The following is a 144,179-nucleotide window of genomic DNA, read 5'->3' as shown; positions in this document are numbered from 1 at the left end:
GAAGATCCCAGTCAAGAGAACATCATCCCTGTTGTGATTCAAAAGTATGAAGAAACGCCACTAAGTCTTATGAAGCTGAAAATTGAATTTCACTATCATGGAGTAAGACAGCAATAATTTTAGTGTAAGAGCTTTTTTATAATTGATGGAAGATGATAAATTTTAAATTCGGTGATCTCTGTAGCTATGACATGTGACAGACCTAGCTTAAGTGTTTATTCGTTGTCATAAAGAGGATCCTTTTACCCATATATGAAAGAAGATGGGCCTTGACACACTTAAAAAATATTTGTTTTGTTTTGCTCTTGGATTTGTTTGGTGGGCAGGTATTTCCACAGTGCAGATGTCATGTTTCTAATCACAGATTTGCTTCTTAGTTTAGTATCTTTTGATGATATTCTCTGAACATTTTATTACCTTGGTGTTTGCCAAATGGTGATTCTGTTTCCATCATTCTCTTTACATTTATTAGTTGGAATTACACTATAGGGAAGAGCTTTCTCTTCTCCATTAATTAACATATAATTATGTATTTATATCAGTATATAATCATAAATATTTGTGTTCTTGAAATACAATTCACATACCATAAAATTTACACTTTCGAAGTGCACAGTTCGGTGGTTTTTAGTATATTCACAAGGTCACACAACCATCACCACTACCTAACTCCATAACGATTTCATCATGCCAAAAAATCTCCCTATCCATTAGCAAAAATTTCCTATTCTCTGCTGCCACCTGTTCCTGGCAACCATTAATTTATCTTCTGGGTCTATGGATTTATCTATTCTGAACTTCACCTCTGTACTCAACTCGTTCCGTGCCAACACACACACACACACACACACACACACACACACACACACACGTTTGCATATATCTAGATGACCTTCAAAATCAAATTTTCTCAAAAGCATCTTTCTCCTTGAAGCTTTTCCTCTGACCATCCGGGAGACAATTATAATATGTTTTCCAATAGTAAACAACCCCATCCTTCTGAATATCTACTGATGAGAAAGTCTTAGATAACAATATGTATCTACATACATCTCTATGATTTTTCTGTGTGTAATTGTCTCTACAGTACTTTGATTTGTCTGACAAGTAACACAAACAGTAGATTGCTATGGGATAGTTTTTATAAGAAAAACAATATAACAAATTCTGCATTTCAATTATAGGAGTGACATTTTATTATGAAGTTTTGGGTTCTTCTAAAATGTAGTTATTGTTTGCAAATGAGATCATCGCAGCCACTTGCATTTGAAATCCAGTTCCTTGCTTACTAAAATATGTGCTATAAGAGTGTAAATTATTTTTTTCAGAATTTGCGTGTTTAATCCCATGAATGAGTGAACATTTTTTTTTCCCAAAGACTAGAAATAGCTGAACTATCCATTAAAAAATGCTGCTGTATATTTTGAAAATTAGACTGATGTGGAAATTTATTTGTAAGTTCTTATAGTTTACAAACACTTCAGTTATGTTACTTTAAAAATAATGTATGCCTGACCAGTGTGGCTCAGCTGTTGAATACCAACCTATGATCCAAGAGATTGTGGTTAGATTCCTGGTCAGGGCACATGCTGGGAATATAAACTCGATCCCCAGTAGAGGGTGTGCAGGAGGCAGTTGATCAGTGACTCTCTCATCACTGATGTTCCTATCTCTCTCTCTCTCTCTCTCTCTCTCTCCTTCTCCCTTCCTCTCTCTGAAGTCAATTAAGATATATTTTTAAAAAAATAATTTATGATTTCTTACAAATGGCAAAGTTTCATCTTTCCCAATTGAAATATTTTCAGCTATAAAACAAATTCACAGCTAGTGTTTCGAAATATTGAGCCAGATGTTTAAAATATTTTATTTTTAAATATTTACCCAGCTAACAGTTATAGAAAGCATCCAGATAGAACGCAACAACACTGGAACCCTTGTTGATGAAAAGTGACTTATATTCTCACATATAAATGTGTGACTATGAACAAGCTTTCCAGATTTTATTATGTGTGATTCAATCAGAAAAGGCAAAATCAACTGCTAAGAGACATGGTTGGCATATAAACTTCTCCACTGGCCAACACACTGTTGCATGGAAATCCATGGATTTGAATAAACGAGTGTAATTTTGAGCAAGCAGCTATCCACACCTGTTGAGTGGCAGAGTTTAGCCCGAATTCAGAGCCCAGCACAGCCCTCCACCACTGAAAAGGAGAGGACAGGGCGAGTGGGCCTGCAGCAGGCCTGCTTTCTGTGGGCCTTGGAAGGGTGGACACGAAAGCTAAAACAAGCAGTGGAAATGGCTGGTTCAGTGTGCCACTTTGGCTGCTAAGCTTACAGTCTGTGTTACGTAGTTTTAATTTCTAACCTGGCCAAATGAAGAACCAGAACAAATGCCATAACTCCTTGGAAGTGAGCATTGCTGGTGACCACATGACTTTACATCTCATTATCAGCAGGAGTTTTGTTTTCCATTAATTAGGAAGCCGTAGCTGGCTTTTGTTCTTTGTTTTTACTCCTCGCTTCTCTACCTCTACAAGATGTTTTACCGTCTTTCTGGTTTGAAAGATTATTGAATCTTTAGAGTTGTTTCGCATCTTGAATTGCACATGACACCTTCCACCCATACACAGGTTCCCGTGGCAGCTTCAGGCAAATCACAGTCCTATGAAATACATTTCTAAGTGTAGTGCACACAAATACTTTATTTTGGAATTTATTTAAGGTAATTGAAGTGACATGTCTTTGCTCTTATGTTCATTTATAAGTTGAAAATAGGTCTTTGGAGGGATTTGAAATAAAAATTGTCCGTGTAATTTTGAATGAGTTATAATCAGCTGCCATTTCTGAATTTCTAGATAGAGTGATCAGGACCCCTTGCCACACATGCAAGTTTAAGAATACAATGCTGGACTTGTTGTGCACCTTTTCTTTGTCTTGTGCTTGCTGCTCCAGAAACAGGTTTGTAAGGTGCTTGAGAAAACAGTTTGGTTCTCTTTTTTTTAAAAAAAGAAATTACCTGGATTAAGTCTAGACCCTTAAAACAACCTTGAAGAAAAAGAAGAACCAAATCAAACAGCCTACAGGGTGTCAGAGGCACATAGACGCTCCCAGCGGCTGATCCAACACGATGCAACACCAGTACTAGATGTTGTTTTCAATTTGTAATATAAATATTTGTCACATTGATCTTATTTAATAATTGGACTTATTCCTGAACAAATATCTATAGGTCCGTGCTAATTATTTGGAAGATGGTCTTTGAGGTTACTCCTTTGAACCTTTGGACTGTAAAGAAAATGTATGGCACTTTTCCTTAGTTGAAGCAAACGTGTAGACTTTCAGTGTTTGTGATTTTATTGATCATAAATAGCAAGGAGAAAAATAGACTGCTAATAATTGTGGGCCAGCATTTGGTGTTTTAAAAAGGAACATGGTTTTAGGCTTCCTCATATAATCTCAGAGGATGCTTCTTATGTCTTCAGCATTTACCACAAAAACAAGGTACCAGAATCAATTTCCAGTGAGGCCAATATTTGAGTTGAGAGGCCTTAATAATGATAACGATAGCATAGTTACAAATTTTTTCAGATTTGGTGCCATTTCCATAACCCTGAGATAGCACATGTCACTGACAAGTTACAGTTCCTTTTATACTTTCTGTATTTTATCTCCCTGAAAGATGATTTTGTATGCATATGAAAACTTATTCTTATTTTAGGGAAGGCCTTTTGCCCATACAAGGATATGGAAGAAAAATGCAGCCACAAAATAAAAGAAATGAAGCACATTCTACATCTTAACATAAATGCTGATGTAAAAATGATATATTCACATTTCTAATGACAGATTCAACCATTAATAGGTTGGAGCAAGTATTAGCTGATCATGTAGTACTTCTCTTTGGTGTCTTGATGAAGGTTGACATTTTTGACATTAAGGGTTAATTAGTTGCCACTCAGAATGAGGTCACAAATGGCTAATTGCACTTCAGCTAGGTAATTACTGTCATGTATCAAATTCTCATTCCATGTAATTATACAGGATCAGGTGCTCTGACTGCTCACCTAGGGATACGTTTGCCTTCCAAGTCCTCTCTGTGGGAATTCCAAAGTTTTACACAGAAGGTGAATTCACTTGCAATTTGACCTGATGACTAATTTGATATGCACAAGATTCCACGCCATCCTTTAAAATTGTGGGCCTAAGGATGTCACCCAGTTACGCCTTAATGTTTCTGGCTTCTCTGATTCTCTAATTTTGCTGCTGTCAGCTCTGATATTACTGCACACAGGTTAGATATTCATTAAATTCATCTGGGCTATTCCAAACCTTCTTTCCCCAAAATAACTGCTGAAGCTTAGCTTATCATCAACATTTACACAAAATGAACGGATGCCGCTTAAATAAGAATCGGAGGCAGGGCACAGGTGTGTGAATGAAGATTTCTCCTGCAGTGATTCTCTATGCTGGGGGACTGGCCAGTGCCTCAGTCTTGCATCACTGCTCAGATAAAAATGAAGTAGCTCAGGCATTTTAGGAGGAGGAAGACATAATACTTCTAAATTTATGCCTCTTTTCCCATCACTAGCATACACTCCTGGGGTAGGCTGGAGAACAAATTTTCCTGGTTCTCAAAGGACACAGCATAGGTTATTAACTGAGCTTTTTCTATACTCTCTAATCTGATGTAGCAGTCAATATTAATAGCTACAAACATTAGATTCTGCACTAATAGGCGTCACTTTCTCATTAATCAGGCAGTTTAAATATCCCATGGGCAATTGAAACTTGAAGTTTATAGGTAGGCCAATCAGCACCCTTTCTCTGGTTTGAAGAGGAAAAATAGACATGATTCGGTTCAGTTAGAGATTGTGTATTGTATGTGTGTGTATGTGTATGTGGAATTTCAATGTATCACATAAAGGTTTCATAATTTAGATAATTGAATTTGTGGCATTGTAGGTGTGTAGTTACACCTTGTGCATGGGAAAGTCAAGCGCATTTATAGTTGCTGCATGCACATGATCTTTAAGGATAAAATATTTCCTTTGGGTCTAATAAAGCATTTCTACTACAGTCCTTATGCTAGCAGAACTCCCATGGAAGATAATGACAGTCTAATAAATGTGTTTCAAGTCTATGTCCACTGGGAACATAAAATAGAATTATTTCAGCTCTTCTTTGTAGTGAACACACGAACAGTGACTAACATCAGCACGGTGTTTTAGAATGTATAAAGAAATTTCAAACATGATATTTCATTTAATCCTCACTATAAACCTGTGAGAAAGAACTGTTAAAGATATGACATATTTTACAGATGGGATACAGTAGTAGGTGCAAGTTTCTTGTTTCTAAATCTATATATTTTTTACTATGAGAAACTAATCATGTTTAATTAAAATAGATATAGGATGTTTTGAAATTCTGATCTAATAAAACTATTGGTTTCCATATGCATTTGTTATATTAAAAATAATATAATAGTGTTCTCTGTTATTTTTAATATGGTATCAATGAAAATCATTCTGAATATTAAGTAGTCGATTATAAATGGAGATCACTTTTAGATTATGCTTTTTTTTTCCTATCAAAAATAAAATGTACTTTTATTCTTCAGGTAACAAACACTTGGACTTACACGGACATACACATAGGGTAAAATACCTCTGAACTTGTTACTATCATAACTAGCTAGCTAATATTAATAATAGGAAAGGAGCAAAGGGGAGGCCAGACATTATAGGCATGTTATTTGGGCAGCTTCACCAGGAAGCTGCAATTTCACACTCCCCAGGGAATGCTGGCCCATTCCTTGCAGATCACTGGGAGAAAGGGTCCAACAAAGGGGAAGATAGGCACATGCGCAGTGAAGTTGGGGTGGCATAGGAAAGGTACTTGCCCATCAGTCTAACCTGGGGAACAAAGATCGTTGGCCAGGAGTGTGGGCCCCAATGCAAACCTGTGAAAATTTGGGAATACGCAATCCCCAGACAAAGGAATTCTCCCCCTCTTGTTTCTTTTGCTGCTTGTGCTCCTGTTTCTCACTTGCTCCGTGACCATGTTTGCCCCTGCCATGTGGCCCCAGAAGCCAATGGGCCACGGCCATATAGACCCCACATACAGTGGATTGCAGCTGGGAACACAAGCTAAGCTAGCCAGAAGCTGGACTGGACTGCGCCTTAATATGGAGTGGCAGCTCTGAGCACTGGCTTTAATCCCAGCTCTGCTGAGGACAAAATGGGACTTTTTCCATGGTGGGATAGAGAGACATGGGACCTTGGAAGAAAACTCCCTTAATGCTACCTTATTAATAAAGCTTTCCACACTACCTCATCCTCTCATGGGGGCCTCAAGACATTTTTGTTCCCGGGCATCCCAAGGAGCCTACTTCCACCAGCAACAGGTGGGAACACAGAGAGCACCCCATTGATACAAACTGAGGGATGTTGGGGACTAACATTATGTAACTAACATCCAACTCAAAGTGAAACCCCTTAACTTCTCATCACAGCCAACAGCACCTCTGAATTCCTAGCACATGGGGATGGAAAGTTGGAGTTATTTTTAAGGCTTTCCGAAGCTCACATTTTAGTAGGAGAAACTGATGTTAAATGAGTTATTCAATTAATTATTTAAGTAGAATTGCAATGAGCACTTTAGAGGAGAGATAAGTGGTAATAAGAGAGCATACAGCACAGACAGAAGATTGGCCTGGAAAAATTCCACTGAGGCAAAGCCATCTCACCTGAAATCTGAAGGACAACTAGGAGAAGGTAGGTAGGTGAAGGTGGGGGGTGAATAATCCCTGGTGAGGAAATAGAAGATACAAAAAGCCCGTCTTAGGATAAACCATAGAAGAGACTTAGAAAGGTTAAAACGGTAGGAGTACAGAGAATATGGGGAAAAGTGGCCACAGAGGAAGCAGGTAAATTAGCAGGGACCAGATCCTATATAAGTTAGAAATCACTTACCGATTTCTATGAATAGTGCTGAACATACCTTTGATAGGGGTGATGTTGAATCTATACTTGTTTTGGTGAGTACTGTATTTTCATCTTAACGATACTGAGTTTTCCAATTGATGGGCATGTGATACTGCACCATTGTTTAGATACTCTATTTTCTCTCAATAATATTTTGTTTTGCTTAGTGTAGGCCTTTTCTTCCTTTTTAAATTGCATCTTCAGATTGTTATGTCAACTTAATTTTTTTTTTTTGCCTTTATTGAGGTATAATTGTGTGGGGAAGGAAAAAAAGTTTTCCTCCCACCTTTTTAAATGTTTTCTGGCTGGACTAATAATTAAATTAACATGAGAGAGATTGAGAGAGAAAAATGACCAAATTTATTACATATGTACACATGGGATTCCATAAGAATATGAGCCCTGAGGACACTTTGGGTAGGTGAGGCTTATATACCATTCTGGACTCGGGAAAAAGAAGCAGAGGTCTGAGATTTCAAAGGACAAGTAGGAAACTCACAGGTAGCTGAGAAAGGACAAACGTGGTAATTTCTTACCTGGCCACCCAGAAACAATGGGACACCAAGGGGAGTCTACCAGACAGACTTTGCAGGTTCCTCTCCGTTCCTGCCATACTTAGTATATTTTGTGCTAAGGGGATAGCTCCCCTCCCTTCAGGTTTTTCTATCTGAATTCCTTTAGTCAGGTAAGGAGGAGGGTCTGAGTACTTTGGTTCTTAAAAATCACCAGCTTAGCCCTGGTTGGTGTGACTCAGTGGTTAGAGTGTTGACCTGTGGACTGAAGGGTCCTGGGTTTGATTTCGGCCAAGGGCATGTACCACAGTTGCAAGTTCAAGGCAACCAATCGATGTGTCTCTCTCACATCAGTGTTTCTCTCTCTCTCTCTCTCTCCCTTCCACTCTCTCTAAAAGCAATGGAAAAAATATCTCAGGTGAGGATTAAAAAAAAAAATCAATAAAAAAAAATCAATAAAAAATCACCAGTTTAAATTACTAATATCCCCAAAGGCCTATTTTGAGGTGGCAAACTTGGCTTCCCCTCAGTTGATAGAATTGTAAGATATTCAAAGTGCGCAACATGATGATTTAATGTATGTATATGTTGTAAAAGGATTTCTCCAATTTGGATAGAGTCCTTTTGTACTGTTCTCAGTGACAACAGGGCTGGGCATAGAAGGATGGGAGCAACTTCTCGCAGAGAAGACACAGATATCCACATTCCTACCTGAAATCTGGCAGTTTTTTGTGCTCAAACACTATTCAATCTATTGTTTGCCTTTGTTCAATTTCCAGAGCCCTACCATGGTTGTTTTTGATAACTTGGTTGTTTTATATTTGTTTTACTGTTGTACTACAAATAAATAATACAACAATTAAAAAATAATAATACAAGAATAAACCCTTTCGTGTACTGACAACCATAAACCTAATTTTGTTCACCCCTGGATATTGGTTGCTTTTGGTCTTGAAAGAAAAAGTTTTCAAAGAAGAAGAATTTTGTGGCTGTCTACCTGATGTACTAGAAAGAGTGATGGATTAAGACTTAGAACACTCCCACCTGATAATATTATTAGTAAATTTGTAGCCTCTAGCGAATGGCTTAATCTACTTAGGGGCTCTGTTTTCTCTTGTGTAAATAGTGACATTATAGATACTTAGGATGTTTATTGGAGAATTAAATATGAATTAGGGAAGGGAATTATCCAAAGTTTCAAGTTTATTTTTCTATAACCTGTTGTACATCTCAAAATCTTTACTGTATAGGCTTTGGCATATTTTAAATAAGTAATTAAAGTCTACAAAATAATTTATGCATGAGTATTTTACCTTGTTTACCTTGAAGTTATCACCCAATTTTAATTCTAACTTCACTATTGTCTATATTCCTTACAATTTTAGAATTTTAAGAAAAGAAGTGAATTTATTATTACTTTTATTTCTTCTGTTATTCTAGAAATTATGGATTATTTGCTAATTTTCTTTCTCTTTAAGCCTAAATGTCCTTGTGAGACATTGACCTTAGTTCCCATCTGGGAAATAACTACAAATCTTCTTCACTATGTAAAATGCTCCATTCAACCCCTTGAAAAATAGGGCTTAAAGGAAGTTTTCATCCACATGTTATATCAACTAAAGAGTTATGGCTAAATATAAATTATATTAAAAATGTTCTTCAGTGTTTTCTACCTGCCACACTTATCTTGTAAAAGTAACTATTGTTCTTCATGACTTAATTTTCCCCTCGCTACAATGAACGTAAGTAATGACTGTTCATATTGCTACTGTTTAGAATTTAGAGGAAAATTAGTGATGTAAAGCCCACAGAGCTGTTAAGCCCCATTTAACCCTAGGGGAATAAGAATGCATTCTGATTTCTTTATTTTATTTTTTATTTTTTTAAGGAAAGGGGAAAGGGAAAGGAAAGGCAGGGGGATGCTCCTGGGAGGGAGATCCCATTCTGATTTCTATTAAAATAATATTGTATTCTATATTTATATCAAAAACCAATGATTGTAAACAATTAAATATGAAAGCTAAAAACCACAGTTGCACATTCATTTTATTGAGTCTAGATTGAAAGGAAGATAAGACAACTTTAGCAGATGTTTTATAATACTTTTTTAATGCATGGTTTTCCTAGTGAATTAAAGGTTTATTTTGTTTATTATATTCCACATATGAGTGAGATCATGTGGTACTTGTCTTTCTCTGACTGGCTTATTTCACTTGGCATAATACACTCCAGGTCCATCCATGCTGTTCCAAATGATAAGCAATCCTCCTTTTTTATAACTGCATAGTATTCCATGGTGTAAATGTCTCACAGCTTTTTTATCCACTCATCTACTGGTGGGCACTTGGGCTGCTTCCAAATCTTAGCTATTGTAAATTGCACTATGAACATAGGGGTGCATAAGTTCTTTGTGACTGGTGTTTTGGGTTTCCTAGGATATATTCCTAGAAGTGGGATCACTGAGTCAAACAGCAGTTCCATTTTTAATTTTTTGATACATTGGTATGGGGAAGACCTGGGGATGGGGTGGATGTGTGGTGGAGGGGATTAATGGGGGGGAAAAGGGGAACACCTGTAATACTTTCAACAATAAAGATAAATTTAAAAAATTAAAAAAATTAAAAATAAAGAAAAAAATAAAAATAAATAGGAAATAAAAAGGTAAATGGTATCAGTTGTGTGTATTTTTCCCAGAACTTCCAAAGACTGTGGCTTTGATCTAACACTTTTAAAAGATGAACAGCACGCCAAAACCTTAGAGGGTATATCAGAATAGTGTGAGTTTATAGTACATTATAAAAATACTATTTGCACTAGGAAGAAAAAAAAAAATCGACATTTATTGTTATCTCTCCACAATCTTTCTCCACTTATTTCTAAACTAGCTCAATCTTAACTTTGAAATAGCTTGGTTTCAGGGTACCTAAAATGTTCTCAAATCCTTGCCCTTGCTTCAGCAGTTATGTTTTTTCCTTTTGTTTAACAAAGCAAACAAACAAAACCATATAAATGAGAAGTTTAGTTTCTTCTAGTCAGTGATTTTGATAAAATTTTTCACACACATGAGAGTTATTTCTCAGTGAAGTTTTTAGAAATTGATTAAGATCAGAATAGCCACCAGTCCAATTTTCTTCTCAAACTTGATTTTTGTTAGCCTGCAGAGATTGCCATATGGTTCTGGCCTAGCTCCAAACATTACTTCAGTTGTGGTAGAAACTTATAAAACTTGATTTTCAGTGAATCCTCTGATAATATAGGGAAAACTAAAGCAAACAAAAAACAAACTCCCTCTAGGGGTATGTTACTTCCCTAAATGTAATGTTACTTTATAGACTTTGTTATGCTAAGATGTGGCCATATTTATCTAGAAGAAAAAGTTCTTAATGTCATGCATATACTTCCCCTCCAAAAACATTACTTACAGTAATAATAATGATTTCAAATTTATTACCATATTTTGGAGTTTGCTGTCTGTCTGCAGACCTGATACCATTGTCAATAAAGAAATGGCTTCAATAGTTTTAGAAAATAAAGTCTTAGCTTGTTTTTCTCTGAAATACAGATCTCTAAAGACATTTCTGTACTGCAAAGTCAAGAGGCGATTCAGCCTGAGAAATAAGGACCTGTGACTTTGAGACGCTCTAAGCTTTAACTCTAGTCTAATTTGTTATTCCCATATTTAGGAGGCCATTCAAGAGCTGTTTACTCTCCCCACATAATTAAAATTGAAATTCATACTTAAGTACTGGATCATAATATGATTTCTACACCTTAAAATATTCATTTTATAGGAGCACCTACATAAAGTTTCATGCAAATAAACATGAAAACAAAAGCTGCCATTATATGCCACTCCAAAAATTATTTAGGTAATTCAATTTTGCTCTTTTAGCATATTGAACTATTTTTTTCTTGAGTAGTAAACTGTGCTACAAAGCTCTTGGGACCATGAGATGGGTATTTTTGAATTCGAAAATCAGTGTTTCAACAAAAACTGCAACTGATCTAGCTTATTTGGGCTTTAATGTAATATCATCTTGGGAATTAAATGAGAAGACATAATATTACAATGAAAGGCAAAAATACCGTGCATATTTTGTAACTCTTGTTACATAATATTCAGCAAAGCCTGAGTAAAGTAACCCTTCACTTCCAGACACCATTAGAGGTGACCTCAACAACCTAACAACACTGTCATAGAGGAAAAAAGAAGGTTGTATGGACCAAAATAACCTTTGTAGTTAACACAATGCAAGAATTCCTCTGACCTAAAAGCATTTCTCCTACTTTAGACAACTCATAATAAAGATCTTTACCAAAAGTTCTAGCTCAGAGAAGAGTGCAAAGAGTAAATAAGAGATGGATTTAGCATTTTTCAGTGCCTAATAACATCAGCGTCTATAATTGCATTATGTTTTGTTTTACTGCTGCTTTCATGGACAATAGTTGGTTCTCACAACCATTTTGTGAAAAGATGGGACGCAATTTTTATTGGTGAGACAACATGCCTTAACCTCTTATTTCAACAAATTACACAAAGTTATATGTATATTGACTGAAATTTGAACTCAGTTTTTTCTTTTGGTTTTTAATGAAGTAGATATTTATTTAACCAGGCCAGTAACGCAAGAAGTCATGCTGTGTAACTCATGTTGTCCAAAATTAAGAGAGGAGACTGAAAAAGCTTAAAAGCCAACACATTTTAAAAACCAAACAACCATCACACGGACAGGCAGACACATACACACACACTAATCTAGACGTACAGTGAAGATAAACAGCCCCAATACCTCCATAACATCACATTGCAGGAATATAAAAAGTTATATATTTAATGATGATTGAGCCTTTCAGAAAAGGTCAAATTATTCTGATTTCTTAACTTAAGAAAATAATAAAGAATGTATTTTAGAAGTATTTTCATATGAATAATTACTAAAGATAAAATTTAGATACTTTAAATAAAGGCTTCCTCCCTCTGCCATGCACGGTTCTGCCCAGGTCCTCAGTGACCTCTCATTTTGTCAAATCCATTTGACAGAGTTCTAGCTTTGTCATTGAACTGTTACCCAAAAGACCCTACCGTCATCTCTCAATATGTAAACTACGTCACGAGCTGTGCTTGCTCACAAGAGCTGAAAAGGATTCCTGAGCACAAAGACCAAGATGGCAGTGGGGCCTCATGTGCTAAAAGGACTTTCCCCAAAACGCCCAAGTGCAACAGAAGAATGACCACACGTGCCTAAGAGAATTTAGTCACCCTACGCCACAGCCTATAAACACAGGAGGCTCCTTCCCAGCCGGGGAGCATGAGCTCACCCTTCTCTAGTCCTTGATCAGAGAATAAAGTTCCTGCCCTGCTCTACTGAACTCAGTCTTGTTACGCCGGTGTGAACACCGGGCAGGAGGACCTTGGTGTGGGCCCTTGGGCCCAGAAGGGTTGGTATCAGCTTCTCCCTAATTCCCTCTCAGTAGTGCCAGATTCAGCTCTCTCTCTTCTTGAAATACTTTTACCTTTTTAATAAAATTCTCCCTGTTATTATTCTGACTTACTGTATATTTTTTTAAAAAATCTTTGCCTGAGGATATGTTTTTATTAATTTTTAGAGAGAGAGAAAGGAAGAGAGAGAGAGAGAAACTTCAATGTGAGAGAGAAACATCAATCGGTTGCCTCCAGTACGCACCCTGGGGGTTGAACTTGAAACTTAGGTATATGCCCCGAACGGGAATGGAATCTGCGACCTTTTGGTGTACAGACGACACTCCAACTAACTGAGCCACCCGGCCAGGGCTTTACTGAACATTCTTTCCACTCTCTCTACCCCGGGGGAGATTTTCCACTGTGAGCACTACATATTAAAGGAAGTGGGGTGTGTGACCTAAGCTATTTCCTACCTATTCTCTCCCAAGCCAATTTCACTTATTACCAAGGTGATGATAACTCACGTTTTTACTTCCAGGGAAAGCGTGTTGTACGTAGAATTAAACCCAACCTCTGTATTTAAGGTTTTCATGTCTTAGACCCTGCCAAACTTTCCAACCTGTTCCATGCCACTCTTTCTCTCTCTACAGTTAATCTTGCTCTTCCTGGAACAGAATCAAGTGCCCTTTCTCATGTGAGAACGTTGTCCTGACTTTGAGTTCTTCCATCAACATGCTTCCTTGGATCTTTCTGTGGCTAGTCATACTAGTTTAAATCGTCTCCTATATAACAGAGTTCCCTGACAGCCCCTGTGGACATCCCTGGTGATCTCCATCCCAGCACACTGTGTATTTCTTCATAGTGTGCATGTACACGTACAGAGTCACAGACACACAAGATCTAGAATTCTGCAATGCCTTGTTCTACTACTTACAAATGTTAAGCTCCACGTACAGGAATATCAACTCTCATTTTCAATGGTATCTCCCATGCCTATCTAATGGTAGCTATTAAATATACACTTGACAAATAAATGAATGACTGAAAAATTTCATGCTGGCTAACTGAGGAATTGGTGTGGCCCTTAAAGGAAAGACAGAAAAGTCTGAGCAACCTAAAAGACTTCTTAGGGGAAGGATTAGTCTGGTTTGCAGCATAATGGATTTTATGTTAATTGGGAAAATATATTAAAATGTCTTCAAGAAAAGTTTGAGGTCACACCAGAAGCTCAATAATAAAATTAGGGCTAGAAATATATTTTTGACAATTATTTTTATATAAGTGACATTTGAAATGCTAATAGTAGTTGAAATTGGTAAGGAAGAGAAAACATAAAGAGAATACGCCCCATGCTTGGGAAAGTCCTATAAAAGGGATAGATAGGCATTGAAGAGAGGTCAGGAAAGTGGAGAATGAAGAAGCTGGCATTAGTACTAGAACGTTTATGAAGAGACGTTTGCTGCCTTTGTGAAATATAGTGTCCTGCTTTGCCCACAGGTAAATCCACTAATCAGTAAGCTTCAATGCATTTTTTTTTTTTCTGTACTAGTTAGCACATTTTAAAATTTTGTTGTATTTTCTGTCTTATTTTTCTTATGCTTCATCTGTTCTGCTCCCTCTACAGCATTCTTTATGACTTTCAATTCACTAGACTCTCTTATTTTTTTCTGATCTAGTCTGTATGTATAAGGTTAATATATGTAAAACACTTAAAACTTATGGACGGTCATAAGTACAGCATATACATTTTGTGTAACTATCATTGTTTTTGTATCATTTCTATATTGCTTATCATTTTTAAGTGCTTACATTTTATACTAATTGGCTTTTTACTTGATATTTTTTCCATATTGGATCTTGTTACTTAATTTTTTAAATATTGGATATTGTTTCTTAATTTCCTAGTTTTATGTTATGTTGTTTTACTTCTTTCAGCATATTAATTATACTTATTCTAAGGCACTTTAGGCTGCTTTAATTTTGTTAGATTATAAGTGGAGACAGCTCACAGTGGCCCAGTCTCAATTCTCCCCTTCTTTCTTTTATTGATAAAGCCACTAACTTAAACAGAAGCATGACTGTTCAGCTTGAGACAATATATCTCAGCCTTTTTTTTTTTTTTTCAGTTAGGAATAGCCATGTAACTGAGTTTCTGCTGATAGGATGTAATGAAAAGTGATATATATTTCTAGGTCATCACCTTAAAGCAGTACAGTCTGAATACTAAATGTAGTGATGATCCAGTTTTGACCAATTAGGTAAGTGCAAACACCTTAGTGAGTGGTGGAAAAACAAATTAAAAGAACCAGGATCTCTGAATGACCCTGTGGAACAAACACACCAGTAAACTGAGATACTAACTTGCTACATGAAAGAGATACACTTTCATACTATTTAAGTTACTTTAGTTTGAATATTTTTATTATAGTAACTTCACCTTTACCATACTAAAATGAGATTTTATTTTCTTAACCTGAATGAAATCCCTTAGAAATATCTAAAATATATGGCCTTGACATAGAGCGCAAGCTATAGATGATAAAGAAGAAACACAGCAGGTTGGAGAAGTTAGTAATTCTTGTTATTCTATGGAAATAATTAATTACAATGTTGCTTCCAATAACTTGGAAGTCAGAACACAGGAGGAGTGAAAACTTGTAAGTAGCTCTACAGGGAAATGATTAGAAAGCCAGACATTTTTGTTGTCTGCACTTTGCTGTTCTTACAAAATATTCTACAACCTAGATAAGCTCGGTCAAAATTTGGAGGGGAGATTGGAATAAACTGAGCCTAAATCTTTGGGCTGTCTTAGAGCTGGAAGACCCAATTGCTCCTGTTCCTCTATTAGGAGCTAAGTCTTGTTTAGTACCTTTCTCAAAGGCCTTCTATGAAGACTTCTCAGCCAAATAAAGGGACTGACTTTGGTTCGGATATCAGATTCAGGGTGTTTTTTTCCAAAAACACTTGTTATTTTAAGATAGCCAGAGTGGAAAGATAACCACCACCTCAGTGACAGAAAGACGGATAAGCCAAGAAAAGGCAACAGTAAATTATGATCATCTTAGGGAATTCTACTGTTAATGAAGTAACAGGCCTGTTAGGGCAAAGCCTGGGATTCTCCAACGCCAACTTCAGCCTCAAGTATGCTCCAGTAGGAAAGAGCCTCTCCAAACCTCAGAGCCCCAACCAACAGCGATCAGTGTCAGTCACTGAGTCACGCGATAGAAGGAACCTGGGAATCTCAGTGAGGATGTGGCAGAACTGTCTTGCTAGGCTAGGATTTAAGGTACTGCAGTTTCATATCTTTATGATAGAAATTTAGGCTTTATCTCTACAACTACAATAGGTTTCATATTCTGTAACTCATTCAATCCGTGCACTTCCTTAGCATTTTATTTTCTGAAATGATTTATCATTTGACTCTTCACTCCCTGTTTGTGGAAATTATTTGCAAGTAGTGTTGATTATGGATGGTTTCATGGTTATTCAATGATCATACACCAGTTTTTATATATTTTTTTTCAATACGCACATTTTGCAACTTGTAGGTAACATATAATTGGATTCCATGACTAAGCTGTGTAGTCTTAGGTTTGAGAAGTTTCTCTATTTTAACATGTATGTTAAATTTACACTATAGGGAATAAAGTTTTTAATTCCTATCTATGGTTAACACAGTGTTTCCCTTACTGATTTAAAAAAAAAAATTTTTTTTATCATTGTAACTATTACAGATGTCCCTCTTTTGTCCCCATTGACACCTTCTACCCTACACCCTCCCACCTGCCCCAGGCCTTCACCACACTATGGTCTGTGTCCATGGGTCATGTATACATGCATATAATAAGTTCTTTGGTTAATCTCTTCCCACCTACCTGCCCACTCCTGCCTTCTATCTGAGATCCCATGCTTCTGTGTCTCTAGATCTATTTTGTTCATCAGTTTATTTTGTTCTTTAGATTCCACATATAAGTGAGATCATGTGGTATTTGTCTTTCTCTGACTGGCTTATTTTGCTTAACATAATACTCTTCAGGTCCCTCTATGCTGTCTCAAAGGGTAAGAGATCCTTCTTTTTTATAGCTGCATACTATTCCATGGTGTGAATGTCCCACAGCTTTTTTATCCACTCATCTACTGATGGGCACTTGGGCTGTTTCCAGATCTTAGCTATTGTAAACTGTGCTGCTATCAACATAGGGGTGCATAAGTTCTTTCTGATTGGTGTTTTGGGTTTCTTAGGATATAATCCTAGATGTGGGATCACTGGGTCAAATGGCAGTTCCATTTTTAATTTTTTGAGGAACTTCCATACTGTTTTCTATAATGGATGCACCAGCCTGCATCCCCAGAAAAGGGAACCCTAGTATACTGCTGACTGCTTTTTCATATAGGGAGCCACTTTCAATTTTCTACTCCTCTTACATTTGCAACATGATACAGGCATTACAGTGCTAGAACTAGCATGGATGAGCTGCCTTGTTAGTCCTCTAAGATGTCAGTCCCGCTTACCAGTTTGTCTATATATTTATTCTTGATTTCTGGACTGTGAAAATGTTACCTTTCTCTTCTATATCTTAAAATATCCCATTTAGCAATTTTATATGTTTTGGATGGGAGGAGACTCAGTCCCCCTCCTGTCAAGGAGCTGAGAGAGAAATATGAAATAAAAGTGAAAGGAAAAAGGATAGTTCCAGATGTTCTGAGTCTTTTAAAGAAATCCAAAGGAGTAAAAGAGAAGGTAAGTATAAAATGCTATATTTGACAAAATAAGCATCAGTGATTTTAAGAATATAAGCAAGACATGGAATCAATGACAGAATGGATAAAAGGAAACCCGGACCCTAACCACAGCTTGATGAAACTTTAATGCATCAAAATAAACATGAAATGCTAAAAGGTATCACAGGGGTAGGTCAATTATCATAAAGAAATGAGAAGCTAAATGATATCAGAAACAATAGATACAATAATATATATGAAATAATATCTCCAAAGTGCTCAGGAAAAAATAACTTTTAACCTGAAGTTCATTAGTCATAACTACTATTCAAAGTCAGGTGAAATAAATATGCCTTTAAACATAAAAAATTCAAAGAATTTAGCAACCACGGGCTTTAGCCTAAAGAAATACTAAAGAATGCATTTCTTCAATAAAACTTAAAAAAATTAGAAGAAATTACTTGATAAAAGAAAGAATTTTAAATTATTTAAAATAAGCATATTATATATGTGCATACGCACATATACACATGTAATAGTTTTATAACTTTATTCAAAAGGTAGAAATAATGGATGGTGGGAAAGGATAGTTTTGAAATAAATAAAAACCTGTTAAGAATCCTGCATTGTTTAGAAAAATGGAGAGACTGATTAACTGTTAATTAATTATTAGTATAAAAAATTAAATCCCTATCTCATACCATGAAAAAGATTCCATATAAAAATGGAATAATAAAAATAATGGAAGACATGTAGTTATCTACCCTGAGAGCCACTGGATCCACCTCTGCCACAGATTTCACTCAGCTATCTGTTACATGAACACCTGGCTTCACCTTTCAAACAGAACTTCATTATTTTATATTGTGGATTTTAACAATATTCTACCATATATTAAGGTTGTAGGTATTTTAGCTTTAAAGATCTGAATTAAGAATCCTTATGACAATAGTCATAATGCCTTGAGCTAAAGCTGAGTTATCAGATCTGATGCTAGTTGTATTATTTTATAAGACCGTTAAGGATGCCTGTCTGAGCTTCAAGGACTCTAATATCCTATGACAATTGTCATTGAAATCCAGAATCCTCTGCTTTCATTTTAAAAACTATCACTGAACAAGAATAGAACTTTTGACTTGAAGACCTCCAGGTGTAATGCCAAAAGCCTACTATTTGTTTCTCTGAGAACATATTAGGCAAGGAAGTAGATGTTCTTTTATTGAAAATTCTGTGTTTTCATTTGAAGTAGGATTACTGTGATGATATCATTTAATGCACTTTGGTTTGCACTAATTCAATGTGATGACACCCCTTTGAGAATGTGACTGTGTCTATAAAAGTGTGGGAAAAAAATCAAGTTAGGCCATAAAGTTTGGTCGGTTCAATTTACATTAAAAGAGAAAAGCGGGCTAAGCAAGAAGATCTGTTGCATGTTTCTCTGTGTTGAGGCTTTGAAATTTTTGGAGGAGGTAATTGGTGAAGCTCTTCTCGAAGCTCCCTGATTATGGTTGAATAAATATGAAATAATTTAATTTTTGAGCCAATTCTGATTGAATACAATTAAAGTTAATAAAATGGAGGAAAAAAAGAAACAGATACTGTGGTCTTAAAGCCAATAAAGTAATGGAGAAAATGGATCACTTTTTAGTTTATGAAAAAGTAGTGTCTGAATCATTGGTTGACCTTGAGAAATCATGCAAACTTGTCTGCTGAGAGGTTGGAAATTCTTATTTATTTTCACCACATGGCAACATCAATATAGTTTTGATGTTTGTTTATATCATATATTTTATATCATGTTTTACCCTTAACAAACATCTTTCTTGAGAAATTTGACTTTTTTTTACATAGTACCAGTCTAATATATATTAAAAAATTTGGGAAGCCAAGACATACTGAGGGAATTAATTTCCCTGTGAGTGTTCAACAAAAGCCTAGTGAGGCTGCTGTTCCAGATGCATTGCTAATGCTGGATCTACCAGCCCATAACGGAGTTGAGTGTAAGATATAGGTCCCTTAAAAGGAAATTTTTAAACTGCTCAACCAAAGAGAATATTTAAATGCTCTGTGGTTAATCATTATCCTCTATTTGCCAGTATTTTCAAATATTATACTTCAGGATGAATATTCATGGAATAAGGATGCTTGTGTGAGAATTTCCAGCCAATTCTGTTATACATTTGTGCTTATTACTTCAAAAAGGTGTGTAACTTGCTAAAAAGTTAGTTATATGCTGTGAATAGAATGTAAAATCTATTTTTCATATACCTGATGAAATATTTCACCAATATTGAAACTATAAAGTCAGCAAAAAGTCACAAGAAGTGAAAGATGAATCTTTTTAAGTTCATCTGAGCCATTTCATCCAAAGTATTGATTTAAGGTACTTAATACTTCCATGCATACTCTATGAGTCAGACCACTGTGGCAATCAAATTCTCATATTCTATAGAAAAAAGAATTCTTACACCTTTTAATGCCTACTCTGCTTCCATATCTGTAAAATCCCCCTCAAAATTGTGGTTTAGAAATTATGGATAAACTAATCAAGACAAAAGCCTTAACATTTAAACACCTGGATACTTAATTTACTTTTATCCTAAATATTTCATCTGAGTTGTCAACATATTCATTTCCACAGCCTTATTTTAAGATGATATATTTATTTATTCTTCATATAACTTTTTGACTTATGTAGATACATACATTATAGTATGGTATAAAAATAAAATAGAAAAAAATTAAAATGAGAGTTAACTAAACCAGGGTAAAATAGGACAGAAAGACTCACAACACAATGTTTTATTCAGTTGCTAGAGGTCAACATCAAATTTGGTTCTCTGATCCCTGGAAGCCAAAAAAAGAAAAAAAACTTGAATAGTCACAAGAGTCAATGTCAGCAAAACAAAAATATAGCAGTGACTCATGAGAGGTGAAGCTATTTTTGGAATTGAGAATTAAAGGAATGAAATATGGGGCTTTTCATAAAGATGATACTGGACAAGCGCTTCAAAAATACACTCAGCAAAATCTCTATAAGACAAACACATGCCATGTGATTTCACTCATATATGGAATCTAGTGAACAAAATGAACTGCCAAGTAAGATAGAGGGAAAGCAGGCTCACAGCTATTGGGCGATGGGGGAGCGGAGTAGGGGGATGAATTAAGGCAAAAAGAAAAAAAAAACACAAGAAAAACTTATGGACACAGAAAACAATGTGGGATGGCTTGTGGGGAGGTGGGATGGGGGAAGGTGGAGGAGGTTTTAGGGGGATAAATAGTGATGGAAGGAGGCTTGACTTGGGGTGCTGAACACACAACAGTGTACAGATGGTGTGTTGTGGAATTGTGCATCTGAAGCCTGTATAATTTTGTTAACCAGTGTCAGCCCAATAAATTCAATAAAAAGAAAGAGAAAAAAACGAAAACCAGACAACTATAGATCTATAGCATGTCTCAATTTTTCTAAGTCTCATTGTAGTGGTAATGTAGGCTTCGCCCATGATAACCCAGTTAGGTAGTCATGCTACTTAATATTACAAAGATACAATTTATTAAAGGTATTATTTCAAATGTTATTTTGAAGAAAACAAGTTACCAATTGTACACATGCACACAGAGTTATCGCACACACATTTATCCTTGTAAGTTTCTCTTTTTAAAACCAGAGTGCTTAAAATCAACATGATTAACAAAGCACTTTTCTGCAAGACATGTTGTCTTTAAGGATGTGAGGTGATGTTTGATATAGATATTGGATACAAGTGTAGATATAAATATATAGTTATTGAATGTGGAATTCTAAACCAGATCCTAGAACTACACTAAATAATGTTTGAAAAAATGTTAATTTTTTAAATCTTAGTTCACCCATTGGAGAAGTTAGCATTAAAGATTCCATTCTCCTATACACATTTATTAAACTATAAAGTCAATAACTATATGAATATAAATGTTACATCTCTTTATTACTATTAGTTATTTTAAGAATACAGGTGATTTACATAAATCCTATAATATTTACTTAAAGCCAAATCTATATAAATTGGAAATACTTTGTAAATTTATAAAAATTAAATGATTAAATGAGCTTTTATATAGTTTGCATATACTTACAAAATTGACAACTTGAGAAATGAATAAAATGTATGTCTTTCAGACAGAATGGCAACTCCCCACCCCAAAGATGTCCATGTCCTAATCCCTGTAAACTATGAATTTCTTAAATTACTGTCAAAGAGGGATTAAGGTGGCACATGGAAATTAAGGTTATGAATCAGCTGACTGTAATAGGAAGACTATTTTGGATTATCCACAAGGGGCCAAATGCTGACCACAAGGATCCTTCAAAGTGGGAGAGGGAAACAGAAGTGGCCCAAGTAATGCTGTATAAGAAGAAGATGGAGAAAGGGAACAAGGAGCTGAGCACTTTGGGCAGCCTCTAGAAGCTGGGAAGGCGAGGAAATGTATTCTATAGACAAGAAAGAAACACAACACTGCTGATGCCTTAAATTAGTCCTGTGAGATTCTTGTTGGATTTCTAAACTATAGAAATTTAAGATAGTAATTTTTTCTTTGTTAAGGCACTAAATTTGTGGTAATTTGTTATACCAGCATTGGAAAACATACAATATGCTTCATAAAATATGCCTGGTCTGCAATTTTTATATTTGTCTATGTCATGAAGCTCTCCATAAATGATATTATACATTCTCTGCATGGATGGTGTAGCATTTAGATGAGCCTCATAGTCGTTTTTTTTTTGTGTTTTTTTTTTTTCATACTTAAATTAACATTTTATATCAGCTTCCTCATTTTTAATGGTTGAAAAACTAGCTCTATCAAATTGATCTCCAAATATTCTCCTGTTAAAATTAAATAATAATGTTCATTGATCATTTCATCATGAGAGTTAAATTATTCCCTTTGACCCTTTAGATACTTGAAAACTAGGTTTTTCAGAAAAGCCTAAAGATCTTATGTTAGTTCCAGAGAGCTACACTTTTAATATCTGAAATGTTTATAAGTGTTAGAGTTATTGGTTTAATGTTAATTGATATCTCAACAACAGAGGAACATTTTTTCAGACATAAAAAATGAAATTGAATAATGTTTTAGGATCTTAATTCACTAGAGAAATATATCTCATTGAAACATTTCAAATGTTTGGTCCTAACTTTACTGCTACCTGGCACTTGGGTAACAGTGTTTGCCCTTGCTGATTTTTTTTAACCACAATGATAATTGAACTTCTTTCTGATTATTTCAATATGTATTCATAAAAGAATTGAGTGATTGGGTCTAAATAATGTGTCATTATGTGATAAAACTACAAAAATTCTAAAGAGACATTTTCTTATCTGCTTGTGCCATTATAATCTTGAAATTTGCATGATAAAGAAAATTATAATTAAATGAAAAATGTATCACCATTTTGCATGATGATTGCAGTAAGAAAACAATCAGGGGGAAACAAATCTGACAAAAACAGAACATCAAGAATAAGGAGACAAAAAGGGTGGGGAGATAATCATATATTCACAAATAGATAAAATAAGAAAAGCAAATGAGCAGATGGAAAAAAAAAAAGTCCGGCAAACAAACCCCAGAGATGTGCTGTACCTCCATGGAGACAAAGAGACAAATTATCATAACTTTTCTCTTAGATCTAAATGAAGGCACGATTTAATCTGTGAAGTTGTTTTTCTCTCAGACAACTTTAGGAAAAACTTTTCCCCTCCTTTTTAAATCTATCCTGGGGAATAAAAAGATCTGAATTACTTAGTATTTTTCCAACATTAAACTTAGAAAAACTTATTCTTCACTTAAATGGTTATGAATATGGTTTTAGATTTAGTCTTTCGAGAGAGCAAAGCAAGAACAATCCATCATATTTCGAATTGATTAGAAATGATAAATACAACAATTCTAATCTTGCAAAAATAAATTTCAATGTAAAATTCCAAACTGCTTTTTCAAATGCCAATGATGCTACTTTGTAAATAACAATTCATCTGTGGGACCAAGGGTTTACATTCTGTGCAGAGAATTATTATGCCCTTTACTCTGTTCACAGTCATGGAAATAGCTGGGCACATAACCTCTTTCTGTCCTTGAAGATACAGGTTATCAAGCTCTGCCAACTCTACTTTTGTATCCATGTAGTCACCCTCTTCCTTAGTCATCCTCAACTCTTCTTGCTTGAATTATTTTAATAAATCCCCAGTGGTCTGTCGTCTCTATTTTACTCCTGTGCAATCAGATTTTCACACTTATATTAGAATAATCTTTCAAACAGACAAATTTGAATGCTTACCTTCCCTTTTGGAGTTTAACGATGGCTCCCATTCAGCTTCTAGGCCAAACCCAGTGGCTTAGCCATGTAGAATCCTACGTCAAGCAGCACCTTCCTATATCCCCCTTTACCCTACACTCCAGTGTTCCTCCAGCTCCATCTTTCACATGCTCTTCATTCTGCAGCTTGTGTTGCCCATTTTGTCTGACTTTCTCTTTCATTTCTTAAATCTGAGTTGAAGCATCATCGTCTTCGTGAATATTTCTCCATACCCATTCTTGCCTCCAGGCAGCGTGTTCGTGCTAATCTGTGAATGCACTTAGATTTCAAGGCAGAGCTGAACGTGTAGGGCCTTGGTCGCCAAGTGTCACGATTGTGTGATTTTACAAATTATACTACACACATTTGGTGGGACCCAGGGAGCCTGTACCCTCACCTTTTTTGTAAACTACCTGTCGAGCTGAGCCATTGCAGCAGGCACCTGTTTAACGCAGGGTCTTGCTCCAGATTCCCTACAGTTCATTGGATGGCTTATCCATGATGGACCAATGGGCTGATAAAAGTCCCCATCCCCTAAATTAGAATTGTGACTAATTGTGCCTTTAATTTCCTCACCTATAGAATGGGGGTACTAATAATGATGTATAAGTTGCATGGTGAGGATTAGTACATGGCCCCTGATTTACCCTATCTGTCCACATGTGGTTTCATCAGATAAAAAGAGCATTTCTAAGGCCTTTACAAATTGTTAAGTAATATGTTAGTAGCTATTATTTTCTGATGTTATATATTATTTCTGATGCAAAATCGTGTGAATTCCTGTCACTAAAGTGTACAGTGTTGTAGGTTACTGATCAAGAGAGCCATCAGACGATACTGGTGCACATCCTCATGATGTAGATTGTAAAACTTCCATGCATGCTCAAGTTAAATTACATATATATATATATATATATATATATATATATATATATATATATATATATATGTATGTGTGTGTGTACATCTATATCTATATCTATCTATCTACCTATCTAATCTATCTATCATCTATCTATCTATCTATCATCTATCTATATCTATCTATATCATCTGTCTATCTATCATCATCATCATCTATCTATCACTTGAAGTTGGATTTTTTTATTTTGTTTTGGATAAGAAGCAACTGTAATTTTCCCCACATTCCCAGATGCCTTAAGATAGGAATTTATTCTCTCTTGTTCCAGATGGATCCTTTGTGGGGAAAGTTTAAAATAATTATCTAAATACTATGAAATGAACAAATAACACACCAGTTGAAAAATTGCTTTAATTCCTCAATTCTTTGATTCATAGATTAGAAAAAAAAAAAGGAGACTTCTGAAAGCTTACATCATGAAAAAGAAAGTCAATTTTCTATACCACACTTATCTTGTTCACTTTCTTATAATTTATATTCCAAGAGCCTGCAAGATTTTATTTATTCTCATCTTCAAGGGCGTAGAGTTAGCAGTCTCCAAGATGCAGAAGTGGGTGAAACTAGGACAGAGGAAATAAATCACAGTTCAAGGTCTAGGAAGACCCTGGCTCTGTGTCTTCAGAAGGGGAGGAAGTTTCATAAAACATCAGGCTGAAAGGCATAGGCAAATATTAGGTATCTGATATGAAATGTTTATGCTGCTTTGATATTTGAATTATATATAGCTTTCAGAGCCTCAGTATGAAATGTGACATTTTTACTAGAAGGGGCTACTATGATGTAAGGTAACGATACAGAAATCCCATGAGACATATGCCATTTCATATTTGGAATAAAATAGAGAAAAGGCAATAGGCAGCAGCTACATCAGAAATAGATATTGTTTGAGAAATAGTATAAAAGTATTTTTCACTTTTACCTTATTTATTTTTAAATAAGCACATTGTTTAGAACTTGAAAGCTATTTGATGAAAAGCCTTCCTGCCATGTGTGTGCCCTAGTAGCTCATGCCTGTCTGAAGAAACAGCAGTGCATGGTTTATCTACTCTTTTGTATATATTTTATGCTTTTAAAAATATATGTATATCTTTATTGATTTCAGAGAGAGGAAGGGAGAGGGAGAGAGAGAGATAGGAACATCAATGATGAGAGAGTCATTGATCGGCTGCCTCCTGCACGCCCCCACCGGGGACAGAGCCTGAAACCCGGGCATGTGCCCTGACCGGGAATCGAACCAAGATCTCCTGGATCTTAGATCGATGCTCAACCACTGAGGCATGCTCAGCCAGGCTATTTTATGCTTTTATAAGCAAATTGGCTTCTGTTATTTTTATCTAGCCTATTTTACACAAAAGTATCATTTCATAATACTGTTCTGTTTCCTGTTTTCTTCACTCTGCAAAAATCAGTCCATAATATAACAGAGTGTTCCCTCCCTTTTTAAAGGCTGTAGCATATTCCAGATCAGAAATGGACAGTAATTTTATTTACCTAGTAAATCAAATGCCTGCATTTTTTCTCTCCAACCTTTATTTTTTTTTAATTTAAAGAAATTATTAATTTTTTTAAGGTTGACATTGGTAATACAATTACATAGGTTTCAGGTGTACAGTTCTATAATCTGTATATTAGTGTGTGCTTACTACCCAAAGCCAAGTTTTCTTTCATCACCATATGTTTGACTCCTTTTACCCTTTACAACCTTCTCCCCACCCCAACTTCCCTCTGGTAACCACCCTACTGTTGTCTGTGACTATGAGGTTTGTTTGTTTTTCTGATTCGTTCATTTGTTTTCAGTTTTATACCCCAGATATGAGTGAAATCATATGATTCTTGATTTTTTTCATCTGACTTATTTCACTTAGCATAATATCCTCAAAGTCTATCCATGTTGTGGCAAATGGCAGTATTTCATCTTTTCTTACGGCTGAGTGGGATTCCATTGCATACATGTGTCACATCTTCTTTATCCAGTCCTCTATCGCAGAACACTGGTTATTTTCATGTTTTGGCCACCATGAATAATGCTGCAATGAACATAGGGGTGCATATATCTTTACACATAAATGTTTTCACATTTTTTTCAGGTAGATACCTAGAATAGGGGTTGCTGGGTCATATGGTAACTATATTCTAAATTTTCTGAGGAATCTCTGTTTCACCCTGAATGTGTCCAATCTTGTCTGATCTTGGAAGCTAAGCCAGGTCAGGCCTAGTTTGTACTTGAATTGGAGGTCTCTAACATTTCAACTTACTTTTCCTCAAAAGAGAAAGAGTAATAATTTGCTAATTTGTTAATTACCTCAAGAAGGCTGGTTCTATATTGAATGCATATTGAGATCATTTGTTATCCAAGGACTAAGGTTTGAGGAGGAGAGAGGATGCCAGGCTTCCTCCTCTGAACTTGTTACATTAGGAATAGTGCTGCTTCCATATACCGATCCTCTTATTTAACCTTCCATCTATTTACAAAGTAATTAAGCTCATTGAGGTGGTTGATTGAAGCTCCCCCACACTCAAATAAATTCTCCCATGAATTACTACATCTTGGCTTTGCTTTCTACAGAAGATATAGTAATACAGTTTCAACAGGCTGTGCTGTTTTTCTGGAAAATGTGTAATTGATTTCATTTTGAGGTGCAGAAAGTTGCTGAAACATAATTATCTCAAAACAAATATCTATTTCTCTTATGTTCTGAATCAAATCCCAGTTCACAACTTTCAGAAAAAATCAAAGATTATATCAATCACCTATATAAATGGAAACCTCCAGTTAAACTTGTTCAAATAGGCTTTCAGAGAGATCATTTCTCCTTGATTATTATGAGAGTCTCCTTAAGCAAGTGTCCCTATTATCAGTACAGCGTTTTATTTTATAAGGAAAATAAAAGCTATATGTAAATTATGAGTATAGAGCTTCAATAATAATTATAGCTAACATTTATCGTTTGCTATATGCCACACTATGCGTTATTTTTTGTAACAGGATAACCATAGGAAGTGCTATTATCATTTCCATTTTATAGATAAATCTCCTCAGAATCACACAATTAGTAAGTATCAATAGCAGATTCCAGGCTTGGATAAAGAATTGTCAATTGCAGGATCTTTGCTTTTGACCCCAAGATATCACATTTTCTCTAATTTATATAAGTGGTTCCTTTACTAATATTCTAATTTGGCTAATCAAAATTATTCTTAATACAAGGTGCAACTAATTATACTATTGCTTTTATGTTATTTCAAACATTTCCTATTATGTGGTATAGGAATTAATTTAAACAAATATTAGCAGTGTAAGACAATTTGCTGGATTTTCAGAAGGGGGTATGAAGATCATTGTCATGGCTAATAACTGTAAGAGCTCATTATTGACCTGCTATCAGATCTTCTTCCCAGGTGTGCACTCCAATAATCTATCAGTACAATCTATCTCCTATTACTGACACCTTCTTTTCATACTAGGATTATAGAAATTAACAATCATGGAATTTGGGGGTGTTTCTTTTATATATTTGTGAAGAATATTATAAAAGCCAGAATAATAACTAACTGGGAGTAATTTTTAAAAATACGTCATAAAGAACTTAGATGCATATATGCATGACCTATGGACACAGACAATAGTGTAGAGAAGGCCTGGGGGGCAGGGGTGGATGTTGGGTGGAGGGGATTAATGGGGGTAAAAAGAGGGACATCTGTAATACTTTCAATAATAAATATAAATTAAAAAATAAAAAATAAAAATATGTCATAATAGGAAAAAAGATGCAGTGGGGAAACAAAGATAGAGTCCCGAAGAAGTGTCAGGTTAGGAAATAATAAGCCTGGATCCAAGCCCTTCACTAGCCTGCACAGTGCCATAAGTTGAATTAGACACACTCTCTCATTCCCATCCCTCTCTCCACCTCCTGCTACGACTGTCACTTGAAGCCCTACAAGTACATCGTCAGTGGATGGTGCTCTTGTGCCCCTTTCCTCAGATGATGCAGAACTGAGCCTTGGTGCACAGCTCGGTTAATATCCAAGCTCATTGTGTGTTGCACAATATATGCAACCGAACACGCTGGCCTGATCTGAATCAAGTTCCCGCTCACTACTTACAAGCTGCACCATCTAGGTCGAAGCAATGAGTATCTCTTGGCCTCATTTTACTCAGGTGTAAAATAAGTAGTTGGATTCTTTGGTTCCCAAGGCTCCTTCTAGCTTAACTTCCGTGAGTCACAGAGCATTTCGAAGCACAGATGAGTTACATGGGTGTTGACAATATGTCTGCAATCAGCCTGAACACCGTCAAGAAGCAAAGAGGAAGAAAAACATATATATGTTGGAAGGATATAAACTAAATGTAAACAGGGATTTTTCCTTGTGTGGTGAACTTACAGAACACTACAGATTATGTGTATATATACAGAGTAAGTCCATAATAGAATTATAAGCATTTTTATTGGGTTTTCTTAATATTCTGAATTGGTAATTTAATACATTTCACAATCAGAAATGAAATGATAAATATAATGAAAGAGGTAAGAAAAGATTGGAAATGAAGTTAATACCATAAGGGATACTGAGCTTTGTCTTTAAAGAAAAAAAATGGATTTGGGGGTAAATAAATAAAGGTACATTTCAGAAAATAAAAACCTGGGCTGAGATAAAATGTAAATAGGTGTTAAGGAGAGTCATGAAGTACAATGTACAACACACTGTAGAATGAGAGGTGTTCAGTATGGGAGGGAGCCAAGGCTGAGACTGGGTTAGGACTTGGAGTATATCTTTGAAAAATAGGTATGGAGAGTGTGACAGGAGGTTTCCCAAAGAGCTTTCTCAGAAAGAGTTAACTATGCAGTCCTTCCTTCTGGCTCATGCCCAGCTGCTAAGGTTTAGTTTTATCTCCCCCAGGGATTGTGACGTATTTGAGAAGACAGCAGGGAGAGCCAAAAGGCACTTCTTAAAGTAAGTCACACTGAGCGTGAGTAACTTTGACACCTTTCTGAGACATTTTGAAAGAGGAACATTGGAAGAGGCAACCTATTAATCAAGGGACAGTTCCACGTGGTGTGGGATTTCCCCTCCGCTGGTGTTGATGGTGAGACCAATAATACACTTATAGAAATATCTTAGGCAAAGTCTCTCATCGCACCATCCAGCTGACCACCCGTCATGCTCACGTTAAAAAGTGACCTGATAACCTTTATGGACCATTAGCAAATGATTCGTGTTTCTGCAAAGTGGGTATTAAAGAATTTAACCTTATTAATTAGTACAAGTTAACTTTGTTAGAAATCCAGTGATGATATTGTTATTTTAATGTTTCATCTCGGTATAGAAATTCTAGGCAGCTGTCAACAAGGAGGCTTACACGGCTTTAGGAGACACTGAGCTCTGTGCTTTGTGTTTTGAAAATGTTCACATTCATTAGGGTGGCCTCACAGTCTCTAGTAATTTAAATCCTGCACATTCTATTTATGTGTCAAACTCCTACTGTTTTAGAAGAGTCTCAAGCACAGTTGTGACAGGTGGCTGTGTAAATTCAAACAAGCTGTGGTGTTTTCAGGTCAAACAATGAAGACTTAACTTTCTTAGAGATTCCTTTGATGCAGATGTTGCTTTTTTTTTTATTGCCTAAGCTTTACCTATGGAAATTATTTTTGTTAATTTTCTGCAAATATACCTTGAGGCCATAGCAATAGGGAAGTTAAATCTTTACTTTTCACTTTCAAAACTGATAGCCTGTAAAGTAGCCAGGCCTTTTTTTTTTTTTTTTTTTCTCTCTTGAAGTGACATTCAGGCAAATCTTCTATAGCATGGGGTCAGGAGCCTGAGAGAGTAAACAGGGATGGCACAGGATGGCCAGTACTTCCCTAGTCAGCCTGATTTTGAAGGAGGGGTATGTGGAGCAGTTAGAATTTACACCAGAATCAACTGCAATGTCCCTTACATATTTAGTAATAATTGTATTTGAAAAATTATTTTTGAGAACATCTATATTAAAAAAAAGACAAATAGAGTTTAACAATGTTTGTTAATCAGCAGAAATGGTAGAAGGAAATATTTTATTTCATTGTAGGCAGCTTATTTGCTAAAGGGGCAAACGGCAATTTTTCCTATAAGTGGATTCTAAAAAGTAGGGGTAGAGTTCATTTGAGGCCCTTAAGAATTAGGGTGACCCACTGTAAGTGCACAATATAAAAATGCTAATTATAATAGATGGTGGATATATTTATTAGCTTGGTTGCAGTATCATTTCAAAATGTATACATATATCAAAATATCATGTTGTACACCTTAAATATATACAATTCTGTCAGTCATACCTCAATAAGACTTGAATAAAAAAATAAACAAATTTAAATAAAATTTTAAAATAACATAAAATAAAAGACTTAGGGTAACCAGCTCATCTGGCTTTCCCAAGACATCCCCAGTTTTAGCACTGGCAGCCCCACACCAGGAAGCCCTGACTCCGAGGCAAGCTGGGAAGGCTGATCACCCATCCTTTTTTTCCTTTCCCCTCTCTGCTTTTACCTCTCTTTCTAAAGTTCTTAACACTTTATCCAATGCAAATTCCACTTTAACCAATCACTAAGTAAGTACTTGATTGAACTGGGTTTGTTTTTAAACACCTACATTCAACATGTAAAGTATACACCTACATGTTGAGAGTGTTGAGTATACTGTGGTACCCATTTGCTAAGACCCTTTGAAACATCAGTTCAAAGAGATGTTCGCCTTTCTCAACTATAATATGGAAGCTATTTTTCATCCTGAGAAGCTCAAACTTAAATCTGCAAATGAATGACTTAGAGCATAAACTAATGAATCTGCGAGAAGATAGCTACCAAATTGCTAGATGTCAGGCTAGAAAGCTACTTAACAAGAAACTGCTGAGAGTCCTTGCTGAGTCAGAACTTTAAAAAATGAAAGAGCCTGAAAACAACCTTTCTGAACCTGTAACAGCAAAGTCTTATTTCCAGAATATATGTGTGCTGTTCGTTTCATTGTGAGTTTGAAGAAATCTCTCTCTGTCAGTAGACTAGGCTGTATAAGGGATATGCAACCTTCCTAAATCCTACCTCCAGGTTGAAGTTGACAAGAAAATCTGTGGGAAAGTTTCCTTTTTATCTGGGGAGCTGCAGCAATTCAAGAGAATATAATAGTTTTCAGTATGAATTTATAGCACAGCAGCCGTCAGAGATAGATAACTTAGTAGGGGTCCAGTAAGTTCAGTTATTCTGAATTTCTAGGGTGTTAGAAAACTATGAGCAAGACAAGCACAGATGTTGTTTCTTAGGTGACTTATGCTGACAGAATTTGCTTTCTTATTACCATTGTTGAATCAGAAAAAGGGCTCTTACGGCAGAGTGGGAAAAATATCAAAATAGCTCCAGAGTCAATAAACTTGAAAGCTTTCATTTTAGACTTGGCTGTTATGGTGCATAAAGAAGCATAATTTCTTTGAAGATTAATATTCCATATTTGCCATATTAATACCACAGGGAGATGCTTTTGCATATGTAAAGCAAATGTTTCCATGAAAACAAATCTAGGAGACTAAAGTAAACTTCTCTTCATATTGTTTGAAGTAAAAAAAAAAAAAAATACAAAAACCACAAATCAACAAAAGTAAATACTGCATTTATTCAGGGCTGCTTTCCTTTGCTACAGAAGACATTTGATTTGAACTGTTGAGCTCTAAACTGAGCAAACTATTTTAAGCAGATAATTGCCAAGACTATGAGAAACATACCCCCTTCCCCCACAAAGTGAACACATTTAGTGATTTTAATTGTGCAAAAAGACTAAAAGCAGACCTGTTTTGCTTACTTAGATCCTTACCTCCTCCTCCTTTAAAATTTTTTCTACAAACTCAGATCTCAAAAGAACTGTTCTAATAGTTGCTGGGATGGAATTGCTCCGCTGGGCAAGGTCACAGATTTCATTTGTAGAAAATGGTTAGGTTGAGTCTATATTTACCCTGGAATATATTCCAGAGGGTATTTCCCCTTGCTTCCTCCTCAATTATAGTTTGTTTTCTATAATATTGTACTGATTCTTAGAAGCAGGCTACAGAAAAATTAATATTAATTAAATGCCTCATGCTAGTTAACCAATCTTTTACTGGAAAAAACAATATACAATCTTTAAAGGGAATAACAAGACTGAATTTTTGTTGTTATTAGAATTGGTTGAAGGGAATTAAAAACCAGGGAGAAGCCTAGCTGGCCTGGCTCAGCAGTTGAGCATCGGACCTAGGATCCAGGAGATCAAGGTTCAATTCCCGGTCAGGGCACATGCCTGGGTTGTGGGTTCGATCCTCAGTTAGGGGGGTGGGGTGGTGATGGTGCAGGAGGCAGCCGATCAGTGACTCTCATCATGGATGTTTCTATCTCTCTCCCTCTCCCTTCCTCTCTCTAAAATCAATAAAAATAAATAATTTAAAAAACAAACACACAAACAAAAACCACAAAGATCAGGGAGAAGTTGTATGATTTTTTTAGGTAAATTCTTGTCCTTGTAATTACGGAACTAATATTTCTTGTATTTCTAGTATGCACTAATCTAGTTCTTGTAAGAAATATCATTTCTTATGCCCTGGCTGATACACTCAGCGGTTAGTGTCAGTCTGTGCACCAAAGGGTTTGATTTCTGATCAAGGACATGTACCTGGGTTGCAGGTTCCATCCTGGCCCCAGTCAGGGCACTTGTGGGAGGCAGCCAATCGATGTGTCTCTCTCACATGGGTCTCTCTCTCTCTTTCTCTCTCTCTCTCTTTTTCTCTCTCTCTCCTCCTTCCATCCCTTCCACTCTCTCTGAAAAATCAATGGAAAAAATATCCTCAGGTGAGATTAACACACAGAAAAAGAAATATAATCTCTTACAGTTTGAAATTGTGAGGGGGTGATTCTGAGGACTGAATCAAAAGTCCACTGCATAGCATTTTATCTTAGCAATGGTTAAAGATGTAGAAAAGTTATAAGGGCAAGAGAAATGACTTATAACCATAAGCATGGAAGATATCTAGAGGAATGTGGAGAATTCAGATTTGAGAGAAAAATGAAAAGGAGCTCTCAGGTTGTTCTAAACAAACATACATAAGAATGTTTTTTTAATGTTTTAAATTTTTAATTTTTGTTCAAATACATAAGAATGTTGCAGCCACTCTGTTCTCTCTCTTCTTGAGTAGTCTCATGGTCAATGATATATTTTTTAAATGACATGACTAAGTCATTGGCCTCCATCTGTCAAAGATGTTATAGACAGTGAGCTCAGTTATAATATGTTTTACGGCATCTTATGACAACAAATTGAGATGACAACGAAATTGATTCTATTGACAGCAAAAGGATAGTGTGAGTTGAGGATACACAGGTATTGAGAAATTCAGTGACTGCGGTATATAAAAAATAAGCACCAAATTTCCCTAGAAATATCAGTATTCTGTGCATAATTGTCAAAAAAGCATATGTAAATATATACAGTTAAATAATTATTTTACAGATTTGAATATACCTAGACATTGTAATTCCATTTTCTATAAGATTTTTTAGTTCTATTTTTTTTTTTTTCCTGAATAAAAGCATTTTAAAAATTGACCATTTTTACTCCTTTTCAAAAATTTCTGGGTGAAAAACAGTGAAGGGATTAGCCAAATACATTTATGTATAACCCATAGAGGGACAACAGTGTGGCGATGGCCAGAGGGAAGGGGTGGTGTGGGCAGTGGTGGGTGGGCAAAGGGTAGGGGGAATGGGGACATCTCTAACAGTATAAAAAATAAAAATAAAGTTAAAAAATTCTGTAAAGAAATTTCAAAGAAATTGGGGCTTTTTTAGAAAAACATGGCTTAAATGACTTGAGGATATAGAAAACCCAAAGTAAGAAAGCTGTGAAATTGTTCAGAATTGCATTTAGTGCCGAAAATTCCATAAACATATTCATTCAAATCTTCCAGAATCAGACATCTTTCTGTCATTTAGAATATTCTGGTAGTAAAAAAAAAAAAAAAAAAAAAATTGTCTTTGTCAAATTGCCCTTTGAACAAAATCTAACACATATGAGGTTAATAATGTAAGAAATTGCTAGGTACAAATATCACATGAGAGAAGATATAAAAATTCAGAGCAAAACAGTAGTCAAATGTAAGCATTTATGAAAATCCTGTTAAACACAGAAAGCAGTGTTGATCCTTGGGTTTGATTACCATCTGTAGTCTCTCTCCACAAGGTCTCCACTGTGATACAGAGAAAGAATAATGATTCTGTAATATTTTATCTTATCTGAGGCTTTGGTTTCAAACCTCACTTCAGGCCATGGGTCATGAAAAACATCTCTGAAACCCTCTTTTCCTAGGCTAATTTCTCTTAGTTATCTTCAAACCAAAGTCACTAAAGATATGCTGCGTTACACGTCATCTACTTTCTCCATCATCAAGGAAATGCCCACCCTGGGACATGAAATCAACATCACAATCAAAATAAAGGCTTATTCATAGCAGCTATAACATTTCATATTTCCACCAGCAGTGCAAAAGGTTCTAATTTCCTTGCATCTTTGACATTTACACTTCTTTACTGTTTGTTTGTTTTTTTATAATCCCATTCTAAAAAGTGAGAGGTGATATCTCATTGTGATTTTGATTTACATTTTCATGATAATTAGTGATGTGCATCTTTTCATGTGCCTGTCCGCCATTTGTATATCTTCTTTGGAGAAATGTCTATTCAAGTTTTTTGCCCACTTTTTAATAGGGTTAGTTGGTTTTCTGCTATTGAGTTGGTGGAGTGCCTTATTGAAAACTTAAATAAATAAACTACTATTTGGAAAGAGAAGATTTGGAAACAATCAGTTGTCTATCACAGATATCAAATCCTGCTTGACAGAAGCCTCCTTGCCCCAGAGGGAGTAATTTCCAAGGTTAATCCTGCCTTGCCAACCTTGATTCTTTTTAAAAGAAGGAACTCCCTTCTCCACAGTCCTTCATGGATCCTACTTAGATCTTCAAAGGTTCTCTCTTACTTATTATGCCCTGTAGCCACTCTTTCAGTAGGCATTGGAGAATATGGAAGCTTGATGACCTGAGAGTTGTTTTGGAGTTGGAACAATTATGGACTATGAATAACTGTGGTTAGGCTTGTAAGTTATTTAATAACACAATTTCCTCCAAAATTTAGTAGTCTCTGGTTTACTTTGCTTCCAATCAGTTCTATGTGAAATAACCATTCACAAAGATCTCTTCAGGTTATAGTTCCTAAGCTTGCTGATATTTTTCTTTTTATATTGGATGGTTTCTGCACTTTGTCACCCATTCCTCTCTGCCCTATCATGAGGACTCCCTTGAGGAATCTTTAACCATGAATTCATGTGGGAAGTCAAGATGTTTAATCTGATTTTTGCTTCTAGTCTGCTTTTGGGCAGTAATATTATTTCCTGCTGTGTCCATTCAGAAGAAGTTGGAATTCCAACCCAATAAGGCCTCAAATTTCTAGATATTCATTCAATTTATATTTCAGGCCTCTGGCAGGCAGAGCTTCCCTTAAGCAGAGCTTGTTTTCTTTCCATCTCCACTTGCAAACTGTCCAATTTTTAGCTGAATATCTCTTTCACTGTCTATAACTAAAAGTAACAAGGAGCAGCTATCACTAACTAAAATTTTATGTCTTCTCAATGAATTCCTGTATGACTACAATCTTGGTAAGTAATGAGTCTGTCTGACTTTCAGGTTATTATAGCTAGTGTTAGGTTTGGGCTAAAATGTAATGAAAATATTCCAACATACAGTGTCTTAAATAAAAGACAAGTTTGGTTTTTCCCCTCCTCATGTTATTAATTACAAATGAATGGTCTAGGGCAACAGATTTTAAGGAAACAAGTCAGAAATTGCACTCATCACTTCTACTCACTCTCTTTAGCATTAATTTAATCACATTGCCATAGTAAGTTGTAAAGCTAGGCAGCCTGTATCCAGCTAACGTTTTGGGTTTTCTATTGAAAAAGAAAAATCAGGAGAAGAGGAGAATGGATAATAGGAGGTGGTTGGGAGTTTCCATGATATTCTGGTAAAAAACACACAAATGTAAACATTTTTAAAACAATTTAACCAAATCACTTTAAATTAACCTGGAATAATAAACATGAGAGAGTAATTATTGAATTCCTACAAACAAAGAGTAATAGAGTTGGAAGGATATTGGAAAAATAAATTTTCCTAAAAGAGATTTCAATCTATGAAATAAAAGAAAATGTTTCTAAATTAGGAATAGATGAATAGCCTAAAGGATATAATGCAGAGATTTATTTATATAGCATGATTTATAAAAACACAACATACAATAAAGATATTTCAAGTAGTTGAGTCATTGTTAAAAAGTATTTATTAAAAATTATGCATATAAAATAAAACTATAAAAATTCTAGAGGAATATAGATGTGAATATTTGTAAAATAATGGAGAAAGAAGAAATTTTCTAAGGGTGATCACAAAGCATAAAGAGTAAAAGAAACTATAAAGACTAATATTGATGTAAATGATTGATATTTGTTGCAAGTAAAAAATGACCATAAACCTTACTAAAATGCAAACAGAAACCTGGAAAATTAATATAATTTATATAATATATAAAGGATTTATATATTTAAAGAGTGAGCAGTTATTGCAAATGAATGAGAAAAAGATCAATACTCTTATAGAATAATGGGCCAGGACAAAAGCCACAAAAGTATAGATGGACTGTACTAGAAACTTAAGAAAAAACATCAAACCTTGCTAGTTATCAAAGAAACAATTAATGACACACTTTTTAATTATCAGGAAGTAACTAATTAAAAGATCTAATGTTGACAAACTTATGGTGAAATGGAAACATTCATGCAATGCTAAAGGAAGTTTATTTTTATTAATTTAGAATAACAGTAATATATATCAAAATCCTCAAAATATTAATATATTTTTAATGATAATTTATAACCCTTGGGGAGTTAAACAAATAAGTAATATTGTGCAAATTTATAAAAATGTGTCTATAAAAATGTTCATCAAAATTCTTTTAGCAAGAGCAAACACTGCAACTTTTTTTTCTTTTTCTTTTTAAATATATCTTTATTGATTTCAGAGAGAGGAAAGGAGAGAGAGAGAGAGAGAGAGATAGAAACATCAATGATGAGAGAGTCATTGATCGTGCCCGCAACCCGGGCATGTGCCCTGACCTGCAATCAAACCCTGATCACCTGGATCCTAGGTCAATGCTCAACCGCTGAGCCACGCCAGGCCGGGCAGCAACTTCTTAATAGTCCCTCAAAGAGGCTACATATGTGATACATGAACACAATAAAATCCTGGGTAACATTAAAATTTGTGCTATACATATACACTTGTTTACATAGAATTATACTACTGATTTTTAAGTGAAAAAAAGTATAAGATTATATATAATTACATATATATGCATGTGCATATACATGTAGAAAGCATATATATTTATATTTTTTCTCCAGGATGATAAATATTTGAAGAAGTTTATGGATTAGGAAAAGTAATTAGATTAATTGAATTAACTAGCTGAAACCAGGAAAAAAGTACTATGAATAAATTATCTGCTGAATACAATTAGCTATTTAATTAGAAATTATTAAAAAGGGTATATTTTTGCTGCAGCTGAGTGTTTTATTGAGGTTGTACTTAATTGTATTATACTGGTTAAATTGATATCTGAATAAAATTTAATCATGAAACATGAAAAATAACATTACTAATTTGTACCTAGTTATAATATATTCATAAATGTTTTAAACTTTCATTCTGAAAGAAATATCTTAACATTTAGAAATCATGTATATGTATATACACATACATATACATATATATATATATAAACAAATATTGAATGACTATATTTTTAATTATAAGTCAAGACAACATCAGTTACCCCTCTGCAGTTTGGCTAAAATATTAACCCATGTCATTATATTCTGTAACACTCATCTTCAATTTGAAATGTGTAGGGTAAGTCACTAGTTAAATGAAAGCTTGATAACCTAATGTAACAAGCTTGAACATTTCTTTTATGTGGCAATTGGCTCATAAATGTCTGCCTGGGCAGATGGTATTGGTTTTAAAAGAAAAACATAGTTTGCCTGAAGAATTTCAGAAAAATCTGGGCATCATTTCTGACTCTGGTAAAGGAGAAAGGTGTCATTTCCTTGACAGCGCCAGCGGTTTCCCTGTTACTGTGTGCATGACAGATGCCATGAACAGATTGATGTGTAAAGAAAGGCTAGGTACAAGAAAATCATACATTAAAACTCATCAGCTAGAGGTAGACATGCTCTGCTGGGAGCCACTCAGAAGCATTTTTTTGATCTATAGAGAATGCATAGAATTCTTAATATATGTGCTTTTTAATGTAGTGGGTCTAGATTCACATATTTGGTGTTTGCCTGAGTGGGAAGAAAAACACCGTAGCTTGACAACAGGTAGCCTTCCAGGAATATGTAGCAGAAATGAATCAGTTTTAAATATGACTTGCAGTATAAAATACACTTTATTATTTCATTTAGTTATCCTCTTGGCTTGGGTCTTTGGAACTAAAGCTTAATAATGGAACTATCCATTACTGTCGAAAACAAATAAACAAACAAAAAACAAATATTGCCGAACACATAACATTATGAAGAAAAATTGGAAGGCCATAGTTTTGTATTTTGTATTTTCATCAACTTTTATTTTTATCAATTTTTTCAAGAATGTGAAATCAGGAAGATCTTATCCATTTATGAAAATAAAATACTTTTTTTTGTTAAGGTGGTTTTTTCATTGACCCAGGGTATTTTATAGAATATTTTCCTTTCTGGAGAAAAGACTAGAGAAATGAATGCAAACTAACTCAGAGAATAGTTTGACACATTTACAGATTTATAGATTTCTGGTATCTTCACTATTCTCGAATGAGCATTTTCACTCACAACATGAACCAAGTTCCTCAATACTAATAGTGTTACACTGATGCCAACCACGATGAGCACTATTTAAAAACCCAGCACCCCACTTACAGTCAATTTAGCACTGCACAGGAGAGGTAATCACAGGAGCTGGGCCAGCAAAGGACTGAGACTACAGCCCTGAAAGCCACAAAGAACTGATGGAAATTCCAGGCTGTGTTTACCACACACAACACCAAGGTTCATTCATTTAAATAGCAAGGAAATGTGCCCCATTATTCACAAAAAAAGAGAAAAAAAAGAAAAAAGATGCTCCTGAGAAGAGCTCCTACAAATTGTTCATAGAAATAGATCAACTATAATCTTCAATTGACTAAGGTAAATGTTAAATACAATAACAGCATAAAATGATCATCTTCAATTTCCTCTTTAACTTGCTTCCATTTGGAATATTATTTTTAGTGGAGAAAATGGAAGCTAAGTAGAGCATGCCAATTTCTGCTTCTTTTCTGTCACTTTTAACATCATAACACCCTTTCCAGACAATGGACAATGGATACATAACTTCTTAGTGAGCATTGCAAGATGCTGTCTCCAACTCTGTGCCTTCCCCTCAACCTGCCTCCCTCCCTCCCCTGTGAGCATTGCTTCTCTTAGTTTTCCTGGTTGAGGCTAAATTTCCTGCATTCCACAGACCAAGTGACAGTTTTCACACCTGCCCATGTTATGTTTTGATCCAAACTTCCAGCTTTTACAAAACTGCTTACATTTCTGCACTCTTTTCATCTTTTTTGACAAACTCAAAATATTGCTTTAATTTACCAACAACCTCGCCATTCCCTTGTTCATTACAGAATTTGGCATTTGGCTAAACTTCTGTGATTGTCCACATGTTTGATCCAGGAAAACAGAATTATTTAAACTTCTCAAACACCAACAACCCTTGCCATTTTTTCCTATTTCCTCAACATGGACACTGTGATCCCTTATAGCTGCTCTAACTTGAATTCAGACATAAAGGTGTTTAACCACAGCCTCCTGCCCTCTGTCTTTTTTATTGTCTTACTCTTCTGCACACATGCATCGATTTCATTATATCTTCTCTCTTGTTCTCACCTTTACTTCTCCATTGATTACCTTCTTTGTGACTTCATTTCCTTCTTTTTTAAAAATTTATTTATTGTTGAAAGTATAACAAATGTCCCCCTTTTCCCCCCATTGGTCCCCTCTACTCTGTACCCTTGTCCCCAGGCCTTCACCTCACTATTGTCTGTGTCCATGGGTTATGCATATATGCATATAAGTTCTTATGTTGCTAATCTCTCTCCATATGTCAAGTAAATCCATCTGATCTAGTGTGTCATTTAAAGTCACTGTTTCCTTCTTGATTTTTTTGTCTCTAAGATACATCCAGTAAAGTCAGTGGAGTATTAAAGTCCCCTACTATGACTGTATTGCTGTCGATCTCTCCTTTAAAGTCCTCCAGAAATTTTTGTTTGTTTGTTTTTTCAAGCCTGTGTGAGTCTTTTATTCTGAGGTGGTCTCTTGTAGACAGCATATATTTGAGTCATGCTTTTTTATCCATTCAGCCACCCAATGTCTTTTGATTGAAACATTTAATCCATTTACATTTAAGGTTATTATTGGTAGGTACTTATTTATTGCCATTTTATTTCTTTGTGCCTATGTTTCTCTTTCACTCTATTTCAACTTCTTACTACAGCAGTCCCTTTAACATTTCTTGCAATGCTGGTTTGGTAGTGATAAACTCCTTTAGCCTTGTTTTGTTTTGTCTGGAAAGCTCTTTATTTCACCATCTGTTTTGAATGGTAGCCTTGCTGGATAGAGTATTCTTGGTTTAAGATCCTTGTTTTGCATTACCTTGAATATTTAGATTCCCTTCTGGTCTGCAGAGTTTCTGATGAGAAGTCAGCTGACATCCTTATGGAAGCCCCTTTGTAGGAAGCAGATTGTTTTTCTCTTGCTGCCTTTAATATTCTGTTTGTCTTGAATTTTTGGCATTTTAATTATGACGGGTCTGGGCGTGGGTCTCTTTGGGTTCTTCTTTCTTGGGACTCTCTGTATCTCCTGAACTTGTGTGACTTTGTCTTTGACCAGGTTAGGGAAGTTTTCTGCCGTTATTTCTTCAAACAGGTTTTTTAACCCTTGCTTACTTTCTAGATCTTCCGGTATTCCTATGATGCAAATATTGTTACATTTCGCTTTGCCCCACAGCTCTCTTAAACTGTCCTCCTGTTTTATAATTGTTTTTTCTTTTTGGATCTCTGATTGAGTGATTTTTCTACCATTTTCTAATTCTCTGATTTAATCCTCAGCTTCCCCTAATCTGCTCTTCATTCCTTCCAATGTTTTTTATTTTTTTCTACTGTATCATTCTTAATTTCCTTCATAGTTTTCATTTCTTTTCTCATGCTGTTGAGCATCCTTATGATTAATATTCTGAACTCTATATCTAATAGGTTGTTTATCACCCTTTCATTTAGCTCATTTTCTGGAGAATTCTTTTGTTCTTTCATTTGGGCCTTGTTTTTTGTCTCCCCACTTTGGATTTGTTTCTATGTATTAGGTAGATCTTCCAGGACTCCCAGACTTTTGGATGGTCTCTGGCTCTCTTTTGGATGATCTCAGGCCATTGTCAGATGCTATTTGTGACTGACCCTGAGTACCCTATTTGAAATTTTTCACATTCTACAGCTTCTGTTTCCCTCTGCTGGGGTGTATTTGAACAGGACCAAGATGCACACCAAGGTCTGTTTTACAAAGCCCTGGGTCCAGAAGCAAATCAAGCAAAGGCTCAAAGCAGCCAGAGGCTGTTATTCAGTCTCTTGATGAGCCTCAGGCTGTAGAAACTCCATAGGGTGGGGAGAGAAGTTTTCCAGCAGGGTGGATCAATTGCTTCCCTCCAGGCAAAAGTTGCTTGGAAGGTAAATATCTGCCAGAGAAAGATATCTTCTGCAGTATGGAAGAATGACTCAGCACTGGGGTTCAGATTGGTGCCCTCTGATATCTATTCCCCCAGTCAGTCCCCTTGGATTCTCCTTACACAGCTCTAGTCCACTCTGCCCTCCCTCCATTGGAACCCAAGGTGAGTTGCTGCACAGGAAACTTTGTGCATTGGCTGTTTAACAGGGTGCCTGCAGTTCCAGCTGTCTCTCCCTGGCAAGCAGAAACCCAGCTGCTTTTCACAGCCAGATGTTATGTGGGCACCTTTCTCAGTTCTGGGGCTCTTGGCTGGGGAGCCCAGTTTGGGGTTTAGACCCCAGAGTTCTCAGTGGGAACCCCCCACAGCTGAGATATCCCTTTGGACCTTCAGATGCTGCCTGTGGGAGCCCAGCCAGCCTTCTCTCACCTCTGCACTTCCAACCAGTCTCTATGCAGTCTCCACTTTTTCTCCTTGGTTATGAGGGTGCTCTCCAGCTCATTTTCAGTTGCAAATGATTATTCAGGATTGTTTTTCTTATTTTAGTTGTAATTCCAGTTTGGTGCTGGGAGAGTGTCAGTGCAGCTTCCACTCAATCCGCTGCCATCTTGGAAATCCTTTATTTCCTTCTTGAACATTCAGCTATGGTCCCACTTCTTGATCCTGTTCTTCTGAGCTAGCTCCTGAAAACTCTCACTATTTACCACCTCTGTTCATATATCTGGACAGCTGAACATTGCCTTATAAAATCACATAATTACATTTTTGTTCCACTAAAAATAATTTTAATTTCCTTTAGGCCTACAATAATGATAAGTTATCACAACCCCAGCCTACTCTATTTACCCCATTAGTTGTTATAGTCAGGGCTTTCTGATAAATAAAGACAGAAGTAAGGTATCTAATCACTCTCATCCTTTATCATCTTGAGAATTCCCTGCAGGACTTGTTAAAATAAAATTGTTGGGTCCCATTCCAGAGTTTCTGATTCAGTAGGTCTAAAATGGGTAGTGATAATTTGATTTTCCAACATGTTCCCAGGGTTGAGAATCACACTTTGAGAACCACTGGGCTAGGAAAAGAATTTTCATTAAATATGTTGAGATGTAGGTGCTCATAGATATCATAAGAATGTATCTATTTTCTTTCTCTTTCTTCCTCTGTATTGGTTTCATTGTTCGGACAATGTTTTTTCCCATGACAGAAAATATGGTACCAACAGCTCCAGGATTAAGTATCCTTTTTTACTCATACACCTAGAAGACAAAAGACTGCCTTTCCCCATAACTCTTATAAAAATCTCAGAAAATAAACTGGAAGAAGTCAGCCTCATTTTAGGTAATTAAGTTTAGTTAAATTTGCAGTGACCAACAATGGAGAGAACCCACAAAGTGAGTATGTGGGGTAGATGGATGTCCTCTGCCATGTCTTTTACATCTCTTTACTCTGCTCTTAAAACACTCCCACATGCTTACTGCTCTCCTCTCTCTTAGTAAAGGATCTTATAAAGCAAGTCATTGCTCACCTCTTGGCCCAAACATGTAATCACAAAAATGTATGTGTTTCAAGCCTTCAGAGTATTATAGCAGAAATTAAACAAACAAATAATCAAACAAACAGAAAGGAAGAGTACTGGAGAGGAAAAGAGTAGAGATGTCTAGACTGGATAGAAAACAGAGAACACTAAAAAAAACTAAGGTTGTTTTCTCTGGAGTTAGGAAATCATTGGATCACATAATATATCCTCACCTCCTTTATTTCAATTTGTGAGAAAAATGTTTCCTTTTCATAACACAAATACCACGAAAAGTGTATTTGTTTCCAGAGGGAATTTTATTAATCAATTTTCCCTTCACATTTCTCTATTTGTAATGCTCATTCTCTCAGTTTAACAAATTTAATGTCTATAAATTTAGTCAGATCTATCCAATTTGCAATATGTGATTGTATGTTTATGAGTTCAATAAAAAATTAACTTACACTGTACCTGCTTTATAAAAGACTAAATGCCATGTAAATATTTACACAGCAATAAACATCCACTTATTTCATTATTTTAAAGTCCAAACACCATTTCAGTCTATACATTACAACATAAATTATTTAAAACATTTCCTAGTTGCTAAATATTTAGGTGTTTTTAATATTTTGTTTCCATGAACAATGGCACAAATGGCATCCTTATTTATGTATATTTTCATATTTATTTGTTTAGTTCTACAGTATGAAATTCCAGATGTGAAATTTCTGGGTCATAGGATATGCATTTTTCAAGATTTTGATTTATGTACCCTCCAGAACAAATACATGGTTTACCTGAAGCTTAATTGCTCATGGTCTCACCTACCTTCCCACACTAGGTATTACCATTCTTTTAATGTTGGCCAACTTGATAGGTATAAATTTGCTTTGCATATGTTTGAACATGTGTAGTTGAAACATTTTTTGAATGTCTACTTATTTGACACTTTTGTTCCTGCTTTTCCCTTTTGTTCATTTGGGGTATTCTAATAACAAAAATCATTAACACTTATTGAAGTTTATGTATAATGTGTCAGGTTTATCCCAGTATTCTACAAGGATATTTCACTTAATCATCACAATAATCTTATAAATAGGTACTATAATTATTCTCATTTTACAGAGACAGATCCAAGAGTAGACCAATTAAATCATTCCCAAATGTCATACTATAAGTGGTAAATACAGTCATTATCAATCATAGTCTGCTTAAAACCAAAAGTATGTGCCTTTTTTCTTTCTATAGACTTTTTAATTTCAGTCCTTCCAACCTACTATTACTGCCTTTTATTTGAAGGTCTTTAAATCTCACATGGACTCTTGTCACAGTCTTCTTTGATTTTAGTCTTAAAGTATTTAACTTTATCATGCACTATACATGTGCATAGATCTTTCTATAAGCTTGATCCTAATTCTCCTTGGGCTAAGATCCTTTTATTATTATTATTATTATTATTATTATTATTATTATTTATTTATTTTTTTTTTTAATATATCTTTATTGATTTCAGAGAGAGGAAAGAAGAGGGAGAGGAAGAGAGAGATAGAAACATCAATGATGAGAGAGTCATTGATTGGCTGCCTCCTGCACGCCCCTGACTGGGGATCGAGCCCACAACCTGAGCATGTGCCCTTACTGGGAATCAAACCCTGACCTCCTGGATCCTAGGTCGACCCTCAACCACTGAGCCAAGCCTGGCCAAGCAGGCTAAGATCCTTTAACTGGCCCCATTATTCTACACAAGAAAGCCCAAATTACTTGTCAAGGCCACAAATGCTTCCATGGTCTGCCCTCCATTAGCTAAAACTCTATACTTGCCAACTGCATGAAACACTTCCAATATTACTTATTCTATTCTCCAACATAACAAAACTTACATTCAATATTTTATGGCTCTTAAGGTAACTAGTCACACTTGCTTTGTATTAAATACTCACCACTCTGCTCTACCCCACCAACCAACCAACCAACCCCAATAAGTACACATATACCCCTCATTCTACCAATATGTCTTTCATCAAGCATTCTAATAGTTCCTTTTTTCCCCCCTAATATATCTTTATTGACTTCAGGGAGAGGAAAGAAGAGGGAGAGAGAGAGATAGAAACATCAATGATGAGAGAGTCATTGATCGGCTGCAGCCCGCAACCCGGGCATGTGCCCTGACCGGGAATCGAACCCTGATCGCCTGGATCTTAGTTCTATGCTCAACCACTGAGGCACGCCCGGCTGTGCTCATCAAGCATTCTAATAACCTTCCTCTTTAAAGCTCTTTTATGCTTTCCATTCTTTTTTGACCCTCAAGCCCATTGCTTCTTCCTATCAAACTCTTAACCATTTTCTACCTAGAACACTTTATTTACTAATTTATGTCAGTCCCACTGTATTTGATTTTAGTTTGAATAACAGAGATCTTGTCTGATTCATTTCACATACTGAATTTCTAGAAACAGGTTCATATACATAAGTACTTTTTATGAGTAAGTAAAATAATGAATACATATGAATTCACGTGTCTACTTTCTTCTAAAGGTCAAAAGATCAAATGAATTCATTATTTTAAAGCAGCTATTGAACGTATATTTTTATAGTTTATAGGTTTGCATATTAGTGACCATTCTATCATTTAAAAATATTTTGAAGAAGCAACAATGTATATCATTTCTAGATAACTTAGTACTCCAAAATAAACCACATTAAAATATTTACTCCCAAATTAAACATTAATAAAACAAAATAAAAAATAGAAAGGATTTTTCTATCAATTGAAGTTGCTTTTCTTTATGGTGATTTCAGTACTTACTTAGATATTTTTAAATGTTAGATTATTTACATCATTTAAACATAATTTCTCATCTAGTATATACTAGTAAATATGCATATTATTTATCATAAATTATCTGTAAAGTTTTTAATTGTGAAAGTCAATTTTAAATATATTGGTTTCAGAACCGTTTCACCTGCTTATTTTTGTTATTTATAATCCTTAAAGCTCTTTTAAAAAAATACACTGAAAAAATATTTTAGTAAAAATAGGTAGACATTAAATTATTGAGCTATCTAGGCATATTTTAGATAATTTTCTTTAGAAAATCTTCTATGTGATGAAAGTCTGTAAAAGGGAGATTAAATCCTCTGTATTCTTAAAAGATTTTCTTTTTCCAAATTTGTGGAATGTGTGATAATTTGTATAAAATTATTAGGCCAATTTACCAGTGCCACTATAAAGAATCTATGAGGTGCTTATAAAAATTGCCCATTTCTACTTCATATTTCCAGAGAAATTGAATTACAGCTAGTCCACTTGTATGTTAAGTTACTTTGTGCTACTTTACCTATAAATGGAAACCATGGAAAGCAATAAAAGTAAATACTTACTTCATGTCACATGGTATCAAAATAATAAGTCAAGTTGAAATGAGTGAGGGACAGACAGGAGGTGAGAGAGGCAAGGAAAAGGGATTCGGACTGGAGTGTAGAGATCAACAGTTAGTACACAAAACCGTTTTGAGCTTTGAGGTGATTGTAAATAGAAGTAATCAATTTAACAAAAAATTGATTTAGCATTTCCAGGTCTACAGTTACCCTCATAAAGTTGGGGCAAGATGCATATGACAATTTGGAATCTTTCAGATTTTATCAAGGTAACATGGAGAATATACTTTATGATATACAACATCTCGGTGGGAACTGGAGCAGCATCTCATAATTGAAAAGTTAAAGTGGGTAGTGCACTGGCAGGTTAGATAACAATCTCACACGTGAATAAAGAAAAATTGAATTTATTTTTTAAAAGTTTATGGGGGATGGGGATATCCAAAGGGAAGGGCTATACAGCACTGAGTCAAAGGGTCCATGATGGCAGCAAAAATATACTTGGGCCAGTGAAACAAAGAGGAGCATAGGAGAAACAACAAGAGAGCCCAGGCTGGGCTGATCTGGCTCACTGAGAAGTCAGAGAGGGAAGGGGGCCTTGGAGACAGGTTCAGGGGGTTATCCCAGGATAAGCTGCCACTGTCCATTGCTCCCCTGCTTTCAAGACTCCCAATGGGGTCCCATTGAAGGGAAGAAGGGGAAGGCAATGGGGAAAGGAGCTGGTGTGCTCCCCCTGGGGAGAGCTTGCTCTGGGTCCTTCATCCTGAGTGTATTTATCTCTCTCTTGAAGGTGGAAATCTTAGGGGAGGTTTCAGGGGAGGGTCTCAATAGAATATTCATCAGTTTTCCAGGTATGCTCTTTCAGGGTCATGTTTTCCACTGATGGTCGGTGCCAGGGCAGGTGGTCATTAGCCACTGTAGCTGGTCCTGAGGCAGCCATGGAGGCACTTGTCTAGTTTTGCTGCTCTTCTGGGCCTGGAGCTGAGATACAGCTGAGGCCTAGATGTTATCTTTAAGGAGGAAAAGGTCTGGGGGTGTAAACCACATGACTAATGATATGAAAAGTCGGGGCATCCAAATTTCATGGACAGCAATATGCTAGGGGAGGAAAGGTTACCCTGGGGATGAGATTCTTGTTTCCCAGTTTTGCCCCTTGGTAGGCATCCAGAGCTTTCTTCCCTGATGAGTTTCTATACCTGATCCATCTTCCTTTCTCTGCTAAAGTCTAACAATAAGTAAACACATTAAACACATTAATATTTATTCATATAACTTATGGCTTTTCAGATATCATAGAATAAAGACTCCCATTAGTCACATATCAGTTTTGGTTCAGCTTTGCTGACAAGTGTGTTCTGGTGAAGTTAGGTTGTGCTGCCAAATGAGTTTTTTAATAAAGTAATAATAAAAATGTCACAACTTTGTTTTCTCCCCAGAATTCAGATCTTAGAAATATAAATAAAGAATTGGGGTCCTATACTGTGTATTTGATTGCATGTTAGGCATGCACTCAAAGTCTTATTGAACAGGAAAGATTCATGTATCTGAAAAAAATTAGAGACAATTTGTGTCACTATAACACTATAAAAGCTTCATCTCTATAGTTCATGTAGTGTTAGAGCATTGGCAAACTTTTAAATCAATATACTTGGGAAAAGCACTTAAAAGAAAAATGTGTGTGTGGGCATGAATAGGGGGTCTTGGCAGGCAAAATTCAGAAAAACCAAGAAAAAGTTTCTTGCTGCAATTGCATAGGTGTTTGTTTTGAAAGATTAACAGGAGATTCTGATAGCTGCCTTCTCCTTCCACCACCATCTAAGTCCTGTGTATGAGACTTGTCAGTGGGAAGATAATGACAATAGAATAGTATGGGTGTCATAGTAGCCACATTCCCCAGCCTCTATGGAACCTGAGAAGAATCACCTTTCTTTGTCTGAGGACAGGAGAAGGCCTTACAGAGGAATCAATGGTTGAGTTGAGTTTTGGTGGATGAGCCACCTCTACTCAGAGTGCCTGTGGACTGCCAGTGTGCTTTCCTGCATGGGATAGGGGACCATGCTGCTATTATTCATATTGAACACTGGTGACTGACTAATCTGCAGTAGCTGGTCTATGTAATAATGAGACTGGACAGATCAGTGTGCAAACCACATCAGCCCTGGTCACTGCTGTGGTCACAGCCCTGGTTACTGAGTATAGACACTCTGGACTCTATTTCAGCACTTTCTTAATATAGCCACACTGTTCTTATATCTCCCATCTCTCCAATTTGTATTCACCTCCACGCTTAGTTCCTGTTGGATAGAGTTAGATGTGCAATATGACTTAGAATTCTTAAAAATGGTTTGAAAACAAAATTGTATTAGTGTTTTATTTAGTAAAGTAACAGCCATGTAAAAAATATAGAAAAGCATTGTGATCAAAATTGTTTTTTGTCCCTCCACACACAAAAATACAACCCAGCAAATAGATTTTGTGAACTGTGGATGACTATTTCAGCTGTGGCTGAGGCAAAAACTTCTTGTCAGTGAATAGAGGAACTCAATATAGACAACAGTTGTAGTTATAAGACTTGCCGACTCCAATACACATAAAATAATAATGGAGGCAGTCATCTCTAAAGGCTGGCAGACAGCAGACCAGCTGAGCCAAAACAGTGAAATAAAAAAGTTTTTTTCTTTTATTCCAAAAATAAAAAGATTGGAAACCAGCCAATCCGCTAATTAAGAATAAAGGGTTCAGTTGGGAACAAAATGGGGATCACAGTGACACTGGTGAAAAGATCTAATCAAACAAACAAACAAAAAAACAAAAGCTATGTTAAAGAGAGACAAAAGAGAAAGGGAAGGAGAATGAGAGAGACTCTAAGACCTTAAACATGACTGCAGATCCTAAGGGTAAGGATTTCTCCACTAGAGATGACCTCTAGAATGTTTCCATTTCAGTACAATTTAAAGGAAAACATTTGGACAAGCTTAAGTATTGAAGACTTGTGGCTAGCTTTAGTGAACCCTTCTTCAATATTTGTGAAAAGAATAATGAAAAATTTAGTATGTTCTTCAAGAAAAGAAATGCTTCAGATATTTAGTTAGATAATTGGTAACTCTATAAGTTGGAGCTGTGTTTGCTTTAACTTTTTTGTTAGATTGCTGTAGCTTAATAAATTATTAGATATAGTACTAGTGATTATTTTGTATTGTTGGTCAATCCAAGTAAAAATTATAGTTCTTGGATATTTGGCTTAGTGATAGTATAAAAATAGGAATTAGGTTTAGAGTTTCCATATTTCACATGACATGAATATAATATTTTAGACCTTTAATATTTAGATTAATATTAAATTGAGTTTTTTTAAAAAGTCACAAAGAAAAATAACACTGAAGAAGTGAATTTATGAGTAAATTTATATATTTTTCACAATGACACTGGTTATGTTTTTCTTTAATGCATTCATTAAAGAGTATTTGCTAAAATGTTCTACAATTTCCATAAAGTAAAAAGCACTCCCTTATTTGCTAAGTAAACCTGGGTGAATGAGGTAACATTTTTGGCCTCAATATTTTTTTTCTATTTAAAATGAGTGTTGACGGTCCTGGATAAAGCTGGCAGAATAAAACCAGATCGAAGAAAATTCCTCACCAAATTCTGACAGATCTGAACACATAACAGTAGAGTGTAGCAAAATATTTTATGAGAGGAATATGATTACTTTTCCTAAAATGCTGGGCAAGCAAAGAAAGGAAAAGAACTCTACTGGTCAGATTGGATCCCAACTCTTTATCTCAATCTCCAGGTGCCATATTGGGGCAAGGAGCTAAGCAGAAAAAAAACCTCACAAGTTTTACTAATACATTCCTCTCTCCAGGAACACATGATCAATTAGGAGAAAACTGGACTGGAGAAATAGATAGAAAATCACTTAAAAACAGAATATCCTACCAATCACTAAGGATGTCCGTACCTTTATATCTTAGTGTTTTAGAAGTAGATGCACAACAAAGTACTGGAGCTTCCCATTTCCAGGGATCCAAGCTGGAAATGGCCAAGGTTGAGGGGTATTCTTCTTTGAAAAATGGATACTTCTAGCTCCCTGAACATACATGAACAGATTTTTTCTTGTTGAACACACTTGCACAACAATTGTCTCACTGCAGTCACAAGCATGGGGAAGGTTAGAGACATCAGATTGGTGAACTAGGAGTGCAGGCTGCTAAGCTTCTCAGGTCTCTAATATTACCTGAGTTTTCCACCTGCTTCTGCTGAGAATCATGTTACCTATTAAATCCATCAAGCCCTTTAACTACAGTTTATCCTTAAACATAACTAAATATACAAACTCATCCTACCTTCTCCTTTCTCACCTTGCCCAGTCTTCTCCCAGCCCTCTGCTTCTTCCTTACACTGCCACTCCCACGCTCTCTCCCATTTTCTTCACCCTGATCTCTAGAATCTATCTCTTATTATAAATCTACAGGTTAAATCCTAAGCCTCTGCACACAATTTTCTCTGAACATAGTTGACATAATTTAACTTTGGCTCTCAGTGTCAGGGTACTAATCTCCCCTGCAGCTTTCCTAAAGGAAACATGGTTTTCTCCCATCCTCTGACACTGCTGAGAACATGGGTGTCTGAGATGACATTGGCGTCCTCCCAGTTACCTATTTCCAGCATCAGATGGTTGGTTATTCTACTTCTCTCACATATAAGCACTTCCCTCCTGAGGTTCATGGCATCAGGCTGCAGAATCTTCTATTGCTCCTTGTGCCTTCTACAAAGTTCCCATCCCTGTTTCACATGGATACTAGCATCTAAGTCACAGTATTCTCTATTGCTAGAACTTCAATCATCAGAATAAATGTGAACAATCCAATGCTCTATAGCGAAAATTTCTTTACCAGGAATCAATCAATTTAACTCCCCCCCCGCCATCCTCATATCTTTTGGGAATCCCTGGGCTTTGCCAGCAGCCCAAACTATTATATGTCTGTAAATTTAAATCCTAACATATAATCTTTGATCACAGTTTAATATATCCTCATGTCTTTCAATTCATATTCTAAGTAAATCTCTTTGGTTTCACTGAAGTCGTAAGTTTCTCTAACCCAACTCACTTTTGTCCCTATCAATTTTCTAACTAATATAGACATCATACTACAACTCAACTCTTCTGTTATCACATATTCAATTGCTTTTTACTCAGTTCTCTCCTCGACTTATTGTAATCTCTTTCTTTGGACCCAAATAGCCACTCAACACTTCTTATCTTATGCCTGGGCTACTGTGGGGGAAAATCACATGGTAAGGGGAACGGAGCCACTTCAAATTCAAGGTATTTACTGTTGGTTTTTTCAATACAACTCACCAGCAGATTTACCTATTTATGATCATGTTTCATTCCAATATTTTTCAGTAAGTTTTTCCAAATATTCACCACTCTTTTCAAATCTATTTTTCAGACTCTTTGCATAGTACTGAAAGGCTAATGGTTTTCCTTTATCTGGGACTGAAATAAATTAAGTCATTAACATAATATTATCAGTTTTAAGAATTTCTGAGGATCCAAATACAAAGCATTCATAGCATGGTTGACCCTGAGTAGTCGTATATATATTGAACATTTTGATTGTAATAAATTATCAGTTTTAAAATGAAAAACACTATAATTAAGAAGAACATGAGTAAAGACAAAATAAATTCAGAGGCAGATTTTCAAGAATTATAGAATCTAAAATTACAGTGGATCCTCATAATTTGTGGATTTATTATTTGCAAATTTGCCTACTTGCTAAAATGTATTTGTAACCTCAAAATCAATGCAGTGCTTTTGTATTCAAGGACATGTATAGTGGGGCAAGAAAACTGAGTTGTCAGACATACATGTTGCAGGCTAGGGAGGAACAAGGTGACACTACATTCTTATTACATCTTCTAATACTGTAAACAAGTGTCCTTCCTGTAAGTCTTTTTAGTGCCATATTTTTTGTGCCTTTTGTTGGTGATTTTACTATATAAAATGGCCCCCAATAGTAGTACTGAAGTGCTGTCCAGGATTCACAAGCACAAAAAGGCTGTGATGTGCTTTGCAGAGAAAATGCAAGTGTTAGATAAGCTTTCTTCAGGCATAGGTTATAGTGCTATTGACCTTGAGTTCAATGTTTATGAACCACTAATATATAGTAAAGTGTCTTTAAACAAAACACACATAAAACCAGAGTATGCATTTATTGGTGCATGAAAATGTGACCAGAGCATTATAAGAACCTAACCCCATATTTCCCCTAGAGCCATGGTTCAGTATTTACTAATTCTGTGCTTATCATGACTTTATAACACAAATGCTTGAACAATGAGGATCTACCATAAATAGATATTGATATTTCAGAGATTTGAGGGGTTGTGATAAATAACCTGCTTTTGTATCCTTGGTGGTGACACAATCTAAAATACTGCCTAGTCACAATACCTTCATGAGCTGTAAATAATTAATAAGTCTCAAAATATAAGGTGAATTAATTTGTTATGACCAATAATCTGTTTATTGGGCCATCAATCAAAATCTGCTGGTGGTTTTCTTGTCAGTTCTGTAGATGAGTCAACTGGCTTACCAGGGGAAACAGTCTTTCTTCTAGTAAATCAAGGATGCTTATGAATAGCCCAACTCAACAGTAACAGTCTCTAAATAAAAGTCACTGCATCGTAAAACTAGCTAATCCCTGAAATAAGAGCAGATAAGGATATTTTCAAATAATCCATGGGGAAAGTGAGAAAGGAGAAGTAGGAAGTTAAAATTTTAAATGATCACTCTGCACCGGGTAGTGTCCTAAAATTTTATACTCTCTTCCTTAATCTTATGACTTTCTTATGAAATCGGTACTATTATCATCATTTATAGATAAAGCAATAGAAAAGTTAGTCAAAATACCTAAGTTTATCCAGATAATAGATGGAAGAGCACAAATTAGCAACTATTATTGTCTGACTCAAAAGACACATACTTTTAAATTAAAATTTTAAGGATTTTATTGATTTGCTTCTTTGTCTTCCTTATTTCTCTGCAAGGCTTTCAACCTTCTTTGAGAAATGTGATTCAAATTCCTTTAAAATTTTTAAATAGAATTCCTTTAAAATTTTTAAATATATGAAGAGTTAGTAGAAAGCAACAGAATTATTTTTCTCTAGGACTACCATTAGAGGACATCTCCTCTTTTTTCCCCTCACCCATTTAAAGTATACAATTTAATGGTTTTTAGTGTATACACAGAGTTGTGCAGCCATCACCATAATCAGTGTTAGGATTTTCATCAACTTCCCCCCAAGAATCCCATTAAATATGTACTCATTAAATATGCTGTTTTAAAGAAGAATTTACAAAGGCAAAATCAACAGTGTGATTATAGCATATATATATATGTATATATATATGTATATATATATGTATATATATATGTGTATATATATGTATATATATATACACACACACACACATATATATATACATATGTGTATATATATAAACTGAAAAGTATATTTCTCTGGAGTTAGACAATAATAACTGCTAATTTGTTCTTTTCCATATATTATCTGGGTGAACTTAGATATTTTGACTATAAATATAATTTCTTTAAAACCCATATAACCAAACAAAAGTTGAAAACAGATGTAGCATATGATATAGACAAAGGGAAAATATAATAGAAAGCTAGATTATTAAAATTGATTCTTGGATCTCAGAAGACAAAGGACCAGCAGACCAATAGATACTCTCAAAAAGAAATACAAGCGTGGACTGGGTAACGCAGTTGATTAGAGCATCATCCTGATGCACCAAGGTTGCAGGTTGATCCCTGGTTGGAGCACTTACAGGAATCTCTTTTAAAAAAATTTTTTTTGCATGAAAAAGCCCATTTTAAGTTACTTGCTTATACTTTGGCTTATATTTTCACTTAGAAAAAAATTAATCTATGGTTAGGCATTCAAATACAGAAAATTACTATTTAATTAACATTACACTTCAATTTTATCAGTCCTATATCATGAAACATCACCCAGCATGGGTGATGCAGGACAATGCATTTTGAGTTCTAAGTTGTTACAGCAAAGACCTACAACCTGAACTCATTTAATTCTCAGGCACGCCTCTTTCCAATCTGCTTTATAGCAGAAAAGAGGAATCCTCAATAAATGCTGAGACCTACCAGGAATTTTTCTTTTCATTGTTATATCTCCTTTATAAATTTTTTTTCAATTTTTAAAATTATAGTTATTTAATATTATATTAGATTCAGGGGTACACCATAATGGTTAGAAGTTTATATAATTTACAGAGTGAGTCCCCTGATGTCCAGAACCCACCTGACACCAGATATAGTTATTACAATATTATTGACTATATTCCTTAGGTACTTTACATCCCTGTGAGCATTTTGCCAATTGGCACTTCTTAACCCCATCACCATTTTTTTCCCACCCTCAACCCACAAATAAAGTGAAATTATATGGTATTTGTCTTTCTCTGTCTGACATATTTAACTTAACATAATACCTTCTAGGTCCATTCATGTTGTTGCAAATGTATGATTTCCTTCTTATTTTATGGCTGAGTAACATGCCATTGTATATATATACCACATCTTCTTAAGCATCTATTGATGAACACTTATGTTGCTTCCATATTTAACTATTGTAAATAATGCTGCAATGGGTATACAGACCCATATATCTTTTCAAATTTAGCATTTTAGATTTCTTCGGATAAACACCCAGAGGTGGAATTGCTGGTTCATAAGGTAGTTTGATTTTTAACTTTTGAGGAACCTCCATACAGTTTTCCACAGTGGCTGCACCAGTCTGTATTCCGACCAACAGTGCAAGAAGGTTCCTCTTTTTCCACATCTTCTCCAACACATTGCTTGTTCATAGATTGATGACAGTAATTCTGACAAGTGTGAGGTGATATTTCACTGTGTGTTTTATTTGCATTTCTCTGATGGTTAGTGACTTTGATCAACTTTTCACATGTCTATTGGCCATCGGTATGACCTCTTTGGAGTAGTGTCCATGTATGGCCTTTGCTCAAATTTTAATTAGATTGTTTTCATTTTTGTGTTAAATTGTATGAGTTATTTATATATTTTGCAAGGGTAATACTTACAAAGTATTAAAAGGGGTTGAATAGCAACAGCTCTGAGAGCTCTCATTTCCTGCAGTAGATTAGGCTGGCATTTGCTGTAGTCCTGGGCCAGCAGTTCACTGCCCGATAAACCATGTGGTATGATAAGTAGAGGAGCCTTTAATCACTGGAAAAGTTTCTAGACAGCTGAGAAATGTACATTGCACTCCACTTATTTGCCTCTAGTATCAATACCACAGTGCTTAAAAAGTCTGGTTATACCATGGAAATGTGTTCAGAATGTTAACTCCTCCTTTATAGTGACTTTCATAGAAGGAAAGATTGAGAAGACTGACATTAAATAAGAAACTATTTTGTCAACATTATTCCTGTTCTAAAAATTAAAATGTATGCACATTTATTTATGTTCCTTACACATTGAATTTATTTCAAACTGATTTAGTATTTTCTTAGATCATATATATGAATGTAGTGCATTTATAGATTATGCATACAAATATTTGCTAGTTATGACAATAAAGGTAAAGAGTGAGTGTGTTTGCACCAAAAAGGAAAAGCTTATATATAAAAGTTGCTGCCATATGTAGGGCAGGTGTAGTGTTATTCCAGTCTGACACTAAACTTAAAAAGTTTCATAAAAGAATTCACTTCCTAGCATTTGAATGCATTAAAGGCAATAGAAATTGATTCCTCCACCCAATATTGAGCTTCAAGTATTGATTAGTGTAGCTGATGTATAATTTTTCCATTGAAAGAGATATAGAGTTCTTATGTAGAAGATAACAAAAGCCTTCTAAAAACTAGAAAGTTTTTTTCTCTCTTTTTTCTTTGACTTTCCTTTTTAAAAAGTTAATGTCATCCATTATTTAAAGGAGATAGTTGTCAGAGCTTAGTCTTACAAAGAGCAGTTCAAGAACATCTGTACTCACTGTGTGTAGGTTTTTAGATGAGAGTACATTTAAAAAAATCTCATACATCATTTATAATTTTCTAACATTCCATATAGGATTGCACATGTACATATTTTAAATCTGTGTGTGTGTGTAACTAAAGGAAATAATAAAAGAAGCACAACTAAAAATTTACTCTCCAGGCTTTAACCTTGGAGTGTACAGCTAACAGTTATACTCTATAAAACCCTCACCAATATGGAGAAATCAATGGAGAGAGAGGCAAAAACAAACTGAAGTATGTTAGTGGGAACACATCCTCTCCAAAAATACTTCAATGTGTATTACTTTTGCAATTCGTTTTTATCATGGATGGTGCTGATAAATACTAATAGTATTTAGTTTTAGATAGCTAAAACTTTGCATATTTGCTGTTTAGGTACTTATATAAAGAATTTGCAATATATAAAGAATCCAGATAAATAATATATTTTTCCACAAAAGTATACTGATACATAGATTTTTGTGGATAGATGCTATTCCCAAGGAGTTAATTTTCCAGTGAGAAAAAAAAAAAACTACATGAGATGGTGTTAAAATAGAGGTGAGATGGTGTTAAAATAGAGGTACATAATAAATGCAAAAATAGTATAGGATAGCAAAGTGAATTTTAAAAACTGTACCTTAGAGAGAGACAAAAGGTGACATTATTTTTAATAAATACAAATGGAATTCCTCATATTTTCTCTCTCATTAGTATTATCCACAAACTTATCAAGATGATAACTTTATTTGCTTTCATTATTGAGCTTTTGTGTAACATGAATTCAGTGGATAATTCTTCAACTATTTCTTAAAATCTCTTGATAAAACTCTTCAAAATTCAGCATTGAAATCTTACATATTATTTAGGTGAAAACAGGTAATAAGCTACAAAATAGGCCATTTTGAAACCTTAATTATATTTTCATACTCAGAAGTTCCCATCATTGATCATTCTGATAACACTCACATTTATACTATACTCAGTATCTCTCTGGTTATGTTGACTACAAGTTTTTTGCTTTTGTTTTGTAAGTACACATTACTCACTTAACATGTAGCTCCATGTCTAATTTACTTTGTTAAAAATCAGCATAATTTCTAATCTTTGCTTTTAGCAATGTTTTATTTTATGGTGAGTAGATATTCATTTAAAAATCTTATTTGAAAAGACTTTTAGCTATGTCATAATGAGGAAGTCGATCAATCCACTCACCAAAAAGCAGCTATAAAATGGGACAAAAATGATGAAATAGCCATTTCAGCACTCTTGAAATCAACCAAAGGCATACAAAAATAAAGTATTTTTTATTTAGAAGTATTTTGAGAAGTATTTATACTTAAAGAACTGTTGGACTTCAGATAAGAAGAGTGGGAGTCTGTGTCATTCTTGACTTATCTGCATTCCTCCACCACTAAGCAATGGTAGATGCAGAGATTCTGCCAGAGTGGAGCCGACTGTGATGTCTGGTGGCTGTACTGCCTTGGTAGAAAGGGGCTTACTGATTTGGAATGGTGGGAAACAGCCACACCTAGCAGCCTTGCCAGTGGAAGTGACATCTTAAAGATGTAGGTAAGTAGAGAGGAACAATGGTTCTACTAACTTAAAGTTGCAGTTTGATAGGAACAAATATAAAATATAATTACCTCTGAGGCTATGCCTGTGCACAACAGAAACTAGAGAGGTCTAAGTTTGTCATATACTCCTGGCTGATCCTGAGGCTGTCTGCATGCACTTAGGAGACATAAAGGGCTCCGTGAAAAGTAAAAACTATGATAGACTTGGAAATAACCCAAATATTGGGTGAATGTTCTTACCTACACAGTGATCCATCACCAAAGGATAAAAAAACTTATTACCTCAAGATATTTGAATGTAGCTTCTGTATAATCATTTGCTGGCCACTAAGCTATATAGAAAGTAGAGTAAACAGAAGGAAGCCGCACTTAAAAATATGTATCACAACAATAATAAAAACTGGGCAGAATCATCATGGCCACATGCTATGAGAGAATGGAACCATATATTTTCCCCAGACAAGTTACTAAACAAATAATGAATAAACAAACAAAAATTGGCATAATTAACACAATATTCAGTCATGGATCATATTTATTATAATCAATATGTTCAGCATTCAACAAAAATTATGAGACATATAAAGAAACAGAAACTTGTAATTCTTCATCTGGGGATGGGGTGGGGGGAACAGTAAATAGAAATTGTCTTTCTGTGTTCAAAAGTGATGGATTTAGTAGACAAAGACTTCAAAGGAGACCTTATAAGTGTGAGCAAAATATTTATGACATTAAAGGAAATTGTTGTAATGATCAATTAGTAAAAATTCTGAATAAAGAGAAAAATTATACAGAAGAACTAAATGGAAATGCTGGAGTTGAAGAGTACAACTAAAGGAATAACTTACTGGAGGGGCACAACAGCAGATACAAGATGACAGGTTAAAGAATTGATGATTTCTAAGGCACCAGAAATAATCTATTTTGAAGAACAGAGAGAGAGAAAAATTGAAGAAATATAAACATAGCATGGGAGAAGTGTAGGCGAACATCATGGGTGTCCCAAAAGGAGAGCAGGGATAAAATAAAAAAAAGCAGAAAAAATATTAGGAGTTAACCAAGATTTAATGGCAAACATTAATTTTACATATTTAAGAAACTCAACCAGTCCCCCCCCAAAATAAGTAGAGAGAGACCCAAACCTAGACAATTCACAGTTAAAATATTGATACCTAAAGATAAAATATAAAATATTGAAAACAACCAGAGAAAAACAGCTCCTCACATACAGGTGAGCATCAATATGATTAATGGCTGAATTCTCATCCAGAACAATAAAGACAAAAGGGAATACAAAGACAGATACAAAGTGATGAATGAATAGAAAAGGTAATCAAGGATTCTATATCTACCAAAATATCCTTCACATGTGAAGATGAAATAAAGATGACACCATTATAATTAACTAGTTATTAATAATAGGAAAGGAGCAAAGGGAAAGCCAGACATTACAGTCACGTTTCCAGCAAAATATTGGGGGACGTGAAATGGACAAAGGGAAGATAGATACATGCTTAGTAAAGTTGGGGTGACAGGGAATGTGCTGCCTGTCAGTCACACCTGGGAACAGAGGCCATTAGCCAGAATGGATGTGACCACTGCAAGCGCATAGAAATTTGGAGATATATAGTCCCTTAAAATAAGAAGTTTTTATACTCTCATGCTCTTGGTTCTCTTGGGGCTTGTGTGACTTTAGGCTTGTGGGGCTCTTTTACTCCTACTTCCCTGTATTTATCAACACACAATGGACTAATGGACTTTAACAAGCCTGATGCTGAACTGGACTCTGCTCCAACATGGAAAGGAAACTCTGGACACTGGCTCTGATTTTAGCCATACTGAAACCCTTGCTACACTTCTATGACTGGACTAAAAGAAATAAGACTTTGGAAATGCAGGGATTTATTTCCACACAAATAAAAATCACTTGTTCTCTGTATGAGTCCCAGAAAATGTTTACTCTTGGGATATTGTAAGAAGTCCACCCCAGCAGCACCCAGCAGGGGAGAGGACCCCCACTTCATCCAGTATCAAAGGCATCACAGCAAAACAAAGACTAAGATAATTTGTTGCCTAGTAAAAGGAAGTCCTTCAGGCTAAAGAAAGGTGTTAACAGTATGTAACACAAAACCAAGAAATAAATAAAAAGCACTGTAAATTATAAATATGCAGGTTAATATAAAGGCTCATATATACATATATATGATAAAATATCATTTCTTCTCTTATACTATTACTATTGTATGAAGCAATAATGTTAACACTATGCATTTGGGTTCACAATATATATACAAAATTATCAAAATGTGGCATGAAGTAACAAAGCTATACTAGAGTGAAGTTCCATATTTTACCAGGATTAAATTAATATTAATTTGATATACTTACAGTAAATTTAGTAATCTCTACAACCACAAAAGCAAAAAATAATAAAATTTTTGGAAACCCTAAATAAAGAAGCATAAGACACTATAAAACATTGCTGAAATAAATTAATACCTATCTAAATAAATCGATAGTCATTCATGTTAATGGATTTGAAGGCTCATTGTTATCAAGGTTGCGATTCTTCCCAAAATGTTTCATAGACTTACAATCTTTATGAAAATTCCAGGAAACTATTTTGTGATACTGGCAAGGTGATATTAAAATGTAAATGAAAATATCAAGTAACTAGAATATCCAAAAAAAAAGTTAAAGAAGAACAAAGTTACTATATCCATGCTCCCTGATTTCACAAGCAATTTTATAAGTCAAGATATTATGTATTGGAAACAGGATAGATACTAGATCAATGTAGCAGAACACAGAGCTCAGAAATAAACTCACGCAGATATATCCAATAGATTGTTAGCAAAGGTGCAAAGGTAATGAGGAAAGAGCAGACTTTTACACAATGGTGTTGAAATAATTGGATGTTCCTATGCAAAAGATGAAACTTAACAAGTAGATCACGCCTTATTAAAAATTAATCAAAATATATCATAGATCTGAGTGTAAAACATAAAATTATAAAAATTTTTAAAGAAAAGTCTTTGTGAGCTTGGGTTAGGCAAAGAATCTTAGATGCGACACCATGAACATGATAACAAAAAGAAAAAAAAGGAAAGGACCTATTGGACTTCATTGTAATAAAACCTTTCACACTTTAGGTGACACCATGAAGAAGAGGAGAAGACAAGTCACAGAATTGAAAAAAAATTCAGATCATATATTAGATGAAGAACATGAATCCAAAATATACAAAGAACACTTATTACTCACTAATAAGAAAAACAACCCAATTGTGATATGTCAATGTACGTTCACCAATTGTAACTAATATACCACTCTGGTCGGGGTGTTGATAATGAGGAAGGCTATGCATGTGTGGGAGCAGGGGATATCTGGGAAATATCTGCATATAGCTATAATCAAAAGACAAATGACATATATGAATATCAAATCATCATTTCATACACCTTAAATATATAAAATTTTTTCAGTTATATCTCAAAATGTTGATGAAAAAAGAAAGACAGATAATACCACATGTTGGCAGGGATATGGGCAAATGAATCCTTATACATTTGGTGAGAATGTAAATTATTTCAGCCACTCTGAAAGCAGTTTGATAGTTTCTTACCATGTTAAACACACATTAACATATTACCCTGTAATTTCTAGGAGTATTCCCAAGAGAAATCAATGTATATCACCACAGGGAAACAGGTGTGTGATTTTTTACAGTGGCATTATTTATGACAGCCAAAACGTAGCAAAGATCCAAATAAATATCCATTAACTGGTGAGTTGTTCAACAAAATGTGGAACCCCGTAAAATGGATTACTTTTTGACAATAATAAGGAATGAACCACTTATATATGCCACAAAATGTATGAACCACACATGCACTCATCAATTCAGGAATTAAGAAAGTAATTGGATATAAAAAAAAAAAAAAGAAAAAATTTACACTAAAGATTTAATTTTTGTTCTGCTTGCAGAGATCTGAACATGATAGGAGCAAACTGAATTTTATATAATAATCAATGTAACACTATCCCACAAATAGAAGTTAAGCCAATCCATATAATTAAAAGTTTCTCATGTTTTCTGGTTGCAACTGAGACTCATTTCTCAACTCTATTCTTGGCCAGTGGATTCTCTTCCCAGCTTCATATTCTGAGACGGAAGCAGTTTCCTCTTATAGAATGGGCAAGCTCCTCTATTCATTATCCAAAAGTTTAGTTTTGTCCTTTGGTGTTTTTATTACAATTTACACATAACTTACTTTTATGGAGTACATAATGGTGAATAAAATATAATCTGGTAAATGGGATTTCTCTCAAACTGTGATCCTTGTACCATTCAAGTTCTTGGGGGGGAAAAAAGTCTGAACCACAAAATCATATTAAGTGAAAGAATCCACACACACACAAAAGCACATAATATATTAAATAATGTATTTTAAAAATGGATAAGACACAAATTTATATAGACCAAACCAGATCATTGTTTTCCTGGGGATAGAGGTAGGTGTAAATATTTACTGCAAATAGGAATTCTTTGGAGTGCTGAAATTTTTCTAAAATTGAATTGTCAAGATAGTTCTAGAGCTCTATAGATTAACTATAAATTATTGAACTGTGTACTTACAATGGTTGGATTTTGTGGTATGTAAATGATTTTGAATTTCATCAGATGAATCAGTTTCTTTTTGGTGTGGGCTCCATGACTGACATAAAAGATCACCTATAGTCCCATTTTCTAGGGCCAATAATATTTTCTAGAAACTCAAAAAATATCAAGGTATAGGAATATACTTGTATTGACAGCTTTCTGAAGTTAATTAGTCTCTCAAAAAAAAGCGAAAAACCTATTTTTTTTTTCCATCTAAATTCCATGCTAAAGCTGTATATCGATGCCACATATAACCTTGCCCAATTCCATATCTTAATGATTAATAGTTTGGAAGGTTTAGTCTATCATTGAGATCAAATACTCTTTGTGTGTATGCCTTTGTCATGAATTGGATCTAGTCATATAAGCAACACTATGTTTTAGTCTAATTCTTTGAAAAATATCATAATCAATGGAAATGATGATAATTAAACCAAAACGCTGTTTATTTTCTCTTCTAACAATGAGAATGTAAGCAACATATCTGGTAAAGGCTGCCATTATTAGCAGGTGCATTGGGCTCTACATTTTGGGTACCAGTTTATTTTTTTAGGAGCTTTTAATCTGTAAGGAAAAGATAGAACATGGAACAACATATAGTGTGTTCATCTTGTACCTAGCATAATTCAAATTGTACTGATACTTACATGCCTTTAATTATAAATGACATGAAGAATATCCAAATAAAAATTATGAAAATAAGTGACTTTTAGTCCCAAGTATATAAACAAATAATAATTCTCATAAAAATGTTACCGGTATTTCATCGACCAATTTTTGACATGAGTTATTTTTCCACAATCTCTCTAGCACAATAATATCCTTAAAATTTTTAAAGTCCTTGAATAATTCTGAATCATTAAAGAGATGTTAAATGCTTAGTACACTTCCAATTAAGACATTTTAGCACCATAAAAGAAGATTCTTTCATCCATAGGTTGCCAACAGGCAGTTTATAAGCAAAAACAGGATGCTGATTATGTTGTGTTGTGGTATATAACGTTCAAAACCTAACTGAATTGTCAACATTTAAAGACTAGGATATTTTACCTAAAAAATAATATTTGCTGCTTTTCTGACAAATTTGAAAATCCTTGATACAGGCTTGTAAAGCAATAATCTGCAGCTGAGTAGCAGCTGACCTTGTTGAAAGACATATACTTACTAGTTCTCCACACATCACCTCACTGCCATCTTGTTACATCTGGCTCTCTTCTCTCATTTATTTTATATTTGTGCCCCACCCAGTCCTTGAGTAACAGATTCCTTATGTTCTTTCAATCAATTAATAGGTGAGGAGACAAAGGGACGTTTATCTACCTAACGTGAGTTTATGCTCTAGAGTGTGGACAACTCTTTGTACAAAGATCTTTCCATTCATGATTCCATCTTACCTCTTTCTTTAAAAACTGGAGAATTACTGTTTTGTGTATAACTTAATAAAAAGCTAACCACTAGTCACCCTGAAGTTATTATTAACAAGAACTTATACTAATGCACTGCAAAGATTGGGATATAAAAGTAAGCGTTGGCAAGAAATTTATACATGATACAGTTAAGAACGTTATCACTTGAAAAATCACAAGTATAATAATTTGCTTTGTTGGGGTTTCAACAAGGCCTTCACTATATTCTATGAAGAGGTCAACTCTGTAAAATGTTTGTCTTTATTAATTATAAGAAGGTGAGAGGAAAACATCCTTCTAAATCTGGCTTCTTATAGCATTTGATTTTTTCCCAACCAAACTGAAAATTTAAGAGAACTAAGTATGTTTGTTTTTCATGTGTTTTTTTTTTTAATATAAACCATAAAATAAAATTAAAAATCAATATGTTCTCACCCATCAAACAATATTTTCAGTACAATTATTTCTGAAATAAGTAAAAAATGTAATAATATTTAGGTTTGAGTTATTGTGTATACAAAATTAATAGGAATTATAACTTTTAAAATCAAAAAACCATTGGGAAGAAGAGTGTGTGGGTATGGCAGAGCTAAATTGTTTTAAAAAGTGGTAAATAGAAATGCAAAGTGGTGCAGCTGCTATGGAAAACAGTATAGGGATTCTTTCAGAAATTAAAGGCAGAACTACTGTATAATACAGCAATTTCACTTCTCCATTTTATCCAAAAGAGTTGCAATCAGGATCTTGAAGAGATAATTGACTTCTCATGTTCATTGCAGCATAGCCAAGCCAAGATGTGGAAATGGCCTAAATGTCCTTTGACAGATGAATAGATAAAGAAAATGTAATATATACAAACAATTGATTATTATTCAGCTTTAAAAAAATAAAATTCTGCAATATTCAACAACATGGATGAAACTTGAGGATACAATGCTAAGTGAAATAAACTAGTCACAGAAGAATAAATACTGCACGCTTCTATGAGGTATTTTATATGAGGTGTCTAAAATCATCAAAATTATAGAATCAAAGAGTAGAATAATGGTTACCAGGGGCTAGTGAGAGGGAGAAATGAGGAATTCATAATCAACAAGCATGGCATTTCAGTTATGCAAGATGAATAAGTTCTAAGATCTGCCTTACAATATTCTACCTATAGTCAAAAATACAGTATTATGTGCTCAAATATTTTTAAGAGAGTAGGTATCTTGGTGAGTGTTCTTATCACAATAAAATAAATTATTTTTAAAGTAATAAAATTCATTCAAAAATCAAACCTCTTATTTCACTCAAAAATCATGTATGAGAGCTTTCCACATTTAAAAATACAATGTTTAAGACAAGCCATTACAGAAGCTTGACATATTTTTTAAAAAATGATTTCTCTGTAGTCCTATGCCTGAATGTAAAAATAAATAATGACTGTCTTTAGCTATAGAGCCTAAAATGCTCTGTTACTGTTAGGGTTCAAAGGAGGGTACGTGGAGGAGGTAGAGTGTAAGAGGGAGAAAGGAGAGGGACATTTTTATTTAGCACTCATTATAACTACATGTTCCCATTTTACCCAGCCATCAAGGGTCAGCCTACATGAAAACAGCCAAGTAACAGTAGTGTCAGGTGATACGTTTTGTATAAAAGCACGAATCTGAACTTACATGCTCCCTTTCCCTAACTACTTCTATAAGTACCCAAGGAGTGGATACAGGCTATGGAAATCCGTGCCACTTGTGGCTGGTTGCCTCACCCAGACTTCTTTTTCTGGACATCTGCTTCAGGTTTCTCAGACTACCAGCTGCCATCGCGGGATGGACTTCTACAGATTTGCTGCTACTCTGTACCTACCATTTTGTTCTAGTGATTGTTATAACCATTCACTTTGTTCTCTCAGGCACAGAAATATGAATATGTGTGTGTATATATACACATTTATATATGGATATTTACATCTGTAATTATATGTATATAAACATATTTATTATATCTAGAGATATATAGATTATATACTATAGAAATATAAATATGAATATTTAAAACATATACTTATGAAAACATAAATATATGTACATATAAATATACGTATATACTTTACTGAACAAAAGTAATTACATTAAAAATAAGATACTGTTTCTACTATCCACAGGTCAAGGGAGTTCTCTCCAGTTGATTTCTCCTTATTGCCACGTCTGCTGCCTATAGCAGGAAACATTTGCCTCTCACAGACAGAAAGTTGTGTAACTCAGCTCTAGGTCAGAACTGCACCCACCTTGCCCCAGAAAGAGTTGTTTTTCATCACTTGTTTAAGGAAGGTTTTTCTTCATTCCTACTTCAAATGATGAACTGAAAGAAAACTTCAACATGACTCAGGAGAGGTGTAGGGACCTTCACGGATCCACAAAGACAATAAAAATAATTGCCAATACATCTGGATTATTTAATCGTAAATAGCAGTCAGGTATAGAAGGTGTCTAGAGTTTGAGTAAAGACATTGAAGTCCAGACTGAGTCTCATCCACAATGTTCCTTCCAGTACAAGGTAAGGAAAAGATCATTCTTCTTGATTGTCAAATGACATGTGACAGCATTTGTTTAAACACACACAAACACACACATTTTCATGGGCATTCATGTTTAGATTTTTTTAAAAATATATCTTTATTGATTTCAGAGAGAGGAAGGGAGAGAGAGAGAGATAGAAACATCAATGATGAGAGAGTCATTGATCAGTTGCCTCCTGCACACCCCGGACTGGGGATCCAGCGTAAAACTTGGGCATGTGCCTTGACTGGGAAATGAACTGTGATCTCCTGGATCCTAGGTCAATGCTAAACCTGCTGAGCCATGACCTGTAGGGCTTAAGTTTAGATTCCTTTTTTTTTTTTTAAATTTTTAAATTTTATTTTTGTTTCAAATATTACAGATGTCCCTTTTTCTCCCCAATGACCCATTCCACCCTGTCCCATCCACCTCCCCAGTCCCTATCCCCACCATTGTCTGTGTCCTTGGGTAGTGCATATACACATATAAATTCTTTGGTTACTCTCTCCCCCTCCCCCCACCAGCCCTCCTCCATCCCTATGACATTCCTCAGTATGATCCATGCTTCCATGTCATTGAACCTATTCTGTTCATCAGTTTATTAAGTTCTTTAGATTCCACATATAAGAGAGATCATGTGATGTTTGTCTTTCTCTGCCTGGCTTATTTCACTTAGCATAATTATCTCCAGGTCCATCCATACTGTCCCAAAGGGTACAAGATCCTTCTTCTTTACAGCCGCATAGTATTCCATGGTGTAAATGTCCCACAGCTTTTTTATCCACTCATCTACTGATGGGCACTTGGGCTATTTCCAGATCTTAGCTATTGTAAACTGTGCTGCTATGAGCACTGGGGTACATATATCCTTTCTGATTAATGTTTCAGGATTCTTAGGATACATTCCTAGGAGTGGAATCACTGAGTCAAAAGGCAGCTCCATTTTTAATTTTTTGAGGAACCTCCATACTGTTTTCCATAGTGGTTGCACCAGTCTGCATTCCCACCAGCAGTGTACTAGGGCTCCCCTTTCTCCACACCCTCGCCAGCACATGTCATTTGTTGATTTGTTGATGGAGCCATTTTGACAGGTGGGAAGTGATACCTCATTGTGGTTTTAACTTGCATCTCTTTGATGATTAGCGACATTGAGCATTTTCTCATGTGTCTCTTGGCCAACCGTATGTCCTCGTTGGAGAAGCATCTATTCAGGTCCTTTGGCCATTTCTTAATTGGGTTGTTTGTCTTCCTCTTGCTGAGTACTATGAGTTATTTGTACACTTTGGAAATTAGCCTCTTATCAGATACATCCTTGGCAAATATGTTTTCCTAGACCATGGGGTTCCTTTGTATTTTGAGGCTGTTTTCTTTGCTGTGCAGAAGTTTTTTAGTTTGATGCAGGCCCATATGTTTATTTTTCTTTTGTTTCTCTTGCCCTCAGAGATGTATCAGTGAAAATTCCACTACATGGGATGTCTGTGACTTTCCTGCCTATGTTTTCTTCCAGGATTTTTATGGTTTCGTGACTTACATTTAAGTCTTTTATCCATTTTGAGTTTATTTTTGTGTATGGTGAAAATTGGTGGTCTAGTTTCATTTTTTTGCGTGCATCTGTCCAATTTTCCCAGCACCACTTATTGAAGAGACTGTCTTTACTCCATTGGATACTCTTACCTCTTTTGTTAAATATTTACTGACCATAATGACATGGGTATATTTCTGGGGTCCCTATTCTGTTCCACTGATCTATATGCCTGTTGTTGTACCAAAACGAGGATGTTTTGATTACAGTGGGTTTGTAATATGGTTTGAAATCTGGTTTGTGATCCCTCCCACTCTGTTCTTTTTTCTTAAGATGGCTGCAGCTATTCGAGGTCTTTTTTGGTTCCATATAAATTTTTGAAATGTTTGTTCTAGGTCTGTGAAATATGCTGTTGGTATTTTAATAGGATTTTTATTGAATTTATAAATTGCTTTGGGAAGTATGGACATTTTAATGATATTAATTCTTCCAATCCATGAGCGTGATATATTCTTCCACTTGTTTAAATCTTCTTATATTTCTTTTTTCAGTGTCACGTAGTTTTCTGAGTACAGGTCTTTTACATCCTTGGTTAAGTTTATTCCTAGATATCTTACTTTTTTAGTTGCAATGATAAATGGTATTGCTTTTTAATTTCTCTCTCTGAAAGTTCATTGATGGTGTATATGAACTTGGTGGTGTATTGATTTCCAGATGTTGATTTTATATCCAGCTACCTTGCCAAATTTGTTTATCAAATCTAGTAGTACTTTGATGGAGTCTTTAGGATTTTCTATGTACAATATCATGTCATCTGCAAATAATGACAGTTTTACTTCCTCCTTTCCAATTTGGATACCTTTTATGTTTTCTTCCTATCTGATAGCTGTGGCAAGGACTTCCAGTACTATGTTGAATAGGAGTGGTGAAAGTGGACATCCCTGTCTAGTTCCTATTTTTAAGGGAAATGGTTTTAGTTTTTGCCCATTGAGTATGATGTTGGCTGTAGTTCTGTCATATATGGCCTTTATTATGTTGAGGTATGATCCCTCTATTCCCACTCTGCTGAGAGTTTTTATCAGAAATGGGTGCTGGATTTTGTTGAATGCTTTTTCTGCATTACTTGATATGATCATATGATTTTTGTCCTTCATTTTGTTTATGTGATGTATCACATGTATTGATTTGCAGATGTTGTACCAGCCTTGTATCCCCCCAGAATAAATGCCATTTGCTCATGATGTATAATCTTTTTAATGTATTGCTGGATCCAGTTTGCTTGTATTTTAGTGAGGATTTTAGCATCTATGTTCATCAGGGATATTGGCCTGTAATTTTCTTTCCTTGCAGTATCGTTATCTGGCTTTGGGATTAGGATGATGCTGGCCTCATAAAAAGAGTTTGGGATTCTTTCCTTCTCTTGAATTTTCTGAAATAGTTTCAATAGAATAGGTGTTAATTCTTCTTTGAATGTTTGGTAAAACTTGACTGTAAATCCATCTGGTCCAGGACTTTTGTTTGCTGGGAGTTTTTAGATTACTGCTTCAATTTCGTTAGTTTTTTATCAGCCTACTCAGGTTTTCTGCCTCTTCTTGTTTCAGCTTTGGAAGATTGTATGCTTCTAGGAATTTGTCCATTTCCCCCATGTAGTCCAATTTGTTGACATATAGTTGCTCATAGTATTTTCTTGCAATCCTTTGTATTTCTGTTCGGTCAGTTGTTATATTGTCTCTTTCATTTCTGATTTTATTTATTTGGGTCCTCTCTCTTTGCTTCTTAGTAAGTCTAGCTAAAGGTGCATCAATCTTATTTACCTTTTCAAAGAACCAGCTCTTGGTTTCATTGATTTTTTGTATTGTTTTTTTAGTCTCTATGCCATTAATCTCTGCTCTGATTTTTATTATTTCATTCCTTCTACTTCCTCGCGGCTTTTCTTGCTGTTCTCGCTCTAGTTCTTTTAGTTGTTGTGTTAGATGGTTCATTAGATCTTTTACTTTTTCCTTGAGATAGGCCTGTAATGCTATGAATTTTCCTCTCAGGGCTGCTTTTGCTGTGTCCTATAGGTTTTGGGTTGTTGTCTGTTCATTTTCGTTACCTTCCATGAAGTGTTTGATTTCTTCCTTGACCTCACTGGTAACCCACTCATTGTTTTATAACATGCTATTTAGCCTCCATGTGTTTGAATATTTTTGAGTTTTTTTATAGTGGTTGATTTCTAGTTTCATGGCATTGTGATCCGAGAAGATGCTTGATATGATTTCAATCTTCTTATATTTGTAGAGACTTGCCTTGTGCCCTAACATGTGGTCTATTTTTGAGAATGTTCCATGTGCACTTGAGAAGAATGTGTATTCTGCTGCTTTGGGGTGAAATGGTCTGTAAATGTCAATTAAATCCATTAGTCTAATGATTCATTTAAGGTCTGTGTTTCCCTGTTGATTTTTTGTCTTGATGATCTGTCCAGTGCTGACAGTGGGGTGTTAAAGTCCCCCACTATGATTGTGTTGCTGTAGATCTCCCTCTTAAAGTCCCCCAAGAAATTTTTTATATATTTAGGTGCTCCTATATTGGGTGCATAAATGTTTATAAGGGTTATTTCCTCCTGTTGGATTGATCTCTTTAGTATTATCTAGTGACCATCTTTGTCTCTTGTTATGGTCTTTATTTTGAAGTTTATTTTGTCAGAAATAAGAATTGCTACTCCAGCTTTCTTTTCCTTTCCATTTGCATGGAATATTTTACTCCATCTCTTCACTTTTAGCCTGTGTGAGCCTTTTCCTCTCAGGTAGGTCTCTTGTACACAGCATATATTTGGGTCCTGTTTTCTTATCCATTCTGCTACCCTATGTCTTTTGATTGGATCATTTATTCTGTTTACATTTAAGGTTACTATTGATAGCAACTTATTTAATGCCATTTTTCCCCTTTATGCTGGTGTACCTTTCTTTCACTATTCTTTTTATTCAAGCAGTCCTTTTAGCATTCCTTACAATGCTGATTTAGTGGAACTGAACTCCTTTTGCTTTTTTTTGTCTGGGAAATGCTTTATTTCACCTTCAATTTTAAATGATAGCCTTGCTGGATAAAACAATCTTGGTTGCATGTTCTTGCTTTTCATTACTTGGAGAACTTCATGCCACTCCCTTCTGGCCTGAAGAGTTTCTGTTGAGAAATCAGCTGTCAGCCTTATGGGGGTTCCCTCTAGGTAACTGCTTGTCTCTCTCTTGCAGCCCTCAATATTTTCCCATTGTCCTTGACATTTGCCATTTTAATTATGATGTGTCTTGGAGTGGTCTCTTTGGGTCCCTCTTGTTTGGAACACTCTGTGTTTCCTGAACTTGTGTGGCTTTCTCCATCACCAGCCTAGGGATGTTTTATATCTTTATTTCCTCCACCAAGTTCTCTATCCCTTGTTCTCTTTCCTCCCCCTCTGGCACTCCTGTAATGTGAAGGTTATTTCGGTTTATGTTGTCCCAAAGCTCCCTTTGACTGTCCTCAAGCTTTTTAAGTGTTTTTTCTTTTTGCTGCTCTGATTTACTGATTTTTTCTACCTTGTGTTCTAAGTCACTTATTCTATCCTCTGCTTCATTGAGCCTGGTTTTAATTCCTTACAGTGCATTCTTGATATCAGATACAGCATTCATTATCTCTGTCTGAGTTTTGTTTATGGTATCTATCTTTTTTTTCATGTTTCCGCTAAGGTCCTTGATCATATCATCTAGTGGCTTCTTAAGTTCCTTGAACATCTTCATAATCAATAATCTGAACTCCGTTTCTGATAACTTGCTTAACTCCATCTCATCAAAGTCTTTTTCTGGCAATTTTTCCTTTTCTTTAATTTGGGGGTTGTTTCTTTGTCTCCCATTTTGGTAGGTCTTAGTGTTTGTATCTACATATTAGATATATTTGCTGTCTCCCAGTCTTGTGGGGTGGGATTTTGTCTTGTGGGTCAGTGAAGCTCAGATGTGTGTTTTCCTTATACTTCTGAGATCTTTGCTTTAGGCGTGTCCCTTTTGTGGGTGTCCCTTTTGTGACTTCTTTATGTTCTCCTGTTGTGACTGGGTCTAGATTATTATTGATCAGGCCTTGGGAAGACCCTCCTCTCAGGTTCGCTAACTGTGTCTCAGCCCCAACCTTGTCATATAAGCTGTTGTATGGGTGCTGGCAAGGCAGGACACTACACAACTAAGCTTCCAGGAAACAAGAGGTATCTTACAAAATATCTTGACAGTCACAATGAAAACAACCCACGTGAAAATAGAACTGGGAGAGTGAAGGGAGAACACACACACACACATACACACACAAAGCTTAAAAAAAAGAGAGAAAGAAAAGTAATGCTTAGAGAGAGAGAGAGAGATGTATATTGTTGTTAATAGTGGTAAAAATTTAGAAAATAATAATAAACAAAAATGTAAAAAATAGAGAAGCTACTGGGAGATAACAGAAGCAGAGAAAAGATTCTGAAAGAAGGGCCAGTAAACAATTAAGGGAGAGAATAAAAATAGGATAATAGTTGCAAATGAGAAAAAATATATATAATAAAGAAAATAAGAGAAACTAACAATCGAACAAAAAGACAGGAAGGCAGAAGGGATGATAACAAAAGAATGAAAGAAAAGTAGAAAAAGAAAAAGAAAAAAGTTATGCCAATGGATCAAGAGGAGAGAGAGAGATATAGCCCAGGCAGGGAGGAAGTCTGGTAAGAGATTTGGGGGAAACTATAGAGGAAAGCAGTAAACTTGGTTATAATGATAAAGTCCCCGTTGTTAAGCAGGGATATCAAGAAAGTCCTGATAGTAGAAGGATAAAACAAAACAAAGAAAATAAACAAAACAAAAGTAAAAACAAGCTTAGCAAGACAAAATTCTTTTATAAAAAAGAGAAAAAAATTTAGTTAAAAAATGTTTTTACGAAAAAATTAAAAACAAATTATTATAAAATTTAAAAAAGAAGAATAAAGAAATGTTCTCCCCTTTCTCTTCTTCCTAAGGAAAAAAGAGAAAAAACAAATAAACACACAAACAAAAAAACAAACAATAAAAACAAAAACCAAAAGTACCAAACCAAAACAAAACAAAAAAACAGAAGAAAAAAAGACAATCAGGTAAGTTTCTTCTGGGAACCTTATGTTGTCTGAGGCTCACTGTTTTGTGGGCTGATTTCAGTTATCCTGGGAGGTACTTGTGTATCACCCAGTGTGAGGAGCCGTCTAGGTTTGGCTCTGGTGTCCTTAGGTAGATGGTTAATCTGAGTCTCTCCATGGACCATCTCCTCTTGTCAACTATTTTGCAACCTTGTAGTTGCCTGGTCTTACTCCAAAGTCTTCTGAAGAGTCTTTACGGTGCAGGGTGGCTAGTGTAGCTCAGGGTATCACTCCCCTTACTTAGAGGTGTCACTGTCAGGCACTCACTCTGCGGGAGTTAGTCTCTGCTCACAGCCAGCTCCTCAGTCCCTACCCTGTCCTCTGATTCTAGTTCCCCAGGCTCTGGCCTGCTGCAGCTTCAGATTGATTTCAGCCTGTTGCCTTTTCTGTAGGGGCCGTTTCCGCAGCCTGGGCTCAGTGGGTTCGATTAAAAACACATTCTGGTGAGCTCTTTGCCTGCCCAGCCCCCAGCAGGGGTTTTCAGCATTTCCTCAGTTCCCAAACAACAGTCCCTGAGAGTCTTATGTTTGTGATGTCCTCCTGTGAGCTTCTCTCCCTTCCCCTCAGGACTGTGCCCTGCGGGTGTGTCTGGGGTCTCAGTGAGCAGGACCCGCCCCTTTCCTGTTGGGGGCCGTGCTCCTGGCTGCAGGAGAGGCCGGCAGGCTCTGCCCCTCCCTGCTCAGCTCTGGCTGGCTGGTCGCACCAGGCCCGCCCCTCAGACTGTCTACTGTGCAGAACCCAATCCCAGCCTCCGCTGGTCTGTCTGCGCAGTGCACGCGGGGAAGGTGGGAGCCAGTTCCCTGATCAGACTCACAAACGCACAAAGCAACACACAGGCAGAGAGCCCGCCCTGCAAGGTCCAGCCGCCCAGGCACCAAGGCCCCCAGGGGAGGGGGCCCAAAGTCAGCTCCACGCAGCTCCCCGCACCGCTGGTCTCAGCAAAGCTGGGGCAGCTTCACGCGCCACCAGGGCGCCCCTTACGGCTGGTCCCAGATCCCAGCCTCTCCGCACCAGGAGCTCAGGGCGGGGGGCTCCTCCCCTCCCCCACACCACGCAGATTCAGTGCTTTCTGGGGCTCAACACAGTGCCCCACAGGGAGGCAGAGGGTCACTGTGTGCAGCAGCTCAGCGCAGTCCTCTGGTCCCTTACCACTTCAGTGCCACACACTTTGGGACAGCCTTCCCTATGGTCGGCACCCCGAGCATTAGATGCAGCCGCCACTAGCAGCTTTGTTTCCTAGGAAGGCGCCGTCCGCCATTAGAGGCTTTGTTTCCTAGGAAGGGGCCGACCCTTCTGGGACTCACTGCTTCCCTGGGTCCCTCTGCCCTGTGTGCGGGGTGCTCCTTCCCTTCTTGTCACTCCGGGTGTGGGATCCCCGCTTTTGGATGGGGGTCTGCACTCCCGAGGGGAGGGAGCTTTGCAGCCTCCAAGCCTCGGGGCTCGGCGCCCAGCACAGACTTCAGGGGGGATCCCCCTTCCGACGCCCCCCCCCTCTTACCGGACTCCGAGATGTCTCCTCAGCGCTCCCCACTCGCACTCCGTCCACTCAGGTATGCTTCTCTGGTTTTTCCAAGCTGGCTCTGTAGGATTTTCAGAGTAAATCAAGTCCGTGGCTGGGAGCCGGGGCCTCTGTTGCTTCTCACAGGGTCACCATCTTCCCGTCTCTAGATTCTTAATATGAAAGTTATGTTTTAACTTTGCTGCAGCACAGTCTGGCTACTATGGACTGAATGTTTATGTCCCCCAAATTTTATATGTTGAAATTGTAACCCCAAATATGATGATAATTAGGAGGATGTGCCTTTGGGGGGTAGTTAGCTCATAAAGATGGAGCCCTCATAAAAGGGATTAGTGCCTTTATAAGAAAAATTATGATTGCTTGCTCTCCCTGTGTTCTCTGCCATGTGAAGAGACAAAGAGAAGATGGACATCTGCAGCCTAGGAAGTGAGCCATCACTAGACATTAGATCTACTGGCACCACAGTCTTGGTCTCCTCAGCCTCTAGAACTATGATAAATAAGTGATTCAAGCACGGTCTACGGTAATTTGTTATAATAACCTGGACTGGCTAAGACATTGGCTAAATGAATACCCAATAGACATTGGCTAAGTATACACCTGACTTACATTAGTAAACAAAACCCATAGCATCTATATTTTTCTCCAGAAAACAGTAAATCAATTACTTGCTTTACTTTCATGTAACTAAATATTCCATTGTGTCCGTTCTTTATACAAAGAGAATTGGTGTCACTACTCTAAGGAACATAAATAAAAAAAAGTATGTTTAATGAAACAATTCTTAATTTCAAAACTGAACCACCACTCCCATGACACGTCATTACATTAAAAACAAAATAAAGCCTAGTAAAATTTGCTATGATAAGTTGGTTGTACTCCCCTCAGAAATAAACTTCTTGAATCCATATATTTGGTGCTCTATTCTTCAGGGTTAGAATGGAGTTTTTGAGCTCTATATCTACATTTATTCAATCAAGAAATTTTTATTTAGCACCTTCAAAATGCTTGGCTCTGTAGGACATGAAGCTAGCACTATAAACAAACCAGAAGTTTTCACTGTCCTCCGGAGACTTCTAGTGTAGCAATGATCTACACTAGAATGCAATTGTCATACTGTTTGAGTGATTTAGGAAATGTTACCAAGAATTCTATTTCTAGAACTTAAGCTATGAGTAATCAAAAAAGAGACCAAAAATGTTAACTTAGACTGAACTTAATAACTCATACTCACTGAGTATTGCAGTGGTGTGGCAAAATTATTTCACATAAATTTCTATCTATTTTCACAGTAATAATATTGGTCAGGTCAGAGTGTTGCTCCTGTTAACTGATGAACAAAATGACAGCTTAGAGATGAAATGACTTGTCCAAATTTATATAAGACGAGATATAAAAGTTAAAACTTACATGTAATTTTCTAATTCCACAAAAAAATGTTTTCACTCTGCTCCATGCTAAGAAGAAGCCTAACATTATCAGCATTATGACTGTGGAGTTACTTTACATCTTCACATCTTTTGACTCAAACCCCAGTGAGGGACCTGTAAAATACTCTCTCATGGGCATCACAGGTCTCCCCTTGCTCTGAAATCACCAAATAATGAAAACCAAATCATGGTTCATGTAATAGTATTTTTTGGTTTTGCTAATAAGAGTTCACTTCTTTTTTCATTTTGAGAACTAAATATAAATAATAAAGAAGGAAATATGTGGGAGGATAATCATAAGAGAGAATAAAATGGGCAGATTAGTCATATATTACCTCAGTGAAATCTGTCCTTTTAGTCTGTCTAAAATCCCTTTCCTTGTGTTCTGGTACACATCCTGACTCACCACCCAAAACTATGGAAATCCCAGTACCCAGCACCACCAACAGTACTCAGAATCAACAAATAAAGCACATGAGGCAAATTAGATTCATTCTCCCAACAATTTGAACCCACTGCCTCCTTTTCAGCTCTGCTCTAATTCTGTGGACTATCCAGGATCTACTTTTCTTGTTTGAATAATTTATAATGCATTTCTATTACTTTCATCCAAAGAACTATAACTGAGATAAGCACCCAAAATTCCATCACAATTTTATTGGGAGAAAAAATGCAGTGTATAGTTTAGTTTACACGAAATTTAAGAAGACTTCAAATTGCTTTTTATGACATTTTCAATTTTAACTTAAACATGAAAAAAAAACTGGATATAATGAGAAACTTCTCCCTTTTAGCTAATCTTTTATCTCTCCTCAATGAGAGTGGGATGTAATGAATGAGGTAAGGTGTTAAGTGAAACACTTATTAAAATTTCATGTTAAGAGAGAATAGCCAGAGGTCAGTCAAGTGAATTTTCATCAGAGATATTTCAAGTAGATAATTCTTTCAGTCTGAAGTTTACATTGTTCACTCACAACTCGGTAGAAACCAATAAACACTGCTCCTTGTGAACTGTTAACATTCCAGTAAAATATTTTCATGGGAAATAGCAATTGACATATAGTGACTGAAATCCAAATATTAAAATAAGATCACTCTCATAGAGACAAAATTGAGCTTCTTTCAAGATATCACAATCTCAGGTCTATTTATAGCCTGGAAAGAATATACACTTTGACTACACTATTCTCAGATAAACAAGATATGCTTGTGGTGTTTAAAGGCATCTCATGTAACGGCTTCAGAACTTTGTTCTATCAGTGGATTTGTCTGATGAACAGATTGCCTAATTGTCCTACATGTGATCCTTTTCTGAGGGTAGAAGGTAATTTCAGCCAGAGAATTTTATCTTATCAAGGGTGGCATTGCATAATTTGTTTTGAGTTCTAGCTACAGTACCCCATAAGAGTATGCTTAACTGTCTGGCAAGAGTTCTAGATTAGAATATCAGAGACCAAAATATAATTAAGTTAGCAAATGAATAGGAATCAATAGGATCACTTATTTCTCCATACTAACAGGTGTCTTTGATGTACTTATGATTATATAGTTTGCTTACTGTCAATATCATTTTGTTTTTGTTGGTACATGTTATTAGTACTATAGTCACTTTCTTTTTATAGCCTGGAAAGAATATGCTGCTATTGTAGAATCAGTAAAGGAGACAAATCCTTGTCTCATGCATTTGAATGTCTCACTAGACAAACAAAGACAAACTTCAAGACAAGAAACATGCACAAGGAACAATGAGAGCCAGGGAAATGTGTTCAAGAAAGTAAGGGTGACAGCCATGCAGTAAAGAAGGTCATTCATAAAACTTCTGAAGTTTTTCCAGATGAATTCTAACTAAAGTTTTATTGTTGTGTTATGAGGATTACATTTAAATCAGGTGTTGTTTTCACTCATTTTGTTTTGAAAAATATGAAATTATTTGCAATTGTCACAGTTATTCATGTCACAATTTTTTTACAAGCAGCATTTTTTTTTTTAGGTTAGCAAGATGCTAGAATTACAATGAACTAAAAGTGGGTAAATATAACAGTTTAATAAGCCTATCCTGGGGAAATTCTACCTTAAAATATTTATGCATGCTTTTAATCTTTCAGTATATACAAACTAGGAAGTTAGTTGAATACTTTGGGGGTTTAAACTTGTTCTGTGTTGTGATAAAATTGTTTTCTTAAATCCAAGAGATTTTAGTCAAGTAATAAGTGACTGAGCTATAGAACTGAAAAACCTTTGTGACTTTTGTCAAATCTCTTTACCTCTCCAGTTTCTTAATTTATAAACTGGGGATAACAATACCTATATCAATATAGCTGTTAGTCTAAAATATAATGTGGAACATGAAAACAATTCTAAATGCTATAGTTCACTCATGAATTATGTATTACAATTCCACTATAGTGACATGTACTAAGGATCAATGAGGAAAAGTTCTACAAACTCTACATAAAATATGTTGTTATTGACATATAGATAAAGTGTCACTTATACCTACTGCCAGACACTTTATTAGATCCTCAGGATATAAATATGAACGCTAGATATTCATTTGCCTTCAAAGAGCTCACAGTCAAGTACAGTGCAAAAACTGTATACAACTAATTACAATGGGTTAAGGACCATGTTAATATAAGCAAAAAGTGCTGTGAGAATCCATAGATGGCACACAGCTTGTGACAGTGTTGTCAATAGGGTGTCCCTGAGGTGGTGTTCTTCATGTCTCATAGGATGGACCCAACACTTCCCAGTGAAGAATGTCTTTGAAGCAGGAGGAGCATAGTGAGTAAAAAGACGAAGCCATTCAGGAGAGATGGTGTGTCTGGAAGAAAAGGGAAATGCAAAGGACTGATTTGATATTGGAAAAACAAAAACATATGAACTTTGATTTCTATACAAGCGCCAAAAAGAACTTCTTATACCATATAGTTTATTTTAAAGAGTCCATAGATCCACTACCCAGATCAATTATTTTGACAATAAAAACTAATGCTACTGCAATAAATATCATTTTATCTATATTAGGAGACTGCATTTTTACCATCCAGGAAGCAAGGATATATTTGCTGACAAAAAGGGTTTATGTATTTAAATACCACATGGAGTATTTTTTAAGAAAAAAAGTCATACAATTAAGTGTGTGTTATTTAAAAAATCTCCGGTAGAATCTATTTGAAGAGAGAGACTTTAGATGAGGCCATTCATTCAGGAGAGCGATGACATAGTTCAGAATGATGGCAGGAGCTGTGTGAATGAAATGTTGGGAGAACATGTGATAAATGTTGAAATAGAGAATATGTTGGTTAGTGTAAGTAGTTGAATGGATAAAACTAGGAAATGTAGAAAGAAATAATCAATTAATTTTCTTAGCTTAAATAAAATTATTAAACATAAGAACACAATTTAGAGAAAAGAAAAAGTTTTGGGGTGCTAATTTATTTTCAGACACTTTCAGTTCAAGTGCCACATAGACATTCAGATTCTATTGTTTAGCTTGTAATGGGAAATTTGATTGCTTACATAATTTTGAAGTGTTTTCTACTTATTGAAGTAAGAATATCTAAAAGTTATTGTATTTGTGATCTCTTTGTAACAGCCTACTCTAAAATTTAATATCTTATAACAATAAACACTTTCTGTTATTCAGTAGTCTATGAATCAGGTAGATGGTTTTGCTAATCTGAGCCAGGCTCAGTTGATATCAGGTAGGTTTACTCATATATTTTTGGTTAACTAACAGGTCGCCTAGAATATGCTTTTTCTAGGATCACCTTCTTCACATTTCTGGCATTCACCTGCCTGTCCACAGAGATAACTGGGATGACTTAGCTCATCAGGCTAGACTGTACTTGTTTTCATGGTAGCTGAGCAGAGTTCCAAGAAAGTAAATACAGAGTTCCAAGAAAGGCCTTTTGAAGCTTAGCCTTAGATCTGACAAATTACTTCTGTTATATTCTATTAGATAAAGCAAGTCCTAAATCCAGCCCATATTAAAGAAATGAGAACATGGGTTCTACCTCTTGATGAGCTGTAAAGAAATGTGGGTGGAAAATTGAGGCCATTCTTATAGTCAATGAACCAGACAAATGCATAGTTAAGTATATGGTTACTTAATGGTAAAAAAAAAAATTAAAAAAAAAATCTAATAGATAATATTACCTTTAAGAAAAAAAAAATCCCTAACCAAGTAATAATGTATGTGAAACTCCCAGAGCACAGAAAGCTTAACTAAAGGCCACATATAATTATTTGATCAGATCCATGTGATAAAGTAATTATGTAATTATGTATTAATTACTCAACAGGGAAATTGATTCGTGTTTATTTTTAAAATTCAGGATTAATCACCTGGGGTTTTTTTTAGAATCTTTTGACTGAAAGAGAGCTAAAGTTCAATAGTACTTCAAATAGTGTCACAGTTTACCCTTAATTTTAACCAGGGTAAAATGACAAGAGATTTATTTAGTTCTATCAGTGAATACAGTGGATAAATAATTAAGGATAAGCCAAACTAATTCATCAAATGTGGGGAGCACCATACTTAACAACAATCAGATGTGTTCCTAGAGGGCAGAGGCAGTGTACTGAGTGAACACAAGATTAAACAAAAAAACCACACAGACTAGTAACAATGAATAAACTCAGAAACAAGAAGTACTCCGTAATTATTCCAAGTATGACAAACATGACTATACATACAGTAGGCCAAATGGGACGTTTTTGAAAGTGAAAGGAGAGTGATAGTTAGTGAAACGGGGCAGAGAGAGACAGACACCAAGAACCGTTTAGGTATACTGGGACACAGTGTCAGCCCAGTGACCAACACCTCTAAGCAAGTGTAAGTGGGGTTTACTCTGAAACTCAGATATGTTTTTGCTCATTTACTTGTCTGGAACCAACTGTTTAATCTTTTTGTGCTTGAACTTTATCTAAGCGCTCATCATTATTTGCTATGTATGGTCTTAGCTCTTTCATTTACACTTTTACACCCCAGGCTCATTTCCCTTGCCCCACCCTACCTTATAATAAAGCCCTAATATTTAAGACAACTGAAGGAAATAATTCTCTCTGAAGTGCATTGGAAGAACTGCTTTAAAAACAAACAAACAAAACCTTAAAGAGTCTAGATGAGAGAAGGGAAAATGGTGGATGGCAACTCAAAAAAGAGAGACCAAAGTGGACGTTAGAAAGAGGTCTTAGGAGGAGAGCAAAAAGAACAGTAAAAAACACTGCCCTTTCTTTTGTTTATTTGTTTTGCATTTTAGATTCCACATATAAGTGAAATCATATGGTATTTGTCTTTAACTTATTTCACTTAGCATAATGCCCTCTAGGTTCATTCATGTTATCACAAATAGCTGAGAAGCATTTCATTGTATCAGACACCACATCTTCTTACCCATTTATCTAGCAATGGACGTTTCTGTTGCTTCTATATTTTGTCTATTGTAATTGATGCTGCAATGAACGTAGGGGTGTGTACCTATCCCTTTGAATTAGTGTTTTTGTTTTTCCAATCCTCACCCAAGGACATGTGCACTGACTTTATATATATATATATATATATATATATATAGAGAGAGAGAGAGAGAGAGAGAGAGAGAGAGAGAGAGAGAGAGACAGAGAGAGACAGAGAGAGAGAGACAGAGAGACAGAGAGAGACAGAGAGAGACAGAGAGAGAGAGAGAGAGAGAGGAAGCCATCGATGTGAGAGAGAAACACCTGCACTCTCCCTGGGGACCAAACCGCAACCCAGGTATGTGCCCTGACAGGGAACAGAACCCAAGACCCTCTGGTGTACAGGAAGACACTCCAACCAACAGAGCCCCATGGGCCAGGGCTTGTTTTTGTTTTCTTCAGATAAATACCCAGAAGTGGAATTGCTGAGCAACAAACTGGCGGTTACCAGAGAGGGGAGGGGTTGGAGGCAGGCAAAAAAAGCAAAGGGGATTAAGAAGTACAAACTTCCAATTACAGAATAAATAACTCATAGGGATAAATGTAGAGCATAGGGAATATAGTCAATGATATTGTAATAACTTTGTATGGTGACAGGTGTAACTAAACTTATCATGGGGATTATTTCGTAATGTATACCAACTATAGAGTCACTATGATGTACACCTGAAACTAATAGAATATTTTATGTCAATAATACATCAATTCAGAAAAAAAGAAAACTGCCTTTGCCTTGCTATTTCTGACTCAATATCTGTGGACAAATTTCTGAACTCTGGACATGAAAGTGCTGCTGATAAGTGTTTAGGGAGTTTAGACCCTCTGCTTAAAGAGGAGGGACTCAGTAGGAAATGAGCAGAAGCCTTGATCATAGTTTCCCTTAGTGGGTCACAAGAATTATGAGGATAGTGATGGTTATTTTTAAAAATTTATCTTTATTGTTGAAAGTATTACAGATGTCCCCATTTTTCCCCATGTGATGGTCATTTTTGAAGGTCTGGATAGATATGGGGGACCTGGATCTTTTTAAATGGAAAGAGCTTTGGGTGCAGAGTAAAGTAGAGGGTTGCTACCTGGTGAAATACTGGCCACCAAGATGGGACCTGACAAAGGCTCCAGGCCTGACTTGGCTCTTGTTTGGCTTTGAAGTTTCGGGAGGTAGTTTCTCATAGTAGATTGGATTCAAGACACTGACTAATGCCTAGACAGCTTACTGAATACTTATTGCAAAATGATCAGAAATAATATAACAGATTGGACCTTAGCAGACACCCAGAACAACAAAGTAAATTAATTATGAGATTTGAATGTATAATCATTCCAACTCTAAAAGCTGATGTTTTCATCTCCATAATAATTATATGCTTGTAAAGATATCTGTACAAAGAATTCACAACAGCCTTAGAAGATGCAGTCTGCCTAGAGTATTGCTTGCAGAAGTGGCTGTGATGTTTGTTTTGATTTCGTTTTAAGACTGACAACACTCCTTATGTGCCCCTTCAGATTGACATAGCTTTTCTTTAGATTGTGAATAGGTTCAATCAGTAAACAGGTTTGCTATCCCAAGTCCCATTTTTTTAATTACTTTAAATATTTGTGGCTTCATACACTTTATGTTTGTCATATAGTTTGATTTTCAAAACATAATCTTACTTTCCTGTTGTCTAAGTTCTTGGGGGGAGTGGAAACACTTCACTGTCAAGCCCATGCGTAGCACTATTCCCACAGGCAATTGTAAGCTCAATTTCCACAAAGGTAATTTAAGTGGAAGTAAGAGCTAGTTAATACGCCCTCTACCATAATCTTTCTTTGTTCTATACTCTATTTCTGCATGAAAGAGAAACTGGGGAATGGGGGAAAAGACATTAAAAGGAAGCCCAAGAAAATCTACGTACATGGTTTATTTAACTGCTTTGAAAAAATTATCAGTAAAGTAGCCAAAGATAGTCAACTCTCTTTCTGAATTAAAATAAAAATACACTGTGGTATGTAAGTTGATGGGGACAGGGATTTTTCCTCTATTTTGTTCACTGTACCCAGTGCCTGGATTGTACCTAGCAAGTGCTCGATAAATGTTTATAGCAATTAATTATGAGATTAATAGAATTAATAGAATAATTACTAGAATACTGTATTATGTTCTAAGCAGCACATTTTATTTAGAATAAAAGCAAACTGGAACATGTCTGAAGATGGATGATCAAAAAAGGGGAAGAATGAAGCTACGTTTTAAGAGGCACGGATATTTAGATGAGAGAAATAGAATACTAGGGGTGGAGAAACATAAACTCTGTCTTAAAATATTTAGGGAGCCAATTAATAGGTGAGAAATAAGCAGACATTATTTTGCCTTAGGGGAGGATGAGTAGAAATTATAGGAGATTCCAGGTTTTTGTAAGTAATACATTTATATCCATGTATCAATTTTTATTGATGAGTAATAGATTGCCACAAACAGATGAACTTGTGACTTTCATTTTCTTTTTATTGGATTTATTTCAGTGACAGTGGTTTACAAAATTATATAGGTTTCAAGTGCACAATTCCACAACACATCATCTGTACACTGCATTGTGCGTCCATCACCTCAAGTCAGGTCTTCATCCATCACCATTTACCCCCACACCCTCCTCCACCTTCCCCCATGCCCCCTCCCCCTGGCAATCACTACACTGTTGTCCATGTCCATGAGTTGTTTTCTCTCTCTTTTTTTTTTTCTCAATCCTTCTCCCCTCCCCTCCCCGCCCTCCAACGCCAATCCTTATAACCCCCGACAGCTGTCAGCCTGCTCTCTATGATTCTGTCTCCATTTTGCTTGTTAGTTCATTCTGTTCATTAGATTCCACATATGAGTGATATCATATGGTACTCGTCTTTCTCTGACTGGCTTATTTCACTCAGCATAATGCTCTCCAGGTCCATCCGTGCTGTTGCAAAAGGTAAGATTCTTTTAAGCCTCCTCTCAAAATTCTATATGTAAGATTGAATTTATTTAGTCAATATATTGTTCTTCATTATTGAGGGTTGAGCATATTTCCCTGTTGTAGTTCATGATTACATGTCTGTTTCTAGGATGAGAAATTGGATTCCTTTTGTTCTGATATTAAAAACCATTAAGAAAATGTGCATAGGAAGATTAAGTATAAGGATAGTAATAATAGTTAATACCTTTATGCTAATACCTTTACCAGAGACGTTAAAAAAATACCTCGATTTTTCAAGGGATCAAAGTATTTTTTTAATTAAAATATTTGATTAACCTTATCTCAGATGTGAAAACATGTCAGTAATCAATAATAAAATGGGATTCAAATATAATAGCAAATAAATCCAAGTGACAGTAGGATTTGAAAGACAGCACCAAAAGTTATATGCATTTAGCAAGGCTAAATACCTCGTGCACATGAAACTGGATGGGTTCGGCTGACTTAAAGAAACCTAGAAAAGTGAAGATACATTCTTATACAGTCTTAGAAGTGAGAAATTGTTCAAAAATAATCCATAATTTATCAATATATTTGCAGTCACTTTTCTGTTATATCTAAACATTTCAACAAAATGTAGATTTACATTCACCTTTAAACAATATACCTATTAAGCAAGATGAGTTCCAATTAATTTGGAAATAAAAAGGGCAGTTTTCATTTTAGTAAACACACAATACACACAAACCTGCCTTGTACCTGTGTTTAGACTTCCTTTGGGAACTCAAAGTCTGGTCCTACTCTCTTATTTTTCTGTAAACTTTAAGGAAGAATTGTTTATACTTGCCTTTTATTTCTTTGATTCCTGCTCACCCCTTTACTCACCTCAATCTGGCCTTCATTCCCATTATTCACATAAAAAAGATTTATTTTAGATCACTGGTAGAAACCTGTGCCTATAAGTCCAAAGGTCACTTTCCACAACTCATCTCTTTTGATTTCTGTTAACCACTCCTTTCTTGATAAAACGCTCTCTTTAATTTCAATAGCTGTATTTACTGGTTTTTGCAGTTTCAGACTCCTCACCATGGACATTAAATATTGAGATTCCTCATATCTTGGTCCCTCATCCACAAAATCTGGAAAAACTCATTCCCAGGCAGGAAGAATTTGAGCTCAGCCTTAAAAAAATTATAGAACTTAAATAGGCATGAAGGAGGAAAGAATTTGACTCTCAGAAAGTTGAACATTATAAACAGGAAAAGAGGGAGAGCATGAGTTAAGAAAGTGAACTTATTTGAAATAAAGTTTATTATAAAGAGTATTTTGCGATCCTTTATATATAAAGAGAAGCAAGAGAAAATTCTGAGTGCAAAACTCTGCCTCATTGAAAATAGTGGGACAAGTAATATAATTTTTCAGTGACTGGTGATTAAGACCCTCTGAATCATAATAATTATCACATATTATATACCTATAATGTGCAGGATAATATATCAGGCACTTTAGATAAAATATCTAATTTCATGATAACCTGAACCTTAAATTTAGACAGCCCTATCCTTTTTCTACAAACAACAGAAGAGAATCTTAGAAATGTTGGGAAACTTCTCTATCTTTAACAATGGTATATACCCTAAAATAAAGGAATTTTAATCCAGTTTGACACCATTTCTACTACATTGTGTTAAATGAAGAGGGCTGCACATTTTTGGCCCCCTATCAATAAATTAGTAGTCAAAATTCAAAATTTTGCTTTTTTTACAAGATTTAAAAGTGATCAACACTGTTAAAAATAAACTATGCCTCTTTTGTGACTATTAAGAGAATAAGTTGGAAATATTTCTATTACGACAATATATTAGCATCTATTAAATATCTACTGTGAGTTTGAGACTCCATGGGGCTACATGTTATTTTTATCAGATTTAGGAAAATACATGATATGAATAAAAGGAAGTATGTTGATTTAATAATGCATTTATTAGCCTATATTTTTTGCATATTCTGAGACAAATTAATAAATGTTGTAGTCTCAATGAGACAAAGGGCAGGGTATAAATGCTTGTGTACCTGGCTTCCCAGGCCAAGAATCTTGGGCAATTAAAATGCAGTCAGCTTTCCCCTGCTCCTCTTTATTAGGTTCTCTGAGGTACTGTAGCAGCTAAAGGAAACATTTAAAGGCTTTTACATGACCTCAGACTTTGGTGGTAGATAACAGGAGCAATGGACCAGGAGACACCAGTCATCATTAAGTATATTTCAGCAATATACTGGGAAATAAGGGGAGTCATATTTAGGGAGGTGCAGTAAACATCCAAGTTGAATAGGCAAAGATGTCATATAACCTTGATTAAAATGTGGGACATGGAAGAAGAATTGGCAAATAAAATAGAAGAAAGAAAGAAAGAAAAGAAAACCAAAAGAATTTAAGAGCAGGATGCATTTAATTTGAATACCTCAGAGGCACCTGAGATAGGAACATTGCCAGGGTTGCTTTTCCTTGTCATTGGCCGGGAAGGTGTAAGCGTGTTGTGGGAGGCAAAGCATGGATTATGTAACTTGGTCATTTTCTCCCTTTAAATTAGATGTCAGAATATCATGATATTTTCCTATAGATATAGGAATCTGAGTGAATCTAATGTGTTACTGGTTCTTATTAGGTTCTTAATTATGCATTTTATAGATAAATAAAAGGAAAAAAAGAATAAATAAATAGCTAGTGAATTCCGTTGTTTGAAAGGGGCTACAGAACCATAGTTTCTTGTCTTTCCTTGAATCTAGTGAGAGGTTACTTAGTGGGGCATATGTACCTGCAGAGAGGTACCACTTTATGTGCATACAGTGCCTGGCAGTCTGCACAGAGTGGCATTCAAATGTGTGTTATTCAAATATTTTTTTGATTAATCTCTAAATGCGAACCATTGGGCAATAAATGCCCACCTAGACTTCTCACTGTTTCAAGGATAAATCTTTGAATGGCCAGTGTAGCCACCAAAGGAGTATGGCCTGGGCCTAATTCTCTAGCTACAAGTGGTGGAGCTCTCCAGCAGTGTTTCCACCTTCCTGCCGGCCTGGCAGCTTCTAAGGCACATGATAAACAGTTCTCTGAAAGACAGCATAGCATAGCTGTTAGGAGCAGGAAAGGAACTCTGGAGCCAGAGTGCTGAGTGGGATCAGCCTCCTGTTTATACAACTTAAAAACTAGGCAATTACTTAACCTCACCATGACTCAATCTTCTCATCTCTAAAATGGAGCTAATAGTACCTTTCTCAATGTGTTATTATAAAAATTAAATAAATTAACTGTAACTTGGTTGGAATAGTACCTGGCTCTTATCACATGCTTAATAATAAGAAACCAATAGAAACTACATACATTTCTGTAAAATGCAATAAAATCACAAATAAATAAGGCACCTAGTCCATCGTGGAAGGTTGGAGCAGACCACCAATAAGTTGTGACAGCAGAAAGTCATGGAATTAGAGGAATGGTGATGGGAAGGTAGCATTCAGAGTGGAAAAAAATGTCCTGTTTTGTTTTGTTGAAATAAGGGATAAACTTGAGAATGTTTATAGAATAATGGAAAACTCAGAAGCAAGAGTGAACCTGAAGAAAAGCCAGGCAAACACCAGAGAAGGTAGCAGAGCATGAGACCCATGCCATAGGTGGAATAATTGGCTTTAAGCAGAAGCAGGGACAGATAATTGCTATGGGTTCTTTTGTGTCCCATTATCTTTAACTCGTATTTTTGTTTGGAAACCATGAACTATATCGGGTGACACAATAGCCTGACTTATTGAAAGACACCCTGTAGCACTGATTTTCACAAATTTTCCCTTCTTTGCATGCTGTTAACTTAATGTTTAATCCATACACATATGTTTTGTGTATTTAGAACACTTTTTCCTTTCAATTTTATCTCCCCCATACAGCTTTCTCAATTAAGTGACTATTCAGCAATTGAAACAATTTTCAACTCCAAGAAACTTCTTTGGCATTTTCAGAAACATAGTAAACACAATTAAGTGGGCATTTGCTAGCATTCTCATTCTTACCTCATTAGAGTATTATCAGTTGGTCCCCACTGCTTGCCAATAATTGCCTCATGGAGCAAAAGTACTATTAGATCAGTGACTATGTCCATTTAATCTACTTCTCAGATCATAGCACAGCTTCCCGAGTTATATGGGAAATTATGTTTCATTTGATAATGATGATGACCTATCATTTTTATACAGAAAAGCTCTTAAAACTGCCTTAACAAAAGCAGGACACATGAAATGGACTATTTTGTCAAACTGTCTAAGAGATGTTATTTTATGAAAAATCTTCTAGGACCTTTGAACCTTAGATTTAAATGCCCAGCCTTCTTATTTGAAATCATTCTGGATTTTTCTGTAATTTGGGCCTAGAGCTAACAACTAAAACTATGGTAAAGATAGTTTAGTCTTTGTATATTTAAAATAACCACAGCATAGGGCCACCCTCTAGGCATGCCCCTATTTTCTTGATAACATAAAGGCCACCTGAAAAAAACAAAACTTCCAAGGCATGTTTGGACTCTTTTTCCCCCCACCAATGTGTGTATCTCTTTTTCTTTTATTTTCAGTGGGATGGAAGGATGACTTTGAAAAACAACTTTGGGTATATTATCAAAGAGGAACTTAGGAGTTTAGCTATGACATTCCCATTAAGCCTACAAAAGAGAATGAGGAAAGCCATGTCCTGACTCTGTGGCTTTAACCATTAGCCATCATCAAAACACTGAGAAGTGATTTCAAGATTAAAGCAAAACATTTCAGCTTCAAAGAGGGAGAGAGAGCTCAGTGCTGAAAAAGCAGCATCCTCATAATGTAAATCCCATCAGAAAGTTGTAAGAAATAGATAAACAAGACTTGGATCTGAAATAGATCTCTCTAAGAACATCTGCAGCAATCTACCAAGTTTGTTTTTCTCATAATCTTGCTGTTCCTTTCAAAATCATTTTCTGCTCCATTCCACAGATGAAATCCCAATGTGCTTTGTGAGATCAATAACTGTCTTTAATCCCCTAAACAAAAGAATAAATTGAACATATAATTTACCATTTAAATTTGCACATTTTGAGAGGGAAGAATGGTGCTAATAATACTTAAACCTCAGAAATAGTGTTCATTTGGTATGTCCTAGGATAATGGGGAAGTAACCTACCATACTATTCCAGAAAATAGACTTATTTAGTATGAAATATTCCCTTAGCCTGAGATTAACATTTATTTCTTTTGAAATATTACTTATTTCTTAGCCATTTCATTTTGTATGTCCATTAACCAATCCTAATAATCAGAAATATAAGTGGCCTATTGCCTTTAAGTTATGAAAACACTTCATTCCAAACTCAAGAAACATATTATATTCAACAACAACAAAATGATTTTGAAATGTTACCACTACTATTATGTCAAAAAATTCTTTATGGAAAAGTCAGTGTGTCATATTTTATAGCTCATTAAATAATTATTTTGTAGATTTGCCTATGGAGACTATTTTATTTACCAAATTCTTAAGCCCAATATCAACTACAAAAAATACCCTGGAAAGAACAATGAATAACTATAAAAATGCAAATAACTTTAGGTACTTTAAAAAAATTTTTTTCATCCTCACTCAAAGATATTTTTTCCATGAACTTTTAGAGAGTGTGGAAGGGAGGGAGGGAGAGGGAAGGGAGGGAGAGAGAGAAAGATCAATGTGAGAGAGACACATGGATTGGTGGCCTCCTGCCCATGCCTGGACCAGGGCCAGGACTGAACCTGCAACCAGATAGGTGCCCTGAGACACTTCGGTGAGCAGGCCGATGTTCTAACCATTGCACCACATCAGCCAGGGCAATTTTAGCTACTTTTAATTAGAGTTATTTAAACAACATCAAAGAAATGTTGCAAAATAGAATCACTTTTAATCTTACCATTTTAAGCACAGTCATTGTATGTCTTTGATTTCTTTTTTGTCTATATTTCTGTATGGTGGTGTGTATCTATTAATTTTAAACCATTCTTCTAACCATTTTTCTAGAGCAGAATTTATATAATTGCCATCAAAATCTTTATCAAAATTTTACTTAGTTTGAATTTATTTCTATGTTGTCACGTAATCTATATAATTGTAAATTAGAGAGTAAAAATTAAGTTGGGATAGTGTGTTACTCGAATTCATCCTGTGGTATCATTGGGTATTTGAAGTGAGTATCATTTTTCAGTATGCTACCACTGAAATAAATATTTAAATACATATAGCTTTTTGCAACTATTAAAAATTTAAAATATATACCGAAATTCATGATTACTGGACCAAATGGTAAAAATGAAACAGAAGAAAGAATAGTTCTTTTTGAAAAAGAGTGGAAGGGCCAAGAGTGTCCAAGAAAATTTAATTGAATCTTAAGTGACTTTAGAAATGCACCTTATTTATATATATTTAACATGATTAGTGTGATTTAAATATATGTGATTCATTTGTGATATTTGAATTACTTAATCTAGTTACTGAGCATTCCAGTCCAGATATCTTTTATTATGAACATAATAAGCATCTGGGCCCAGCCAGCATGGCTCTGTGGTTGAGCGTTGACCTATGAACCTGGAGGTCAGGTTTGATTCCTGGTCAGGGCACATACCCGGGTTTCGGGCTCAATCCTCAGCAGGGGGCATGCAGGAGGCAGCCAATCAATGACTCTCTCTCATCATTGATGTTTCTATCTCTCTTTCCCTCTTCCTAAAATCAATAAAAATATATTTAAAAAAATAAGTATTTGACTTAAGGGTACTACAGCTTTAAGGTCTGGTTTGGTTCACTGGAAATGAATGGATACACTAAAAGCTATAGGTAAAATCAATAAGTTAGCAAATAAAAAATGACAGTATTACTTAAGCATAAAATATGTAGCACAACAGTACAGCATTAAGAAAGACACACTATTACTTCAACTAAAATATATTCTAAAGTCAGTGAGACAGTAAAATAATTCCCCATTTATCTGCAAAGATTTTTCTATTGTAATACTTGCATGTCAATAATTTTGCCATTATTTTATTGCAAATAGCGGTTTATTATTTTGCCCCAGACCTGATCTGGAGAACTGTATTTAAACCTATTTCTTAATCCCCAGTGTTTCTTCTCCACACCCAGCTTGTCTTCCTGTCTGTTTATCATCTGTTCATCTATAAGCAGGAACATAAAGCACTATAAAAAGGAAGCAGGGAAACTTATTCTCTGACAATTGATTATGGGAGTATTTTTCCCATAAATCTCCCTTTAATAAGTTGAAATATCCTTTTGAACAAAAAGCAGAGATAAATGTAAAATGGACTTTTGTTTCTAACTAAAATGTTTAGTTGCCACCTTATGTGTACAATTCACAAAATCACAAACATTTTATTACTAATTTTTCTGTTCACACCAAGAGATATAAATGCATCACAAAGAATTTATACACCAAAGGAATCAGAGAGATGTAAACAATAAAAGAGACAAATTCAAGTTTATAAAAAAAGAGGAACTTTGAACAGAGTGTTATAGCTATTGTCACCAAAAACATTATAGAAAACATTTAGCAGTAAATAGTAATTCCTAGACAGTGAAGGATGAAGTAAATTAGTTGCTTGTATTTATGTAGGAATGTTATCAAGAAAGCCAAACATGTGCTCAAAATATATGCCCACCAAACCTGACCTCAATGAACATCTCCAATCTCACCTTCAACTCAAATCTTCCCCAGAAAAATAATTTATTTCAACATCTTACCTCTGCTTGAATATCTCCCTTTTCCGATTCTTCTGTTTATGGAAATTCTTAAAATTCAAGAAAGAGGCTTCCTCTTACCTAATAAGTATTTGGTTACACCCCATAAAACTTTCCAAGCATCCTCCCCTCATCCACAAGCCAACATTCTGTGATTCAGGTTTTGGTAACAGTAGCAAAATGACACTCTTTAGATAAAGTAAGGGGAAGATTTTTTGAAGCAATGGTGTGAGCTAATGTTTGTAAAACAAAAGGTTAAATTACATTAAGTAACTAATATTTTAAGAAAAAAGTAATAGGCTTAAAAAGATAAATTCATTTAAGTATAAATTGAAGTCCTCACATCTTTAAGAGAATGGATTCAGTTCAATTCACCAAATATCTATTAAATAACTACTATATTCACAGTTTTATGCTAGGCCTAATATTACAAAGATGAATTCATGTACTTTAAAATATTCCACTTAAAAGCAAGGCATATCATGTTAAATGCAATTATTATCCCCATATTTAAACAGTTTTAAATATGGTAACTCCTAATGATGGAGCAAATCTTTGACTAAGGGGGGGTTAAGGTTTTTTTACAGAAGAGAGACTATCACATTTAGCTTGTCACTAATCAGTAAGTAAATTTGTGATTCATGCAATAGGAGAGAAAAAAGGGTTGGAATAACTGGATGGGCCTAATAACATCCAGGATGCAGATCTTTTTGCCACAAGATTACCCATAATGCAACAATATTTCAAATACAAGGTTGTATATTTTTTCACAGTACTTGTGCTTTTTATCTTATTAAAGCATTGTTATTCATAAAATTTTCTTTGTAAATATCTCATTTTTAAAATAATTAGTGTTCTCTATTATATTTTTTACATGTTTGGACCATCTGCTTCTTATATGAATAAAATTCCAATTTAGGACAATAGTCAAAAGAAGTGATTGAAGTTTCAAAATTTATCTCAGGGAAATTTTTAATATGTAAAACTGTTTGCATTAAATATTTATACTATATTGAGTGGAATCAAAATAACAAAAAATAGTAACAAAACCTCTATTTTTCACTCAAATTTTTCTACCATATTATCTTTTTCTTCCATCTAGGTTTCAATGGAAATACGATGTAATTATGTTTAGTTTTACATAGAGGAAAGTGAAAAGAGATAATGTTTTTAAAAGAAACAGTCAAAAATATTTCTGTACTTGCTGATTTTCTTTATTATATAAGTTAGAGTGTCCCCAGATACTTACTCTTAGGCTTTATATCATTAGACATGGGATCCCATGTCCCAAAATACAAAGGGGCTTTTTTCTTCAAGTCTCCTGAGTACAGGAGCAGAGTTCTTATGCATCATTTATTTTATTGATCACCATCTTCCCAAATATCTCTACAGAACTTTATTCTTATTCAAGGGGCATCCAAGTGGTTGAACCAAAGCCCTCGTCATAGCCCAGATGATTAGTGTGAACCTATTGTGGATGTTCCAACCTCCTTGCCAGTGTTCCTAAGGTCTAATTTGAACTAATGAGCTGTAAGGACAGATCAGCTTAGTGAAATCAGACATATTTTCTTATTGCAAGCAAGCAAACAAACAAACAAACAAAAAACAATGGAAAGTAAAGCAATGAAAAAAAAAGATGAACATAATTTTGTTTATGACTGAGATCTGGAACACTTGTTACCATGTTTCATGCTGCAATCAAAACTGAGACTCTTCTGACACATTTAGGATATTAGAGCTGAGAATTGAAGAGGAAAAACTCCACTATGACACTATTGAGTCATAAAATTAATATAACTGCCCATTCTTTAGATTTTTTGTTTATTGAGGTGATAAACTATCTTACTTTTTATATTTTTTATTAAGTGTTTTTTTAAAAGAGAAGTTTGAAGTACACAGGAAAATTAAAGAATACTTTCTTTTCTTGTAATTTTTTTGCCTGGTTTGGGCCCTAGGGTGATGCTAGCCTCAGAGAATGAGTCAGGAATATTTCCTCTGCTGTCATCCTCTCAAAGAGATTGCAGAGAATTGCTGTAATTTCTTCTTTAAATGTTTGGTAGGATTCACCAGTAAACCCACCTGGGCTTTTTTGCTTTCTGTTTAGGAAGGTTATTAATTACTGATTCAATTCATTTAATAGATATAAGCCGATTCATATTGGTAATTTCTTCTTGAGTCAGTTTTGGCAAATTGTACCTTTCAAGGAATTGTTCCATTTCACCTAGGTTGTCAAATCTGTGGGACTAGTATTTCTTTACCATCTTTTTAATGTCCATAGGATCTGGGGTGGTTTTCCTTCTTTAATTACTGATGTTAGATTTTTATCTCCTCTCTTGTTTTCTCAGCCTAGCTAGAGGCTTATTGATTTTATTCATCCTATCAGTAATTTTTCTCTATTGATTTCCTGTTTTCACTTTCATTGATTTCTGCCCTAATTCTTATTTATTTTTTTCTGACTCCTTTGGAGTTAATGTGTTCTTCTCCCCCCCCCCCCCCCAGTTTCCTAAGGGGGAAACTTACATTATAAATATTAGATCTTTCTTCTTTTAACATATATGCATTAGATGCTATAAATTTCCATCTAAGTACTGCTTTTGCAGCATCCCACAAATTTTTTAAGTGGTGTCTTCACTTATTTAAAATATCTTTAAATTTTTCTTGAGATTCTTTCTTTCACCCATGTATTATTTAGAAGTAGGTTATTTTATTTCCACATATTCGGGTGTTTTCCAGTTATCTTTCTGTTATTGATTTCCGGTGTAATTCCATTGTGATCTGAAGGCAGACATTGTATGGCTTCTATCCTTTTAAATATTTTAAAGCATGTTTTATGGCCCCAAATGTAGTCTATCTTTGGTGAATGTTCCATGTAGGATTGAGAAAAAAATGTGCATTGTGTGATTGCTGGATGAAATGATCCCTAGATGCCAATTATATCCAGTTGACTGACGGTGTTGAATTCAACAATTTCCTTATTGATTTTCCAGCCTGCTGTATCTGTCCATTTCTGAGAGAGAAGCGATGAAGTCTTCAGCTATGATAATGGATTCCTCGTTCTCTCAATTCTATTAGTTTTTGCCAAGCATAGTTTACACTCATGTTAAGGGTTATTTTTACTTGGAAAATTGAGCCAGTTATCATTAAGTAGTGCCATTCTTTATCCCTGATAACTTTCTTTGCTTTGACATTGGCTGTGTCTGAAATTTATATTACTAATTTTATTAGAATTAGCATGGTGCATTTTTCTCCATCCACTTACTTTTAATCTACATGTGTTTTTATGTTTAAAGTGTGATCCTTGTAGACATTATATATTTGGGTCTTGTTTTTGATACATTCTGACAATGTTTGTCTTTTATTGTGAATTTAGACATTGATGCTCAAAGTGATTAGTAATATAGTTGAATGAAGATTTACCATGTTCATTACTGTTTTCTATTTGTAGTTCTTATTCTTTGTTCCTATTTTTGTTTTCCACTTTTTCTACCTTTTGTGGTTTCATTGAATATTTTATGCTATTTTCTTTCCTTTCTTAGCACATTATATTTCTTTTTAAAACTTTTTTAGTGTTTACAATATAAATTTAGAGCTAATGCAAGTTCACTTTCAAATAACAGTATATCATTCCATAAATAATGTGAGACCCTTATAATAATAAAAATAATCCTAATTCCTCCCTTCTATCTCTTGTGTCATTGCTTTCACTCATTCCTTTTGTATATAAAATGTCCTATATAAGAAATATATGATATGTACATAAGCATAAATGATTGACTACATTTTTGGTATTATTATTATGAACAAACTATCTTTTAGACTAAATGAGAATAAGAAAAAAGCTCATCCGGGCGTGGCTCAGCAGTAGAGTGTCGACCTAGAATCCAGGAGATCGGGGTTCGACTCCCTGTCAGGGCACATGCCAGGGTTGTGGGCTGCAGCCGATCAATGACTCTCTCATCATTGATGTTTCTATCTCTCTCTCTCCCCCTCCTTTCCTCTCTCTGAAGTCAATAAAGATATATTAAAAAAAAGAAAAGGAAAATTAAAATTTTTATTTTACCTTCATTTATTCCTTCATTGATGCTCTTCCTTAATTTGTGTAGATCAAAGTTTCTGACCAAAATCTCCTTCTCTCTAAAGATGTATTTTTAAGAGTAAGTCTACTTGTAACAAATTTCCTCAATTTTTGTTTGTTGAAGAAAGTCTTTATTTCTCCTTCACTTTTAAAGTATAGTTTTGCAGAGTACAGAAATTTAGATCAGTGCCTTTTATTCCCAGAACACTGAATATTTCACCATATTCTCTTATTTCATGAATGATTTCTGAGGAGAAGTTGGATTTAATTCTTACCTTAGTTCTTCTATAGGTAAAGTGTTTATTCCCTGCCACAAACACACACTCTGGCTTCTTTCAGGACTTTTTTCTTATCTTTAAATTTCTGTAGTTTGAAAGTAATATGCCAAGGTATAGTTTATTTTGGCATTTATCATGCTTATTGTTTTCTGAGCTTTCTGGATCTGTGATTTGGTGTCTAACATTAATTTGTTGAAATTCTCTGTCATTATTGAACTTTTTTCTTTCCCTCCTCTCTCTGGTGCTCCTATTACACCTATGTTACACCATTTGAAGTTGTCCCACAGTTCTTGGATATTCAGTTCTGTTTTTGTTGTTGTTTTTGCTGTTTTTTCTTTAGTCTTTGTTCTCTTTGCCTTTAAAAATATATATCTTTATTGTTGAAAGTATTACAGATGCCCCCCTTTTTCCCCATTGATCCCTTCTACCACGCACCCACCCCCCACCCCAGGCCTTAACCATACTATTGTCTGTGTCCATGGGTTATGCATATATGCATATAAATTCTTTGGTTAATCTCTTCCCCCACCACCACCACCCCCTTCCCTCTGAGATTCCTCAGTCTGTTCCATGCTTCTATGTCACTAGATCTATTTTATTCATCAGTTTATTTTGTTCTTTAGATTCCACATATAAATGAGATCATGTGATATTTGTCTTTCTCTGCCTGGCTTAAAGCTTCTGCACAGCAAAAGAAATCATCCTCAAAATACAAAGGATCCCCAATATATGGGAGAACATATTTTCCAAGGATACATCCAATAAAGGGCTATTTTCTAAAATATGAAAAGAACTCATAGAACTCAACAAGAGGAAGACAAGCAATCCAATTAAAAAATGGACAAAGGACCTGAATAGACACCCCTACAAAGAGGACATACAGATGGCCAAGAGACATATGAAAAAATTCTCAGCGTTGCTAATCATCAGAGAGATGCAAATTAAAATGATAGTGAAGTATCACCTCACATCTGTCAGAATGTTTACCATCGACAAATCAACAGACTACAAGTGCTGGTGAGGGTGTGGAGAAAGAGGAACCCTGGTACACTGCTGGTAGGAATGCAGACTGGTGCAACCACTATGGAAAACAGTATGGAAGTTCCTCAAAAAACTAAAAATGGAGCTGCCTTTTGACTCAGTGATCCCACTTTTAGGAATATATCCTAAGAATCCTGAAACACCAGTCAGAAAGAATATATGCACCCCTATGTTCATAGCAGCACAATTTACAATAGCTAAGATCTCTTTGTCTTTTGATTTCTAAGGATTCTATTGATACATCCTTTAAGACAAAGATTCTTTCCTCATCTGTGTTCAATCTACTAATAAACCCATCAAAGGCATTCTTTATTTCTAGTATAGTATTTTTTATGTCTGGCAGTTATTTTTGGTTCTTTCATAGGGTTTCCATTCCTCTACTTGTATTGCCCATATGTTCTTGTATGCAGTATACTCTATCCATAGAGCCCTTAGCACATTAATTATAATTGTTTTAGATTCTTGTTCAGATCAATCTATCATCCCTGACATGTCTGGTTCTGATGTTTGTTCTCTTCAAATTGTGTTTTTTTGTCTTTAGGTATGTCTTTAATTTTTCCTGATAACTGTCTATGATGTGCAAAGGGGGGTAAAAACTACTGTAAATAGGCCTTAATAATGTGAGGGGCCAAGGGGTGTGTCCTATAGATCTATGATTAGGTCTTGGTCCTTTAGTGAGCCTATGCCTCTGGACTCTTAACTTCAGATGGGTTTCTCCTATTTTTTTTCTTCCCCCTTAGGTGGATGACTCAAGGGGGCTGGAGTTAGTATTTCCCTTCTCCCACATGGTAGAGAGATAGGTAGAGTTGGATGTTTTCCTTCCCTGTTAATACTCCAACTGGCTATACTCGGCTTACTGTGTTTCTCTTGAGGGAAGACCTTCTTAAGGAGAACAAGTTCTCTGGTGTAACTCAAAATGGTTCTTATCACCACTCCCTGCCTGAAGCCCAGGGGCTTTTACTTCTGATATTTACTATGGAAAACTGATTAAGCTCCTGGAGGTAAATCTCACAGTATTGTGGGGCCTCCTTAAGACTGGGCCCCCTAGTGTTTTAAACTCTCAGAGTTATCCATACTGAGCTCCAGCAATTCATTAATTATAGTTCAGGATTTTCTATGCCAGCAATGGCTCCCAGGTTGGTTTTTGGTTGTGTATACCTGCTCTGGTAAGCCTTGAGTCCCTGAGTTCTTCAATTTCTTCAGTCTTTGGGGTAGTGGTTTGACCTGTGTCCACCTCGCTCTCAGGAATCCAAGAGTTGTTGACTTTTCAGTCTGTTCAGCTTTTTACTTGTTGCTAGTACAGTGTGGCTATTTTCAAACTCCTTACATATGGAGCCAGAAATCAGGACTCCTCCTATAATTTTTAAGCCATGTTAAGTTGTGTTTTCTGTTTCCTGTGATGGAAAATATCTCAAATGATATATATGGCCAAATAAATTATAAAAAATGATGTGAAATATGTTTCACTACTATTAATATATTAACAAGCATGTTAAGAGCCTCTTAGAGACCCTGATATAAAATTACATGCTTTTGTTTATGCCAATAGTCTGTATATTTCTATAAATTTGTAATTAATTTCTTTGATAATATATATTCAGAGGCATTTATTTTGAAAACACTCTAATACCTCTTTCCAAGGCCCAGGTCCGGAAACAAATCAGGCAAAAACTCAAAGCACTCTGAGGTCTGCCTCTACCTGCAAACTGATTAAGCTGATTCTCTTAATGAGCCTCAGGCTATAGAAACTCCATAAGGTGGAGCGGCTGATTGTTATCAATCTCTTATATTAGCCTCAGGCTGTAGAAATTCCAAGGGGTAGGGCAAGGTTTTCAGCAGAGTGGGACAATTGCTCCCCCCTCAGGCAAAATCTGCTTGGAAGGTAAATGTCTGCCTGTGAAAGATGTCCTCTGTCCTATGGGGGAATGACTAGGCACAGGAATCCAGAGTGGTGCCCTTTAAGCTCTATCTCCAGAGCCCACAATCCTAGGTTCTCCTCACAGATCTCCAGTACACTCTGCCCTCCCTCTGCTGGAGCCCAAGGTGAGTGTCTGCATATGAAAATTTGTGTGTTGGCTCTTTAACAGGATGCCTGCATTTCCAACTGTCTCTCCCTGGCAGACAAAAACCTGGCTGCTTTTCACAGTCAGATGTTATATGGGCACATTTCTTAGCTCTGGTGCTCTTGGCTGGGAAGCCCAGTTTGGGGTTTAGACCCCAGAGTCCTCAGTGGGAACCCCCATAGCTGAGATATCCCTCTGGACCTTCAGCAGCTGCCTGTGGGAGCCCAGCAAGCCCTCTCTTGCCTCCACACTTTCTACAAGTCTGTATGTGTTCTCCAGCTCGTCTTCAATTGCAGTTGATTATGCAGGATGGTTTTTTTATCTTTTAGATGTAATTCCAGTTAGGCCCAAGGAGAGTGTCAGTGTAGCTACCACTCAGTCTGCCCCCATCTTTAATTTTCTCTAATACCTCTTTCTATTAGCTAAAACTATATATTCCATGCAAAGAAAACTAGTGTTTGAGATATAATTACCTTTTTTTTTTTTTATTTTGCTAAACTTTATTAGAATTGGTCAAAGTTAAAACTTAAAGGAAGAAACTGTTTGTTTTCTCACTTATTCTGTTGTTTGTTTTTAATTTCATGTAGTGAATATAGTTTTTGTATTGGTGGGTTATTATTAGTATTTTTATTGGTGAAATCATTGGGAAAGACTATTACCAAAATTAAAAGGAATGGTAAAACCTTCTTAAGAGCAGTTGTACTTGAAAGCTTTTGCCAAAAGTTGTATTGTCCATTAGATTTAAATGTCTTAAATATTTTACTTCTATTCCCAAGGCTTAGAAAGATTGGAACTTGTACTAATCATGTGAAATTATACCTACATTGTTTTAGCACTAGAAATAGGCAAAGAGATTCATAGTAATTGTCTTTTAACATTTGACCACTAAATGAGTCAATAAAGTCAATTTCCAATTTACACAGATTATAAAATTTCAGCCTGGCCGGGTGTGGCTCAGTGGTTGAGTGTCGACCTGGGATCCAGGCGATCAGGGTTCAATTCCCGGTCAGGGCACATGCCCGGGAATTGTGGGCTCAATCAATGACTCTCTCATCGTTGATGTTTCTATCTCTCCCTCTCCCTCTCCTTTCCTCTCTCTGAAATCAATGAAGATATATTTAAAAAAAAAAAATTCAAATACCTAAATGTATTGTAATTGAAAGAAAATCAAGAAATAAAGAAGAGTTGGAAAAAATGTTTAAATTAAATTTGTAGTTTGGCAAGAAATTGGATTTATATCCTTAGAGAAATATCCTTCTTTAAATGTGAAACATAGTATATAAAAGGCCCATTCTCTAGTGCCATCATATTAATTCAAGAGATAGCCTTCAAGCCCTCAGAGATACAGCTTTCAGAGCTCTGCAAGAGGCAAGAATGACCTTAACTGACTAGGATTATTTTCTTCAGTTACTACAGCTGAATGCATCTGAAATAGGGAACTTATGCATTTCATTCCACTATGGAAATTGTCATATAAATGGGATAGTCAATGAAAATTTTAGCTTATTTATAGCAAGAAATTATGTCATTTACAATGATGGTACAGTTTGCATCATGTATATTTTTTCCATCTTGGTTTAATTTACAAAAAAGATTTTAGTGATTATAATATTTTATTCCTTTTTAAAATAAAAGCCTGTTGGAACACCATTTAAAATATGCTGTTAAGAGAGTTTGAAACGACAATATATCAGCAAGCCAAAATATTAAAATATAGTATATTCAAGAGGTAGCCCAGCATTTATATGCTAAATTTAAGGAAAGTCAGGCCCCTAGCAAAAGTTATTCTGTGCCAAATCCCACACCATTAAAATAGTAATAATAATAGAGGCATATCTCATTTTATTGCATTTTGCTTTATTGCACTTCACAGATGTTGCTTTTTTTAAAAAAACAAATTGAAGGCAAGACCTTCCACAAGCAAAAAGATTATGGTTTGCTTTACTGTGGTGATCTGGAGCCAAACCCACAATACCTGTGAGATATGCCTGTAGCAGATATTATTATTCACATTATTTATTAAATACTACTACATGGAGGATCATCTCCAGGCAACAGATAAAATATAAAAATATAGAACAAGGTCCATTCTGAGTCAGTTAGAGGTCAAAGGGAAAGTCACCATTTAACCTATTATCCGTTTAACCTTAAAGAAACTCAGCTCCTTCACAGCTGGTATCACTTTCCCTCTTTCCTGACCTCTCTAAGTTTTATTTTTTTTCATATGGTTACTTTTGTATGCACTGATCTTTGCTTTATCCATGACTGTCTTTTCAGTTGTAAGCTTCTGAGAAAAACTATTCCCAGCCCCCATTTCCTTTGCTGCATCTGCAGAGTCCGGCCCCCACAGAGGTAGTGCTGCCTGTTCAGAGCACTATGCAGAAAACTCATTTGGGACATTTATTGGCCACAAAACTTCCTGCCTGACTGGGAGTTGCATTAGGGAAGATACAGGTGCTGGTCCTTATATAACATTCACACCCAGCTCTGACCCTGGTACACAAATGGCATTTAATATATAAAAATAAATGAATTAATCTTGCTCCTGAATTCTCACACTGATCATCAGAGTTGTGATTTTATTTCACAGTATAGCTTATTTGTTGTTTTATTGTCACAGTGTTGTTTACACTTTGCCCAAATCTTTTGTACATTTGTTCTTGTTTTATACAATATACTTAAAAGAATATTTCTTATTTCTCCTAATATTTAGGTACTATTTTACCTCCCAAAGAATTCTAGCTATTACCCAGGATTTGGGGCTCATCCCAAAATATTTTTTTTATGTTTCAGAAAATACGTTTATCACAATTTTCAGTTTTGTTATAATTGTAGCATTTTAAAAATGCATACAATACGTGGCTAACTATGTATAACTACACATACAATTTAATGGTCCATTTCCATAAGCCTAAACATAGATTTTTCAACAAAATATTTCTACAAACTTTCCAAATTAATATATAAGAACCTTGAGAACATAAAATTCAGATTCTCCAATGAATTATTAGAAGTAGAGGCAATGATACACCTTGGATTTGAAAAATTCATTATGTAATTGCTTCTCTCTCTGATATATATAAAAATATAGATCAGTTAAAAGAACTTTTTTCAAAGTAATGTTTTATTTCATATATAGAATTTTCAATTTCAAAATATTTCAAAGAAGAATAAATTTTATTTTAAAATGTATATAATAGATGAGTTGAGATTTCAGGTGAATGAAAAGAAATAGGCCAGAAACCCTGAAACATAATATGCAGGTTTTTGTGCTGGGCTCAGCCATTGCATGCTTATTTGAGAATTCTCAGCTGCCCTGAGAATCTGGAGACTCAGAAGTTCAGAAAAATCCAACCCAGAAGTCAATTCAAGTCACAAACTTCCCTTTTGTGGTTTACTTCCAGCTTAACTTCCCTTTACATGCAAAGAATTATATAGCAATTTGCGACAGAATTCTGCAGGCATTTACCCATGAGAGGATTTGTCTGAGAAGTGGCATCAATTTTGGCCACAGGAGAGCCAGGTACACATGCAATCAAGTGAAGTACTGATGACTTTTGACTTCCCATGTAGTCAGTTCTCTGGGCTCCTCCACTGAGGTGAATTGTTCTTTTATATCTTTAAATTGCTCATAAATTGCTCAATGACATCTTTAGTGAAAAAATTGTTTAAGATTATATTTCTGCAAAACTGATATTTTAAAACTTAACCTCAAAGAAAGATAGTTCCTATAATATATAGTTAACAATGTAATAATTATTCAGAGAAAAATCTACTGCAAAAGCTTTTGAATTTTGATTTAACATTGAAATGATTCCCACTGAGATAGTATCATCCTGCTCTACAGTTGCACTGATATTATCAAACCATACCCACAAACTCATGGAACTTCAACATAACTCTGCTTCTAGCCTTGCTTTGGTGAGTAAAAATGAATATATAAATGCACTTGTGATTAATAAAGTTTAAGCCTTATTTCATGAGAATAAATGTAGGTCATGAGATAAACAACTTTTGATTTGGCTATTGGAATTTGTTACTGCACACTTTTTGTTTATTTCAACTAATCCATTCTTTCCTTGAAAAATCTATTGAGAAGGTAAAAGAAAATCAACTCCATTGCCCCTGAATTTCTCTACATTTATAAGACCCATTGGCACTTGTGCATAATGCAATGACATCTTTAGTGAAAAAATTTGGATGGAGGTCATGTCCAAGGTAGTTTCGCTGTAGCTTTGGACACCATTCAATATTGGTTAGGCATGCATAGACAATGCCTCTGTTGGAAAACTCATAATACTTAGATATTTTGCAATGTTTTCAATCATTCATATAAAAATATGTTTTGCTATAAAGCCCAGTTTTTATATGGTTTTCAATTTATCAGTGGTTGCTGCTGAGCTCTGAGAAGATAACTCCTATCTTCATCTAATTCAGAAAACTAACCATAGTTAGGAAACAAAACTGTGGCATAAGTAAAAATAGGAGGTTAGAAACTATGGAAGTCTAGAACTTTCTAATATATTCAGTGTAGCTTTGTAACAATCCACTTCAAAGTGTAGAGTCCATTACTATGAGGAGCATTAGTATCATCTAAGAAAAGAGGGTCAAAAGCAGCTCAAGTTATTTGGTTCTGAGTCACTAAAGTTACTGATTCTTCTTTAATTTTTTCATATATTGTTTTCTATATAAGATGTGGGTTACTTTTTGGAACACAGTGCTCAAGGCTAATAGAATACAAAAGCTACTGTGAACATTTCTTTTCCATTTCACTGTTCTGCAGAGAAACCATCCAAGATTATATACATGCAACCAGAGATATCAGAGTTGGAAAACAGCTAGAGCCTCTAGTTTGGTTCTAGTGTTTTTGTCTTACCACCTTGTCTTTAATTGGTCAAGGAAGACTCCTTGCAGTGAGAACTCAGCATATATACAGTATTCATTAGTTTGGCAGATCTAAACTACTGGCCCACCACCAGCCCCAATTTATTAATGATGCGACTCAATTCAAGTTGGAGATATTGTAATAAATCTATTGCATTTAGATATAACACTTGTCTACCAGCTGTCTATAAGGAATAAGGATGGAAACTCTTAGCCCCTGGTTCCTGGGGACTTTGGGAGCAGAACATAGGAAGAGGCATCATAATAAAGTGATAGTGTGTGTGAAGGCTGACGATGGAGTGTGGTTCTTGGTCTATTACTACCACTTCTTGCTATGTGACCTTGGGCAAGCTACTTAACCATTTTTTTGTTTCATAAAATGGATATGAAGAATAAAGTAGTTCATGTTTACAAATTACTTAGAATAATGCCTGGTACATAATAAACATTATTAAAGGTTTTGTAAAATAAGCAGGATTACCATCTTAATGAAACAACACTTCTCTTAAAAATATAAACACGATTATGTAGCAATCTTATTTGCTGCTTCAGAGGAAGGAGACTAAGTAAAAATTCTTAATGGGTCTATCAGAGCTTTTGTGCACGACAGTGAATTACTCTGCCTCTCCAGTCAGTAATGTTCAAGATTGTATCTTCTTTCTCAAATGTGCATCTCACTACAGTTAGTCCATGTTTGACACTTCCCGCACTGGGCTCCTGCGAGGTAATCTATTCTGGGCCTTCCCAGAAGATTCGTTAAGTTGTATTGAATGTGTCTGCTTGCCTCATGGGCAAGGCGAGGACTACCAAACACAAAACACCTGTGCTCTCAAGTTAGCACCAATTCTGTTTCATTATCCCATTCAAGGTTTTGCTTATTATTTATAACATCCTGAATGTGTTGGGACCTAATTATTTCTGAAAGCACTACATCCCTCACTCCATGTCATGTCAGTTGCAGCTGGCTCCAGTCTTACCTATTTTTAGATTGGAATTTGAAGCAGGATATTTGCTCTGGAGAGCCCTTGCCTCCTGAATGTTCTCCCTTCAGTAATCCATCAAAGTGCAACTATAAGAGTGTTTAGGTCATGATTTATGATGCCCTCAATCTTCTCAAAATTTGATTAATTTTGGTCATCTTTTTCTAGGACAGAAAACAATAGTGTATTTAATATCACTTAATATCATTAAGTTGCAATTAATATGTGTACACTAATAATTTATTTTGAAGCAAATGATGCAATAGTAAAACATTAATAATCAGAAAATTGTCTATAAGTCAAAAAAGAGTATATCTATTCAGGTCTTTTTCAGTCAGTTGAAACATCATGAAGATTTTCTCAATATCTACTACTAAGGCAATGTTTTTAAAAATAAGTTCAAAGGACAACAGAAACAACCATAAGCTTTTTAGGAATGCTGGCACCTGGACCAATGCACATCCATTGACTCAGAATCTCTAGAGCTGAGGCCTAGAAATAAGAATTTTAAAAAATACCACAGGTGATTTCCATGTGTGAGAATCTCTGATTCTCAAGTATGAAAGTGTTCATCTTTACAGCTAACTTAGTTTTTCAACTCTTTCAGGCAACTGCTGGCCAGGCAGGGTTTGACTGGCAGATAAGACAGAGCTGCTTCAATCCACATGTATGTATTAATTTATCATCCCTACTAACAGCCAGTCACACTGTTGGCCTCCTTGCTAGAATCTGAGAATACCACAGGGAGAAAGCAACAGCACAGATTTTGCTTAGGGTTTTTTCTGAAACATCCAAATGGCTGCCAGAGGAACCCATAATGCAAGAACTCCTTCTTGGCCGCTAGCACAGCATACTCCAGAGAGTACTGTTGGTTCAGATTCAATCTCAGAACTCAGGACATCTCTTCATTTTCATCTTACTCCCTTACTTCACTTGGATGAATGAGTCTACCTTGTCACACTTATGCCTTGGTAAATTCTGATGACCTGAACTACTGACCTTCTACCAGTTCTACTGTCTATCTGACTGAGAAACAATGCTATATTTCTGACTAATCTTTCTTTGTGTTCTCTGCTGGTTTCATTTTCTTTCCCTATCCTCTCTGTGCAGCTATTTCTTGAAGTGTTGTTCTCAACTCCCTTCTCCCTCTGTACTCCCTGTCAAAGAAAATCAATCTCTTTCTATAGCTTCAACCAGCAACTCTAAATTGGTGATACTCAAATGCCTATCTTTAGCTCTAAGAAAACCAAGACCCACTTTTCACTGCTATCAACATTTTCACTTCCATGTCCAATTGCATCCTCAAATTCTACAAATCTGCACTAAAACACATTTTCTTATTTCTCAAAACACAACAAAAAAATTGGTCACAAATTTGGTCTCTTCATCAATGCTATCCCCATTCTTTTTCTTACACAGTTTAGGAGTATTAATGAACTTTGATTTCTTTAGTCCCAAATTAATCATTTCATAGATTCCCTACTATATGTAACAACTCCATAGAAATTACAAGAATCCTGGGAATTTTTGGATAGAGAAGTACTTAATTCTAAAGAAAATAATGCATTATAGTGATTATAAGCAAGACTTTGAAGCAAGAGACTGGTTTGAATTCTGCAAAACTTTATGGTGCAAAAACATAGGTATATTACTTAACCTCTGCTTTTCTTACCAATATACATTTATTTACTCTTTCAACAAATATTGTTGGAAACATTGTAAATTTAATAACTGTGCCATACTCTTGGTATGCTATGTTGGACAACATCCTTTCACTCATTGGAAATATTGAGTGTTTATTGTAGGTAATATATTTATAGGTTATATATATATATATATGTAATATATTTACAACACGGCACAAAATAAATGGTCTGAAAATATTGATTACATCTTTTCCCCCTAGAGTCTGTTTTTTTGGCCATTGGCTAACATCTTATATATCAGTGGGCATTAAATTGTCATTGTTTTTCTTTTTGTTTGTTTTTTCATTAAAGCAACCATGTATATATAACTCACTCCACCTCATTGGCTTCTGTCCATCAAGATGAACAATAGAGTAGAATATAGTTGTTCCATATTCTCTGATTTTTGCTTTTCTCAGAGAAGATCTGTCAACCCTTTTTTTCCCGGAGATGTGTTTCATTTATTTTTTTAAATTTATTTTGTGATGCATTATATTTTTATTTGAACCATTTTTAAAATTTTTCAATTACAGTTGACATACAATATTATATTACTTTTAAGTGTTCACCCCAGTGATAACATATTATATAATTTACTGTGATCATTCCAATAAATCTCATACCCATCTGACACCACACATAGTTATTAGAATATTATTGACTCTACTCCCTATGCTGTACTTTACATCCTCATGACTATTCTGTAACAAGCAATTTGTACTTCTTAATCCCTTTACCTTTTTCACCCATCCCCCCTGACCCTCCTCCCATCTGGCAGCCATCAAAATGTTCTCTGTATCTGTAAGTCTGTTTCTGTTCTGCTTGTTTATTTTGTTTTTTAGATTCAATTGTTGATAGATATGTATGTATTGCCATTTTATTGTTAATATTTTCTATCTTTCTTTTTATTTAAAGAAGACCCTTTAATATTTCATGTAATACTGGTTTTGATGGTGATGAACTCATTTAGCTGTTTCTTATCTGCCCTTCTATTCTAAATGATAGCATTGCTGGATAAAGTAATCTTCATTATAGGTCCTTGCTTTTCATCTATTTTAATATTTCTTGCCATTCCCTTCTGGCTTCTAGGTTACTGTTGAAAAATCATCTTATGGGAGTGGGCCTCTTTGGGTTTATCTTGTTTGAGAATTTCTGTGCTTCCTGGACTGTTATGTCTATTTCCTTTACCAGGTTAAAAAAGTTTCCCATCATTATTTTTTCACATAGGTTTTCAATTTCTTGTTCTTTCTCTTCTCCTTTCAGCACCTCCATGATGTGAATGTTGGCAGAGGTGAAGTTGTCCCAGAGGATCCTTTACACTATCCTCATTATTTTTTGACTCTTTTTTTCTTTTTGCTATCCTGTTTAGGCATTTTTTTTGCTTCCTTATATTCCAAATCACTGGTCTGATTCTTGGCTTCATCTACTGTACTATTGATTCCCTATAATATAGTCTTCATTTCAGCTAATGTATTCTCATTTCTAACTGGTTCTTTTTTATGTTTCCTATCTTTTTGTTGAAGTTCTCACTAAGTTCATCTTCTCTTTTCCTAAGTTCATAGAGCAACCTAATAACCACTGTTTTGAACTCTGCATCTGGTAGATTTCTTGTCTCCATTTTGTTTAGTTCTTTTTGTGCCCTTATTTACGCTGCCTCCCAGTGTTTGTTTCTATGTATTAGGTAGAGCTGTTATGTCTCCAAAACTTGGTTAGAATGGCCTTATGTAGTAGGTGTCCTATAAGATCCAGTGGCACAGCCTCTCTGATCACCCAGGCTGGGCACTCCAGGTGTATCCTGCATTGTAATTGTATACCCTCCTATTGTAGTTTAGCTTTGATTGCCCTTGACATCTCAAAGTGAGGAATTATTTCCAGGCTGTTGAGCTGCAAGGACTGGCTGTGACCACTAACCACCATGAAGAATTAGTTGTTCAGGGTCCACCCCATAGAGCAGGATTTACTTCAGCAGGGCTCTTGTACCTGCTGAGTTTGCCTGTTGAGTATTTTACTTGTGGAAGTGGTTGGGTGGTGGTACTTCTATATGGTCCGAAGCTGTCCAGCAGGTGCTCTGGCTCTGGGGCCTCTAGGGTGGTACAGGCCAAGGTCATCTGCTGCCTGTATTCTGCCTGGGGCCACTTAGCATGAGCTACAAAGTGAGCTATAAATGGATGCTAATTTTGATGGGTTTAGAGGTGCCCAGTTGAGACCAAGCTGTAAACCAAAGCTGGCTGCTTCTAGTGCCAGGCCTGAGGCCACTTAGTGAGAGGTACAAGGCACACTGAGGTTTGATGCTTCTGTTTGAGAAATTTTAGGGAACTCTGAAGCATGAGCCAAGACTAACCATTTGTATGGAAATGCCACTGGAAACAGCTTAGGTGGGCCCACAAGTTGGGTGGAACCAGGGCAGGGTAAAAAGTGTGAGCCTGGTTGATGGAAACTCAGATTTGGGACCCACCTGCCAGTCTGTGGGGGATGGGGTCCTAATAAAGGAACAATGGCCTCTGCCAGCACTTCTGTCTGGCAGAAAGCTGTTCCCTAGCACTTGCCTTGATGATAGGCAATTAAGTTTCTCCCTTTATGTCTCTAGTGCCTTTTGAGCTGCTGCTCCAGACCTGCAGCTCAGAGGGAATAAGTCGGAGTAAGTCTGTGCATGGGCCTTTCAATAGGAACTGCCTAGGACTCCAGGAGCTTCTCTGTCTCACTCAGCCACAATCCCCACTGCTTTTTACAGCCAGAAGTTAAGGAGACTTCTATCCTTGCCACTGGAACCCTGGTCTGGGGGTGCTGGTCTGGGGCTGGAACTCCTTGCTCCTCAGGGGGGATTCTGCAACTGAGATGTACCTCCCAACTTTCATCTTCCACATGTGTGTGGGGGACCAGCTCATTCCTTGTCTCCACACCTCCTACAAGTCTTAATGTGGTGTCTTCTTTAATTCTCTAGTTGTAGGACTTTCATTCACCTAGATTTCAGGCATTTCTGAATGATTGTGTTCTGTAGTTTAATGCAATTTTCATATAGCTGTAAGATGATGTGTGTACTGCATTTACCTATGGAATCATCTTGCCTGGAAGTCCTCTGTTTATCTAATTTCCTCCTGGAGATCCATTAAGAAACTTAATTAGTGATATGGTCAAATTTACAATATGAATAGCGAGAGAAGCAAGTAAAAATTGGAGACTAGGTTTCCTTTTTGGCTGCATTTTTTGGTAGTGATGATATCAACTTTTATTACTATAGGAGGAAGAAAGGGGAAAGTGAAAGACTGTACAATTATGCTAACTTTGATGTTCTTGTGGAACTTTTAGGTGAAGGGTTCAGCAGAAATTCAGATAAACAAATATGAAGTTTGGGAGAAAGTCCTGAGCTGGATATAAAGCCTTGGGATATATCAACTTGGAGTTGGCATTCAAAAGTATGGTAGTTGATTAGTTCATTTGTTTTAAAATATTATATAGTATACACATATTATATACTAGGCATTTTGCTTGGAGCTAAGGAAAAAATTCATGTTGCCCTTGCCCTATGGGAGCTAATAATCTATCAAGGACCAGAAAATCAAGTAAGTATATAAATTGGGATATGTGGTCAATTGGGATTCCCTTTAAATGGATGCACTGAGAGTGAGTGTGGTTGGGAGGAGCTTTGTAGGTCACTTGAGAAATTTGGATTTCAGGCAAAAAAATAAGATAAAATAATTGAAAAGTTATTAGTTTTTGAGTCTTAAGCGACACAGTGACACATTAAAGAATGACATGTCACTCTTGTTATTGTATGGAAAATGGATAGGCAAAGAGCAAGGATGTTGCTCCAACCACATTCCTAAGCTCCAAAACCACATTTCTTATGGGTGATTTATATAAAGTAACCATCCTTGGGTTAAATGTACCTATTATATGGAAAAAAGAAAAAAAAAGTTAAATCCAGGTAATTTAAATTACTTAATGTACAAGTGATTGAGCTATTGTAAAAATCCAGGACTTTGGATCCTAATTTCACTGACTTTTTTCTGAAAAATGTCCTGATTCCTATCCATTTCAATATATTCCATTTATCTTTTCACGACAACAAAAACTTCCCTTCACAGAGTACTTTGGTAGAATTTTCCAACACAGCAATCAACTGCCAGGGGACCATGATTCTGAACTCAGGTCTCGTGTAACAAAGGTTGTTGGCCAAGATAGAGCTTGAAATTTTGCAGCAAAGTGAGTCTTTCAGCAAGAAGATTTTCAGAATATGATTTTCAAAATTCACAATCACGAGTTCTAATACCCCCAAAATGGGAGTGTAATTAATTGTATAAAATCTATGGATATTGACCATTAGCTAGGGCACATCAGTTCAGGGTGCACTTGCCTAAGGTCCAAAATTATCACCAATTTAAATTAAAAGAATTCATACCAACAGAATAAATAACACCATTGTCTTCAAAGAACCATATACATTCAATAGTAATAATGGAAGCAAATAAAAATGGAGTGTTTTGTATGTTCTACCACTTTAAACATTTTATATAGATCACTCTCAAATAGGCATTATTTTCAGCTCCATTTTATAGTTTAAAGAAATTGAGATACAGAATGATCCAGTAATTTGCTAAAAGTTTACATATCTTAAAAGCAGCAGGTGTAGGATTTGAACCACAGCTGCCTGGGTGTGTGCCCTTCCATGGGCTGAATCAAACCTAGGACCCCCAGCCCAGGGGGCCGATGCTCTAACCACTGAGCAAAACCAGCTGGGGCCTGGGTTCTCTGTCTTTATGTATGTAGAAAAATACTGTTGAAGTACAAATGGTATTTGTCTTTATGTTTTAATTATCATAAGTTATTAACATTCAGAACAACCAAATTTCAATAATTAGAGTGTAATTTTCTTTAGTTTAACCATCAAAAATTGTTTTATCTTTATAGGTACATAGATTTATAAGACTTAAAAGATGATTGTAGGTTGAGAACACAGAATACTATTTTTTATCTTCAAATACAGTTACAACTGTTGTTTGTGTTTTAGTACTAAATAATTCCTTATCTTAACAAATAAGTCTTGGTATTCAAAAATACAAAATTCTTATGTCCACATTGTGTACAATTTTAGATTGATTTCCTTATATTATATTGTTGGCTTAGTTTATAATCAGTTGCATGAGTTAGTAAGTATGACAGCTGCTTGATTTGGGAAATCATGTGAAAAACAGCATTCTGATAAAGCTATACTAGTAAGAAAAAAAATAAATAATATAATAAACCTTTTGCGTCAAAAGAATCTAAGGATCCTGGAGTACTGTAATGATTTAAATAGACACAGTACCTATGCATTAGAAATAGTTTTATTTATAACTTTAAATAAATAAGCAGATGTATTAAAAAGCTGTAGTAAGAGTCTAAAGGGAAAATATTACATTTGCTGCCCTGTTACTAAATCTGTGCAAATTCCCTACAATGTGAGATAATATACTTTAAATGTTGGTTTGTACACATATTTTAAAGATGTTTTATTGTATTAATAAATATTTTTAAGGTGCAAGGGTTTTTCGCATTATCTGAAAGGAGAAAAATACCTTTCTAATATTTTTTAAAATTTAACTACAGTTAATTTTATCAATTCCATGCTATTAAAGAAAATAATTGCTACCCTTTAATGAATGATACCTCTAGGCCATTGCTTTACATGTATTAACTCATTTAACATTCACAGTAACTTTATGAACTAGGTATTATTATTAAGTCGTTATATAATGAGGAAACAGAAACAGAGAGTCCAGGCAAGTTTCCCAAATAACACAATTAATAAGTGGATGAGTTAAAATTTGAATCTCAGCTATTTTTTTCCTGAGCCAGATATTTTATCTACATTAAAATGAAATTTATATATAATATGTACACCCCTCCTTAGGAGCTATGGAAACTTGCTGTGGGAAGGCTAATATTTAATGTATACAAGGCATATCCCATTTTAAACAATAAGCACATATTTGTATGCAGGAATTTATTTTATTCTAGGATATGCACCATTATGAAAGTAATTTCTCTTTACACTTTGAAGGAATTCTAGTTAATTTTAGTAAGTGAAAAGTTCTGCAAGGTAGATATATTCTTGAGTTCTTATCTGTCCAGAAGCTAATTTTATTAATAAAAGTCAGTACACACCAATCTGTTTGTCAAAGTTAATTCTTGGGAATAGGATTGTATTGGGTAACAAAAGTGAAGGAGACCTTTAGTTGACAATGTTTTACCTTTGTACCAGTTACTTTTTCTTAATAACCATTATGACTTTTGTAATTAAAATGAAAGCTAACGATTCCAGACAGAGTCCATGGAGAGGGCCACAGATGGCAGTTCTATTTCATGGATGATAAAATAGACCCTTACAGAGAGGACTGGTAAATGATCAGGATTATCTAACGCCAGTCCATTCTCTCCCTATTAAACCTGAAGATTTGAACCCAAAAAAGCAAGTGAGCAAGACTTAGAAATTCAACCTTTGGCTCTGTTAGCTGTGTAACGTGTGTCAGAACCTGTGACTCCACCTGAATTCCCGGCATAAGTTTTTAAAAGGCAGAAACTCTGTCATCCTTCCCTCTATCCTAAGTAATGTCTGGCTCATAGCTACAATTTAGTAGGCACTGAATTTGAAAGAATTAAGAAATATTTTTATTTATCTTCAAGGCAATAGTTATTTTTCATGAACATGTATTTACAGATCTCTTGGTTCCATCTCACATTTTTATATTATCAGACTTTTCCTTAAAAAGAGGAATAGGGCAGTCAGTAAGATGGTATTCAAAATGCAGTTAAACAAGTAATTTTAGTAAACATGAGCAGCAACCCTCCTATTCTCTTATGGCACCTGGGATTCTCCTTATGAATTTGACAAGGGAGTTAAATTTCTCAGAGTAGTATTTTCTTCAGATTATTTTTCCCCTTTCCCATCCTGCTTTAGCTATACATTGATCTCCATTGCTCATCTCTAAGGCTCAATATGACAATAAAGTTTTTAATAATGGGTTGAGAATTATCATGAGGCAAAAAATATTCTAGTTTCCTTTCCCTATAACTTCAAGTATTTTGGATTTAAGGCATATGGCATATTAATTTTCTCAGTGTGACAACATCAGAACAATGCTTCATTCTTAAATAATTGCATATAGAAGGGAAGAAAACATAATTTAAATAAACAGGGAAAATGACAATTTGTTAATAATAATCTTTAAGAAATATTTAGCAGTCATGGCAATTCCTACTCTAAACTAAATTTAAAACCTAGAAGTTTCATAGACTATAAACAATTTTAAATTATACTATTTTAAAGCTGCCTCAGCATCCTAATTTTCCTATAATTATCTTCCTCTTTTAATGTCCATTATCTTTGTATGCCTATGGTTTATGCGTAAAGAATCAAGCTATAGCCATAAAAATAGAAATGCATTTTTAGTAACTATTGCCATTATACTAAAAATACATTTGGATCTATATGATTTCACAATTTCAGGGCTTTTTACCGATACCAAAAGTCTTAAATTTCCTACAAATGAGCAAGAGAATAGTTTTGCATTGCTTTTCTAATTAAAGTACAGAAAGTTAATAGCTTTGGACATTTCTGCAAAATGAGTAAATGTGTACCCCTGTCTTGACATTTCCTCCAGCATTGATTTGAAAACACTAAATGTATTTTATTTCGTAGAACCAGAGCACAAAAATCCAGTTAGTAATTGTTTTCCATTGATATTCCCTTGGTGAGTTTGCATTCCTAGGATAAGAATTGGCATTTATAACTCAGAGTCAGTCAAATTATAGACTTCGTCAACTGAAGCCCTTAATTTTTATTAGTGTAACCTTGCAAAGTGATTAGTTTTGAGCAACCTATTCATTTATCTCTTATTTCAAAATTGATTAAAGAAATTACGATAACTTTGTTTATAGAACAGATAAGAAAAATTTCTTGAGGAATTCCCTTTAAAATACATTTCTTAGATAACTTATTTTGCCATATTGGGACCAGGTCCCTAAGAAATCAACTTTACATTAAATATTTTAATGGCGGACAGTCTAAATGCAAAAATTCGGTTCTGCTAAGCAGGAGAGCCCCCCAGATTTGTGATGAACTTGGGAACTTTTGACTTCACATAGGTGTTGAAAATATGAATAATATCCTTACTATTGATTATATGCCAGGAAGAAAAAAGTCAGAGCAGTGCATCTGTGGGACTGAGATGAAGCAGTGGCATAGATCAAGCTGTAGATAAATGAAATATCAGTTCGACAGTAACATACTCTTTCTTCCCAAGGTTTGGAGTGCAGACCAAACCTGAGGGATACGAAAATGAGAGAAATCCACACTCTATCCATCTCTCAGCACTTTCAACAAATTTTATTTAATATATAGACAAACCAGGCTAAAAGGAACATGAAGGTCATTCACCTTTGAAAAATGAGAAGTTGTAAAAGGCCAAACTAGGATGGTGTATAAAAGTTGGCAAAGGATAATTCCATAAACTTTGTTCTGATGTTCTGGTGGTAGTTGGAATTATCTCTTTTTCTTTCTATGAGAGCAAATAAGTTGGGCCCCCAAAAGGTAGGATGGAATAATGACTCCATTTTATAAAGAAACACAAAATGTACAGAGCATAAACTTCTGGCATGAGAATTGGCGGACTTCTTTCCTAGGCATTTTATCCGCACCATTGACTATGATATCTACATTTAGTTGGTGACCCTTAATCTTAATTTTCACCCTTACCGTTTGATTTTAGATTAGATGAAACACTCTCAACAAAGAAGAAAATGCGTTGCTTTCCACCTTCTCTTTTTCCTGTCCTTCTGTCTCTGATATTAGCATCGCCATCTATTTGCTTGTCTAGAGTAGGATAGTTGATTATGGCAGTGTTATCTCCCCAATATCCCCTGCAGACACTGGGGGGGGGGGCTATTAGGATAAATCTCTCACTCCTTTTCTCCTTGATTGCTATTGTTATACTCTGTGTCCTCACCATCTCTGTTACAGAACATTGCAGTCATCTTCAAACCCACTCAGGATATAAGAGCCAACAAAAAACCATAATGAGATTATTCATTTCATAAAGAATTCAAAAGATAACCCTTTTTTCAGGGTGGAAAGATGAGATTTGAGACAAGGAGTGAACCAATAATAACCAGTTTCACCTGTCAGGCAAGTCCCTTTACAACTTGAAATTCATTGTGCTCAAGGGAAGGTTTTTTTGTTTTCTTCTTTCTGTTGTTTGCTTAATTTTCTAGGTTGCTAAAAAATGATTTTATGTCTTGTGTCTTCAACATAAGGATATTTAAAATAGAAGGTATTTCAGAATCTGATCACTGTTTACAACAAGGTCTCTTAGAAGATATACAGGTATATTTCTTGGTATAGGTAGAGAGTAAGTATAGAGTTAAGGACTTAGCGTAATTCTACTATGGTGCTTTACATAGACTATCACGATCCATCCTCACAGTAACCTCTTGATGTAGGTACAATTATTATTTTCATTTTATAGATAAATTTTCTTTCAGAGAGGAGAATTAAATTATCCAAGATCTGCTACTGGTAAATTTTAGAGTCTAGATTTTAATTCAGTCTTATTACAAAGATAACTTCTGTAGCAGACACGGACTCTGGAACCACCTGCCTGAGTTCTAATTTCTCAGAATCTATAGGACTTGGGCCAATTTCATTAAACTCTTTGTGCATCAGTTTTCTCATCTGTACCATGAGGATAATAATAATATCTTCCTTATTTATTTAAATGAGCTAACAGATGTTTAGTATTAAGAATAAGGCCCAGCACTTAGTGAAAGCTACACCTGTGCTAAGTTTTTCATTTTAAGGCCTCCCCTCATCCATTCTGTATTTTTAAGTGGGACATTGGATAGAACTGGGTACATTTAGCTTTTAGAACCTCTGTCTATTATTTGCCTGAATTGGGGGAGCAGACAGAGTAAAGGGTTAAAAGAATAGGCCCTGTTTAGGTACCATATCCCAGTTTAGGTAAACTTATGCCCAAATCCCACATTTTAAGTTATTTTTTGTAGTTCACTGACTTAGAGATTCCGCTCAAGTTGTGAAAAGATCTCAGGGCAGGAATGGAAGCCCAAGACTAGAAAAAACTGGCCTTGAGGTCTGACGCTAATAATTATCACCAGAGTGCCTCTGGCGGGTCATGCTGGGCTTCCCCAAGTGCACACAGGTAGAGTAGAGGTTTGGACCTCTTGAGACCAATACTTTCTGCATGTAATCACATGCTTTAAAGTAAATTTCAAATGCTATCCAAAGGCCACAGAAAAGGAAAAGTGACAAATTCATTCCTTAGAGTTCTCTCTAGTATAACAGATAATATGCTCATTGAGTTATAAACTTCAGATTGTTTCTGGTTTGTGCATGTGAATATTTTTGTTCTTTGTGTCCAAATTCACATTGTATTTGTGGGTTTTTTTAGGAAATATTACATACAATACACACTATTATTTCAGATTATAATAAATATAGATCTTAGTTGAACAAATTATTTAATCCAGTTAAAAGAAGTAAAAATTGATTCTAATTAATTAATTTTCTCATTATTCTTAGTTGTTCTTCAGCTGTTACAATTAGAGAAGACCCAATAAAGCAGTGAAAGTTAATCAAATTATTTCTGCTCATTTTTTTTTTAAGTGTTTAATATAGCCATAAACTAGTACACACAAAGTGTTTCATTTGTAAAACTGGACTATTTTAAGCAAGTGATAAAAATTCGACAGTGAAAAGAATTTCAGTCTGAGACCCAGGGACCTAAATTTTCTTCTTCTATTAACTGGTCATGAATGTCTCTGAGCCTCCCCAGACGTCATTTTCCATATCAGGAAATGGAGACTCTGTCTGGATAGCCCTTCCTCTAGTTTGCTAACTAATTTTTCAAGTTTCAGCTTAAGTTTCACTTTCCTAGCTTAAATCCTATTCTTTTAACTTCTAATTTCATCTGTAATTTTCTGAAGTATTGAACATCACTTCAACTTAATTATCTAATTATTTGTTTACTACTTATTTCACTAATGGGCTATAAACTCCATATGAAGGCAAGAATTATCTCTCTCCTCTACTATTGTTGCACAGAGTGGGGACACGAGTAAGATCAGGGTTATAAGAAAAATAGTAACCCAAATATCCTCAGTCTGAATGTAATACACCATAGAGTTTAGGAACTGGGTAAAGTGGGGCCTGTCTGCTCTATATAAAGTTATTACAATTTAAAAAACACTATTTCTGCCAAACGAAACCCTTTTAGAGCCAGGATTTTGTGACTTCTAGCTTCTAAGAGTAAGTTATTCAAACTTCCTCGTTACATTAAAGCCAAAGAAAACAAAAGATAAACCTAAAAAGAAACAAACAATAAGAACAATAGCAAAACAAAAGGAGCTTATGAGATGTGTTCCATCAGACAAATTAGTAAAATTTTTCTAAGTTGTATTTCTTATTGTGCTCTATTGCATAATCAGCTCTCTTTTCAGTAATCTCAAGTGCTCCTCCCTGGAACCACTCTCCATAAACTTGACCTGATGGTGCTATCACAAAGTATTAATAGATCCCCACTATAAATAAGTGATCCCTAAGTTAAATATAAGGTAAACTAAAATGCATTGAGAAAATTATGATTAAAAATTATCACCTCCTTATAAAATCACCCACTTTTAACTGATCATGAGATCTCTTTTAATAATGAATTCCTCTTTTGTATTTAAACATGCAGTTAAGTTTACAATTTGTTTTGCATGTGACTTTTCAGATGTCTGTCTCCTTCAAAGTGAGATTCAGCCATATGAATAAAAATTGTGCTTCATAAAGAGATGGAGCTCTGCTTTTTGTTTCTTTAATTGTTTATTACAGACACATGCACTCCTTGTACACTGTGAAGACATTCAATAAATATTATTGACCAAAATTGCAATACTTTTAACCTCACTCTTAAATGCCCTTTAATAAGAAAATTTATATAATATGAAATGTAAATTAAAGCATGAGCAGAAAACTAAAACTGGGAAATATTTATCAAAAGAAAAAATGCTAGACAAAAAGAAATTAGTCATTTAGTGTCCTTGACTGCAAAAGCCCTTCATTTCTCATTATAAAGCTAGAGACAGCATACAAAATTATACGTAAAAGTTTGAATCTGAGCATATTTTTCTTCAAGCTAAAGATATTCTTTACAGTATTTGAGACCTTTGATAAAACATTCCTTTCTATCATGCATAATTAAAATGACTATAAAAACAGGAAATTCATTGACCTACAATTAATGATTTTTGGGTTTTTTTCACAACCTTGATCTGATCATGAAGAACTAAATGTGTCATTAGCACCTTTCCCCCATTAGAAAAAGAATGTGCCCAGTACTAATCTTGTCATTGAAAAATATATATAGTATAGCTTAATCTTATGCTGAATTTAGTTTTTTCCATAATTTGTTACCATAAACATAATTATCATTAATAAAAACTTTGCCACTTGCAAAAAAGATGTAAAGAAATTCTGCAAATCATCCTCCAAAATGAAGAAAATGCTTTTGTGAGAGATTATTCTTAAACATTAGAATTAAACATAGAATAGAATATCTTATTAAGACACAAACACCCAGGTTCAAGAAGTATATTAAAAACTTTAGATCAAAATAACTTTGTAAGCAATTTTATGAATTATGTCTAATACTGAAGGATATTTCTCAGACATAATAGAAATTTCAAGATTATCTAAACCTATAAGAAGGATTTTTAGCCCTGGCCGGTGGCTCAGCTGGTTGGAGCATCCCCCCATGCCACCAAAAGGTGTGGATTCCATTCCCAGCTAGGGCACTTACGGAAGTTGCAGATTTATCCCTGGTAAGGGCGTGTACAGGAGGCAACCAAGCAATGTTTCTCACACTGATGTCTCTCTCTTTTTCTTTCTCTCTCTCCCTCTCCCCCTCCCTCCCTCCATTCCCATCTTCTCTCTCTAAAATCAATAAAAACATATCCTCCAGTGAGGATTTTTTTTAAAAAAGTATTTTCATATTTTTAAATCTAGAACTAGAATTTTATCTTAATATATATTTAAGTTTTATTTAAATGTACATTCATTATGTAAATATACCATGAAAAATAATGCCACAAACACAGAATAAGCTCTGTGTTATACATTGGATAGTGATAGCAATGGTTTACATGATGAAGTTCATATTGTTTCCATGAAGAGATTTCTAATGTTTTTCAAAGCTGCTTATTTTAATCTATTGAAAAATTAAGTGCTAAGCAAAATTCTTTTGAAAGAAAACTTTCTAAAGTTATTTTAAAAAAAGAATTCTGAACCTAAAACTGCTGTAAAAAATAAAGTATAATTAAAAAAATTCCATACAATGAACTGTTTCATAATGTATTGAAGAAACATTTGTTTCATGATTAAATATATATCTTTAATCAAGTATTCAATAATTTTTTATAGGAGCTATGCATTTAAAGAGTTCCTAGATTATCATTCCTAACTAGATGATGATAGTGAAGATGAAGACAAAGAGGAAGGGAAGAGGAAGGTTATGATAGTGATGAGACACCAGAGAACGTGGAAGGAATTGTAGAGAAGAAAGCATGGAAGGAAGGCAAGCAGGATGAGAGGGACACTGACTAAAAGAAGGGCGTGTTCATTATATGAAGTGAACATTATCAGGAACAACGGTTTCCTCCTATCATTTCATTTACTTCCTGTCTTAGGTATCCACTACACCCTTTCCTTTACTGGGCAATTAGGAGATTATTGTTCATTATCTAATAGAAAGGATTCTGTTTATCATTATTAATCTATCTACCTCTATCTATCATCTGTCAACATCTATTTATTACCTAGCTTTGTATCTTCCTTTCCAGCATTGTGTTTTTCAGAAAAATTCTCTAAAATCAATCCCTGTGATATGCGAATAAATAAATTCCAACAATAAATCTAATTCACAACTTTGTTAGCATAATCTTGACTAATAAGATTGTACCTCTAAAAGCAGGAAAAGTTTTTCTATGGGGTCATAGCTCCGTATATCTTCCCTGCCTAAACTGCTTTCAATAAACTCGGTTTGTAAGGTAGCCTAAGCAGTGCTATAGTTTGTGTTTCTCCCCATTAAAAACCAGGCTTTCATTTCAGTTGACTATAATTAAATAATCTCAAGAGAATTCAATTAAAGGGCAAATAACTATCAATATTAATCTGTTGCTCTTCTAGATGATTTTTTTTTTATTTTAAAAGAGAATTTATTTTAACGTCAATAAAGTTTTAGAAAATTTGAAATATAGGCATTTTATAGAATGTATACTTACAGAGTGAAGCCCTTCAAGAAATGTATAACCCATATAACATATCTGAGCTACTTTACTGACAATATGCTCAGGCCTATGCAGTCAGCTGCTACTTCTACTTTAATGGCTGGTTAAATTGCTTCCCCCCCTGAGTTTTCTTGCTTATTCTCACATTAGAACGAGAACATTCAATTCACCTATCTTCACATAATTTATTAAATCAATTTTTTTTCTTTATTTTTTAGTTCTATATGATTTTTTTGTCTTTTCTCAGAAGTGACAATGTCTATTTGCTCACTGTTTTATCTAATAAAATAGCTGAACTGTATCAGGTACTCACATGTCTTTTGAATGAGTGGACAGTATATGGTGAGACTTAAATGATGAAGGAATGACAGAGCTAACACGGTTTTGTGGAAAATATCCTTCCTTTGCTCAATTACGTTATGTTTACTTGTGGACAAAGAAATATGCCATTTGAGGGTTCACACGGTGAATGAGACAAAACTGGTTAATTGCTATTCACATCCTATGAGGTTAACAGAAGAAATAAGCATCTAAAAATGAATAAATAAGCAGTATAAACAGAAACATCAGTCAATAACCCAGATTGATTCTCAGCCTTTTAGTGACTAATGTTTGCTGCTTTGATGCAGACAAAAATTAGTCTTTGGAAACTCCGGAGATAAGCACTAAAATGACATGTTAATAGTTTATCATTTTAATTCAGACATGCATGTACTAGTCTTTGACATCCCCTGATAGAATCCTTTATTCGTTCCAGTGACTTGATTTTCTGCTGCAGGTATTTTTTTCTCCGCATGTCATTGCCGCCTCACCTATTTCCATACACTAAGTAACTAGCCAGTGTATGCCACTACATTTCCAATCTCACAGAGTCCTGCGTGGTATTATTGCAATTCCTTTTTCTACCTCAGACATTGTGAAAGGCATTAGTTGTAAAGTATTGTTGAGTTGACAGGTCTGGAGTTGCTGCTGACACTGTAGAAAAAGACTTCCCAAAAGGTTAAAACCTACATTTTATCAAAGAAAACAGCAATGAAAGATTTGAACTATTGTGTCTTGAATTATATGGCTGGCTGAGATACTCTACTGAATCACTTAATCCTTTTAATACCCACCTATTTTAGCTTTTATATAAGCATCTGCTCATACAAAGACTGCATCACACTCCAAATCCTGGAACTATTAGAACTGCTTGTAAGACTGATGGACTGTGCTGTGAGCTGTGAAAAGATTCAGAAAATGAGGGAATCGGTATCACTGGAGCCCAGGAGGTGCAAGCACTTAGTTACCCAGACTCTTAGCCTTCCTGCTTCTAACTTATTGGATTTCTTCTAATACCAGGCTGTTTCTAACACCTAAGAACAAAATGGTGTCAGGAAAGCAGATATGTTGATGTAATTATTTTTGTTAAGCTGCTAGGCCTATTGATTGAGACTATCATAGGAAAAATACTATAGTGGCTGTTGTGCCACATGACTTTGAAATCAATTACAGTTGAGTTCATGTCTCATGTGACAAATCTAATGGAAAAAAGATTGATCTGTGTAGTGCAAGGTAAGTACTTACTATTAAGATTTGATTTTGTTATGCCCTGAGTAGGATAAATGAGGATGAACAGAGGCACATCATTTGGGTGTTGCTTTGCCTTTCAAGCTTGGCCAGCAATGAAAAACTCCACCAACTCCCTCCCACCCCCATTCCCATCCCAGAGAAAGGAAAATGAGAAACCAAGAGAAGCAAAGAGGATTGAATCAGTAAAACAAGAAAACTTCCCACTGAATAGAAGGAGAAAAAATAATCTAAAGGACAATGCAAACATAGCCATCAAAAATTATTTTTATTCATTAAAAAACTATGCAGCTCAAATTTTGAACATTTGATTCAACACACACACACACACACACACACACACACACACACACACACCCCTCATACACAATTCTGGTCAATGCATCCTGCTAGAATCCAAAGGATTGTTATAAGGAATTAATCTGGTAGAGAAAAGGTGATTAAATACCCACTACTTCATGCTTCTTTCTACATAGGTTTTCACAAATTTAAACCTAGGAATATGAAAGCGATCATTGGCAGATGAGGTCAACAGCTCATGGCAAGGTAAATAAGTTCTACGGACAATCTCTTTTAGAAGCAAAAGATGGAATCTGAGTGTAAAAATGTACCTCTGACGCATACTTTACACCTCTGCCCACAAAAGTGTTAGTACTTAACCTGTGAATGTCATCTAAAATGTAGAAATAATACCATATCCTTTTTGTAACGGTGACCTATTTTTTCTCTCGCTATCTTGTAATGATTGACTGTTAGCCTTTCCTTGTCGTGTTCCTATTAACGCTGCCCGTGACACTCCACTGTTTCAATCCTCAGGACACTTAGCAAGATCCTGAGCGATTCTTTCACCCTTTTTGATTATCTCTGTATTTCATGCTTAAAGTGTTCCGTAAGCAGGAATTTCCAGTTTATAGTAACTTATCTAGAGAACAGTATGTCTCTTTGCTGAATTTTCAAAATTTTGGTTTTGTAGAGAATCATATTCAGATATTTAAGCAAGATAACAATGTGCCTAAGTCATGAGGAGCCTGCTGCCCACCATATTTTTTGCTAACCCATAGTGTGGTGAAAACCCTTGATTAAAATAAGCTGAATAAAAATGCCAAATACAAATGTTTGTGGACACACCCATCACTCACTTCTTCATGAATAAGCCAAGAAGACATTCCCTACCAATGTAAGAAAGGGCACCAAGCGGCGCATATAAAATGAAAATCTTGCCACTTAGAAAGGATTGCATACTGGATAATGCAAATACAATTTGGATATGCATTAAGAATCCATTAGCCTTAAAATGTCAAATAACCACAAATGATTCATCCTGACATAGAAGTAGACACTGTGCTATAAAAAAACATATGGAAACATTAGGTGAAAGTGAGTAGTGGTAACCAGTTAACCTAAGAGGAATACAGGTTTACCTGAAAATGAACTGTGACAGTGGCTAAGCCTTTCCTCTGGTGTTTCAGAAAAGCTAAAAATGAAATCATCTTTCTTCAACTTAAGTGCTACATACTCACAGTAGACTGGGTAATAGAAGAGCTACTGAGACTTACTATTCTCAGTAAAGGTAATGTCAAACTAGGTGGCCATTTAAGTATGAAAGTGATAAAGAATTTAAGTGCAAAGGTGGTTTTGTCTAAATTTAAAGTCCTCTTTTTTGAAAGTTATTTTAAATTAAAAAATACTCCCATGTCTAATGACAGCACAAAAAATAAATACAACTGAAAAAGTTTGCGAATGATTTCTCAGAACAATGCAGAAGTAGGCACTGTTTTTGTATTTCAAATGCTAACTGCTGGTGCTCCGCATTCTTTTATTGGGCTCCCCAGCCTCACAGGGTGAACAAAGACACACTGCTCCCCTTTTAGCTCTGTCTGCATTTCCCAATTATCCCCCCACACACCATATTTGCACTTTATAAGTATGGATTGACTAATCCATTGCAATTGAATAACTTTTTAATGGGTGAAATATTTTTAGCATGAACAAAAGTACATTAATTGAAAATTTTATTCTGTCTACAGTAAAATAAATTTAATAAAGACAATTTCTCTGTGTGTAAGAGAGAGAGAACTAGAGAGAGAGAGTCAGAAACAGAGGCAGAGAAAATATGTCTTTGTGTATCCGGGGGACATTTCTGCAAAAGCTTTACGTTAGTGTCAGAGAATTCAAAATACTTACAGCTTTCTGAAATATTGGCTCAGACTGGAGAGTAGATGATTAAAGTCAGCTCAGATTTCCAGTGCAAACCGATATTATTGTAATGCTGGGACAGACCTTTCTTTCTTTGTATCTTTATAGCTTTTGTGATTAAACAGAAGACTTACTTTTTTTTTTTTTACTACATTTGAATTTTAAAGAAATCTAAAGAACATGATTTGCTTATATCAGAATGTCACAAATCCATCTAAAAATTGCCCAAGTGGACTGTGTAACATATTGAGAAGATGACACCATGAATAAGACATCTGGAGGGATGCTTAGTCTCTAGGAAGACAGGCTTGCTCTGGTTTGTTCTGGTGGTTCATCAGTGGAGGACCTTAAAGCAGAATAGGTAATATCCATCTGGACTAGCTAGGATGTAGTTTCTTTCAAGTACAAGAAGTGGCCCATAACTCAAGCTCTGCAACCAAAGGGCTATTAACACAGCACTGCTTGATAATAATGATGATGATAGCTTATACGGTATGGTGTTTATAGCCTTCAGAAAAAAATAAAAGAGCTCAACTCTGATCTCTGCAAAATCCCTTCGATCACTACTTTTATCAAAAGAGAGTCCCCCGGATTAGCACCCCTATGTCACGGTCGATGCTTCCTTCTCCCTAATTTTCAAAATGCCTCTTGAATCTTTTCCTTACTTTCCATTTTCGCTATTATTGCCTTTGTTTGGTTTTAATCCCTCTCATAGAAAACTTTATTAAACTGTCGCTACGCTAGGGGACCCAGGTCTCTACCTCTGTTTGCAAGCTCTGAAGCCAGAGTCCTAGTAAATCGTGGCTGAGGACTCCGCGCAGTTTACGGGGAAGTCTACACTTTTACTAATACAGTCCAAGCCTCTCAAGTTCCAGGCTTGGCTTTTCTGCTCTCCTCTTTTTCTTCCTTCCTTCACCTGTTCCCTCTAGTCACACAGAGGCATTGCTTACTGACCTCCGCCAAACTAACCCCTACCAGGTTTATGAAACTTGACCAGCGCTCTCCCTTCTGTGTGGAACAACCCACCCTGCTGATCAAATGGCCTTTGGTCACAACAATCTGGGTGGGATTGGAGACAGTGGCGGGGTTCAGTCACAAAGAGACTCTTAATGTTACAGAAGTTGGATACCGTGTTAAGGGCCTTGGGAAACTGGGAGATTTTAGGCTGGTCAGTAATATGTTTGTCTTTTAGATGAGGGTCACTCTGCAGGGAAAATGGTCAGAGAGGAGCACAGTACGGACACCCGTTAAGAAGGTTTTGGGTTAGGTGAGGAAGAAAACTGAAGGCTGCAATGGGGCAGCAGGAATGGTGAGAAGTGGGGGTGCATTGGAGAGTTTTAAGGGAGCATATTTGGCAAGATTTGGAAATTACCGTGATTTGGGGAGTCAGAAGAGCGCAATCTAGTTAGGTGGTTGTGTCCTCCTACCTTTACAGTGAGTTTCTTGAAAGCAGGTATATATATCTTTGAATCTGGGAAATCCCATCTCTAGAAGTAACTTGAAAGTAGAAGGAGTTACTATTTTTATTCAAATTGAAGTTAGTAACTTAATGTCAGAGTTACTGCTTCACTTATTCAAGATCACACAGTGAATAAGTCATCTCTGGAGCCATGCCATCCCAAATAGTCTGACAGCTATTTTAAGTTATTTTCAACAAAGAAAACAGAGATTTTTTTTTTTTAAGCTGTAAGTGAACTCTTTCTACAGCTAGAATTTCATTATAAAAAAAAGTGGAGTGGGATTACATGTAAAAATGAATGAAGCCAGTCAGACCTGTCCAGGAGCCTTGCAAGTAGGTTCTCACCTGCACAGCTTGACAGCACAGCCTGGTAAGGCCACACTTCACACTCCGTGCCTCAGTATCCCCATCTGGGAGTCACAGGTGGTGGTTCTCAATAAAGCAGCCATGGGGAAGCTGAGGACTGTCCTCACCCAAAGCCAAAGGTATGGGTGGGCTCAGCAGCACCCAGGACTCTCAAAGACAAGTGGATCCAGAGACCTGGAATTTCCTGTGAAGAAACAGGACAGCATTCTCCCCTGCGGCCACAAAGAGGTAATTCAAGCAGAAGATCAAAAACACAAACAGGACAGAGAAGTCTGTACTGAAAAGCCCTGGAGATGTTATAGAGAAATAGAGTTCTACCCTTGTGGAGCTGAGCTGCATCAACCAAAAAACAAAATAAGACTAAATAAGATAATTCAGAACACAAGAATAATGGTAAAGGCCAGATAGCTTGAGGAAGATAAAGTTTGGTTGTATCTCCTTTCTCCTCCTGGCTGCCTCAAGCTGGTCTTGTCAGGAACCAAATATGTCATCGTCCATCCAGTCAGCAGGGACTCTAGCTTCTTCGCCCACAGGGTGCACAAGGACTGAGAAGATGCTGCTGGGGGAGAGGCTCATGTTCAGGTTTAGGCATTGCTTCGGGAAGGAGAAAAATTTAGAAAATAGCTGATGGCTTAACGTTGGGCTGGCTTTGTAGTTTCCTGAAAACTTAGCTTCTGAAGAGGTCATGGAACTGGAAAGGAAAGCTGTACCCACCAACTGAAGCAAAGGTGCCCTGCTGCTATTTCATGTCCAAGGTGGTTGCCAGAGCCACCTCAGAAGGGGGCAAGGATATATTCCAAGGAGATATCCCAGAGGAAATAATCCCTGTGGGTTGATGAAAATAAGCATTGGCTCCTGAGAGTAACATGGCAGAGAAAGACGCTGAACGGCTTTGCCAGCCGTGCACATGCAGAAATGGCCTGAATACTGAACTGCCACTGTCCTTCACAATGCCACCCACTAAATGCTGCTTATGCAAAGGGTAAGGGCATGAGAATGGGGGTAAGGCTTTCTTTAGTAGATGTACCTTTAGGCTCATGAAAATGTTCCAAGTATTTTGACCTTTGTCAAAAAAAACCACACATCACCAACACCCACCCCACCCCCCCAAAAAAATGGGGAAAAAGAAGGAAGGAAGAAGGAAGGAAACAAACTAATAGGAGGATAATTGTGGGAGGCAGGCTAGTAAATAACAAGGCCCAGAATATATATAAATATGCAATTCATTCTTTAAATAAACTCTTATTCCTTCACAAATACAAGAATTAGTTGACTTTCTGATTCATGTAGTCTGAATGTTTCCCTTTTTTCTACCACTTCAGAATATTTGTTAGCCATGTAAAAATAAGGAGTATCCCTCATTCCCATCCCACATTATATTTTAAGAATTTTATATTTACCCTCAATCCTTAAATTTCTTCAAGCTTAAAGTCATTTTCTTGTTATTTCTCTCTTTTTAAAAATATCATGATGATGGTAATTATAAGATTGTCTTCTAACTGATTGATGAGAGAATACTAAAATACCCTGGAATGTTTTTGTATAAATGACTTTAATTTTTCAATATGCCAGTAGTAATACATAATTAAATACCCAGTGACACTCACTTAATAGTATAATTGCTAGTGAACATAACCTGAGTTTCTGCTGAAAATGGGGTTCTTGGCATGCACCTATTTATTTCAATAGATGACCCTTGAATTATGCATTATCTCAAAAAAATGTGGGTGTGGCAGACAGTGAGTTCAGCATCACTGAGCAGTGGGACAGTACAAATAAAGACGAACAGGGATTCATATCCAAAATACATAATGAACTCATACAACTCAGTATTAAAAAAAATCAAACAAATAATTTAATTTAAAAGTGGTATAAGGCATGCCAATAGGTTCATTAAAAGGTGCTCCACATCGCTAGTCATTAGGGAAATGAAAATTCAAACCACAATGAGATATCGCATCACATCTGTTAGAAAAACCATCATCAAAAAGACAAGAGATAACAAATGCTGGCATGAATGTGGGGAAAGGGGAACCCTTGTGCACTCTTGTTGGGATTGTAAATTGGTAGAGCTACTATAGAACACAGCATGGAGGATCTTCATAAATTTAAAAATGTAACCTATGATCCAGAAATTTTATTTCTGGGAATATATTCAAAGCAACAAAACACCAACTTGGAAAAATATCTGCACCCTCATGTTCATAGCAGCATTATTTACAAAAGGAAAGACATGGAAAAGACCTAAATGTCCATGGATAGATGAATGGGTAAAGAAGATGTGATATATAATAGAATATCATTCAGCCATAAAAATGAGTAAATCTTACCATTTGCTTGAAGGCATTAAATGTTATGCCACATTTAATAAGTCAAACAGGGAAAGACAAATACTGTATGATCTTATATATGGAATCTAAAAGAAAACAAAAACATCCTCGTAGAAAAAATAATCCGAAGCAGAGAGTAGGGAAGGGATAACTGGCCAAAGGTGGTCAAAAGTTACAAACTTCCAGTTATAAAATAAATAAATACTAAGGATATAATGTACAGCATGCTGACTATAGCTAACAGTGCTGTATGATATATAGGAAAGTTAGAATAAATCCTGAGAGTTCCCATCACAATATCTTTTCCCTTTTTTCTTTATTTTATTTTGATTGTGTTTATATGAGAAAATGGATGTCAGCTTAACCTATTGTGGTAATCATTTCACAATATATGTAAATCAAGCCATCATGCTGTACAGCTTAAACTTACACAGTGATATAAGCCTATTATTTCTAATAAAACTGGAAAAAAAGATGAACAAGGAGAAGACATTCAGACAAGTGGAGAGAAAAAGCTATTGATAGGAGATTAACTGGGCAGAAGAGAGGCAGAGGGATGGGGCAGAGGCAGGAAGCTGGGGAGAACAGCATAGATATCAGTAAGAAGGAAGTAGATAACAGTTCAGGTTTAGGGTTCAAGCTTAGAATTAGGGCCTCTGGATTATTCAATAGGCAGACTAGGCAAAAGTTTAGATCGGGAAATGCATATAATCAGAATTTTACTGAACTTCCTTTGCTGTTGAGTATTGTTTTTATTTTGAATTAAACATGCAAGAGGGTACCATGATCTTTTCACTACTCAAGTTCTCTAAAGCTTTTAACCTATTCCTAGTTAGAACTTCAGCACAAGTTTTCAGAGCAGGCCTGTTGAAGGTCACAGATACTGAGTTACTGAAAAAGAAAAAAGCTAATTAAATTACACCAGCAAAGGTCAGGATTTAGCTTTCTTGAGCTGAAGTCAGAGGTTAGACAGTCCAGTTATAGAGATTGGAGGGCTAGGGGGCAAATATAGGCCTTGCAGGACTTAACAAAGATTGTACACCTCAGTGTCAAGATCTGTGAAGGGTCTGAGAATTTACTGACTTGCAATCTAACTATTTAGCATGCCACAGTTTCATGGATGCTGGCAAAGACAAGAAGACTCCTAGATCAGAGACAAAGGATTTCATTACTCACAGTAAAAACAATAATGAACTTGTGCCAGTTCGTTGAGCCCCAGTTCCTACAGAACAACACTAACAGGGCCAGGTAACACCTGTTCACATGGTAGGTTGAGCTTAAGGTGTGCAACTGTAATTAGGGAACCCCAAAACCATTAATGGGCAGTAAGTATGCTGACCATCATTCTGGAGGAAGATACTGTCCCTGTCTTCCATGGCAGTTCACTATACACACATCATTGGAAAGACAGTCTGGAACAACGCATATCAGTGCCTTTGCTCACAAGATGGGAAGAAACATTAGAGATCCATGAAGAATTGATTCCCAGCCATAAGCTAATTCAAGCCTCTGTTTTACTGTTTAGGAAACTGAGGATCTGAAAGATTAAGTTACCTTTCAGGGAAATATATTCAGTTAATATAAGTTTTTCGGTTAGACTTAAATGCTCAGGTTTCAAATCAGGTTAAAGCAAACCCAAATATATAATATCCAAGTGTCTCTCATGGAGTTCTTATGTCGGTGCATAAGATAGGTATTTTAAACTACTGAGAAGTATTAGTGATAGACACTCACTGGTTCCTTCTGGTTCCAGTCTTACTGTATTAGAAATGTCATTGCCTAGTGTGCTTTGTGCGAAATTATTCAGATTGCACCAATTCTTCCCTAATACATTCAGACACATACAGGTTTCTCCTCCACAGAAGCACATAGTTACTTATACAGTAACCATAATTTGTGTAGTGACAACAGGAACATTACTTGGTGACACTATAGTACCTAAGCGGATGCCTTAGAGAAAGAACTTCTGACATCAATGTCAATGAAGCTGTCAGGTGGCAGAAGGTGAGCAGCCCTTAGAATCATACAAAGAATCCAGTGCTCTTTGGCAGTTTATATCTCAAACCCTTTACCTGTAAAAGGAGTTTACCCATAATTCCCTCAAAGTGTTAGTGGGAAAATTAAATATAACAATGCTTCATTTGCAAAAATTCACCAGAGATTGTGCTCTACTGAAAGCTGTGAGATGTTGTGTACTTCATAAAAGCTGTCATTAATAATAATCATGAGAACAGTAAGCTGATCAATGTGACAAAGTCAGTATTTTTCATAAGATAAAACTTCTGTGAATTTCAAAGAAATTTTAACTCAAACAAAAAATATAAAAGAGCAAAACCAAGGTAGGAAGATAATTTTTAAAAAGTCTTATTTTCACACCCAAACTCATTTTATGAAAAACAAGTGACTTTCAGAATAAACAAACTTTTGTTTTTATGGAATATAAAGCATCTTTCATTAACTTGTCACTAACTTGCAATTTCCTCAAAATGCTGAATTTATAATGACTAAAGGTGTTTTCTCCCTTTCATTAAACTTGCTATTTTCAATTTCTGTTCTTTGTATATTTTTCTAGTTCTGTTATTGTTCAGTTAGTCACTGTAGAAATGGAGGGTATTTAAAAAATTATTATATTTGTATGAACCATGTTAAATGTCCTCGAAGTCACAACTTGTATTTAATTGCTAACTCAGCATAGGTAAGTGTTAGGTGACAGAAAAATCATGGTCTGAGTCTTAAGGGAGGTTGACAGACATCCTGAACGCCTCTGCCTCATGCTGTCTGCTCAGAGTTTATCATGTACATGCACAGAACCATCTTAAAATCACCCAGGAACATTTGAAATATTAATTTAAGTATAGGTATAATTTACAACTGTCAGCAAGGGTACATTGGATGATAATTTCCAATCTCTGTTTCCTAGGGCATTGGAAAAAGTGACAGCCATAAATAACAGGGTGATCTCTGACCTGGTTATCATCAGGATTTTCTCTTCTGTCCTTGGATATGTGTGATGTGCGGGTCCACGCCTCACAGCAGCCTGCAATTCACACTGATCCGTACCAAATCTGGTGAGAAAACAGAGAATTCGCACATTTTCTGTCTGCATCCAAGGTAAAACAGACTCGCAGGAAACTTTTTGTTAATCTATGTTCTGTAAGAGTCGTTCGTGCAAAAATCCACAAAAATACAGGAAATGGTTTGTTTAACCCAAAGTGTGTGTGTGTGTGTGTGTGTGTGTGAATTGCATGTTTGGAGTTATATATATTACCTGGGCTGTTTGTGGCAAAACAGCTTTTGTTCCGTATGCCACCTGCGAGAGTATTATTCACATGACAGGAGACCTTTCTCTCACGGTTACATCCTGTAACTCATGAGCAAATGGAACCCCCGGGGGATGCGGCTTTGAGTTAAATTGGCTGTTTGCTGCCTCTCGCTCTTTTGCTGTCTGTTCCCTCATAATTTGGGAGCTTGTATAACTAACTGCTCTGCAGATTACTGCAGCTCTCTCAAGGATCCGCGTCTACTTGAAAATGAGCATTTCCTTTATAACTGCTAAATTCCCTTCCTTTCAAATGGGAGCCATAAATTTGAGCAGCACAGTCAGAATTCAGAATTCACTGAATAAAATTTTCCATCACTTTGAAAATTGTCACCCATGCGCCAAATGCAGGAAGAAGCAATGAAGAGTGGAGATGCGGTCAGCGTGGGAAACTGGGCGAGAGCTTCCCATTTTCAGGGCAGTGTTTCCTATACTACTTTCTTACCCTCCTGCTCTGAATTGTCTTAATTTTTCAGATCACCACTGGACTGGCACGTCCACTAGATAAGTCCCCTCAGGGGTGCATTACCCTTGTCTTTGTTCGTTTGACTTCCTACTTTCCTACGTTAAAACTCCTGACCAATAGGCTACAGAATAAAAATTAAGAAAAGAAAGACTGTCTACCCATCCCAGTTAATTATTGATATTATTTATCTGCTTCTTAAGTTTGTAGAAATCATAACCTCTGTATTAAATATATTTTCACATTTCAAATGATTCTTGGCATTTATGCCATTCACATTGTTTTTCTCGACATTTATACCATTTAATCAGTCAGAAAACGAGTAGTGGGTGGTTAATAAGTTATTTACAGGAAAGTGAGGCAAATAAGAATTAGTGAAAGGCACTTTAACTGACATTACTAAAAAGAACCTGACAAAACTTGACTCAAGTAGTTTTAATAGTCATCAACTTCATACAATGTTACAGCTTATTATTCAATAAATATAATTAAATTTCCACTCTATAATGTTTTAAAACTTTCTAATGGAAACTTTCACCAAGGAATTTGAAGCTGCATTTTATCTTCCACTATTTATTTTTTCAACTATGTTTTGTGCAATAAATCTGACGCCTTCAGTAGCAGGTGGCTAGAATGACCATGTAATTTATCATCCAAACCAGGACACTGTTGAGAATGTGAGAGAATGCCATTAATATTATTCTGGGATAACTAGGGTAAAACCAGACTGCCCTGGGAGAACCACAACTTGTGGACAGCTTAAGATTATGCCTGTTAAACAGAGGACTAAAAAGATCAAATTTCTTTGACCTTTGACCTCTTATGGAATAAATATCAACAAAGAAAACAAAAGAGAATAGGGCCTGGAGACTAAGTAATTGGATTAAATCTTGACTCCTCCAAATTGTAGTTGAGCGACATTGCTTAAATTATTTTCATTTCAATTCCCATTTCTAGCTACAGTATTTTGTATACATTGCATTGTACCAGAATCATTTAATACACTGAATTGTGATCCCCTAGAGCATGGATGTCCAATATATTAACCACTAGCTATATGTTTTTTTTTGTGTGTTTTTTCTACCTGTGACTTTTAAAATGTAAATTTGAAATAATTAATATTAAATAAAATTCTGTTTCTCAGTCTCACTAGCCACATTCACTGTTGAATAGTCACATGTAGCTAATGACTACTATTAACCAGTGCAAATGAGAAGATGTCTGTCATTGCATGAAGTTCTATTGCCAACAGTATGCGGGTCAGAATCATGATTAGCCCTTGCCTAAACGTCTTCAGATCTTCCTAAGTAATGAATGGCCATTCACTTTGGCATCCTTGGATCCATTCCTCCTTCAACAGCCCGAAGATCCTCTCAAAAGGCAAACCTTGTTATGTCACTCACCTATTATAATTATGTAGTGGTGTCTTTCATCTGTACCACTCTCTGTGAGGTCCACTTCCTCTACTCCGCCCACCTCTTATTGAACCAGGTCTCTTTCTGCATCTGGATTCCACCCCACTGACTTTGTTCTGCCCCTTGCAGTTGCCCAGGCTTCCTCCCTCCCTGGGTCCTGTACCTGTTGTTTTCGCTGCCTTGAATTCTCTTCTCTCTGATGCTCACCTCATACATGCTCCTACAAATAGCTCAAGTGTCACCTCCCCGGAGAGTCTCCCCAAACCTCTCTGATAGATTAAATCTCTCCAATAACTCTTAAACATCAAATAGTAATAGTCCATGAATGAATGTCTACTCATCTTTATTTTAATTTCCTCAATAGTGGCCTCTACAAAATAGGTATTTATGGAACAAAGAAATGACCTTAGGCCTTGATTAGGCTCTACCGGTGTTACTATAAAAAGCTATAGCACTTAACGTAGAAAGGCAAAATTGATGGGAACACTGGTATTGACCTCTGAAGGCCATCAGTTTTCCTCTACTGCTTCATGTTGTTTCTTTATTATTTGAACTAGAATTCATTAACAGCAGAATTATTTATGTAAGTGTGAACTGGAAATCTGAGTACTGACTTTAAGAATTTTAATAGTTAATATAAAAAATCAATTAGTAACTTACACTACTTGCTTTGGGGAGGCTGTTGTGAAATTTCCATCGTCTGATAGTTTAAACACAATTCTAGTCCCAGGAGACCAAATCCTTTTTGGGTTATTTGATCTGTTACCAAAAGAGAACATTTCTCTATTTCCCCCTCAGGGCTTCTGTCAGGACAGCATTTTAACAGGCTTGACATTTTTAACTCTGAAGTTAATATTTAAAAGAAATTATAAAAAATTTCTATGATTAATAGTGTTCAGCTTCATATATTATATATTGTATTTACAAGTGACTTTTAAAACATTTTTTCAACAGGACTTTGATGATCAAGTTAATGAATCCTCAATCTGTATTATGTGGAATAGCACTGCCAATCAAGTTCTAGTCATCAAAGAGCACAAAAAGAATAAAAAATGTAAATAACAGGTCAAATGCTTTGTTAAAAATCTTTATCCATACCTACTTTAGAATGAAGACATATTCAACTGTAAAAATTAAAGTTAATATCAGTAAAAAAAGTAATATCAACTTAGACGTCATTGAACTTTAAAGGTTTCCATTGGGGATTATGTTTTCCCTTCTAATACTTATTAACATTTTCAATAATAAAAAACTTTCACTCTGAAATAAATATGCAGAATCCTTAAAAGCATGTACATGGTACTGATATTTCTTTATTATAAATAAGTTGCCTTCTGTCTTTTCTTTTATTTTTTGCTGTCCTGCTGCCTTCTTATTAATACTTCTGGGTTTCCTATGATGCATAAATAAGAATAAGCTCTCCTTTGTTTCCCACTTTAGTGTCATTGGCGGCTAGTGTCTCCTTAAGAGTTCCTCTCTGTCTTCCAAAATGAATAATAATGCTAATGCTAATGACTTCCACTTATTGATAACTTACTAAGCACTTTTGCATAAACTTTCACAAAAACATTATAAGGCTTATATCATTATTTCTCTTTTAGAAAAAGCAACTGAACTTAATGAAGATTAAGTAGCTTTGAATTAAGCTGTATTTATGGTAAGGGACAAAAGCAAGATTGGGACCTAGGTAATCCTGATTCTAGTTCCACGTTCTCAGATCTTAAACTACAGTGCCCAGTAGGTTATGCTACTTAGTCTCACCACATTCTGGTGAGGACAATTCAACTTCTACATTGTTTCTGTTTTCACTTAGGCTTAAGATATTTTATCATACACCTGTTATTAAGAAGAGTTAATAGGGCCACGCTCCTGAGACTTGCTAAATTATGAGTCATCAAAGAAAACTTAGGGAAATGCTCTGCTTTATTAACTTTATGCTATGGCTATGAACCTCACTTCAGTATAGAGAGTGGCTAATAGCAAAGTGGGGTCCGATGTCCTAGGTTTGACTCTTAGATCTGCTTCTTACTTTCAAAACGCAGGAGAGAATGTTTGCCTTGATTCTTCCATTTATAAAGCGAGGATAACTGTGCTTTCCTTACAGGATTGCAGTAAAGCTTAAATGTACATTTCTTTGAAGAGTACATGGCACCTGCTTATCTCAAATGATATCTACCATTATTATTACTATTATTGGTTTCATAAAAAAATATAGTAGCTGTTCTTTAAAAAGAAATAACAACTAGATTGATATTCAAAATAAAGTGAATAGTTTAGAAATAAGAATAAAAATGAGAGCAATACATTTTTCTTGGACCCATATTAAATGACAGGCAATACATTGGCATTTAAATATAAGAAAGCAAAGACTTACAACAAGTAACTTTTAGGAACTCGATGTGAAGTCAGTCTGTTTTCTGAATGTGTGGGGTCTTGCTGACAATGAGCTTCATGGTGAGATGAAGAGCGCCATCGAGTATGTTGAATACAGTTTCCCGATTCCTCCCCAACTCCACGGTTTGAGTTGGTTGTTTTCAGACTAACACCTGGCCATCTGCATTTTAACAACTCCTGCATGATTTTAACTATACCCAAGCTCGAGAACGCTTAGGTCTATGAAATATTTCAAGGGAGGTCAATTCACAGGGAGAGGCAGGTGACAAGAACAAAAAGACAGAGGCCTGGAATCACGGAGACGTCCAAGAGAGAGACAAACTGGGCAAGTCAGAAAGAAAGCATGGAAGTCAGGTCAGACATCTCTGGGGCTACTGTAAAGATCCACCTTCCCTAAGGTGGGCAAGGAGCACAGCTGGTAAGGCTCTCATAGGTCTTCTGAACAGAAGTGCTAACCAGTTGGTCTTCTAGCCATGGAGTCAGAGCCCTCTGCATTGGAAAATGTCATTTCCCTAACCAGCGTGGTTACTTCAGAAAGAATATATGTATACACAAAAAGGCTCCCAATTTAAATAATTTGCTCGGTCAAACACCTTACACCAACTTAAGCTTATATACAGCGATTCTCACATAGACAGAACATTAATTTTGTACATACCAAGAGCATTCAGAGAAAAGCTGATTTATGGCATCCATGGAAAACCGTTAACAAATAACAAAAAAATACCCCACCCCAAAATAAAACAGAACTGTGAAAGCTTCTCATATTTTCCTCTGATGGACAATTTCTCAAAATTTCCCTTTTTTTTCTAATTAGACTGATAGAACTCTGTGGTTAATAGAACTTCAGAAATAATCACAAGTAAGACTATTTTCTGGAGTAAGGATGGTGGCCCAACAACATTAGGTACCTTTGTTCCTACCCCTCTATCCATGCATTTTTAGTTAAAACAAAAGCATTCTTCCTGAGGCTAACATTCTGTGTTTCTGTCTCCTCTGTCTGAATTTTTATTCATCAAGAAGAGACAAATTGCAAATGTGGCCTAAGTAAAACTTTCTTATTTATATTCCACGGAGCCAGTTGTCTTTCACTAATTCATCTTTCTGCTTAGATTCATCCTCGAGTATTTGTTTTTTTCCACAGGTGCCCGAAGATACACTTCTTACCTCTTAACTTGTGATCCCAAATCAGCAATGTTATTCTCTGTGTTTCCAACAACCTCTCACCTCTGTCCTTGATTTGTGCTTTGGGGAGAAGTCCTTTGTTTTAAACAGAGAACTGCTTCTGCTTTTCTGCTAGCCATTTGCTAATGTCTGCACCCAACAAGCTGGCATAAAAATGTCTGTCTTTGCAAAATGCATTAAACATTATGATATTTTGGTTTTTGACCCACTCTGTCTTTTTTCTACCCCTTTACTCCACGTCTGCACATCCAATGTGACACTTAAGGGTGCTCAAGATTCACAAAGGCATCTCGTGCTTGGGTACTCAACCTACTCACGACATGCTTTCAGCACATCCGTATAAAATAGGCAAGTAACTCACTGCAGAACCACTTCCCATAATTTGCTTTCACCTTCACACCCCTGTCTATACTTAGTAGAGGTCTATTTTTTTTCTCATTCGACCTATCTCCTGGCTGTGGGTCTCTAAGTGAAATATATAGCCTGGCTCAGCTGCCACCATTCTAGTTGTAAAATGTCACACATCTGCTAGTTAGTCTCTCTCTGTTGGCCTTTGGCAAGAAGAACTTTGTAGAAAGTGGATTTTCTAATAGAAACGTGCCAAGTTTTTTGTTGTTTGTTGTGTCTTTTTTTTTTTTTTAGTAACAGTTAAAAAATTGTCTTCTGATTTTATTTCCTCAGTAAATCATAGGCTGTTCTACTTCTAAAGCTTTCTAAAAGATTAAATGAAAGAATCATTTAAACGTATAGAGAACTTCATAAAAGTAATCAAGAAGAATTTATTAATTGTGTGAATTGATTATGATTTAAGTCATTCTGAGGTCAGCAGAGATCTTACATCCGTTTTGTGACAGAGGACATAAGGACATTACCTCCACTTTATTAAAGAGGCAGTTAAGCAGTTTGTCTGTAACCACGCAGTTAGCAGGTTGTGGAGCAAAAAGCAATAGCCAGGTGTTCTGACTCCTGACCAAAAAGGCCATCATAGCAGGGGTCAAAGGTGCCCAGTTCAATAAAATATGCTTGCATCATTTCTCCCACATCCTACACGAGAACTGGGAAAGACAAACATCTTTGAGGTACCCACTACAGCACCCACTCCCAAATTTCCCTTTGCCCTTGCACTTGCTTCTAATGTAGGTCCAGATAGGATGAAAGGATATATTTTAGCTGGGCTTTGAAGCATAAATAAGAGTTCACTAAGTATTAAGAGAAATAAGGAAGAATATTCCAGGCAGAAATAACAAGAAGTACCAGAGCAGCACTAGAAGAGGCATTATGAAACATGCTTATACTTCCAAATCCAAAAGCCATAAACAGTAGGATTGCCAACTTCTGAAAATTCACATGGCATAATATTGTAGCCTCAGAGAGATCAAATCTATGATTCCTCTTATGAACTATTGGGAATGTGAACAGATGAAAGCATGGATAACACATTTTCAAGCAATGCTTTTAGTCTTTTATTCGGAAAATATCAAAATCGGTCATTTTAGAAGATGCTAAAGCTCCCGATTTTAGAAGACTTTATAAATGAAGTTCACATAAATAATGCCACCAGTCCCTGCCATAATTCTATGAGTAGTAGCACTGTTATTATTTTCTTTAAGGTTTGGACAAAACTGATTTGGACAAAACTGATTTGAAAATGTGAGATATCAGTGTCATGATTAAGATCACATAAGTAATTTATCTCAGAGCTGTGACCGAAAAATAGGTATAAGGACTTCTTGTGCAGTGTTCTGAAAAATAACCCAGTTTGTAACAATTTTTGGAGGTAAAAGATAAACAAAAGATGATCAGAAAAAGAAACCAGCTATGGCAAGAACTGTAAAAAGGTCACTGTTTTCACTAACCCAGGATTGCTTATTTTCACACGTTAACATTTGTGGGCACTCTTCTATTGTTATTTTTCTTGTCACCTCTCTGTTTCCCCCTCTGGAGACCTAATCACAACCACACTTGTTCTTCAGAGCCTTGGACCTCCTGCTGTTCCTCAACCCGATTTTCTGTCCTCTGAATGCTGATGACTGCAGAGCACCCATGACACTCATTTCTGCCCCACCGAAATGCACATCTTCATATATCTTCATGGACCAGGAGTCTATGTACTGTCTGAGGCCTCACCTTGACAGGGTGGCCATACATCCTGCTTTGTCTGAGAAAATCAGGAATATTGAATAAAATCAGAAATTTTAGACCCAGTTGCCTACATCTCAATTTTCACTGTTGCCCTAGCATAGTTTAAAATGGTGGCTCCTTTCCCTTTCAAATGTGTTACAATTTTTTAAATTGTACATGGTCACCCTATGCCAAATAATCAGATAAATTAGTCTGTGCTCCTGAGAGAGAACAGGGATGGTATCAAAGGTTTTCTAGTCACCGCCCTGTCAACAGTGTGGTGGATATATTTTAAAACTGAATGTGAAAAGTAAAACAAGTTTCTGTATGTAACTCCTGCACACAACTGTCGCCTATCAGAGAGCAGATGTTAATACTATTTTCCCTAGTTATATGAGAGATAAGTATCCTTAGAAATTAGAATAGCTCCTGCATTTTAAAATAAAAACACCAATTCTCAGCTGAGACACTTGGTTCACTTGTCTTCTGAGGAAGAGCACTCCGCTTGTTTTCCATCTACTTTACTTACTGAACATTCTTAGTTTTCTTGCTGGATAGTTATCTTATTTCTGTTAAAAATATAGGATCAGTGCCCTAGAAAGCAGTCCTTGGAGTTTTTTCTCAGTCTACATGGCCTCCCAACGATCTCATTCAGTTCTGTGGTTTTATAATGACCTTATGCAAGTAACTCCTGGATTTCAAAATTTTAGACCCAGTTGCCTACATCTCAATTTTCACTCATACATTTATTGATTTATTTATTCTCCCAGACAACAAACACATTTTACCTGTTAATAATTGCAAGGCACTGCTCTATGTGCTATCACAGAAGTAAAACAGAGACGTTTCACTGGGGAAGCTGGCATTCTAGGGCATTAACAGGGGTCTCAAATATGTGTCAAACCAGAACTTTGATTCCCCAAATACATGCATGCACATGCACAGATGTGCATATATGCATGCACACATGTTCACAAACACAAACGTGCATCTTCCCGAGTTCCTTACTTCAAGATATAGTTCCACACTGTACCCAGTTGCTCAAGCCAAGAATAATAGAATTTTTCCAAACTCTTCTCCTTTACTTTACTCAAAAGTTTGTCAGCTTTACACTTAAAGTATATTCTGAATCTCATCACTTCTCATTACATTTCTCTCTGCCACTCTAGACCAAGCCACGACCATTGATGTCTTGGCATTTTGCAATAGCCTCTCTATTGTCTTCCTTGCTTCCACTGACATGTGTTACAATTTATTATCCACATAGCAACCATGATTACCTTATTAAACTTGAGCCAGATCCTTTCACCACTCAAGTCCCTCCAAAAGTTTTCTGTAAAACCTGGAATAAAATATGACACCTTCCCCATGCTTATAGCACCGTATGGATATAGCCATGCCCTCCATAACCTCACTACTCATGCCCTTTCTAACTTCTCTCCAGAACACCGCCCTCCTGACTGTCCCCTGGACATATTAAACCTACTTCCATCTTGCAGCCAATACATTTATTCCTTCTTGGCCTAAAATGTTCATACCCTAGATAGTTGCATGGCTCATGGCTTCTCTTAATTCAGGTCACTGTAGATGTTACCTCCACAGAGAGGCCTTCACTGATGACCTGGCCTAAAACAACCTCTCATGCCCTCATCCTCTCTCTATCCCCATGTCATGTTTAACCTTTGTTCCTAAACTATCATAAATATACATCTTTGTTTCTTGTAATAATCTTCCAACACTTTGCTAGAATGCTGCAATCATAATGAAAGCAACTGTAGCAGTCACTGCTTTATCCTAAACCCTGGAAAAGTGTAGTCCATGCAATAAGAGTATCAACTGAGATCTGATGGATGAATAAATGAATCGATTCAAGCAATCTTAGTAACCTCTGCCACAGAAGACCTTACTTACTGGTGGCTCTGACATGAAATAAAACCCTAAGCTTGATGACAGACAAACATGAAAAACAATATCAAAATGTCTTTCAGCACTTTCTTTCTTGTCTGAAATGACAAGGAAGAGCAGTTTTGTGGTATGGAAGCTACACAATATTACATTTTTATTTCAAATTTCGTGACCTGAAGAAGTTACTGGATCTTTCTCTCCCTTAATTTCCTCCAAAGTTTTACCTGCCTCACTAAGCCATTGTGAAAATTACCTGAATTAATATCCATAAAATGCTTAAAACAGTGCTTGGCACATTGAAAATATATACTGTACCTCTTTGATTTCTTAAATTTTTATATTCATTTTTTATGGTATTTAGCAAGTGATACACCAGTTTGCTACACCGTCCTGCCCCCTCCACCAGTCTTGAGTGACTCCAGATGA

Source organism: Miniopterus schreibersii (assembly GCF_964146895.1).
Source record: "Miniopterus schreibersii genome assembly, chromosome: 2".
In the NCBI taxonomy this organism is placed as follows: Eukaryota; Metazoa; Chordata; class Mammalia; order Chiroptera; family Miniopteridae; genus Miniopterus; species Miniopterus schreibersii.
This window is presented reverse-complemented; position numbering follows the sequence as displayed.